The sequence below is a fragment of the Quercus lobata genome, chromosome 4, assembly GCF_001633185.2.
Source record: "Quercus lobata isolate SW786 chromosome 4, ValleyOak3.0 Primary Assembly, whole genome shotgun sequence".
In the NCBI taxonomy this organism is placed as follows: domain Eukaryota; kingdom Viridiplantae; phylum Streptophyta; class Magnoliopsida; order Fagales; family Fagaceae; genus Quercus; species Quercus lobata.
In genome coordinates this window covers 72,939,676-73,083,854 of record NC_044907.1, presented here as the reverse complement: position 1 = coordinate 73,083,854, position 144,179 = coordinate 72,939,676, and the positions used below count along the sequence as shown (strand labels likewise).

General features: G+C 33.5%; 6 protein-coding genes and 1 long non-coding RNA gene across 16 annotated transcripts; 4 read left to right on the top strand and 3 right to left on the bottom strand.

Moving 5' to 3' along the window:
- Positions 1 to 1,246: 1,246 nt before the first annotated feature.
- Positions 1,247 to 13,116, bottom strand: LOC115985764 (wall-associated receptor kinase 2-like). The gene is made up of 3 exons (XM_031108663.1): positions 12,249 to 13,116; positions 10,366 to 10,530; positions 1,247 to 2,424 (listed from the first exon to the last, which is right to left on the bottom strand). Exons 1-3 carry the CDS (start codon positions 13,114 to 13,116, stop codon positions 1,247 to 1,249), a joined length of 2,211 nt encoding a protein of 736 aa, XP_030964523.1.
- Positions 13,117 to 25,815: 12,699 nt separating this feature from the next.
- LOC115986859 (kinesin-like protein KIN-14Q) lies at positions 25,816 to 120,078 on the top strand. Of its 3 annotated transcripts, none has more exons than XM_031110211.1 (17): positions 25,816 to 26,688; positions 113,877 to 113,945; positions 114,705 to 115,297; positions 115,405 to 115,573; positions 115,681 to 115,775; positions 115,850 to 116,060; positions 116,137 to 116,213; positions 116,323 to 116,422; positions 116,522 to 116,620; positions 116,699 to 116,875; positions 116,970 to 117,255; positions 117,676 to 117,837; positions 117,939 to 118,154; positions 118,262 to 118,299; positions 118,467 to 118,630; positions 118,749 to 118,874; positions 118,979 to 120,078. In XM_031110211.1, exons 1-17 carry the CDS (start codon positions 26,577 to 26,579, stop codon positions 119,828 to 119,830), a joined length of 3,546 nt encoding a protein of 1,181 aa, XP_030966071.1. In that variant the 5' UTR covers positions 25,816 to 26,576; the 3' UTR covers positions 119,831 to 120,078. The 3 variants fall into 3 exon arrangements, with proteins under 3 accessions (XP_030966071.1, XP_030966070.1, XP_030966072.1); XM_031110210.1 differs by lacking the exon at positions 25,816 to 26,688 and adding an exon at positions 113,165 to 113,780; XM_031110212.1 differs by lacking the exon at positions 25,816 to 26,688 and adding an exon at positions 113,166 to 113,780 and having other exon boundaries at positions 115,681 to 115,748.
- Positions 26,683 to 28,031, bottom strand: LOC115986862 (translation initiation factor IF-2, chloroplastic-like). The gene is made up of 2 exons (XM_031110221.1): positions 27,750 to 28,031; positions 26,683 to 27,597 (listed from the first exon to the last, which is right to left on the bottom strand). Exon 2 carries the CDS (start codon positions 27,492 to 27,494, stop codon positions 26,871 to 26,873), a length of 624 nt encoding a protein of 207 aa, XP_030966081.1. The 5' UTR covers positions 27,495 to 27,597; positions 27,750 to 28,031; the 3' UTR covers positions 26,683 to 26,870.
- LOC115986861 (C-factor) lies at positions 28,324 to 34,417 on the top strand. Of its 7 annotated transcripts, none has more exons than XM_031110216.1 (7): positions 28,324 to 28,356; positions 29,385 to 29,531; positions 31,666 to 31,818; positions 32,311 to 32,404; positions 32,571 to 32,653; positions 33,290 to 33,446; positions 33,979 to 34,417. In XM_031110216.1, the coding sequence occupies exons 1-7, from the start codon at positions 28,339 to 28,341 to the stop codon at positions 34,212 to 34,214; spliced, it is 888 nt and encodes a 295-aa protein (XP_030966076.1). In that variant the 5' UTR covers positions 28,324 to 28,338; the 3' UTR covers positions 34,215 to 34,417. The 7 variants fall into 7 exon arrangements, with proteins under 7 accessions (XP_030966076.1, XP_030966079.1, XP_030966078.1 ...); XM_031110219.1 differs by lacking the exon at positions 28,324 to 28,356 and adding an exon at positions 29,026 to 29,218; XM_031110218.1 differs by lacking the exon at positions 28,324 to 28,356 and adding an exon at positions 29,026 to 29,281.
- Positions 37,862 to 41,488, top strand: LOC115986863. Its single transcript, XR_004090908.1, has 3 exons — positions 37,862 to 38,169; positions 38,265 to 38,333; positions 41,196 to 41,488. It is a non-coding gene; the product is annotated as an uncharacterized LOC115986863 (long non-coding RNA).
- Positions 59,402 to 71,155, bottom strand: LOC115986860 (putative wall-associated receptor kinase-like 16). Its single transcript, XM_031110213.1, has 4 exons — positions 70,237 to 71,155; positions 67,940 to 68,046; positions 64,405 to 64,411; positions 59,402 to 60,708 (listed from the first exon to the last, which is right to left on the bottom strand). The coding sequence occupies exons 1-4, from the start codon at positions 71,111 to 71,113 to the stop codon at positions 59,480 to 59,482; spliced, it is 2,220 nt and encodes a 739-aa protein (XP_030966073.1). The 5' UTR covers positions 71,114 to 71,155; the 3' UTR covers positions 59,402 to 59,479.
- A 5,244-nt stretch (positions 120,079 to 125,322) lies between the features above and the next one.
- LOC115983630 (lysine-specific demethylase JMJ25-like) lies at positions 125,323 to 139,392 on the top strand. 2 transcript variants are annotated; one of them, XM_031106359.1, is made up of 13 exons: positions 125,323 to 125,727; positions 125,813 to 125,928; positions 129,450 to 129,549; positions 129,653 to 129,794; positions 130,112 to 130,175; positions 130,257 to 131,025; positions 131,791 to 132,120; positions 133,041 to 133,568; positions 134,137 to 134,209; positions 134,323 to 134,408; positions 135,585 to 135,704; positions 138,163 to 138,224; positions 138,992 to 139,392. In XM_031106359.1, the coding sequence occupies exons 1-13, from the start codon at positions 125,428 to 125,430 to the stop codon at positions 139,005 to 139,007; spliced, it is 2,706 nt and encodes a 901-aa protein (XP_030962219.1). In that variant the 5' UTR covers positions 125,323 to 125,427; the 3' UTR covers positions 139,008 to 139,392. The 2 variants fall into 2 exon arrangements, with proteins under 2 accessions (XP_030962219.1, XP_030962218.1); XM_031106358.1 differs by having other exon boundaries at positions 131,791 to 132,129.
- The last annotated feature ends 4,787 nt before the right edge of the window (positions 139,393 to 144,179 follow it).

Here is a 144,179-nt window from a genome sequence, read left to right as displayed (position 1 = left end):
TGGTAAGGACAAAATTATTTTGTTTAAAATTTTTTAAAGGGCCAAGTTGTTTGTTTTTGGTAAAATTGGTTGATTGGTCTTAATTTTTTAGTTTTGCTATCTGTAATTTTTGTTCTTGTGCTAATTTTTTGGGCTTATATATTTGTTTTAGATTTTAGATTTATAAATTTTTTTTTATGGCCTTTAAAAGGAGGAAAATACTAGATCTACAAACTTTTTTACAAATTGTTGGTGTGATGAGTAGTTAATAGTAAATAAAATAGTGATGTAAGTAGTGAGCCAAGATGCAAACCAGTAAAAATTTGCTACCTCAAATTTTTTTTTTTTTTGAGGTAAGAGATAGAGCTACCTCAATATTTGTAAAAAATTTTTTGTAGTTATAGCATTTCTCTTATAATGATTAAGGCAAAAAATATAATTTTATTGAACAAAGTAGTACCTATATATATATATATATATACTTCAATTATTTAAATTAAAAAAAAAAAAAAAAAGGGGTCATTGCCCCCAAGTCCATGAATGACTCCACGTCCATGACCACTGCCACCAAACACAAACCTCTATGAAATTTACAACTAGTATAGACCCAAAATGCAAAAACGTCACTGTACATAATCACCATCACGGCTATGAGACGACTATTATCTAAATCTATGATTAGTCCTTCAGAGAACCATTTGCTTGTAATAATAATAATAATAATAATAATAATAATATGAATGGGATGAGGCGAACGGATTTGGATCGAGTGTACCAAGTGCAATTCACCTCAACTCTCACCACACATTTTTTTTTTTTAGTTACTTTTTCATTTTTTATTATTTAAGGGCTGAGATTGATCAAAGTAATGTTTTTTAATTCTCAATCTCAACCCTTCGTAGTTATAGCATCAGGTGATCTCAATCCTGCGGTGAACACAAGCATAGAGTTTCTTAGGTGGAGAGTTACAGTACGGTAGCTACATTTTTTTTGGGGGGGGGGGGTGTTGTTTTATCCACCGTTCCGTAAAATGTAAATCTAATTTATATTCATAGATGAAAAAACAAAATATAAGGAAAAATATGGAAGAAATAAGTATGACATTTATTTGTAACCTTCATTATTATTGGCAGAAGTTTTGATTTAGGATAAAGCTCCTAAAAACATTTCGGATGCAAGTACAAGAAAGTATACAATAACCACATTGTTTTATATCTACCAAGGATATGCTATCAAGATAAGATTATCTCCCATCGTCAAAATCCAATTATGCTACATGGTCCCTCACAATATCATTCACATCAGCACTTTGATTATCAACATCATAGTTGTGAGAATCTGATGTCTTGGTGTGCAAGAATTTAGTTTCTTCTGAGTTAGAATCAACATTGTCTCTGGAATGCTTCTCCATCTTACTTAAATCCTCCAATTTTGTTGCTACTTCTTTCATAGTAGGCCTATCCTCCCCTTTCAATCTTAAGCACATCTTTGCAAGATTTGCAGCTTCCTTTACTTGCTCAACATTTTCTTCATTTGCTATATGTTTTTCAAGAACTTCAAACAATCTATTATCCTTGGAAAATGAGAGAAAATATGTGGCTAGACTTCTCTCTTCCTCAGGCCTATCAAATGAAAGAGCTTTTTTTCCAGTTAATAGCTCTACGAGGACCACTCCAAAGCTATAAACATCACTCTTTTCTGTCAATTGACTTGTTTGCATGTATTCAGGATCCAAGTATCCCAAAGTTCCTTGCACCATTGTAGCTATTTGTGTTTGGTCTAGTGGAACCAATTTTGAAGCTCCAAAATCTGATACCTTTGCTGTGTAAGTGCTATCCAACAATATGTTTGAAGACTTGACATCTCTATGGATTATAGGTGGAGAAGCTGCAGAGTGCAAATATGATAGTGCTTCTGCTGTTTCTGCAGCTATCCTAAGACGAGTTTCCCATGATATGGTGGACACCTTACTTTCATGATGAATGTACTCAAAGAGAGTACCATTGGGTATGAATTCATAAACTAGTAAAGGAACTTGTGTCTCCAAACAACAACCTAATAATTTAACCACATTCCTATGATTAATTTGGGAAAGTACAACTACCTCATTGATGAATTGCTTGATTTGGCTTTCATCTCCTATTTTTGACTTCTTGATGGCCACAATCCTATTATTTGGTAAATTTCCTTTATAAACTGTACCAAACCCTCCCCGGCCAATGATTAGAGTTTCATCATAATTGTTGGTAGCCTTTTCCAACTCTTTCATGGTGAAGATTTTGGTTGTTTCAGCTGAATTTTCTTGTTTAGAGAGTTTCTGTTGTAAAATTAAACCCCCGTTCTGTTCAAAGAACCTTTGTTTAAGCTTGATCAACTGTCTTTTCTTAAATATCAAATACAACCAAGAGCTACAAACAAGCGCAACCATGAAGCTTAGGCCAATTCCTACATTAGAAAGAAATAGAATATTAGCTTTTTTGGCATAATTATAAAGTACATCGAAGAGATACTGACAAGCATAGCAACGAAGCTAATGCCAACACTTTTTTTTTTTTTTTTTAAATTTAATTTGAGAATCACTTATGCGGTTATGCCAACGCTTAGTGTTTGATTTTATTTGAAAGAAACCAGATATTATTTGTTATATATCGTTGTGACTGATCAATTAGAAAGTGCGACTCATGGTTGCCTTTTTCTTTTTAATCTTTTAGACCATGTGAGATTAATTAAATATCTTTATACTTGTGCACCATATCAATTTTTTATTTTATTTTAGAAGAATGCACCCTATAAAATTAATTAATCTATATATATATAAAAGACAAAACTTTTATGCAGACTATACAATACCTTAGATGCTGTTTCTTATGTTTCTCTTTTAAGATTCTATCATATGGCTATTTAACCGAAAAATATACTTTTATCCTATGAGAAAAAACCTATATGGAAGAATCTTAATAGGAGAACCTAAAGAACAGCAGCTAAGTACTGTACTTAAGTCTTACCCATATATATATATATATATATATATAAGGAGAAATCATTACATATATTAATAGGCAAAATTTAGAGAAAATCCAATTAGATTCTACAATTGAAGTTCAATTTTGCGCCATATATCCTAAATTATTTATTTTTAGAGGGAGTATTATTTCTTAATTTTGGAGTCAAATATGAGACCATATGATAAATATCCATTCAAGTGAGTTATTGCGTACAAAAACCAAAGAGTCTAGAATTAATGAACATAAAAAAAATGTACAATTTACGATTTCTACATAGTAATATTCTTACGGGACTTTTTAAAGAGTTAAAAAAAAAAATATAAGAATGACTATCAATAATATTTAAATTATATACGTAAAAATTATATTATACATCTTAATATATATTTTTTAAGTATATCTATGCATATGCATAGGGTTACAAGCTAGTTTATTTAAAGCCAAAGCATAGAGAAAACCATATTAGATTCTAAATTGGAGTCTAATTTTGCACCATGTATCCCATCTAATTTTAAAATTTTTGTATCCAGTGAATTGTTATGTGCAAAAATTAAATAGTCTAAATTCAATTAAATTCTAAATTGAATTTCAATTGGAGTTCAAATTTGTGCCTCATGTTCTAACTAATATTTTAATTTTTGTGACAATTGAATTATTGGATGCAAAAATCGAAGAGTTAGTGCACCCTATCAAATTAATACATTTATATGTGTGTGTGTGTGTGTGTGTGTGTGTAAAGCCAAAGCCAGAGTAGAGAATTCAATGAGATTCTAAATTGGAGTCCAATTTTGCGCCATGTGCCCAATCAAATTTTTAAATTTTTGTGTCAAATGAATTATTAGGTGCAAAAGTCAAAGAGTCTAAATTCAATTATATTCTAAATTGGATTTTGTGCAAAAATTCAATTTTGTGCCATGTGTCCATATAATTTTTTAATTTTTGTAACAAGTAAATTATTGGGTACAAAAACAAAAGAGTCTAGATTCTAAATCATATATATATGGGTTAGGTTCAAGTTACACATGATGTAATTTTAAGTAATATTACATCACTTAATATTTTTTAATTGGATGCGAATTTTAACAAATCCACCATTAGATTACATTATCTTCATATATTTTCTTTTTTTGCAAAATTTCAATTTGATCAAAGATTAATAGTCATGTCATCAATCAATTGATTAAATTTAAATTTTTACAGTTTAAAATAATGCATAAAAAATGAATTTATGAATCAGATGGTAAATAACATACAATTAATATGAAAATTGACATGAATGTCAAGAACATATAGAACATTGTAATTTAATGATGAGATTTTCAAAATATGAATTTTATAATAAGTTATTGAGTGGTGTAAGATTACTTATAGCTACACCAGGTGTAACTTGAACTCATGACTTAAAAATCAATGGCTTAAAAAAGGTGTAAGTTGTATCTTAAACCATGTATAATTTAAACTCATACACACACACATATATATATATATATATATGTGTGTGTATGTGTGTGTGTGTGTGTGTAATTTTGATTATTTTTAAATGTACTCGTATATATACATGGGGTTATACACTAATGCAAAATATTAATAATGTCACCTATAAATTTTGTATAACAAGTACTATCGACAGTTTTTTTTTTTTTTTTTTTTTTAGGAATTACTATAGAAAGTTAATAGGAGTGGATGGAAGAATTGATCGTGAAACTTTTCTATAATTTAGAAACAGAAAAAAAATTAGGAATGAAAAATCAATTTAATGTACACTTTAGTGACAAAACTTTTTATTTTTTTAAATCTAGTTTTGTTGATCTTAATGAGAAATTTATACTACTTCACACCAGTAGTTGAAGAAATATAACAAAAGTCTTAAAGTTAAAAAAAAAATGATATAAAACAAATACTTTATTTTTTTTTTATTTTTTTTAAAGGCCAAATACTTGATTTCTTAAATTAACTATAACTCAATACGGTTGTGCTCTGCGTTCATTCATTGTCCTATAATTATAACAGTTTTTTGATACACTCAACAGATTTTAATATGTTGATTAACAGGACATTCCGATATCATTGGTAATTTAAAATCACATTCTAGGAAAACAATATCTATTTGTTTAAGTTCACATCTTTGAGCCCATTTAAGAGATTTAACATATAAAATTTCAACATTTGAGACAAAGAAGTGATAGCCCAAATCATTACTATCAAATATAAATAGATAAACTAATACAATAAATTCTATTATCTCTATATATCTCTATATATTAAGAGAATTTAAAAAGTTTTTTTTGGAGAGATAATTACAACAGTTGCTAACCCCGCAGCTCTAACCCTTTCCCTCCTAGACCCCCAAGCACTTTGTGCATGAGGAGATGCCAATTCAACTATAAGGCCTTTGGCAATTCAAAAAGTTAGTTATCACTATCTAAATTGTCAAAATACCCCTAATGTAATTAGATAGTTTTTATTCATAAAAAATAAAAATGAGGTTAAAATCGTAATTCAATAAAATTCAAAAACAAATAAACTATCAGATAAATTTCCTATTATTTCCCCATTAGAGAGTTAGACAGATACAAATTCCTAACCTGTTTCTAAAAGACAAAAAAACTCTAGTCCCACGACTGACAACTTCCCACCTCACGTCTGACAAACTACAAACAAAAACTCTTCCCACTTCTTCCCTACGAAACTTCCCATTACAAAAATAATCTTCCCACCGTTCCTATCACAAACTACAAATTCTTCTCAAGGATTACTATTCCTAATTGAAATAAGAATTGTGTCAGGCGGTTGCTCTTTGTATAATGCAATGTTTATGGTTTAATTGAATAGAAGCCAGAACGTTTTGTGCAACACTAAGGGAAAAAAAGTGATTTTTAATGAACTTCCTTTTTCATTTTGAATGATTTATTTATTTTGGTATTTGAACTATTTTCTTTTCACATCGGTTTGTACTGCCTTTTTTCCATTTTAATGAATGTCTTTTCTCTGTCCAAAATAAAAACGTAGTGTGCGTGTGGTTTAATTGAATAGAAAAGAGAAACACGACAGAAAATTTTGTGCAGCCCTAACGAAAAAATGAACACCAAAATAACATTGACATCACATTTTCACGTGTAGATTTGTTCATTTTTGTAGCTAGATGGATGCCAAGAGCTTTGTAGCTCAACTAATTGGTACTTTTTAGTATATTCATAATATCCAGGGTTCAAATTCCCACTCCTCTAATGTAACTATTGAAATATCAAAAAACAACTGGATTGGTTGAATTTAATTGTCTTTGAAAAAGACAATATTGTTTGTATTTTATTGGTCATGACAACTAATTTAGTTAGGAAACTTAATATACTGCAGCTAAGTTACAATATTTAAGTTTGACCTAATCTATATCTATGTAATATATAATAGCCAAAAATGTTAAACTATTAGTTTATCTTCTAATATTTTGCCACATAAACTTTGGTAGTCTCACAATTTTACATATTATTTTTTTTATTAATTTATTTATTAAGTCAAAATAAGAGTTTTAAACCGACTACTACTCAACAAACTAAAGAGTTTTAAATCAATTACTACTCAACAGTTTGGAGAGTTTCAAACCAAACTGACCTGCTACTATATATATATATATATAGAGCACCACACCAAAACCTTCTACGTGATTTACCCTTTCTCTGTCGTTTTTGCTCTTTTGTTTCTACAAACACTTAATTCTCAACCCTTAAGGAGTTTTATATGAATTTATCTTTCGTAGTTACTTTTGCTTTTCCATTTTTTTTTCTTTAATACTATGTGCTTGTGTTTTTTTTTTTTTTTTTTTTTTTTTTTTTTTTTTTTTTTCCATATTTTGACTTTCGTTTTCCAAATTTTTAGACACCATGTTTGATCCTAGAATTTTTACATTTGGAGTAAATGCTAAAAGAGATTTTTTTTTTTCTTTTTTTTTTTTTGAGAACCAAATGCTAATAGAAACCTAGAGGTAATGAATGCCACCAAAATTTTTTATTCTCATGTTTGACATCTTAGTTTTGTTGGATGATAAAATGTTATTATTGTATCACTCAATTTGCTTCCCCCCCCCCCCCCCCCTAAAGCCTCTATGGAACTTATTAATTTTTCTTTCTTCATGAAGTTGTTGTATTTTGTTGTTCCATGTTTCACAAAAGTTTAAATATGGTAAAAAAATTATAGTATGCCTTTGTTTCATCTTATAAAAAAGTCACAATATGATTGTTTTTTTCAAAATATGTATATCTTTGTTTGGTATTATAAATATTAATTTCATTCATTTTTAACTAATTGTAACATTGGACATAGTAAAAATATTTAACAATCGTTAACTATTCGGTGCATTGCATGAGTTAGCGACTAATAAAATAAAATAAGATTATACTGGGACCCACTACAACTAAGAACAAAAGTATTGTAAAAAAACTGTGGACATAGTATTTCTCTTTTATTATACCCTATACTTTCTCCTTTTACATACTTGCCTCAAACCCAATTAAAAATTCAAAAGTTTTATTCCGTAGGCATCTCATTTGAATTTAGAAAATCCCAAAAACATCCATTTGTTTTGAAACAAACAAGATGGAACTGGTTGAATCAACTTAAATTTCAAATTTTATCATTTTTTAACCTAACTTTGAAAATATAAATTATTTCAACTAAATTTAGTCATTTTTGTAGATTAAATTAAACTTTATTTACAGTAAATCCAATCATTATCATGCATCCTAAATACTCCAGTTCCATAATAATTCATTATATTCAAGCCACTATAAAAACTCTTAAAAATTCAATATAAGATTTTGAAAATCATTGTAAGAGTACATGTGGTCAACCCTAGCTAAATCTATTAATCTCAAAATTTTGAAACTAAGATATTGTTGTTGTTGTTAAAATACCTAAGGTATAAAACTCAAACACAAATCCTAACTGGTTTAAAATTTTCTATCCAAACTCACTAAACCCATTTAAAAATTTTGAAACACTTACAATTGTCCTAAGGTTAGGTCATTAAAAAACCTATTAAATACTAGCCTCTAAACACATGCATTGCGCGTGCTCAGAAACTCTTCTAAAGTTAATAATTTGCATCTATTATAATTTGGAAATATATTTTTTCTTATTTTCCAAATAAATAAAAAGGATAAACTTTAGAGATAAGCAGTAACTGTAATTTCTTTTTTAAACGTGTGTTTGAAAGTGGTGTAGTGATATAGAAAAAAGTTTGGATAGGAAAAAAAAATGAACTTGAGAGAAAAGAAGGCTAAAATTTAGGAGTTCTCTTAGTTTTTAATTTTTTAATTTTTTAAATTGGGGGTTTTTACTTTTATTCAGTTGAAAAAGAAATAAAAAAAAAAAACCCTGAATTTTAGGGAATAAAAAGATGAACATGAAGGGAAAAAATCCTAAATTTTAGGAGTTCTATTTTTGAATTCAAAATGAAATTTGTTATTTAACATTTATGATCTTATTTCTATAAGAAGTTACCTTTCATTAATGAGAGTATTTTTGAGTTACATAAAAGTTCAATTCAAAGAGAGAAATCCTCTTATAGATAACTAGCCTCTGAGCACATACATAAACCCCTATGATGTGGTAAATAGAGGATATTAGGGGAAGTAGTGAGTGAAGATTCCCCTGCAGAGAGCCAGATGAGGGGAGACCTTCACGTCTGGTTTGGAGGGCGAGGATATCTCGACCTACTATCATTATGCCTTTGCAATGTTACTTGGTTCAACTCTATTTGTGACCTTTTCTCATATGTGAGACTCTCTATCTTCTTGTATGAAGCTCTTCTATTTTTTTGGATAAAAGTTAATAATTTGCATCTATTACAATTTAGAATTTTTTTTTTTCAAAAAAAAAAAAGAAGGACTAGCCTCATCACACGCACTTCATGCGTGCGATGAGGCTTTTTTTTTTTGCTAAAAACAATTGTGTTTTTATTATATATATATATATATATAATTTTTATTTTAAGAATTTAATTTATAAGTGGATAAATTAAAGAAATTTGAAATTCAATAGAAAAGTGACCTTATTTTTTAGGCAATGTTTTAATGGGATTTAGAAGTATTTTTACCAGATTGTCATTTAGTTTTGTCTCTACTTAAAGATAGAGTTGTAGGGGCATTTTTTAACCAAAAAAAAATGAGGATTCCAAACAGGGAAAACCTCTTAAATAATAACTAGCCTCGTCACATGCGCGAAGCGTGTGCGATGAGATTTTTTTTTTTTAGTGTTCCTATTTTTTAGAAAAAAACTGTGTGTTTTTTTTTTTTTTTAATTTTATACATATAATTTTTATTTTGTAAATTTAATTTATAAGTGGACAAAGTTATTTGAAAATTAATAGGAGATGAAGCCTTTTCTTTTAGTGGTCCTATTTTGTAGAAAAAAAAAACTGTGTTTTTTTAATTATATATATATAATTTTTATTTTGAAAATCTAATTTATAAGTGAATAAAGTAATTTGAAAATTAATAGGAGATTAAGCTTTTTTTTTTTAGTGGTCCTATTTTGTTGAAAAAATAACTGTGTTTTTTTAATTTTATATATATAATTTTTATTTTGAAAATCTAATTTATAAGTAGATAAAGTAATTTGAAAATTAACAAGAAAGTGGTCATATTTTTTAGGTAATGTTTTAATGGGAGTTAGAGTTACATTTTTACAAGATTGTCTTATAGTTTTATCTCTACTTAAATATAGGGGCATAGGGGCATTTTTGAACTAAAAAAATAAGGAATCCAAACAGGGGAAGCCTCTTAAATAATAGTATAGATCTCTACTTAAACATAGGAGTATAGGGGCATTTTTGAACTAAAAAAAATTAGGAATCCAAATAGCTAGGGGAAGCCTTTTAAATAATAGTATAGATATGAATAAACTTCTCAAAAAAATAAAAAAACTTTAGAGATAAGCATTAACTGTAATTTCTTTTTTGAACGTAAAGGGAAAAAAAATCCTAAATTTAGGAGTTCTTTTTTTGAATTCAAAATGAAATTTTTTATTTGACATTTAAGACCATATTTCTAAATAAAATTACCCTTCATTAATGAGAATATTTTTGAACCACATAAAAGTCCCATTTTTTTTTTTTTGGAGAAACAAACACACACACACAAGGGAGAGGAAAATAGTTCTAACACAAAGGTACACCACAACTCTACTCAAAAGTCATGGTACATAAAAATCTAGTTAAAAGAAAGGAATCATCTTATATATAGTATATATATAAATAATCAATTACCATCAAATTTGAGGATCTGATCCTCCAAAAATAATGAGAAGCTTCATCCACACACAATCAAAAGCAAATTCCAGAGTCATATCATCAAGTGCTAGGGTGCAATACAGTAAGTATACTTACCAACTAAGAGGGTAACTAGTCGTGATGATTGATTGGTAACACAGATTCCTGCACTTACGTCCAAATGGTACCCCTTGATGCAAGAACAAGTAAAATTCCCTAGTAAGTTAATACACTTTTCTCCCGGGAGCTTGCAATGATTGGGGTTTTCACATTCATTAATGTCTGTAGATGTAAAACTCATCGTTAACTTAAAAAGAACTTTAATTAATCAAAAGTAATCATATATTAATGACCAAGATTTTTATTTTTTATTTTAAAGTCATAAGTGCCTTTATTCTTCTTGCTTAGAGAAAAGAAATGACATATTATTAAAATGAAATGGAAGAGTAATAAATATAAGAAGTTTAAAATTGCTTGTTAGGAATGATATATGCATATGGATAATAATTGTTGTATTGAGATTTAGTTAGTTAGTTAGTTACATTTCCAAACATGTTAATCACATTTAACACATGTTGGAATTATTAATGCACATGGAGAATAATAGAACCAATAGGATGAGGCCATGTAGGCTAATGAGATTAGAGTTAGTCTCCTATAAATACATGATTGTAATCCAATATGAGATATCAATTGAAGAATAAACCAATTTCTTAGTGCATTAGTGCATCTCTCCCTCTCTCTCTTAATCTCTTTCTTTCTCTATGGAGGGTGACTACCTCGAATTAAGTCAATTTCCTTCCAATTCTCATCAATTCCCCTATAATTCCCATCAATCCCCATTAGGAACCATCGGGTTCCTAACAAAGCTTCAATTCTTGTTTTCTTTTTTAATTGATAAATTATATCCTCCAATTTTGACAATTTTTCAATTCAATTGTTTTTATTTTTCCATTTTAGTCCTTGAACTTTAATCTATTTTCAATTCAATCCCTCTTTTTAATTATGTGCAATATTTCCGATGTTTTTAACGCTTTCCACTTTCAAAATGCGTTGTTTTTATGGATGGAGGAAGACAATTGACAGCAAAATTCGATTATGCATGAATTCCGTTGAAATTGAAGAGGAAAGAAAGACTCAATTCAAAATAAGTAGGAAACTAGGAATGGCAATAAAGCAAGGCTAGGTCAGAGCATGATAGGTTGTAGATGGCTGGAGAGGTATTTTGTTCTTCATTATCAGGTGGTCTCGAAATTGACAACGTAGAGATGGAAAAGAAAGGTGGACAATGATGATTGTGAAAGTACTAAGAGAAAACAAGTTTTTTATTTATTTTTTATTTTTTTAAGTGGTAATAGAATATGTATCATCAATTATTTAATATATATATATATATGATATTTATTAAAAGAAATAAATTATATGAATAAATAGCTTAAATAAAAATTGTGTATACACAATTAGTAGTAAAGCGAGGTGAGTAAACCTCCTTCCTATTTAGTCCCTTTTTTGAGGCGGGAAAATCCTCTACGAGACTAAGAGGGCATTTGGGCTCCGCGTTTTTTCCAGTTCACGTTTTCTCTTTTTTTTTTTTTTTGGCCCGCATTTGTTGATTTTGGGAGACAAATTTTACTGTTATGAACAGTGAATGTACTGTTCACGTACTGTGCTGACACTGTTCACATATTAAAAAATATTAAAAATAGGTCCCACGGTACTATTTACACATTTAAAAATTATTTTGCTACAGTGTTTTCAATTTTCAGTTTCAGCAACAATAAGCTCAATCCAAACGGACCCTAAGTAGATTAGATGTGGCTAAAATTTTTTGATATCCCTAAAAATAGGTTAAGAGCAATTATGATGGAGTGAACTATAAGTTGAAACTCTATCTAATTTATCAAAAAATAGGTTAAAATTAGAAGGAATAATTTGTCATTTAGTTTTTTTTTTCTTTTAAAATTTGTTTTGAAAATTTATTGTAGATCCATAAGTTATACCTTGGCAACCGAGATGGAGGTATGGATTCCCATGGTAGCCTTCCATGCATTTACAACGGTACCCAGACCCGTTGTCGGAATCGATGCAAGTGCTATTACCTCCACATGTGTAATTTGATTTGTTCACGACTTCTTTACATTTCTCAGTACCGATCGCCCAATCAAGAACTACCGGCGTCATATTTTGGTGTTGTAGACTATGAAGGGAATCGATGGAGAAATTGAACGTGGTTTGTTGGCTAATAAATGCATAGCCACAAGGATTGAAAGCCCCTACTTTTGTGTGATTCTTGAAACTGTAGGATTCCAAAGTAACATAATTCAACCCATTAGGAATATCTACCTCGCAACAACCAACACCAGAGCAAGACCCATTGACTATGTACCTACTGCTTCCACAAACGGAAACGCAGCCTGTTGAGAAATTTTCTTTATCTTGCTGGAAATCAAGGTATGCATAAGTGTCACAGCCAACGACAATGAACTTGTTTTGAGTGCTAGAGATGGTGAAATTGAGGCCCAAGTCGAGATACACTGATGCCCATATACTAAGATCCGGATCCAGCACACCCTGTTTATAACAGTCCATGGCTATATACACCAAGACGTGAGCCTGACCTTCGAGGGAAAAGTTTGTAGCCGTTAAGCCTCCCAGAAGACTTGGTTGAGTTGAGTTGGTACAATTGACGAAAAAGTTTTGACCTATGTAGCAACCTTCTCTTAGGCCAAATGGATAGGGAATTTCCACATCTCCACACTTGTCGGGGCAGTTGGGCAGCGCTATTGGAAATGCTACTGCCGCGGCTGCCAATTCAGATAACATTACAGCAACCCAAGTGACTTGTATAAGAATCCCAAGGAAACCCATATCCCCACTATTCGGTATTTTTCCTAGAAGAGGGATAAGAGAGCACCGTGTTTGTGCATGGAAAACATTCCATACATGCTGCTTTTATAGGTGCCGAAAGCATAACTTGCATTCAAACTTGTCAAAAACGCTTAGCGCAGTTTCCTGCTTCCACAGCACCCACACAGTCAACAATTGTGGCCGTGGGTTTCTCTTGTTTCTTTCTTTTGTCAGGGTCACGTTGGAAAAGGGAGTGAAAAAGGTAACGAAAGAGTTTGAAACACAGGCAATAAGCTATATATCACAAGGAACTCGAGTTCCATAAACTCAAGTTTCAAGTGAACTTTTAATAAACTCGAGTTTTAAAAAGTGGTACATTGCTAAATATTTTTCAATTAGTGATAAAACACTAAAAATATTAGTATCTTGCTATTTTTGCCATAAAGACTTGGGTAATATATATATATACACACACACACACACACACATATTAGCCTCATCTAGGAGCTGTACATACATTTCAAGGGTTCAAATGAACCCCCCCCCCCCCCCCCCCCCGACTTGAAAAAAATATATTTATAAATATAAAATATTACTTTACTAATTTAATTTACTTTCAAAAATATTTTTCCACACCCTGATCACATATCAACTTATCCCACAATTAAACAATAACTTAGTGTATTATTTATGTATGGATAACTATGGTTGTGTGGGTTAATAATTATACCATGCAAGTAGGGTTGAGTTCTGTCATTTAGTTTAAAATATTTTATAAAAACAATGACAGATATATAACCACAATTGCATAAAAACAAAAATATTATACAAACTTAACAAAATAAAATAGTCATACTTACATTGACAATAGATAATGACAACTAATAATAAATATCATGAAACGATTTCAAAATATGAAAATTCAAAGAAGGAAATTGTAAAACTTCATGTATTTGTGTGTGCTCTTTTTTTTTTTTTTTTTTTTTGATAACTCAATATATTCAAGTTCTTTTTTATATTAAATTTTGTTTAATTTAAGGTTTCTTAATGACCCCCCTAAAAACCAATTCCTAGAGCCTTCACTGTTTGTAGGTGCGATGAGGTTTTTTATTTTTATTTTTGGTCTAGTGTCTTTATTTTTATTTAAAAAAAAATTTGGATAAGTTTTTTTTTGAAGATATGGATTAATAGGAAAGTGTCCTATTTTGTAGGTATTTTAAGTGGAGTTGAAGGTATATTTTTACCGAGTTATCCTCAAGTTTTTTCTTGTTAAACGTAAGGCTTATGGGTATTTCTGAACCATATAAAAGTCCAGTCCAAAGAGAGAAATCATCTTATAGATAGTACTAGCCTTTGTGCGCGTGCTTAAAGGCTCTTCTATTTTTTAGGTAAATGTTAGTAATTTACACCCGTTATAATTTGAGTAAAGGTTAATACCTAGGGGTGTGATGAAAAAATTATTTCACTCACAAAACTCACAAATTACTTATCAATTCATGCATGTGTTATTGTCACAACTTCCCATTATCATTTGTTATAAAAATTACAACCAAAAAAATTATGATAATTTTTAATATTAACCATCACAAACTTCTGACAGAGAAAAAGGTACTCTATGAGAAGAAAGTTTGTAGATTATGGAAAACAAAGGAAAAAAAAAAAAAAAAGCAATAGAATTTAACAATTTTTGTGGGGGTCTGCCTCAAATTTTATGATTATATTTACTGTGTGAGTTTCAAGACTTTTGAATTTTTTTTGTTGATATCTTTTTGTTTTTGGGTTGGGTTTGCTTCTTCTTTCTATTTTACAATACTGATATAATAAAAATTCATCTTGATTACCACATTTTTCAACTACAAAAATACCTAGAGTTGTGATGAGTGTTCTACAAGAGTAAAATAAGTTTTTCATCTATGAGTGTTTTGCATGTGATGTACCTCTAATTTACCAAACAAAAAATTAATAATTATTCAACAACATGCAAAAAAAAATACCTTTAAATTATATGCTCCACACAGCACAAAAGTTTCAACACAAAAAGCTATCACAATGTTTTAAGTTTTAACTAACACCTTCTAAAACATGTATGATCAGCCATTCCTTATCCACCAATCATTAAATACACATTCTTGATTATCACAATACAGTATTTTGTCACTGAAATTCTATAAAGTTGTTATTTTACTGACCATTCGTTCCATCTACTGTTAAATGTATTTCACGCCGCCTCAGTTCATGAATGTGTCACACACATCTACCGTGAAAAGAATATATTGTTAAATTCTGGGAAACCAAACTGGGAAAAGAGAAGTACCTAGAGAGGGAGGGCCTGAAATCGTTGGGTTCTTCACATCCACATTCAGATTCTACTTCTCTTTAGAGACAAAATATCAACATAGATCCACCAGCATAGGTTAAAACCACCACTTCACCCTCTCTCAATTGTTTATAAGTGGATAAAGCAATTTGAAAACTAACAAGAGAGTGGTTGTTTTGTAAGCAATATATTTTTACCAGATTGTCCCCAAGTTTTGCCCCTACTTGAATGTAAAGTGTATGGGTATTTTTGAACTTACGAAATGTTCATTCCAAACAAGGAAAGTCCATTAAGTAGTAGTATAGATATAGAAAGACCTCGGGTGAATCTTGGCGTTTTTAACTTTTTATTTTTATTTTTTAAGAAGAAGAAGAATGTCTTAACTAGATAGTAAAAAACAAAATGTTATAAGTTTCAAATATTTGTCCTATTCAAAAAAAATAAAAAAATAAAAAAAAGTGAATCTTAAGATATACATAAACATTTTTGGAGTATAACTTTGTATCACACAAAATTAATTGGTATAATTTTGTATCACAAACAGCAAGAAAATTAATTGGTCCATAAAAAGATTAATTGAAATTTAAATGAAAGATAAAATCCTATCATTCATAATTTTAATTATGATAGACATGCAAACACTACATAATTCCATATGAACAATATTATCTTTTTAACTAATTTCATAATAAATTTGCTTATATTATTAGATAATAAATTTATTTTAATTAATTAGAGTTTGCATGATGAAAAAAAAATAATTAAAATAGAATTCACAAGCTAAAATTTTAAATGATTTCTAAACAAAGTAAATTGGAAATTCCAGAAAGTAGGACCCATTGGGCTGATCAGCACTCCAATAAGGAACCGAAGTGTCAATATGGTGGCCTAAGTGTTGATCAACACTCTAGTTGCAAAGTACATAAATTTTCATGTACTAGCCGATATCCCATGCGATGCGCAGTGTATTTGATAAATTTTATAAGAAATTATTTATAACTTATTGATTTCATGAATACTATTATTGTTAGTTATACAGACTCACAGTTAACATTGGCACCTACAAATTTGTTGGTTCATAGGTGTCTTTCTTATATGATTTATGCTTTATATATAGATTCTATGATGTTAATTTCTACATTCTTATATCACTAAGGTCTCTATCTCCACTATATCAACACCTATAATTTTTATGTCATTGAAAGTAGCTTTTCTTTAGTTTCAAAATTGACATGATTAATAAAATTAAGGCACATTAACATTTTGATTGAAGAAAAGTTTGATTTTTAAGTTCGTAATTAAAATAGGGTGAAAATTGAAAGAATGATATCTTAATCAATTAGCTATAAAAACTATTATAATTTCATGATACAACAACAAAAACAATAATGCCATAGTGACATAGTAATATCACAAATTAACCTTCCTAAAAGCAACCAAAACACCAAAAATACTACAAATCCATATCAAGTATATGCATCATACGAAAAACCAAAAATCTAAATTGACACATAATATGGAAAAACCAACCTAAACACATTACAATGCTACATTAGTAAAAATGTATACAAAAAATCTAAACAAAGTGTTTAAGATGAACATAATATTTTGAAAATTAATATACCTCTCAAAAAGGGAACCAAAAGATATTGTGAGAGAAATTATATTGGACAAATGTCACTACAAAAAACTGGGCCTATAGTGGCATTTTCTATAAACGCTGCTATAGGCATATCTATAGTTGTGTTCAAGGAGTCCTATAGTGGCGTTTTAAAATAATGGCTCTATAGTAGCATTTCCAAGGGCCTATAACAACGTTTTTAAAATGCCACTATAGGTCCTGGTTGCCTATAGAGGTCATTAAAAAAAAGGTCAAACGCCACTATAGGCACACTTTTTTTTTTTTTTTTTTCTAAGGGCTATATCCTACAAAAAATTGGACCTACAGTGGCGTTTGTGAAACGCCACTATAGGCCCATGTGGGCTATAGCAACATTTGCTATAGTGGCGTTTACAAATGCGTACCATCACTATAGACCATTTAAAAAAAAAAAAAAAAAGAGCCTATAGCAGCGTTTTAGAACGCCACTATAGCCAGAAACACCACCAAAAAAAATTTTTGATTACAAAAAATTAATTTTTGGTCATCAAAAGTTTTTTTATAATTGAATTAAAATTTTAATTAAATTAAAAGATACAAAACAAAACAAAATACATAAATAAAACAAAATACAAACACTATAGGTAGCCCAGCAAATTCAAAATGAAACACAAACCAACCTAAAAAATTTAAAATCAAACACAACATGCTCACATCCAAAAATTAAAAAAAAAAAAAAAAAATAGCAACTCCACCCCAACACATTCAGCCGCCATAGACCAACCTGCAAAAAGAAATCATCAAATTGATTTTGAATTTTTCACTACTTTCTTGGTTCTACTAACAAAGATATTATCACACTTGAGATAGACCTATCAATAATTACAATAAAAAAGCCAAAGAATTCACAAAAATTAATCAGAAATCTCAGAGACCCACGAAGCAAAGTTGACAGCAAACAAGGAATAGAGCGAAACTATTATCAAAAAATGAATAGACCAAAACAATCATAATTTTTTTTTTTTTTTTTTAATGCTTACCTGCAACTATACAACCAATGGCATCAAACACCATCTACAAATTTGAACAAAATTAGTAAGTTGCAACACCATCTACTAATCCAAAACCCATAAACATTAACACCACCACAAATAAAACAGAAGAAATAAAATCAAAATGGAGAGGAAGAGAAAAGAATCAATCCAGGTGTGAAGTGAAAGAAGAGTGAAAGAAAAAGAAAAGAAGAAAGATGGAGGAGTGGCGTGGAGATAAGTGAGAGAAAAAAAAAAGAAAAGAAAAAAAGAAAGGAAGTCTGAGGCTTGGCGTGGAGATAAAGGAGACATACGGGAGTGGGGGTAGGTGGGTTTTAATGTTTTTTAGGCGTAAATGCACTTTTAGTCCCTATATTTTGGCTTTTATTCCATTTTAGTCCCTACATTTTTTTTTTTTCACTTTTAGTCCCTAAACCAATTAACGCGTGTTATTTTCGTCCTTTCCGTCAGTCAACCGACGTAAATAACTGAGGTGGCAGTCGGAGGAATTAAAATATTATAAATATGCCACATCACCCATGACACATCAACATATAAATTTAAAAAATTAATTTATTAATTTTAACAAAATTAAAAAACATAAAAACAAAATTTAAAACATAAAAATACATCAGAAAATCAAACCCAAGAACACAAATTCAAAATTAAACCCATTAAATCAAATTAAACCCAAGAACATCCATCACCAGCCCACAACCCAGAAAATCAATTACCTTCTTTTCTCACTCTTCTTTCTTCTTTATTCTTTCTTGGACTCTTTCTCGATTTTTTTGCAGTGGATTGGAGGGGCTATGGATCAGTGGTGGGTCTTGTGATTTGGGTGTAGTGGGTTAAGATTTTGGCCGGTGGGTTGAGATTTTGGTCAGTGGGTTGCGATTTGGGTTTCAATGGTGGTGGCTGGCCGATTTGGGTGGTAGTTGGGTTGGTGATTTTCGGTTTGCGATCTGGGTTTCGGTGTGTTGGTCTTGTGTTTTGGTGGTTGTGATCTGGGTTAGTGGTTTTCGGTTTGCTATTTGGGTTTCGGTGTGTTGGTCTTGTGTTTCAGTGGTTGCGATTTGGGTTGGTGGTTTTCGGTTTGCTCACCGTTTGCATGTATTTTGCTCGACGTTTGCTCGCTGTTGGTTTGTCATGGGTTTGCTTGCCGTGGGTCTGGGTTTGCTCACCGTGGTTATGGGTTTTGTTTGCTGTGGGTTTGGGTTTTGCTTGGTGGAGACCATGGGTTGCTTTTTTTTTTTTTTTTTTTTTTTTTTTTTTGGTGTTGATTGTTGATGGTGGATTGTGGGTTGTTGGTGGTGGTGGTGGTGTCAAGTGTGTACTACAACATATATGTTTGGATGAACATCTCAAGTCGTGCTCCACCATTAATCTAGCAAGCTAATGGCTCGCAAATATGGTGCCTTACATGCTAGTTTGAGTTTTTGATTTTCTGGGTTGTGGGCTGATGACAGATGTTCTTGGGTTTAATTTGATTCAATGGGTTTAATTTTGAATTTGTGTTCTTGGGTTTGATTTTTTGATGTATTTTTATGTTTTAAATTTTGTTTTTATGTTTTTTAATTTTGTTAAAATTAATAAATTAATTTTTAAATTTATATGCTGATGTGTCATGGGTGATGTGGCATTTTTATAATATTTTAATTCCTCCAACTGCCACCTCAGCTATTTCCATCGGTTGACTGATGGAAAGGACGAAAATAACACGCGTTAATTGGTTTAAGGACTAAAAGTGGAAAAAATAAAATGTAGGGACTAAAATGGAAAAAACTAAAATGTTGGGACTAAAAGTGCATTTACGTCTTTATATATATATAACTGAATATTTTGGAATATGCCATAATTTTGGTTTGCTGCTGAACCTATTCAGATTATTATTTATATTATATTATTTTATTTTATTTTTGTGCTGGGCTATAGTAGCGTTTTACAAACGCCACTATAGGTCTTTTTTCCTCCTCTAGTCCTTATTTAAAAAAAAAAAAAAAACTGAAAAAAAAAAATGCCTATAATGGTGTTTGTCAAACACCACTATAGGTCTTTTTTCTCCTCTAACTCTTATTATAAAAAAAAATAAAAAAATTTCCTATAGTTGCGTTTGTCAAACGCCACTATAGGTCCTACTCTTACAAGGGCCTATAGTGGTGTTTGTCAAACGCCACTATAGGTCTGTTTTCTCCTCTAGCCCTTATTAAAAAAAAAAAAAAAGTCCCTATAGTGCCGTTTGTCAAACGCCACTATAGGTCCTACTCTTAGAAGGGCCTATAGTAGCGTTTGTCAAATGGGGATTTATATTGGACAAATGTGGAGACAAATAATCATACCATATTATCTAATTTATTGAATTCGACTCTTGTAACTCTGCATTGAAGTTAGTCTTATACTGGAAATTGAAAAGTTTTCTTACTTCTTACCTTTCCCATGACTTTTTAGATCCATTCGTATCAATCCAAAGCATTTAAAGTTATAAATGTATGAATTCTTTGAATTTTATTAATACATTGAAATAAATGCATCTACAATTACTTAATATTTTGACATAAATGTTAAATTTAGATGAGGTAGAAGCCTAAATAAAAAGAATGTCATACAATACACCACTTGGTAGAACCTCATATTCTCTCACAAGAAGTATCTACTTTATATATATATATATATATATATATTTATATTGATGATTAGATACTATGATTCTCTCTATATTCTCTCACAAGAAGTCTCTACTTTCTATATATATATATATATATTTTGATGATTAGATACTATGATTCTCTCTCTCTCTCTCTCTCTCTCTCACATTTTATGGAAAATGAGCATGAGATTATACCACCAATTGCACAAACATTTGACTACAAGAAACGGGATATTCTAGTACCAGTGCACCATTTGGAGATTACACACTGTGTGTGTATATATATATATATAACTTAATATTTCATTATATCTAATTAACCGAGACAAAATTTTATATATGATATGAGAATAAATTTAGTCAAATAACAAATTTGGGTTTCAACGTTTTAAAAATTCAACACAATTTGGAACAACCCGAAATAGTTTGGAATTGAGAGACCAAAATATCTAGAATTCATCTAAAACATCTAAACAATTTGGAAAAGACCGGAACAGGTAAGTGCATTGAATTAAGCACTAGAATAACCTAAATGAAAATTTTTGATCGGAACATAATGGAATTTAAAACCTCGCTAGAAACCCAAAGCTTAGGTTACGAACCCCCCACCCATAGCCACAAAATTCACTTTCTTTTTCTGCATGTTTTCATCACCATTTCAAAGCAGACACACAACGCTTTAGTCTATATGGGAATCATTCATAAACACCAGCCCAAGTAGTTTTAGGATTCATTCCATCCATCAAAACCATCATCAGAGCAATGATTAATGATACTTTCCTCTCTTCAAAGAAAGAATAGGGTCTAACTCCACCTCTTTGGAGTTACGACTAGTGGTTAATTGTTAATTTGAACCAATTAGAATTTATTGTCTTTTTAGATGTTAGGGTCATATTTTTTGTAAATTGGAAAATTCGAGTAAAAACTCACTTTTTTATGTATTTGAGTCTTAATTTAGAGTGTCTAGAAAGCGTTCAAGAAAGATCAATTTAATCAAAACTACTTTAGGTTTGCTCAAATCAATGCTGCAACTGCTGTCTCGACATATAGCTCGGAAGCAGCCGATCCATTGAGGGAATTTATACCTCGACAACTAGCTTGATAACAGTTGATCAATTGAGCCTCAAATTAATAGAATTCTTAGTTCTATTTCTGATGACATGGTAACTTTGGGATTTGTACACTAGGGTTCCAAGATGACTTAAATAGTATTTTTCAGAGCCGTCATCCTATACGCCTCACAAAGAGTTGTTGCAACTTTTGTGTGCTAAGAATTTTGTAATTCTAAGCTACTTCGGATTCATTATAGAAGTTTACTGTTGCGAAGAACTTTGCACCAACAACTACAACTATTTTGGATTGCTATGGCACGTTGATTGGAGATCCGTGCAACTGTTAGCTACATCGTTAGGAGATCTATGCTAATTAATAGAAAAATACACTAAGATTAAAGTCCAACTACGTTAGAGTCGAGCTAGTATCAAGTATTAGTATGTTCTATTGTAGGAATGTATTGATATTTGGGATTGTGTAAGATCTCTATAATTATAACCTCAATTTGATTAGTGGATTTTTCAAGAGTAGTGACCTACATAATCACTCATTGGGGTTTTTCTTGTGAAGGTTTTCCCATTATTTTCTACTACTCACGTTGAACTCTAGATTGGTGATATGGTTATGTTTTTTATTGGACTTTGCATGTAATTGAATTAATTAATCAACTTGTGTAATTAGTTAATTGAATTGGCCGGGGTCAGCTTATTACCCAACATTAGATAACACAACCAAACACTAAACAAAGTTTGAATTAAATTAGGTTTGGCTTTCTATAAATAAATTTCAATTAGTTAAGGTATATCCTTTTCTACAAATTCTCTAATTAAATTTTATTGATTAACACTTATATTAAATAAAGGCTAAATCACAAACTACACTCTCAGATTTTGATATGTTTTCAACTTAGTTCTTTTTTTTTTTCCTTCAGTAATTTAACTTTAATTCGTTTTCAATTTAATTTTCCCATTTGATCCGCCTCCTTGAATTCACTAAAATGACATTGTTTTGGGAAGTGAACAGTCTAAAACTAACAGTGGGATTGGACAAAATTGAAGGATTGAAACGGAGAAAATGAAACTTAAATGATTGATTTGAAAATATGTTATATAATTAAAGAATGTAATTTATAGTTTAAACTTAAATAAATATGTATTACATAAAAATAAATTTTATTTAATTTTCTTGATCATTGCACGGGATACTAATGAGTAGATATGTAATTATAAAAAGTCTTTTTCCTAATTTAATTGAGGAAAAAAAAAATGGATGACATAAAAATGACTTGAATAACATGATTGCTACACGTTCAATCTTACTTGGTTAATTAATAGAGCGACCACAATAACATGATTGCTACACGTTTATTGATTGCCACACATTCAGTTTGCAATCTACATCAAACAATTGTCATAGTCGAAAATTCCAAGATTATAATTTTCCAAGTCTTTGGAACGTAGCTCCAGACAATTACCAAAGACTTGGTGAAAACAATAACAGGCATTAAAGTCTTCTAATCCGTATCACACGTCTTCAAGGTGATGAAACTCGCAGGTTAATTAATGACATACAGAAAGAGCCAGCATGCGTTTTCATGAAGTCTTTGGTCTTTGTTCGGAATTTTTTTTTTTCTTTTTTTGATACCTGATAAACATATTATATTGATGGAGAAAAATAACAGAGGCTAAGCCTCCATAGAGTTCCTACAAAGATTATAGACATGCATAGGGAACCTTTTTTTTGAGAAACGACATGCATAGGGAACCTAGTAGACCAATTTGCAAGCTGTAATACATGGGATATGATAACTTTAGGTACATAAAACAAAATAGCAGTCATTCCTTGATACATTAGCTGCCTAGTGTCCGAGACAAAAGTCTGTTCCTGCCAAGTTGGTACTCTAGCATAGTTAAAAAGTTGGACTGATCTTTTGCAATTGGTCAAAATGATGAGCCTGCTTAGATTGACTTCCTTTGCTTTGATCATTGCTTCCACTATTGCCTCCTGATATGTAAGAACTACAGATTGCCTCCCACTGGTAGAAACTCCTATGAACAGTCTGGTACCTTCCAAGTCAATAGCTTCAAAAGCATATCCATATCTTCTTGTTCTCCTATGCCTATAGGCTAAGGCTGCCACCTTGATTATCGTTTGCCAATGGTGTTGGGTACTGGTTTGAGGTTGCTTCACTAAACCTGGTCTTGGATTTAGCACAGAATCTTTAAAGGCCTCCTTGTACCTTTATGATCAAAAAGACATGGGAAGTTGTTGTCTTGACTATTAACCTGCACCTTACGTATCACACGTCTTCAAGGTGATGAAACTGGCAGGTCCGTTTGGACTGAGCTTATTGTTGCTGAAATTGAAAATAAAAAACTGAAAACTAAAAATACTGTAGCAAAATAATTTTTAAATGTGTAAAAAGTACCGTGAAACTCATTTTTAATATTTTTAATGTGTGAACAGTACTGTTACAGTACGTGAACAGTATTACTACAGTGCATAACCAGTAATTTTTGTCTCTACACAGTAAATTTACTGTTCATGCACTGAAAAAAAAAAAAAAACAAAAATTAAAACGTGAACGTTGGTTTCAACTGACAAAGAGCCAGCATGCGTTTTCATGAAGTCTTTGGTCTTTGTTCGGAACTGTCAAAGATATGGGAAGTTATTGTCTTGACTATTAACCTGCAGCATACGTATCACACGTCTTCAGGGTGATGAAACTGGCAGGTTAATTAATGACATACAGAAGAGCCAGCATGTGATTTCATGAAGTCTTTGGTTTTGTTCGGAACTTTCATAGACATGGGAAGTTATTTTCTTGACTATTAACCTGCAGCATACGTTTTCAAATTTTAGTTGTGATAGCCTAGTATTGGCTGTTTATAATTTCAGTATACGACTACAAAAGGTTCTAAATACTATTGAATTTGGTGGGTCTAAATATTTTTTTCTTCCATACAAATTGATGAAAAATTGAGATGAAAGCAATGAACAAGAATATGAAGGTAAAAGACTTCTCCGTTATGAAAAGAGAACTAAGAGATTTAGTGAAACAAAAAGAGAAAAAAGAAATAGATAAGTATGTAAGAGAAAATTTGATGAAAAAGAGAGAATCAATCTCCGATTCATTGAATTTATTTATTTACATACAAGAGCTTGGCATAACTGCTCATCTTTGTTACCATATTTCATAACATATTATTAACTACCCTAACAATCATAACTAACTTAACAGCTTCCTAACAGAAACGCAAGTGCTACAATTTGTTTTAGCTATTCTTTGTACAACGATAGGTCGTTTACTAAGGACTTTAACACAGATAGTGTCAGAGCCAGATTTTACTTTAGAGAAGACAAGATTAAAATAAAAGTAAGACAAAAATAATTCCAAAAATATTAATATAAATAAAAAACAATTAGCTAAATTAAGCAAGACTTGGTCAACATAAAAAATATACGGTAACGTAAGCTATAATATATATATATATATATATATATATTTGGTATTTCCTGTTAGATTTAATATAATTATTTTTGTTAAATTGTACAATTTTTGTATTTTTAAATCATTTTTAAAATATCAATGTCAATTCCTTCTATTGTAGTTGTAGGGGGTGTTCAGTCCAACAATAAATCGCCTACAACCGCACATTCTTGAGCATGTACAACTACTCATTTCTTTATTAACAAAAGAAAGACCATTTGGAAAAAGGAGGCTCTCTCTCTCTCTCTCTCTCTCTGTGTTCATCCAGTCTCTCTTTGCTCATCCGGCTCCGTTTGTTCGTGCAACTCTCTTTCACAATTTGAACTTATTCTTTCATGTTGTTCACTAACTTAGCCATCAAAGCCTCCACAATCAACCCCAAGGTTGGTCATGGAGAGATGAGTTTCTCTTTGGTATTTCAAGTTCATAGGTCCACGGTCACAACACAATCCAAGGAGGAACTTATAAGCGTCATCCAATGCGATGCCAATCCTTATTTGTGCAGGTCTTAGATGGTGTCTAACTTCATCCGAGCTTTCCTTCAATTAATAAATTTATTATAGGAAGATCAACTCCAATTTGGACCCACTACAATAGATCTTTTTTAAAATAAATATTTAAAAAACAACAATATATACAATTTGGCACATTTAGTTGAGATGTTTGGATAGTATTCCATTTTATAACTATAAGGCTACGTATATAGTACAAATAATAATTTTTTTTCCTTGACTATTGTAGGAGAGTTCAAAATATTATCAATAATAAAAAAAAAAAAATTTAGATATGATGTTATTATTTTGCACACAAACATACATACATAAATATATACATTAAAAAGCATTTAAATAAAAGGTGGGAAGAGGGTTAGGACGAGGTCCCCCCACAAAACCCTAAACTCCTAGCTCAACCCTTCAACATACTATAATGCGACTTGTAGTTTAGAACATTAGCATCCGAAAATGCACAAAAAAAAAAAAAAATTTATTTTACATCCTCAAATACTACTATATCTATTTTACCAATTCCTTTTACAATTCACCTTACATTCTAGTTTTTATTTTTACATACAACTCAATAAAATAATATAAAATAGCTAATAAAATGTATTATTTTCTTTCTTTTTTTCCACTCACTTTTTCTCTTCTTGGACATACAACCACACATTAAAGTAATATAATTTTTTTACAACCTTAATAAGGTTGCATATACTCTTTAAGCATTTGAGTTTCTTTCTTTCTCTCTCTTGTATTTTTCTTTCTTTTTTCAAAAACCCAACTCAACTCTTTTTATCGCTCTCATTCAAAAAACAGTCATAAATACATTTTCAAGTTTTAACAACAATGGAGGAGGATGGTAATCAATGGCATGACCCACTTCTGCTCACCGACGTTTCTTGGCAAAACCAAAGCTCCAGTTCTCACTCTCACTCTCACTCACCCTCTCACTCTCACTGTAAGTTCTTTCAATTTCACTTTTCTCTCTCCTCACAAATCATTTCATGCAAATCACTTCTACTATGGCTGATCAAGATCCATTTGAGGGTAATGTGGCTAAGATCTTTGTACTTATTTGACTCATTTTTCTTTGCTTTCTCTGCAAAACCATGCTTTAGAATTGTTAGTAAGATCCCTTTTCTATGCTGTTTTATTAGTATTACCATTCTTACCCTTTACCTCCTTTTGTACAGTAGCGATATTGTCCCCTTTCCTCCACACACTCTTCAAAGTTTTAGAATTCTGAGTTGCTGCCGCCGTCGAAGTACTATTTGTGTTATTTACAACCCTACTCTCACTCCTACTCCCCGGCTTACTCACCCTCGAAGTTTCTAACTTCTCTGCCTTCTCCAATACCTCTCCAAGCGATTCGATCACCTTATTCCTCTCCTCAACAACCCTCAACTTTCCATCACCATCATCAGAATCCCCATTGATTCTTGATGGTTCCCAAGTAGACCCCGACGACATCAAAACTGGCTTAGGAGTCGGCTTACGTAGAAAACCAACATCACTATCATCACTTTTAACTCCTCTATAGGTGTTACTTTGTTCAGAAACCAAGTCAGTAGCTGCTGTGGCAGAATATTTACACACAGACAATGACACACAATGCCACCTCTTCTTCTTAACCCAGTTCCCTTTTGACAAACAACCTCTCCTCACCAATGAGTAGTGTGACCTTTCGGAAGCCAAACTTCCAAAACTGGCCATATAAGCCAGAGAAACCATTGTTCCTTGCATACTTCCTACTATTATTAACATAGGGGTCTATAAAAAATAGTCCCCAACAACAACCCGAATTCAATCCTTTCTAATTCCTTATATCATATCCTCCACCCTCTACAAATCTCAGGTGGTCAATTAGCTGAAAAGTTGATATTTTCAGTTCAGAAACAAATAGAACAAACAAAATTCAAGCTACCCAGAAATGAAATTGCCCCCAACAAACTATATATTTAAATATAAATGATGACACCCAATAATTTAAAAAAGAAAAAAACAGTATTAGTATCTTACCTCTCCCAGAAAGTTGTGATTTTTTTGGTGAGAGTGGATGCAAGACCGTTCTGGGAATCCTATGGTTTTAGATACAATGTTGTCTGTGTGAAGAAAGGCAAGTGAGGACTGAAATTTGGGTACATGTGGATGTGGAGAGTTAAGGGGATAATATTATGGTGTGGGAAAGAAGAAGCTAAATTTGGTTGAGAGGGAATATATGTGAAAATCTGTGTGGCTGCTTCTCTGCCTATCAATGTGTAATGTCATGCGATGATAAGGCTGTGCCTTGTTTTGTTTCTATGGTCCATGCCTTTGCGGTTTTTCTTTTTTCTCTTTTTTTCTACCTGTAATATAAGGGATAATGGCGTAACCAGTTTTCCACCACTAGATCAGGGTGATTGATTACAGCCATTGATCTAAGGGAACTAGCAACAGTCCACCTCAACAGTCAAACTCGTGGTTTTTTTTTTTTTAGTTTTTATTATTATTATTATTATTATTAAAAAATTGATCATTTTGTTGTTGTTGTTGTTTGAGTAGGCAGTGGAATATGGATGTTTGTTTTGCAGTCTTATGTTATCTCTTCGGTGCCTGCTGCTGAATTGGTATGGAAATTGGATTTGGGGTAAAGTGGTTTTCGTTACAATTCCAAGTAAGAACTCCGTAATAAATATAAAAGGAGGGAACATTATATCACAATACTTAATAATTACCCACGAAAACAGAGAACTAACTAGGTGTTTACACTTTAAAGTAAACTTGTGTTGATTTGGTGTGGTTAAATGTTTTTAGGACAAAATTTAGTTACGAAACTAGTTATAGCTTAAAACTATAATCTTAGTTAATAAAATAAAAATTACTATATATCTTGAAAATCTAATAGATGAATTACATGTTCTTTATACTTTTAATATGCATGTCAAAATTTATGTCAATCGGATATTATTTACTATATGATCTATAAACTTATATTTTATTTATAATTTTAAACTAAAAAAAACTTACAATTTAAACAATTTATTGATGATATAGCTATTAATCTCTAATTTTCTAAAAATTTTACAAGCATGAAAGATATAAGAAGAAATTGTAATCCAATGGTGAATTTGTCAAAATTCACCTCTAATAAAAAGATATTGAGTAAGATTATTGTTTAAGATTACAACCAATTTTATAACTAAATTTTGTGAATGTTTTTATGGATACTATAGTATTTTAACTTATTGTGTTGGATCCTATTGATGTATGCTTTTATCACCGGCACAAACCACAATAAAACAGGGATTGCGTATACAATGAAAGTAAGGATGGTGGGTTGGATGTGTTTAGGCCCAAAAAGGTAGTTGGGTTGTTGTGGGCCAATGGTACTCAAATAGATTTGGGCCGGCCAAGTATTGAAGAATCAGCTCCAACGTTTATGCCAGCTTTGAGTGACAAAGGAGCAACGTTGGCAGTGTAACAGCCATACAGTTTTGCATAAGTTCGTGGTGAGTGAGAGTGCTAAACTACTAGTATGGAGTAGTTAATAACAGCTTCCAGAATCTGTACACGTAGGTACATATCATAGATATATAGTATAGATCTCTCATCTCTGTCTCTATCTATTTGGTTTATTTCATGCATGAATGAATGAAGCTTTTGGTTGTGAATCAGCGCGCTTTCACAGTAATGGCATCACCGCTGAGGCTGAGATCAATAGCCCGCAAGGCTTGTTTGCGTTGTTATTCTTCTTCTGCTTTGAAACGGGAAGGTGGGGTTTCCATGGTTCAAGGAGCTTCCAGAGGAATTGGCCTTGAATTTGTGAGCTTTCTTTACTTCCTCTTTCATTTTCTTCTTTATTGGAGTACAACATTTCTCTATAAAAAATTTACTTACCATTTTAACATTGATTGCTCAAGTGAAATGTTAAATTTTGATGGCATTCTGTTAATGTTGCATCCTGCCAATGCTAATCAAAGCAAAGGAAGAAAATTAAAGCTTCTTCCTAATTTAGAGTTAATTTCAGTCAACAACTATTAAGTGTGTGCATGTTTTGTGATACTGAATGTCCAACTCAAGTTACGAAAATTAAAGTCAAAGGTTAAGTTCAAGATATAAAAAAGTGGAAATAACCAACTATTAAATTTTTTTATTTTAATTTTTATAATTCGATAGTTACAATAAGGGGGTGGGATTTGAAACTGTATGTCTCTATTGGAAATACCATAAGGTGTCATTTTAGCTACAAGGCTATTGGCTAATTAGGGGTTTGTTTTGTCAAAATTACCAGTTGTCCTACTGCCAACATGTGGGATTTTTTACTTTTTAAATGGGAGGTAGAGAGGGGAAGACTTGATCTTGAAACTACTTACTTTGATAATAATGATAAATTAATAGTTGTCCCAAAAGTTTAAGCTGCTAGGAAATATGATTTTAATCACTAAATCATTGTTTTAAAACATGGTCTTAGGACTTAGGAGTTAGGACCCCTAATTGCATTGGCATTGCAAGTTGCAGCAAACTCAATACCAAGGGCCCTGCAAAGTGCCATTTATCTCACCAAAGAGAAGTATCATCCCCATTTCCAATCCAGTGCTTAAGAAAAGGCCTAGTTGTATCCTTTAAAGTTTAAACCCCAGAACTTTCTTTCAGCACTAAGAGCATTGAAAAGGTTAAGGAGATAATCCTGAAGCTAATTGCATCTCAAAACATAGGTTTTTAATCCAAGCAACCCATGGATATCCAGATAGAGCGAATAAGGAGAATATTATATTTCTCATTACTAAGGATTTTTTCCAATCACCGTTTTTTCTAAAACCTAAACCATCCTCCATGTTTTGATAATTATAAATAAATAAATCCAACTAAGCTTAGCCCCAAAAGCTTTTTCTGAAGCTCCCTGCCACAAGAAAGCACAGAAGTTTTAGTCAATAGCCTTTATGACCTTTGGGGGAAGAATGAACTTTTTCAGTAGTGTTGTGTTTAATATTTTGTACTTAGATTTTTATGCATTGGTGTATTGATTTAAATATTTTCAAAAGTAATGATTTTAAGAGGAGGCTTTACTTGTCAAGTAGTGGAAATTTCACCTGTCAAGATGTGGAAAAATTTGTCTTGTTCCCAAATTGCCTTCTTGTCCTTTTTGGCCTACTCCAATGTGGGTGGTCAATCCACAGTCATTGTCTTTGTTACTCTGGTATAAACCTTGAAGCATGTTCTGAGCTCTGGTTTAGTGTGCTTTGGTTGTTTTCTGGTTCTACCAATAAGTCTGCTGCAAAATTGCTGGTCATGATTAGACAAGAGTGTTAGATGTCTTTTGGAAGCCACCATTAAGGGTGTATAGGTATAACAGTTGCTAAGTGATTCTTTAATTTTTCAAATGAATAAAAAATCTTCCACTGTGTAATTTATATGGCTCCCTCATGAGTTTATGGAGTAGTAGTTACTAAAATTTAATTTTCTAGTTGTTTTTACAAAGGGAGATAAGTTGTTTAAGGGTGCCAAAGTTGAACGTCTTTAGTTACTGATTATTATCCTTGTGGCTCTTCCATGATCTTATGAGCTTGTACTTTTAGCATTTCTAATTTCTACTGTGTTGCATTCTCGCTCTCTTTTTTGTCAGATATTGCTTCATTTTGAGTGTAAAGAGTCTGAAATTAATGGAGCATCAGAACCATTGTCAATATTCATTAAATTAGATTTCTAGGTATTTGAGTTGCATTGTTTCTGCCATAATCTGTAGGTGCTTGCGCTCTGATCAAGTACTTCTATTCCTGAATTAAGTGAATTCCTCTGGTGCAACAAGAACACAGAAATCTCATTTTGTTTTTAGAGTTTGCATGCATTAAATTGAGATTGACTTTACCAAAACCATTAAGAGATAGGAATTAAATCAATGAAGCATTAATTTAAGTAAATCCTTGTAATAATGTGACTTATTTTCTACCTCATATAGGTTAAGCAGCTGCTGGAGAAGAATGAGAAAGGACATGTTGTTGCTACTTGCCGTAATCCTGATGCGGCATCAAGGCTTCTACATCTGAAAAATAGATTTGCTGAAAGACTTAGCATTCTACCATTGGATCTGACCATTGAAAGCACCATAGAGGTTATATGACCACTTACTCAAAGGGAAAACTTTTCATTTTGACCTTTCCAAGACAATTTTTGTACTTTTCCAGTTTGGTACCTTTCAACTATCTAAATCTATTAACCTTGATTCAGTAGACTGATGCAATCAATAATTTTTCTTTTACTACAATCATTATTTTTCAATGATATTGGTTTTGCACTTTTGAGATTACTTGGAAAATTCTTAGGCCTTTGGTAGAAATGCAAAGTAAGTATAGAAAAATTGGAGGTCTATTGATATAGGTGTTGAAAGGTTGTTTAGTTTGGTTTTGTCCAAAAAAAAAAAAGGAAGAAAGAGAGGAGAGAAAGGTTGTAAGATTTGCAACTTTTGCTTCCTTTTTTTTTTTTTTTTTTTTTTTGGGGTCTTTTCAATGATATAGTACATTAATAGTTCAGATAATAGAATTCCCAGTTATAGGCAACAAATTTTAGTATTTTTTATATACCCTGATAGTATGTCACATTTCAGGCATCTGCAAAGTCTATTAGAGAGAGATTTGGTTCTTTGAACCTTCTTATTAATGCATCTGGAATTCTCTCAATACCTGATGTGTTGCAACCAGGTACAGCTTGTTTCATTGTTTGAAGCATGATTTCCAGACTAGTAGTGGCTTTGACATATGCAATAAAATTTCTAGTTGTGAACTGAAACTAAGATATTTTGTTACATTATTTTACTTTTTCTATTAAAGCCCGGCAGTTAATCATATTCTTCTATTTGCAGTACAGAAACAACATTGACCAAAGTAGAGAAATCATCTTTGCTTCTTGCATATGAGATTAATGCTGTTGGTCCGATTATGGTGATCAAGGTATGCTCATTAAAAATTTTCATTTTATTACTGTGTTTGATGTTGAATAAAAAGGTTTTAGTAGACCAATGCCCGCATCCTGTTAGGTGTGTTTGTTTCATTAAGTTGGAACAAAATCTCTAAAGAATATTTTTTGAGTGATATTCAATGAGATGAAAATGTAGTCCATCATTTGCTTGTTTCTGTCCATAATGGGAAAATACAACTCATGAACCCGTACAGGATCAAACTGTTGACCTTGCCCTCCACCCACCAAATGTTCCAAAGACCATTGAAAGGATGATTCTGTTTCTGTTATATATTCTTAAACAAAAGAGTGGAAGAAGACTTCTTCACATTGTGGGATTGGAAAGACATCTAGATCTAGCATGAAGAGATGCATATAAATCAGCTAATCTCATGTTAATTGTCACTATTGCTCTCCACAGATAATATCTGGATGCAGAAGCTGCTTCTTAATTAACTGCTTTCCCCAATAATCAGTGTAATTGTTTTTGCAATAAGCCAGTTATTGGAATGTTTCTATTGGAAGTTTTGATTGCAATTGGGCTTGTTTAACTACTATTTTGTTTAAGCTTCTTTGACACTGTATAGCTTATAGTATAACTAAAAACTGTGGTGTGTGATTTGTACTAGCAGCATATGTGGCCACTCCTAAAGGTTGGCGGAGGCTCTGGGACAGAAAGGGATGTCGCAGTTGTGGCCAATTTGAGTGCCAGGGTGGGATCCATTGGAGACAATCACCTAGGGGGTTGGCACTCCTACCGATCTTCAAAGACGGCACTTAATCAGTGTATGAATTCTTCCTTGAAATCTTAACATGGATTTTCTAGTTCAAACACTGCAAACTTAAATTTGACTTTTTAAGGGGAAAAAAAAAAAAAAAAAAAAAGGAGTTGATCCTTGACCACTTTGGGTTAAAGCTGCAATATGAATGAATAGAAGAGATCATTTCTTGAGCACTTCTCTAAGAACATTGCCTCAAGCAGTTGGTATTTTCAGATCTGAAACATCCTTTTCAATGGTTCTAGTTGAAGCTTGAGATAAGAGCCTTATTTTTTAATGTTGTTTTCTATGGCTATTTAAAAAGTTGCACCAGCAGGGCTACTGTCATATGTTTCATCAACATATTCCCATTCTTTTATTCAGATAATTGTTTTAATACATATGCCCTATTTAAGACATGTCATTGAACATGTTGGTTATTGTTGTATTGGTAAGTTCAATTGCAAACATGTATCAATAACCACATTGTCAAATGAAACAAAAACAAATAAATAGTGGTTCTGATGAACTATTAAATTCTTTTCAACTGATGCTTGCAGTGACAAAAACTGTGTCAGTGGAGTTTGCACGAAAAAAGGATCCTATTATATGCATTTTGTTGCACCCAGGCACAGTGGACACTGATCTTTCTAGGCCGTTTCAAAGAAATGTTCCAGAAGGCAAACTATTCACCAAAGAGTTCTCGGTTCAGAAGCTCTTAGGCATCATCAACAATGCAAAGAGACATGACAATGGCAAGTTTTTTGCCTGGGATGGCCAGGAAATTCCTTGGTGATTGGTCATATTCATTATAGGCATGCAATATTAAATAATTATATTTGAGTTTGAAATTTTTGGTCATTAATCTCAATTGTTTTGATTAATAATTTGTATCTGTTAATAAATTAAGAGAACTATTGACTCTTCAATTTCTTCCTTTGTAACTCCATTGGTTCTCTGTTTTTTACTCTGACGTAATTGCTATCAGAAAGTTAATAACGGCTTTTTTGTCGTTTTCAAAATGTGTGCAAAAATTTTCAGTCATTGGGTTTTTTTGGGAAAAACTTACCGACTGATGATAACTGAAATTGGTGGCACAAATGAATCAGCTTATAGACTGGTGACTGAACTGAGGAGGATCACACTTCAGTTGAAACTTTAACTTAATATTTATATATCAGAATTCAATCCTATGATTGGATTTTCTTTTGGTTAAACTTTTCACTCGATAAGGATTTGGTTATTCAACTTTGATTGTTGTCATTGTCCATGTTATATTGTTCCTAGCTTGGTGGACTCATTTTTCTTGTTATTGAAGATAAATCTGTTGCTATAGCTGTGAAGCACCTTTACAGATGATTTTTAGTTTCCGTTGGGCAATTTCTGTCACTACTAAAACATTATTGAGCTAGTAAAATGATGGTCCTCTCTTTCTCCCCTGTTACATGGACACGTGGTATTCATTTGATTTTTAAATGTCACATGTTTTACATCTAAATAAAAATAGGATCTTCTAAATAAATAAATAAATAAAGGAGAAAATTAGAGGATTCAATGAAAAGAGATCTTTATCCCATTGAAATATTTTCTTCATATTACCTATCAAAAAATATATATTCTCTTCATATGGAAAATTTCAATTATTTGAGTTGATCTTAGGCCCAAGTAAAAGGCCAATAACCTTATGGGCTCATGTTAAATCATGAAGGGGTCAATTTATTCATTCATATATAACATGACAAAAAATTGGTTTCTTACCTATTAGAAAAAGTTCTCATTTTGCAACTTTATCTCAAACAAAGGAAAAAAGATAACCTAAGATGATGACAGCCCTCAATGTATAGTTTTGGACCACTTTTTTTAACTCAAAATATGTTCATTTTTCAAGCTCTCACTGAAAATTAGGAAATACAGAGTCAATAATTAGGATCCTCTAGAATTTTTATATGTTAATTATGATATAAGGTTTTTACAAAGAGAATATTTGAAAAGAGAAACTGTGGAAGAAGAAAGCTATATTATTTATATGTTACTCATTTACAAGTGAATACATCTCTCTCTCTCTCTCTCTCTCTCTCTCTCTCTCTCTATATATATATATATATATATATGTAAGCGACTAAATCTCTCGTTTCGAAATGAGTCAAATAAGTAAAATAATTTCACAAATGCGAATTTATATTTATGATTGTGTGGTACAATTCTCTGTGATTACAAAAGAGTTATCCTCTGATTCGATCTCCTTAAAGGATTTGTTGATTGGATTTGTGATGATGTGATTTTGTTTTGAACACAAGATATCCTTCAATTTGATTGAGGAATGGATCGAAGATCTTTGGAACAGAATTACAATGAATCTCTGGCTATGAGCTTGTTAGAAATTCTTTGTTCTTCGTGTTCTTTGTGTTCTTCGTGTGTTCTTCGGGCGTTCGTCGTCTTCGAAGGTTTGTTGTGGAAGTTCTCTGGGGCTTTAGAGGCTTGAATCCGTGGAGCTTCACTGATTTGTGGTTGTTTAAGGTTTCTGGAGGCTTTTGAGCTTGATTCCAGTGAACTTTGAGATCTAGGCAGATAGTTTGGATGATTCTGCTTCGAATGTTCTTTGTATTTGAAGATTTGTGGTGGAAGTTCTTCGGGGCTTTAGAGGCTTGAATCCGTAGAGCTTCACTGATTTATGATTTGTTGATGTTTTCGGACCTTTGAGCTTGATTCCCGCAAACTTTAGGATCTAGGCAGATGATCTGGATGATTTTGCTTTGAATGTTCTTCGATTTTGGGGTTGAAGTTCTTGAAGTTCCTGGAGGCTTCAGGGCTTGATTCCAGCAGAGTTTTTTCACTTCTCAATTCTGGTCCTCTGGATCTTGGTCCTCTTGAATGTCTCAGGAAGGCTTCTATTTATAGGAGTTTTGGGGTGGGTGAGCGACACGTGGTGGAACTTGATTGGTGACACATGTCACAGCCTGATTGGTCCGCTTGTGTCATCACTTACACGTGCTGGACTGCTTGAGTCATCGCTTACACGTGCGAGGCTGCTTGAGTCATCGCTTACACGTACGAGGCTGCTTGCTTACACGTGCGCTGATGCGTGATTGGTTCTTGCATGACACTTGGCAAATTTCTATTGGCTTTTGAATAGTGATAGAAAAACCTAGCAGCAATACATGGTGCTTTGTAATTGGCTGTATTTTGTGGACTTGGTAATGTGATGTGTCAGCTTGTGATAGGTCGGGAATTTTCCCTCTCTACAATATATATATAGCAAAATTAGTTTGAAAGAAGACAAACAAAAAGAAGATAAGAAAGAATCACCTAGTACATGTATACTTGTCTAGCTATCATGAAAATTAGAAATAAAAAAGAAAATAAGGACATTAGGTGTCCCCACAATACATATAATAACTTTTATATTTTATTGGGTAGCATGAGCTTGTGGTATGAGATATTCCTTTACTATTTGCAAATATTCACGACGCTTCTTGCATGCTTATCTTATCCCTTTTAAGAAGTCTTAAAAGAATGTCAATTCTAAGATCAATCATGTATTATATATATAAAGATCAATCAAGTGTTGTTGGAGTGGGTTTGTGGCACATGGGTTAGATGGTGCCTCATGAAACAAAATTTCCCTGCTTTAATTGAATTAAAGCTTGGGCTAATGAATCCGGTGGCTATTTTTTTTTTTTTTTTTTTTTTTTTTTTTTTTTTTTTTTTTTTAAGTCGAATGTCTTTCCATTAGGGATGGCAATGGGGCGGGGCGGGGCCGAAGGATGGGATCTTCGTCCCCGCCCCGCATGGTTTTGTCTTGCCCCATCCCCGCCCCGCTCCGCATGACAGGGAATACTTTCTCACCCCATCCCCGCCCCTTAGGGCCCCGCGAAGCCCCGCCCCGCCCCGTAAAACTCTACTTTTTGTTAATTTGCCCTACAACTAGTACAATTTTTTTAATAAAACTTATTTTATTAATAAAAATATACTTGAAATTACAAATTTATCCCATCAAATCAAATCAATTTTTAGAAAAAATTGAATAATATATCCAAGTGTTTAACAAGACAATCATAAAAATAAAATAAAAATCTCATATTATAACACATAACAAAATAAAGATAGAGAATCACATTGGGTAGAATAAAATATGCTAATATTAATATGTTTGTTTAAATAGTAGGGTTTTAGGGTATGAAAAATTTACAATTATAACCCTTAGTAATGCGGGGCGGGACGGGTCTAAAAGGTCTAAACCCATCCCCGCCCCGCCCCATAGTGCGGGGCTAAAATCTTGCTCCATCCCCACCCCATTGTCTTTGCGGGGCGGGAAAAAATTGCCATCCCTACTTTCCATGCCCGAAAAAGTTGTTTCAGCCCAAAAAGGAAAAGGACTCCTATTTTTCCTTTTTGGGCCCCATTAACATTACGCACTTTCAAATTTAAAATTGGCAACGGTCATCTATTCCAAATAACTCAGATTCATCCTCAAAACGAAATCAACGGCATCCCAAAAGCAAGTAACCAATACTTTCGCTTTTTACTCTCTCTCTGTAGAGATTCAAAAGCATTTGAGTTTCTTTCTTTTCTCTTGTATTTTTCTATCTTTCTTTTTTCAAAAACCCAACTCAACTCTTTTTATCGTTCTCATTCAAAAAACAGTCATAAATACATTTTTAAGTTTTAACAACAATGGAGGAGGATGGTAATCAATGGCACCGACGTTTCTTGGCAAAACCAAAGCTCCAGTTCTCACTCTCACTCTCACTGTAAGTTCTTTCAATTTCACTTTTCTCTCTCCTCACAAATCTTTTCATGCACATTCTCTCACTTCTTAATCTCCCTCTCTTTCATTTCTTTACAGACAATTCGCCTCTTTTGCCCAGCTATCATATGCAAACTTCTACTATGGCTGATCTAGATCCATATGAGGGTAATGTGGCTAAGATCTTTGTATTTATTTAACTCATTTTTCTTTGCTTTCTCTGCAAAACCATGCTTTAGAATTGTGTAATGGGTCAATTTTAAAATTAAAGCTTGGATGCTATAAGTAGGCTAAAAAATCCAATGACCCATTTGACAATTTTGTGATTGAGAAATAAAATATTCGTATATCAGAATTTAATTCTATGATTGGATTTTCTTGGTTAAACTTTTCACTCGGTAAGGATTTGGTTATTCAACTTTGACTGTTGTCATTGTCCATGTTATATTGTTCCTAGTTTGGTGGACTCATTTTTCTTGTTAATTGAAGATAAATCTGTTACTATAGCTGTGAAGCACCTTTCAGATGATTTTTGGCTTCTGTTGGGCAATTTCTGTCACTACTAAAACATTATTGAGCTAGTAATGATGGTCCACTCTTTCGCCCCCATTAGATGAACATGTGGGCATTTGATTTTTAAATATCACATGTTTTACATTTAAATAAAAATAAGAGTAGTGGGTTCCAGTTAGTTTAACTGATAAAGTCTCTGATAGTTAAATAAAAGATCTGGGGCTGAATCCCCGTCTACATAAAAAAACTTATTGGTGACTTGGTCTGATGATACGCCATAGGTTGATATTCTCTCTCTCTCTCAAAAAAAAAAAAGAAAAAAAAAAGAGTAAATTAGAGGATTCAATGAAAAGAGATCTTATCCCGTTGATCTTTTAGGCCTAAGTAAAAGGCCAATTACCTTATGGGCTTGTGTTAAGTCAGTTATGAAAGGGTCGATTTATTCATATATAACATGACAGAAAATTGGTTTCTTACCTATAAGAAAAAGGTTCATTTTGCAACTTGTTCTCAAACAAAGGAAAAAAGATAACCTAAGATGATGACAACCCTCAAGGTATGGTTTTGGACCACTTTTTAAACTCAAAAGATGTTCATTTTTCAAGCTCCCACTGAAAATTAGGAAACACAAAATCAACAATTAGGATCCACTAGAACTTTTATATGTTATAAATGGTATAAGGTTTTTACAAAGAGAACATCAAAAGAGAAACTGTGGAAGAAGAAAGTTATATTATTTACCAGTTACTCCTTTACAAACGAATACATCTACATATATGGCAAAAGTCGTATGAAAGAAGTCAAACTAAAACAAGATAAGAAATTATGGCTTGTTTGGACCACCATGATTTTGAGTGATATCACTCAGTTTTCATCACTGAGTTTCCAAAACGCGTGGGTTCCATCGAAAAAATCTTGTTTGGCTTGGTTTTTGGGTGATGTTTCCATCACTCAAAACTCAGAAATTTAAGTGATGGATGATGGAAACTAGAAACATAATTTTGGTGTTTTCAGTTTCTGAAATATGAGTTATGGTGGCAAAAAGTGAGTTATGTGGCTGAGTTATGTGACCAAACAATAATTTTGGAGTTTTTGAGATAAAGTGAGGTTTGGGTTATGAGTTATGGGTTTTGAGTTTGAGTTATGAGTATTGAGTTATGAAAATTGTATCATGGCCAAACCAAATGAGTAGTTCTCTAGCTATCATGAAAATTAGAAATAAGAAGCAAATAGGGATATTAGGTGTCCCCACAATAAATAAATAAATAAATATATATATATATATATATATAAATTAACTTTTATATTTTATTGTGTAGCATGAAATGGTGGTATGAGATATCATTTTACTATTTGAAAAGATCCACAATACTTCTCACATGCTTATCTTATCCCTCTTGGGAACCTTTAAAAGGATGTCATTTTTAAGATCAATCATGAATTATTACCTCTCTCTCTCTCTCTCTCTATGTATATATAAAAGATCAATCATGTCTCGTTGGAGGGGGTTTGTGGCACATAGGACATGGTGCCTTTGAAACAAAATTTCCCTGCTTTGTATTAAAAGCTTGGGCTAATGAACCTGGTGACCATTTTTCAAGTCCAATGTCCCTCTCCACCCACCAAATTTTCCAAAGACCATTGGAAGGATGATTTTGCTTCAAAAGTGTGGAAGAAGACTTCTTCACATTGTGGGATTGAAAAGGCATCTAGATCTAGCTTGACAAGATGCACATAAATCGGCTTATCTCATGTTAATTGTCACTATTGCCCTTTACAAATAATATCTGGATGCATAAGCTTCCTCGAGCATTTGCATCAATATGTGTAAAGTTTTGCAAAATAAAAAAAGTTGCTCATTTTACACATTTTGAGCAAAAAAAAACCCACATCAGTGGGTGTAAAATTATGCATTTATGCACAATTATTATAGTAACCATGCATATATACCCTTAATCAAACCCAACCCAAAATCATCATCTAAAATAAAAGTATAAAACCCAAATTGTAAAAGAAGAAGAGGACAGAAAAAGATTCTCAAAAAAAAAAAAAAAAAAACAAAAACAAAAAAGGAGAAGAAAGAGAGGCAGAGATAGAGATAAGGACAAGAAGAAGGGAGTGTATTTAGAGAAAAATGTAGTAAGTGTTAGGTGGGGTAGGTGGAAAATAATAAAAAAAAGTAAGAAAAAAAATACTATTTTAATAAATAAATAAAAAAGTGTGTATAATAGATAAACTGATGTGTGTGTTTCTATAAAGTGTCTGTATAAAATAGAAAAAAGTGGATTTTTATGCTAAAATAGATGGAAAAATTTAGACGGATTGATGCAGTTACTCTAAGCTAATTGCTTTCCAATAAACAATGTAATTGTTTTTGCAATAAGCCAATCATTGGAATGCTTCTATCTGAAGTTTTTATTGCAATTGGGCTTTGTTTAACTACTATGTTGTTTAAGCTTTTTCGAGGCTGTATAGCTTATAGTATGACTAAAAATTGTGGTTGATTTGTACAAGCAGCATCTGTGGCCGCTCCTAAAAGTTGGCAGAGGCACTAGGACTGAAAGGGATGTTGCTGTTGTGGCCAATTTGAGTGCCAGGGTGGGATCCATCGGAGACAATCGCCTTGGGGGTTGGCACTCTTACCGATCTTCAAAGGCTGCACTTAATCAGTGTATGAATTCTTCCTTGAAGGCTTAGCATGGATTTTCTGGATCAAATACCGCAACTAAATTTGACATAATTTTTTAAATAAAAAAGGGATGTGATCCTTGAGGTAATGCTCTTAGAGACGTGCTCAAGAAGTACCGAAAATGTGCATATTAAATGAAAATGTGCCTATTGAAAGGACATAATCATTTGTATATAAATAGTGGTTTTTATTCATTTGGTAACTTTCTCAAGCTTCTTCTCTTTCATCTTCCTTAGAAACACAGGAAACCTGTAGATCTTATCCAAAACTGTTATTTGTAAAACCCAATAAATGTGGTTGTATCCTGTAGAACCCAATAAACCTTACTAATTGATGAAACCCTTCACATTGAGGGCACAAATGAATCAACTTATAAACTGGTGACTAAATTGAGCAAGATCACTTCAGTTTAGACAATCCTGACATTAAATACAACAACAACAAAGCCTTAGTCCCAAAATTTGGAGGCAGCTATAAATTCTCGACGGATTAGATTGGGTCAATCACATGAATTCTTTTCCTCTATTCTATTCTATCTGAAATCATATTCTCTATTACTTCCTTAATTGACATTTCTTTTTGGGAAAAATGCCTATACACTTCTTGAACTTTAGAGGAGTGGTCATGACACCCCTGAACTTTTCTTTTCGCTAATTTACTCCTTAAACTTTACACCTCTCCCAAATTAATACATCAATTGGTCCACCGTTACTTTCTCAACAACAACAACAACAACAAAATGGTTTGTAGTTAATACACAAACAAAAACACACATGGAGTTTAAAATACAAATATCATGCCTAATCCCATATGAAAAGAAGAGAGAGAAATTTAAAGAGAGACACCACTGAACCAGAAACCACTAGTGGTCACTGCATCCCTCCTCCAACGGCAGATTTCTTTATCCTGCTATTGATCTTGCCATTCACATTCAACCGCATATCTGGATTTGCAGTTTATACTTTATAATTTGATTTTCTTTTTGAATTGAGAAATAAAACACTTTATTTTTGTCTTCTTTAGTTCACCCAACAAACACGGATCTTTCAAAACCACTACACACAAAAACTAAAAAACCCCATTAAAAATAAACAAACCTAAACCCAAAAGCAAAGCAAAGTAATAGTAACAAATTTATGGATCTACACAAATGCTTCTCCTATAGTAACAAATTTATCTTCAACAATTATAAAACTAGTAGCAGATCCACGCGATGCATGAGAATATATAATTATTTTATAATGTGGTATAATACATAATTTACTCTCTAAATTTAATTGTATATAATTTGTTCTTTCAAAATATTAAACAATTTCTAAAAAAAAAACTTATCACTCTATTTTTGAAAATATATAAACTTATCATTTTTAGTGTCTTTGTTTGATATTATCCCTCTTTTTACATGGTCCATATTCTTCTAAATATTGTCATTATGAATTATATTTTTCTTAATTTCTTTTGAAACAACTAAAATTTTTAAGTTTCAAATTTATCATTTAAAATTTTCTTCCTTTCAAGGAGATTATCATGATAATCAAAACTTATCACATAATTACAATTGATATTATTCAAATAATTGATAAGCACATTTAAATTCGTAGTCATGTAGTTTGTGTTTTGATATAAAATCAAATTCTCACTTCCAAACTAACTAAGGATTAACTCAAATAAATATTGAACCAAAACTATAAGAGGGAGTGAAAGGACTTGTATGCGAACTCAAAAAACACCACACCAAAAACGTATCAAGAGTTGCAAGAAAGAGAGTATATCACCTTTTTTGGGGAGAGAATAACAAATTTATAGGATAAAAGATAATGAGAAAAATATTCAAATTAAAAGATATAGTTGTAAACACCAAATTATCCAAGCCATGCTATATAATAGAATAACATTATATCATTATATAATATATTTATAATAAAATAGGACCACATCTAACAATCAAAGAAAAAAAAGATAACAGTTTAAAAACACAACCAAATTAGAACAACTTAAAATAAAGATGCAAGATTGAATTAAAATTCCACCAAAAGAATACACACACACACATGCACATTCATACATACATACATACATATATTAGCAAAAGAGAGAGAATAATCACATTTTTTATGATAGTTTGTTGCTACTATCTTTTTTAATTGTTGCTACTCTACATTACCCTACATTGGAGATGCATGAAAGAATGATAAACCCACCAAAAAGAAAGAAAAAAATTATGAGAGAGAGAGAGAGAGAGAGAGAGAGAGAGAGAGGAATTGATCTTGTTGAGGAGAGAGATAGAACGATCTTACATCAAAATAGCATTGCCTTGCATCAACATGTGGCTTACTTCCAATCTCTGAAGAACATCGAAGCTACCTTGTGTCAATTTGTTGACGAAGAACTCGTTTAAGGAGAGAGGGAGAGAATTGGTGCAGAGGAAATAGAGAGAAATTGGTTCTATGACTTGTGAGGGAGAGAAGAAGATGAAGTGAGAGAGAGATATATGAAGTCTTCATTAATTATTTGGGCCCATCTATTTGATGTTTTTACAAGACTGCCACTATATTCATTTTCACTGAAAATGAAAACGGCCAAAAGTTGTATTCATTTTCTGTATTCAAATTCATTTTTTTAAAACTGAAAATGAATATTGAGTATAAAAACAAAACCAAACCAGTTTTTTGGTAGTGGGTCCCACAAAAACTGAAAATCAATATTGAAAACACCATTTTTTTTCCTCTTAACTAAACATGCCCTAAATTCTATGCTTCAACTTTTAGATATATATAGAAGAGTACAATGAGCTAGGAACAATACAACATGAGCAATGATAATAGAGACGAAGCCAGACTTCGAATCTAGGGGGACAAGCTTAACGTAAATTTATCAAATTTCATCACGTTCATTAACATCTTAATCTCATTCTCTCCCATTTACATGGGTATATTGCATTTATTTATTTTTAATGTCACATGTCTAGCATCTATAAAAATGAGAGAAAATTAGAAGATTCAATGGGAGGAAAATTTATTCCATTAAAATACCATATGGGGACTAAGTTAAGTCATTGATAAAGGGGCCCATTTATTCATATATAAGAACATTCACATCAAACTCTACACATCATTGGCAAAATAACTCAAAAAACTCCACTTTTTCTAGTTTAGTTTTCTTTTTTTTTTCTTTTTTTCTTTTTTGGGATGGCAATTTATGCCCGATCCGCGGGTACCCGGCCCGGCCCGACCCTAATGGGTCGGGTTTTACCCGGTCTGATAACAAATAAGGTCAGGTTTGGGTTTTAGAAAAAAAAAAAAAAAAAAAAAAACCCCCGAAGCGGGTTCGGGTTAGGTCCGGGTTTTGGAAAAAGCCCAGCCTGAACCCGGACCCGACCCAACCCGTTTAAACTTAAAACAAAATTACTAAAATACCTACCTATATACAAACCCTAATCCTTTTTTCATTTGTCTGAAGTCTCTCCAAGCCGCCTCCTTTTTGTGCTCTCACCTCACCCTCAATAACTCTCTCAGTCTCATTTTCTCTCAAGCCACCCCACATGGCCTCACCCAGTCACCCTCACCGTCACTCTCAGTCACTCACCAACCCACCCTCACCTTCACTCTCATCACTTGATGGTTGCTATTTCCACGGAGAAGCATGGAGGTTAGATCGGAGAGAGATTTGCGAGGTTTAGGCTGTGAGCTTCGGCCTAGAGGTGGAATTGGTGGCTGAAACCACCGCCGATCATCGGAGATAGAGCCTTGGTGGACCGAGTTCTCCAATTTTTATTTTTGGGTTCATTTTTATTTTGGGTTCATGTCCTCTCTCAATTCTCAAATCTGTGAGTTTGTGTTTGTGATTTTGTGAATCTGAGTTTGTGATTCTGTGTTTGAAAGGAAACTTTTTTTTTCTTTTTATAAGATTGTGTCTCGAATCTGTGAGTTTGTGTTTGTGAGATTCTGTGTTTGAAAGGGAAAGTCTTTTTTTTTTTTTTTTTTTTTTTTTTTTTTTTTTTTTTTTTTTTAAGATTGTATGGCCATGGATTAAGGCCCTGAAGTAGCTGGCGGAGCCCGCGGGGCGGGTTTGGATTTAAAAAAAAAAAAAACCCGTTTATTAAACAGGGCGGGTTCGAGTTTTGGGGTTGGACCTACGGGTCGGGTCCGGATATAAAGAAACCCGACCCGAACCGAACCCGACCCGTTGCCCTTCCTATTTTTTTTACATACACCTACATCTGCCTCAATAATATATCAATATTCCAATTAAATATTATTTCCTTTCTATTTCTTTATGCATTCACATTTGTAAATCTCAAAATCCACAACCAAATCCACAATAATAATAATAATTTATTTAGTTTTGTTGATAAACAATAGCTCAATAGAGGTATTGAGCTATTGTTCGTTTGTTAATTTTATATGATATTTTGTTGAGCATGATGCATCATCAATTTAATGAATTTAGTTTATTTTTTGTTGGAATATTAGTTTATCTAGCCTCTTGCTAATACTTTAACCTTACAAAAAATTGGTTTCTTATCTATAAGAAAAATGTCTTATCTTAAAACTTGTTTTCAAGAAAGGAAACAGGATAACCTAACAACCCTCAGGGTATGGTTTTTGACCACTTTATAAAACTCAGATGTTCATTTTTAAGCTCCCACTAAAAATTAGGAAACACAAATTTGATTATTAACATCCTCTAGATTTTTTAGATGAATTCTGATATTGGATTTTTTTAAAATCTTAAAAATTTGTTATTATAAGAATGGTTTAAATGTTATCACATTGTCTACATTTAAAAAAAATACTACAGTAAATAATAACTGTTTGAGTTTTTCCCTCTAATATACCACATGATTCTTAGAACTAAATAGTGGAGCAGTATGATTTACCAATTAAGCTAATTGTAACCCACTAGCAAATACTATGGTTAAGCATGATATGTAATATAGAATCTAAAAGAGACAAATTATGAAACACATAGAAGACATAAACAATGCACACACAAGATGGTCTTCTACTTGAGATTTATCACACAACTTGAGCTTACACGACAAACTTAGAGAAAAACAAAATTGCCTCTTTAGGAGCTTTGTGTAGACACCCCATTTTGCAACTCTCATTTAACCTTACTTGTATTGCACCATGCATCCAATTGCATAACACATTACAGGGAAGAACTGTAATTTTTGACCACATGATTTCTAAATTCATAACAATCCAAATGACAATTCATGAGCCTTAATTGGACAACCAGATTAAAAGATATATAAAAAAAATTTAACGGTAAAGTGCACTTGCATGAATTAGGTCCCAACCATACGTGATTATGACCTCTTAATTCTAATTAGGCTAGTTTTAGTTCAATTTAAATTAAATGATGTGTCATAATGCTATTGGTTAAGGATATAGTTCATGGTAAGGTTGCATGCACCTGATTTAATCTGAGATAAAGCATTGTTGATTCCTTGCAAAATTAGTAAAAATTAATTAATTAAACATATTTAAAATTATTTTTCTAAGCTTGAGGACCAAGAATTTCTAGAAAAAAAAATGTTGAATTCTTATTCAAGTCATATCAAAAATAAAAGAAAAAAGACTGAACCGAAAGGAATAGATCTGGGAGGATGATAGGCACTTAGACAAGATCCCCCAGATTCTCTTCCTTTTTTTCTCCAGCTTGCTCCCCCTTTAGTTTGACTTTGCCCACTATATTTTTCACTCATAAAAAAATAGTTTTCTTAAGTCCCACATTACCTAAAGACTTATCTCTGACCCCAATGTAGATACCTCATTTTTTATCCCTTACAACTCGAGCCCCTGTTCCCCAATGACAACATCATTAGGAGGCTCAGGTTTGGCTTAGGGGTCAATTTGGCAAATCTTTATCTTGAAGGATGTTTTGGTAAAAGAAAAGTCCGTAGGAACCCTAAGTATACGCATATTGTAAGCATGCATATGCATACTTGAAGCATGCACACGCATGTAGGGTTTTAGAATACTTGTATGAAAAGTTTTTGATGTAAAATCGCGTAAAGTGAATCCCACATCAACTGGGAGCCACCCTACTCCCCTCTATGATCACTATAAAAAGTCTCAAATGCTCTTTTCCTAAAACACTTTGAGTTCACCAGAAAATAATGAATCAAAGAGAGATTTTTTATTCTAAAACATCCTCAAATTAGAATTTACTTGGTTGGGACTTATATTGGTCTTGACCTTCGGGTTTTAAGCTTACTAACCTTCTGGTTTTATCTTGATTAGATTGATTAAGGGGAACGGTCAAATTAAAGCTCAAAGGAGTTCTTATGTCTAAGATAAGGGTCTAACCTTGTCTCTCTAATTCTTGTTTGTTTATTACTATGTTTTCTGCCTAAATACTTCTATTGTTAGTGTAGGTTTATAGCTTTAGTATTAGAAGCATGCTAGATTGTATTTATTACTAGCATGCTTCTAATACGAAAGCTATAAACCTACAATAACAACAGAAGTATTAAGGTAGAAAACATAGGAATAAACAAACAAGAATAAGAGAGACAAGCATGCTAGATTGTATTTAAATTGTTGTTTTGTTGCTGCTTTAAAACTGTGTTTTTGGGCATGTATGCATGCACATGCTTCATGCTTGCGTACAAGACATGCGTGCGAATACTGCATATATGCACATGCATACTCATGCGTAGAAACCCAAATTTAGGGTTTTTGCTGCTTTCCCTTTTTTGCTTTGTTTTTAATTACATATTTAGCTTCTGTTAGTTTCATTTTCACATGTTTAGGTCTAAGGTCAGTAGAATACCATGTCTTATTACTTGGATTGTTAGATTAAGCGAAAGCTCACTAGTATAAATACTAGAGCTAGTTTAGACCCCCAATTTTTAATTACAACTAGATTAATTTTAGGCTAAACACAATTAAAGCAAAATATACGTAATTAGCCAATTAATTAACCAAAGCATTCAACAATTGCATGTTTGAACATAAGGATGCAATGCTTAAATGTAAAGGGCAGTAGGGTAAAGAATATCAAACCCAAAATAACACCACAATGTTTTATCGAAGAGGAAAACCGAAGAACTCGACGTAAAAACCTCTCTATGGCCTTCCAAGCCGAAAGGATCCACTAGTGAATAAGTTGGAGGGAGTATAAAGATACCAAAAAGACCCATTCAAGCCTAATCTACCCAAAGTACTTGAGCTCTCCAAGCTCCAACTACTAACGGACTTCTTAGAGTCTTGTCTTCACTAGCTTCTCGAATCCCGCAATGCCTTCCTGATTGCACTGCCAAGCCTTACCGGCTTAATTTGACAAAGACCTAATATTTCTCAAGCTCCAAAATACTCTCTACACTCTGAATGAGTATGGCTTGCGTTTGGGTAAAATCGTCTCTCAAGGTATGACAATCGGAGAAGGGAGGAGAAGAGGCTACAAGGATTTCTCTCTTAAGGATGAGTAGCTCTCTTTAAAAGGTGGGTGTAGTGAAAACCTAAATCTCTAAGTCTCATGGGTTGTCCAAGTCGCAAGTTACTCACGAGACATCCTGACTCTTGAACTTCCACATGTGCTCCTCACATGGCCTTTTGTGAGTTTTGCAATCCCGAACCAGTAGCGAGCTAGTCGTGAATTTAACTGTCTTAAGCAATCTTCACCAACCTAATACTAAACGCATTACAATTAAATCCACAAAATACAAGGAAATAAATTAATGAAATTACAACAATTTTGTCATGGAATACAACCAACATAAATATTATGTAAAAAAAAAAAAAAAAAAAACATAACTTAACATTAAGGATTAGGGTTTGTATGCTTTAGATGAATAACATGAACATGCATTGATATATAGGTGCCGAGGTATTATGGTGTAGTGAGGTAAGTGAAGGTAAGTCATGTATATAAATATGCATCTTTGAACATAATGGTTGGTTTCTTTGATTGATGAATGCTATGATGCTATGCTTAAGTGATTGAACATGCTTGATTAAATTTCATGATTATACGCTACTGTTTTGTTGATGTTTTTACCTTGTGATATACTTGCTGCCTTTGGATGGATATAATGTCAATGCCATGCTAGATGAATATTAGGACCGTGTGCCATGAATGCTATGATAGAGATGCCATGTTTTTGTGTTTAGATGCTTGTTAGTATGTGTGTGTGTGTGTGTGTGTGTGTGTGTGTGTGTGTGTGTGTAGAATAACCTATTAGAGGACCTTTTAATATAATTAGGATTTGGAACACAATGCGTAGGGGATAACCAACGGGTTAGGTGGGGTTGGGTGTCTAACACTTTCCCATCCCCATACCTAAATTTCTGACATGTGTTTCGGTAAGATTAATCATTCACATAAAGACACTATACATATGGTTCCTAGACCTAGTCTAGGTGGGACTCCATTTTTACCCTCCGCCCGGTCCACTTTGCCAAGGCATACTTCCCATGACGAAACCACTCATCATAGGTGCTTGCGCCCTACCCAACCTTCAGTATAAATTCCTCTCTCCAGTATAAGTTGAAAGCACCCCAAAATTTTAAAGAAAAACCTGAAATCTCTCTCACTCTCTCTCTCTCTCTCTCTCTCTCTCTAGAGTTAGTAATAGGAAGGTGCCTTTGGTGTCTTGGACTTCCTAGTCTCAACTCACTAAAAGGGATAGCTGGTCCTCCTAGTCTTAAGTTACCAACTTCCTATTCACGAATCCCTCTCTAGAGAAACTTTTTTGCTTGGAGTGCTCAAAAGTGCTAGTGCATGCAATTAAGGTTTCTAAACCTTCTTTTCATTATGCCTTAGTTTATTTAGATTCAAGCACAAGCATGTTTTTATTTCAAGTTCTTCATATGTTCTATATTGTTAGTATGATAGATCTATGTTGTTCTTAGTTTTGCACGTTCTAGGGTTTCAATTCAAATAACATGTTCACATGATCTTAGATTAAGGTTTATCACACAACACACACATATTTACCATGTCTTTCAATTCTTTGCATGCCTAAAATATACTCTTCAATGCTTGTTTTAATCTTTGGGCAGCTAAAAGAAAGTGACAAGTATTTAAGGTTCCTCCTAGTCATGTGCATTGCACAAGACCCTTGGACACATGCTACTTTTTTTTTGCTGCCGCATAACCCTATATCTAGCAAAACATTTCCTTAAAAAAATTATTGTTTGTTTGGTGTTGGTGACTTTTTCTCATTAAAATCTCTCCCTCTCTCTCTCAACGAAATGGGTGTATTATAAATGAAGTGATAAAAAAAAAAAAAAAAATAGAACATTTGATGTTGAGTGTATTGTAAAGCGATGTGTATAAATAGATAGAGTATCTTTTAAGTGATTAAAAAATAAATTTTTTAGCACCACAAATATAAATGCTTTTAAACTACCACTGCCAACGATGAAGCCAGGACGTGGAGTTAGGAGGGTAGCTCTGTTGTTGGATGCATGCAATGGCTTTGGTTTTTGGCTTTGCTGCTTAGCCGGCAAGAGTTTTCTTTTATTATTATTTTTTTATGTGTGTGTAAAGTGTGTCTTTTGCTGATAAGGACAAAATTATTTTGTTTAAAATTTTTTAAAGGACCAAATTGTTTGTTTTTGGTAAAATTGGTTTATTGGTCTTAATTTTTTTCGCTTTGCTATCAGTCATTTTTGTTGTGCTAATTTTTTGGGCTTATATATATTTTTTAGATTTTAGATTTATAAATTTTTTTATGGCCTTTAAAAGGAGGAAAATACTAGATTTACAAACTTTTTTACAAATTGTTGCTATGATGAGTGATTATTAGTAAGTAAAATAGTGATGTAAGTAGTAGGCCAAGATGCAAACTAGTAAGAATTTGCTAACTCAAATTTTTTTTTTTTTTTTTTTTTTTGAGGTAAGAGATAGAGCTACCTCAATATTTGTAAAAAAGTTTGTAGTTGTATTTCTCTTATAATGATTAAGGGCAAAAAATATAATTTTATTGAACAAAGTAGTACCTCTATATATATACTTCAATTCTTTAAATAAAATAAAATAATAAAAAGGGGTCATTGCCCCCAAGTCCGTGAATGACTCCACGTCCATGACCACCGCCACCAAACACAAACCCCTATGAAATTTACAACTAGCATAGACCCCAAAATGCAAAAACGTCATTGTACATAATCACCATAACGGCTATGAGACGACTATTATCTAAATCTATGATTAGTCCTTCAGAGAACCATTTGCTTGTAATAATAATATGAATGGGATGAGGCGAACCGATTTGGATCAAGTGTACAAAGTGAAGTATATAACTCTCACCACACAATTTTTTTTTTTAGTTACTTTTTCATTTTTTATTTATTTATTTAAGGGCTGAGATTGAAAGTTATGTTTTTTAATTCTCAATCTCAACCCTTGATAGTTATAGCATCAGTTGATCTCAATCCTGCAGTGAAAACAAGCATAGAGTTTCTTAAGGGAAGAGTTACAATACGGTAGCTACATTTTTTTATTAAAGGATTGGGGGGGGAGAGCGGTGGATCCAGAACCTCTCCATTTCCCATTTCACGGACAGGATCATTTTGAAAACTATCAAGGGTCAAAAACGTGCCACGTCATAACTTAACCCAAACCACATTTAACTATGGTTAAACACTTAAACTAGAGGCTCTTTAACTCAACCGGACAAACCACAATTTCTCTCTCACCAAACCCATCTGAATATTTCAAACTCTCTTTCTCACTCTCTTCTCCAAGGTTCGACTTTCTCTCTCGCCCTGCCGTCATGGTGCCACCAGTACCACCTGCGCCAAGGCTACGATTTGATCAAGCTTTTAACTCAGCTCCTCGCTCAGTTCCTCACTCACCACACAGATTGAAATCCCTAATCCATGAACTCAGCTCCTTGCTCTCATGGATTCAAGCTTGTGGGTCATGACTCATTAGGCATACACTGGATTCAAGCTTGATCCCTCACCCATGAACTCAGCTCCTCGCTCACCTCACACTATGGGTTTCCAAATTTTTGGGTAAGTTTCTGGGTTTTTAAATTTCTTTGTAAATTTTTTAAATTTCTTTTCAGTTTCTAGGTTTCTAAGTACTTTTGTTCTTCACTTGAAAGCTTATCAAGTTTACTAAAATTGTCTCCTACAATTGCTGGGTTACTCTTCTTTCTCTTGGCAATGGTGCTCCTGGTTTCTTTTCAAGCATCGTCTCGTTTATGGGTGAAGGTACATGTGATGTTGGCCTTAATACAGTACTAGGTGGTGCTTCTTTTGAAACGTGTGTTGTGGTTGGAATCATAAGCATTTCAAGGGGCCGAAGAGTGGTTCAAGTACACAAGTTTGCCTTTATTAGAGATGTTTGTTTTTTACTTTTGGTTCTTGTGTTTTTGCTTGTTATATTGATTCAAGAGGAAATTGACCTGTGGAGTGCAATTGGTTTTTCTTCAATGTATGTTGTTTATGTGATAGCACAAGGGTGCAAATGCTTTTTAGTTTTGGAAGATCAGAGAGCACAAGGGTGCAAATGCTTTTTAGTTTTGGAAGATCAGAGAGCACAAGGGTTTTTATTTTATAGCTATTTTCTTTAGTGGGTCTTTTTTAGTTTCAAGGATTTTAGTATTTTGCTAATACAAGTGTTGGATTGGTTGTGACCAGATTTTGCTTATACTATTTGTTGTTGTTTTTCATGATTTTGGTTGAAGAGGCAACGGAGCAAAGGCTACAGGAAGAGAGAGAAGATGCTGCTCATTTGCCTGGGGCTGTCTATGGTAATAAGTGGGATGCTACTCTACTTGATGCTTCTTTTGGTTGGCTAAATAGGTGGGGGGGAAATGGGTCATTAGGTGGGTAGATATTAGTGGGAAAAGGCCATAATTTTGGTGTATGTTGGTAGGTTTTGGTAGAATGTTTGTGTTAGTATGTGTTGGCCTAAATTTGTGTTGGTATGTATTAGTGGGAAAATGCCTAAATTTTGGTGTAATTCTCTCTGTAATCTAAGACTTTAGCAATGGAACATTGTCTTTTTAATTAATCTATGACTTGTATACCAATTTATTGCATTGTTGTGAAGTGTTTGTGCCTTGTGTGCACTTAACATTAAAGCAGTTTGAACAGTACCTTAAAAGGCTTGTTTGTGATATTATTGGGAACCATAAGAAAGAAGCAGATTAACTCCTAAACTGTATGCATACAGCATAAAAACTCAAACAATGTTCAAGTAAATGGTCTTTTAAATGGTGCTCCATTGTACCCAAACAATGTGCAGTCTAACTTGTTCTACAACTTGTAAAATGTGAATGGTTAAATGTCCTGTTTTAGACAGCAATTTGAGACTACAGAAACATCATGTGTGTCTGCCAAGCAACAAAATGGAACCTAAACCATTAATACACTTAAATTGAATATGTAGGTTAACTATATAATACACTCAAAAATAAAAGAAGCTTGATCCAAAAGAGATGGTACGTCTGCCAAGCAACAAAATGGAACCTAAACCATTAATACACTCAAACTAGATATGTAGGTTGACTATATAATACACTCAAAAATAAAAGAAGCTTGATCCAAAAGAGATGGTACAATCTGCACAGGTTGACTATATAATATGAAGAGTGCTTTTTGGGAGAAAGGGTAAATACTAATAAACACAGAAACATAGCATCACCTATAAATATTAATGATCACTAATTAACATCAATGACAGTTTTTGGTGTACCACAATAATTACAAAATATATTGCAATATATATTATATTCACTGATGCAACTAGATTGCAATAAAGCAAGATGGCAGCTAGATTGCTTTATTGCAAAATACATTATATTCACTGATGGCATGGGGTACTTTCCTTAGAAATATACACTAAAAGCTTGGCTTATTTATATAATTTTTTTTCCTCAAACAGCAATACTTACATATAAAAACAACAACTCCTGCCTAGACAAAAAACTGAACACTATCTATCGCAAAGAGGGAAACTAATCCACTCCTAATACATTCGAAACCTTCTGCAGAAAACAACAACTATGCAAAAAACAACAACTGTGTAGAAACACAAACAGTAATTATGCAGAAACACAAACATTTATTATGCAGAAACAGTAATTATGCAGAAATTAACACCATGCAAAGATACATCAAACATGCAAATCATTGTCAGTTGGTAACAAAAGGAAATTTATGGATCATCATAACTTCAATCTTAAAGTAAGAAAATTACAAAACTAGAACACTTGGTCACAAATATGACTAAGTTTGAACATTTGAATGTGATCAAATGTGACTAAGTTTTGGACCATCAAAACTCCAGTCCTAAACTAGGAAAATTGCAAAACAAGAGCACTTAATCTCAACATGTGTCATAGATTATAAAACATGATCCTAAACTAGAAAAATGGCTTGACTCTATGAACCATCTCATTCCATCCACTTGTAACACTTTCTTGAGTCAAGGGACCTCAACTTGCAACACTTCCTTAAGTCAAGAGACCTCCTGCACCATTAATTTTGTCATTGGAGCCTACAACACTAGATATACTCTCTAAATATGATGCTAATGCAACACTTGCTGATGAGCCTTCCTGATGTGATGTAGAACTTGTAGAAGTCGACTACAAAAAAACCAATTACACATTACACATATCACAAGCTTAGCATTAAAACTATCAAATCATGCATCTAAACTATTATTAATATCAAAGTAAAATATATAATTGTAAATATCTTTACCATTAAAAGTTGTGTAAAACTAGTAAAATTTCCAGAAGAGATATCCTCACTTTTCTTTTGTGCTTGATGTCATGTGCATATATTTCTTGTAAAAATTGTACTAGTTTAGCAACAACAATAGTATACTATATTAATGTGTGAAAATAAAATAGAATGGTGAAAATAAGGATAATTTAGAAGATTACCTTCTGCACTTTTCTTTTCTTTATTTGCTTCTTTGATGTGCCTTCCTTTGGTTTCGGCATCTTTTCTATCCATGATTTCGTCATACGTTTTTTATTATGATAAATCTCCATTTTCTTTATCCCTTTTGGTACAATCGTAATCGAAGCACATAATTGATCTTCTTTGTCTGCAAAATTGGTGGAAGGCCTAATGATGTCTTTTTCTACATTAGCTTTGCAATTACTAAGGTCACAATTTTTTTTTTCAAATTTGCAATTGCTAAGCTTAGAATATTATGGCCTTCTTTAGTTTCACATGCCTCATTCACCAATTGAATATAATTTGGACATAAATCTCGATACCGATCTACATATTCCAGTTGAGTATCCGGCTTAATGTTATGTGTTGTGCAATTTTTTCCGCTTCCATCTTTTTCATCTCTTCTCCACCTCTTCCTGATATATCTATTAGGAATCAACTTGATATCCAATACATCAAGAACTTTCAAACCATGCCTACATAAAATACCAAACAACTCAAACTTTCTGCAACTACAAGATAGAGTCTCATCTAATGGATTCCACATGACTTCATATTTTCCATATTGATTGAAAACTCCAACCACATAACTATGTGTTTGACTCACATTGCGTTTTAGGATGGAAAGTTTCATTACCTCTTCAACTTCTATCTGAAATAAATCAAATAACGTAGGCATGTACACTGTTGCTACTTGGTTAAGCATAGGAGAGCTTTTGAACTTCAATCTTGGAAATTTATGTCTGAAGTTGTATTCTGCTTCTAACTCCTTATCCTACTTTTGATTGAAAACTCTTTCAAAATGAGTGAAAAACTCTCAATGGTGGCTCCATAAATTTTGTTTAGGGGGGTCACTACAAAATTTTAATAAAAAGAGAACTTGAATATATAGAGTTATCAAAAAAAAATATATATGTAAAATTTTACAATTTTATTCTTTAAGTTTTCAAATTTTAAATGTTACATGCTAGTTCATTATGAATATTTATTGCCAATGTGGGTAGCTATGAGTCTATGATCATTTTATTTTATTAAGTCTACCGAATATTTTATCTTTATACCATTGTTATTATCTATTTAACTTTGTTTTTTATAAAAATATTTTAGATTAAATGACTAATCTCAACTCATTGGCTCCATATTAATTATTAACGCACATAATCACACTCATTCATACGTAAATTATACATTACATGTCTACTTAACCAATTAAATACTTAAACAATCACTAACTTTACAATTGTTTTCTTGAATTTTACTAACTTTATTACAAAAAGTTTTTGTAATATGATAACAATACACACACATGTAAAAAAAAAAACCCTCTCCATTTCTTAATTACTAAATTATATAAAGTTATATTATATTTATATTGTACATAAAAACATCTAGACACATCATAATTTACACAAATATGTAATATTATAACAAAAAGTAATGTACACAATCAATAATAAACACACATACATATAATATAAATTTATAAAAAAAGAATTACACTTACAATTCACAAACACTTACTCTTTATTCATAAAGTCGAAAATACTTATAATAATGATGTGCAAAATTTAATTTAGGGTGTGAAAAAAATATTTTTAAAAATAAATTAAAGTACTAAGGTAACCAAAAAAAAAAAATATATATATATATATATATATTTTATATACATAGTTTTTTCTTTTGAAGCCAGGGGGTTCATTTGAACCCCCTGAATATGCTTTAGCGTCGCCCTTGAAAACTCTACTATATTAAGATCAGTACGCAAGCAATTCTTCAAGTCAGTATTGAAACTCTCAATAAGCTGCGTTGTCTTCATTCCTGCAATGAAAGTTCTCTTAACATATGCTTGGGCCCATTTTTCCTTCAATTTAAATAGATCAATTAGCCATTTATTTTCACGAACATCGTACTTATCTAGCATTTCATTCCAAGCTGTAAGAAACTTATCTTCACCATCATACTCATAGATACATGCTAAGAAATCACAGTTAAATTGAGACTCATTTTTGAGTAAATGACCCAAGTGTTTCTCAGCATTCTACCACATATGCCAACTACACAATGCATGATATGTCTTAGGCATGGCTACTTTTATTGCAACTAACATTGCTGCATCTTGATCTGTGAATATAGTGATTGGCTTCTTTTCAAACATTGCTTCTAAGAAGGTCTCAAATAACCATACAAAAGATTCAATCATTTCATCATATAAAATTGCACCTCCAAATACAACAGTTTCTCTATGGTGATTGAGACCCAAAAATACTCCAAGTGGCCTTGCATCTCTATTTGTACTATACGTTGTATCAAATGTTATTACATCACCAAAGTGGCTATAGTCAATGAACATTCTTGCATTGGCCCAAAAGATGTTAGTAATCAACTCTTCACAGTCCAATTGCATAGTGAAATAATATGAAGGATTTTCCTTAAGTTGACGATTGAAATATCTTCCTAAGCTAGCAGCTTCCCCATGCTCCATGTCTCTCTGTCGCTTAGTGCCTAAATAGTTTTTATGATCTTGCTTGGTAAAAACCAAGATTATCATATCCACCAACTTGTTTACTAAAAAGCTCATAAGATTGCTTTAATCTTAATCCCGATTCATGTGCCAAATCAATTTCAATAGCATGAGTTGCAGCCACTTTCTGTTGTGATGGTATCATGTGCACCGTTGATGGGAGGTGGAGATAGTGGTTATGCTCAGCAATAAATTCATTCACCACATATTTTTTACTATCTCGATTAAGTACAATAACCAAACGTGCTTCACAACCACATCTTGTTTCTGCTCGTGGATTCTTTATATTCTGATCTCTCTTGTCTTTGCCTCGAACTCCCCCCTTTGCGCACACTAATCTCCTTGAAGTAACCATTCCAGTCTTTTTACATTTATTTACGTACTCTTTTCTAATACTAAAACCAGCCGTTCTGTCATATTCATTATAAAAATCATATGCAATCTCATCTGCTTCAAACTCCATCCCTTTAAATGGGGTAGATTCTATGGGCACATTAGAAGGAATATGTATTCCCATCATTATCCCTAGAAAAAATTGACCATAAATTTATTATAACTTTCACCTATCATTTTTTTTCAAAACAGAGATGATGTAAAAAAATGAGACAGAGTAAAAATGAAAGAGTAGCCAAAGTAAAAATGAAAGAGTCATTGGAAGCAAGGGAAAATTTGGCTACTGAATGAGCAGTAGAGTTATGGCATCTACTAATCCAACTAAAATTGCAAGAAATAAAAGACATAGTCAAGTCTTGAATGTTAGCAATCAAATGGGAAATAGACCAGGCAGAACAGGGACCATTGGTGTGGATAGACCAGACAATCAAATATGCCATATACTAATAAAGATTCAATCATTATCTCAAAAAATTAAAAATAAAAGTTCAAATAGACACTAACTTGCATCCAACCATCAAAACAACAATATATAACTCACCAAGACAACAATATAAATGCAGAAAAATGAGATGGACTCCAAGAATCATCCAACCATTATAAAGATTCAATCTTTATCTCAAAAAATTAAAAATTAAAATTCAGATAGACTCTAACTTGCATCCAGCCACCAAACAACAATATAAACTCACCAAGACAACAATATAAATGCAGAAAAATGATCAAACATCAAATAAGATAAGCATAAACAAGTTTTACAGATATACCTCTGTTTTGGCAAGATAGAAACAAAGATGTGCTCTGAACCTTCTATGAAGCTTTTTTTTTTTTTTTTTTGGTTAAAATCTGTGAAGCTTTGAACGTGCATAGATATACCCCTATTTCACTTTTCCCTCCTAAAAGTTTTTTTTTCCCCCCAGTAGAATTTGTCCGGTTGAGTTAAACAACCCTCTAGTATAAGTGTTTAACCCAGCTAAGTGTGTGTTTACATTTTAATTGACGTGACACGTTTTTGACCCTTGATAGTTTTCAAAATGACCCTGTCCATGGACTGGACACTCTCCATTTCAAAGGGAAATGGAAAGGATCCGGATCCACTAAAATGTAAATCTAATTTATATTCATAGATGAAAAAACAAAGTATAAGGGAAAATATGAAAGTAATAAGTATGACATTTATTTGTAACCTTCATTATTATTGGTAGAAGTTTTGATTTAGGATAAAGCTCCTAAAAACATTTCGGATGCAAATACAAGAAAGTATACAATAACCACATTGTATTATATCTACCAAGGATATGCTATCAAGATAAGATTATCTCCCATCGTCAAAATCCAATAATGCTACATGGTCCCTCACAGTATCATTCACATCAGCACTTTGATTATCAACATCATAATTGTCAGAATCTGATGTCTTGGTGTGCAAGAATTTAGTTTCTTCTGAGTTAGAATCAAAATTTTCTCTGGAATGCTTCTCCATCTTTCTTAAATCCTCCAATTTTGTTGCTACTTCCTTCATAGTAGGCCTATCCTCCCCTTTCAATCTTAAGCACATCTTTGCAAGATTTGCAGCTTCCTTTAGTTGCTCAACATATTCTTCATTTGCTATATGTTTTTCAAGAACTTCAAACAATCTATTATCCTTGGAAAATGAGAGAAAATATGTGGCTAGACTTCTCTCTTCCTCAGGCCTATCAAATGAAAGAGCTTTTTTTCCAGTTAATAGCTCTACAAGGACCACTCCAAAGCTATAAACATCACTCTTTTCTGTCAATTGACTTGTTTGCATGTATTCGGGATCCAAGTATCCCAAAGTTCCTCGCACCATTGTAGCTAATTGTGTTTGGTCTAGTGGAACCAATTTTGAAGCTCCAAAATCTGATACCTTTGCTGTGTAAGTGCTATCCAACAATATGTTTGAAGACTTGACATCTCCATGGAATATAGGTGGAGAAGCTGCAGAGTGCAAATATGATAGTGCTTTTGCTGTTTCTGCAGCTATCCTAAGACGAGTTTCCCATGATATGGTGGACACCTTACTTTCATGATGAATGTGCTCAAAGAGAGTACCATTGGGTATGAATTCATAAACTAGTAAAGGAACTTGTGTCTCCAAACAACAACCTAATAATTTAACCACATTCCTATGATTAATTTGGGAAAGTACAATTACCTCATTGATGAATTGCTCAATTTGGCTTTCATCTCCTATTTTTGACTTCTTGATGGCCACAATCGTATTATTTGGTAAAATTCCTTTATAAACTGTACCAAACCCTCCCCGGCCAATGATTAGAGTTTCATCATAATTGTTGGTAGCCTTTTTCAACTCTTTCATGGTGAAGATTTTGGTTGTTTCAGCTGAATTTTCTTGTTTAGGGAGTTTCTGTTGTAAAATTAAACCCCCATTCTGTTCAAAGAGCCTTTGTTTAAGCTTGATCAACTGTCTTTTCTTAACTATCAAATACAACCAAGAGCTACAAACAAGCACAACTATGAAGCTTATGCCAATACCTACATTAGAAAGAAATAGAATATTAGCTTTTTTGGCATAATTATAAAGTACATCGAAGAGATACTGACAAGCAGAGCAACGAAGCTAATGCCAACACCCTTCTTCTTTTTTTTTTTTTAATTTGAGAATCACTTATGCCAACACTTAGTGTTTGATTATAATTGAAAGAAACAAGATATTATTTGTTATATACCGTTGTGACTGAACAATCAGAAAGTGCAACCCATGGTTGCCTTTTTCTATTTAATCTTTTAGACCATGTGAGATTAATTAAAGATCTTTATACTTGTGCATCATATCAATTTTTTTTTTTAGAAGAATGCACCCTATAAAATTAATTAATCTATATATATATATATATATATATATAAGACAAAACTTATATACAGTACCTTAAATGTTGTTTCTTAAGTTCCTCTCTTAAGATTATGTTATGTGGATACTTAACTAAAAAATATACTAAAAGAAGTCCAAAAAGGATCCACATCCTTTCTTCGTTCTATTCTATCGCTTGTAATCAAACGGTATGGTAAGCATAATCCCAAAGGCCAAATCTCAGTATCAAAAGAAAAAAGAAAGAGAGAAGGCCTTGGTTTCTAATTTGTCAGTCCATGCTATTCCCTGGATTGAATTAAAAAATCAATGTTGACCGACCTCCAAAATCAAAGACATAAATTGTGACTTGAAGCTAAAAATGGAATACTTGTTAAAACTCTGTATGTGATTAAATCTATGAATATTTTCTTTTCTTTTTTCTTTTTGAGTTTCTGTGAAGAAGTAGAAGACATTGACGAAAATATCTCAGATCTTTTTTTCGATTCTTTTATTCAAATAAATTCCCTTGATTTCACTGGCAAAGAATGAAATCTTCACATCATGTAGCCTAGTCACTAAGGCAGGCGTAACTAAACTGGATCCGAGTAGGAAAAAGCATGGTAAAGAGGAAACCTTCTCTTTTAGAGGAAAAGATCTCGAGTTTGGCAAACGATCTCAGGGGTAGTTAGAGGCTTGGACTTGAAGATGCCCTTCATCGTCTTGGTAGTCAACATTGAACTCTGAAGGAACCACTGTCTTGTTGCTTAAGAGGTCTATCTTTTCTTTTTAAAATGACGTGTACTTCTTTTTTAATCTCAGCCGTTTGTTGAGTTTAATAAAAGCAAAGGAGATGTCCCGTTAAAAATGAAGGGAGGTAAGTCAAACCCCTAAGTAATATACTTAAGTTTTACCTATATAGATTTTACAATTAAAGTTCAATTTTGCGTCATATATCCTAAATCATTTATTTTTAGATAGAGTTTTATTTATTAATTTTAAAATCAAATATGAGACCACATCATAAATATCCATCCAAATGAGTTATTGCATACAAAAACCAAAGAGTCTAGAATTAATGAATATAAAAATTTTAAAAAAAATTTTAAAAAATGTATAATTTATATTTTCTATCTAATAATATTCTTACAAGACTTTTTAAAGAGTTAAATATATATATAAATGACTATCAATAATATTTAAATTATATACGTAAGAATTATATTATACATCTTAATATATATCTTTTAAATATTTGTGACTCGTGTTCTATCTAATTTTTTAATTTTTGTGACAATTGAATTATTGGATACAAAAACCCAAGAGTCATTGCACCCTATCAAATATATATATATATATATATATATATATATATCCAAAGTAGAGAATTCAATTAGATTCTAAATTGGAGTCTAATTTTGCTCCATGTGTCTCATCTAATTTTTAAATTTTTTAGTCAAATGAATTATTAGGTGCAAAAATCAAAAAGTCTAAATTCAATTATATTCTAAATTGGATTTCGTGCAAAAATTCAATTTTGTACCATGTTTCCTATATAATTTTTTTAATTTTTGTGACAAGTGAATTATTGGGTGCAAAAACCGAAGAGTCTAGATTCTAAATCATATATATATAGGTTGGGTTCAAGTAACGCCTAATGTAATTTTAAGCAATATTACATCACTTAATATTTTTTAACTAGATGCGAATTTTAGCAAATCTACTGTTAAATTATATTATCTTCATATATTCTCCATTCTTACAAAATTTCAATGTGATCAAATATTTATAGTCCAATGTGATCAAAGATTTATAGTCATGTCATTAATCAATTGATTAAATTCAAATTTTTGTAGTTTAAAATAATGCATAAAAAATGAGTTTATGAATCAGATAGTAAATAACATACAATTAACATGAAAATTAGCATAAATGTCAAGAACATATAGAACATATAATTTAATGGTGGGATTTTTAAAATATGAATATTATAAGTTATTGGGTAGTGTAACATTACTTATAGCTACATCAAGTGTAACTTAAACCCATGGCTTAAAAAAGGTGTAAGTTGTAACTTACAAGATGTATAATTTAAAATCACACACACACACACACACACACACACACACACACACACACATATATATATATATATAGTTTTGATTATTTTTAAATGTACTTATATATATGCATGGGGTTATACACTAGTGCAAAATATTAATAATGGCTAAATAATATCACCTATAATTTTTGTATAACAAGTACTATAGAAAGTTAATAGGAGTGGATGGAAGAATTGATCGTGAAGCTTTTTTATAATTTAGAAACAGAAACAGAAAAAAGAAATAGGAATGAAAACTCAATTTAATGTACACTTTAGTGACAAAACCTTTTTTTTTTAAAACCTAGTTTTGTTGATCTTAATGAGAAATTTATACTATTTCACACCGGTAGTTGAAGAAATAATCAAAACACAGTACAACAATTTTGTCCGAATATATTTCATGGGTTTTTCCCTCCCTTCGTTTCCTTGGTTAAGTAAAATGTTTTATATACATATTACATAATGTTAAGTCAAGCCCTTGAACGGATAAGTTTAGAGGATTCTTGATTGGCGGAGCCAGAAAAAATTTTCAAAGGAGGGCAAAGCTCAATATAAAAAAAGTCTTAAAAGTAAAATAAAAAATTAAAAAAAAAATGATATAAAACAAATACCTTTTTTTTTTTTTTTTTTTTTGAAGGCCAAATGCTTTATTTCTTAAATTAACTATAACTCAATAAGGTTGTGCTCTGCGTTCATTCATTGTCCCATAATTAGAACAGTTTTTTGAGATACACTCAACAGATTTTAATATGTTCATTTACAGGATATCCCGATATCATTGGTAATTTAAAATCACATTCTAAGAAAAAACAATTCTAAGAAAACAATATCTATTTGTTTAAGTTCACATCTTTTCATTCTCAAAAAAAAAGTTCACATCTTTGAGCCTATTTAAGAGATTCAACATCTAAAATTTCAACATTTGAGACAAAGAAGTGATAGCCCAAATCATTACTATCAAATATAAATAGATAAACTAATACAATATATTCTATTATCTCAATATGTAGTAACTTTATATATTAAGAAAATTTAAAAAGTTAGTTATCACTATCTAAATTGTCAAAATACTGCTAATTTAATTAGATAGTTTTTATTCATAAAGAATAAAAATGAAGTTAAAATTGTAATACAATAAAATTCAAAAAACAAATAAACTATCAGATAAATTTTCTATTACTTCCCATTAGAGACTTTGACAGATACAAATGCCTAACATGTTTCTAAAAGACAAAAAAACTCCAATCTCACGACTAACAACTTCCCACCTCACGTCTGACAAACTACAAACAAAAACTCTTCCCACTTCTTCCCTATAGAAGAATGTAGTGTACAACGAAACTTCCCATTACAAAAACAATCTTCCCACCCTTCCTATCACAAACTACCAACTCTTCCCAAGGATTACTATTCCTAATTGAAATATGAATTGTGTCAGGCGGTTGCTCTTTGTATAATGCAGTGTTTGTGGTTTAATTGAATAGAAGCCAGAATGTTTTATGCAACACTAAGGGGAAAAAAAGGTGATTTTTAATGTACTTCCTTTTTCATTTTTAATGATTTATTTATTTTGGTATTTGAACTGTTTTCTTTTCACATCTGTTTGTACTACTTTTTTTCCATTTTAATGAATGTCTTTTCTCTGTCCAAAATAAAAACACAGTGTGCGTGTGGTTTAATTGAATAGAAGAGAGAAACATAACAGAAAATTTTCTGCAGCCCTAACGAAAAAATGAATGCCTAAATAGCATTGACATCACATTTTCATGTGTAAATTTGTTCATTTTTGTAGCTAGATGGATGCCAAGAGCTTTGTAGCTCAACTAATTGGTACTTTCTAGTATATTCATAACATCCAGGATTCAAATTCCCACTCCCCTAATGTAACTATTGAAATATCAAAAAATAACTGGATTGATTGAATTTAATTGTCTTTGAAAAAGACAATATTATTTGTATTTTATTGGTCATGGCAACCAATTTAGTTAGGGAACTTAATATACTATAACTAAGTTACAATATTTAAGTTTGACCTAATCACTATCTATGTAATATATAATGGCCAAAAATGTTAAACTATTAGTTTAGCTTCTAATATTTTTGCCACATAAGTTTTGGTAGTCCCACAATTTTACATATTATTTTTTTATTAATTTATTTATTAGGTCAAAATGAGAGTTTTAAACCAACTACTACTTAACAAACTAAAGAGTTTTAAATCAATTACTACTCAATAATTGAAGAGTTTTAAACCAAACCGACCTACTACTATATATATATAGAGCACCACACCAAAACCTTCTCTGTGATTTACTCTCTCTCTGCCGTTTTTGCTCTTTGGCTTCTATAAATCCTTCGTTCTCAACCCTCACGGAGTCAAGGTACCTATTATATGAATTTCCCTTTTGTAGTTACTTTTGCTTTTCATTTTTTTTTTCTTTAATACTATGTGCTTGTGTGTGTGTGTTTTTGTTTCCATATTTTTACTTCCATTATCCAAATTTCTAGACACCATGTTTGATTCTAGAATTTTTACATTTGGAGTAAATGTTCAAAAAGAGTTTTTTTTTTTTTTTTTTTTTGAGAACCAAATGCTAATAGAAAGCTAGAGGTAATGAATGCCACCAAAATTTTTTATTCTCATGTTTGACATCTTAGGTTTGTTGGAAGATATAAAAAATGTTATTATTGTATCACTAAATTTGCTTCCCCCCCCCCCCCAAAGCCTCTGAGGAACTTATTAATATTTCTTTCATCATGAAGTTGTTGTATTTTGTTGTTCCATGTTTCATAAAAGTTTAAGGATGGTAGAAAAATTATAGTATGCCTTTGTTTCATCTTATAAAAAAGCCACAATATGATTATTTTTTTCAAAATATGTATATCTTGTTTGTTTGGTATTATAAATATTAATTTTATTCATTTTTAACTAATTGTAGCATTGAACATAGTAAAAATATTTAACAATCATTAACTATCCGATGCATTGCATGGGTTAGCAACTAATAAAATAAAATAAGATTATACTTGGACCCACTACAACTAAGAACAAAAATATTGTAAAAAAATTGTGGACATAGTATTTCTCTTTTATTATGCCCTATACTTTCTCCTTTTACGTACTTGTCTCAAACCCAATTAAAAATTTAAAAGTTTTATTCCGTAGGCATCTCATTTGAATTTAGAAAATCCCAAAAACATAAATTTGTTTTGAATCAAACTTGATGGAACTGGCTGGATCAACTTAAATTTCAAATTTTATCATTTTTATAAAGAAAAAAAAAAACTAAAAAACCTAACTTTGAAAATATAAATTATTAACACTAAATTTAGTAATTTTTGTAGATTAAATTAAACTTTATTTACAGTATAATCCAATAATTATCATGCATTCTAAATACTCCAGTTCAATAATAATTCATTATATTCAAGCCACTATAAAAACTCTTGAAAATTCAATATAAGATTTTGAAAATAATTGTAAGAATACATGTGGTCAACCCTAGCTAAATTTGTTAATCTCCAAATTTTGGGACTAAGGTTTTGTTATTGTTAAAATACCTAAGGTATAAAACTCAAACACAAATCCTAACTAGTCTAAAATTTTCTATCCAAACTCACTAAACCCATTTAAAAATTTTGAAACACTTACTATTATCCTACGGTCAGGTCATCCAAAAGCCCATTAAATACTCTAAACACGCGCATTGCACGTGCTTAGAAACTCTTCTAAAATTAATAGTTTGCATCTATTATAATTTGAGAATATATTTTTTTATTTTTCAAAAAAATAAAAAAGGATAAACTTTAGATATAAGCAGCAACTGTAATTTCTTTTTTAAACGTGTGTTTGAAAGTGGTGTAGTGATATAGAGAAAAGTTTGGATAAGAAAAATAAGATGAACATGAGAGAAAAGAAGACTAAAATTTAGGAGTTCTCTTAGTTTTTTATTTTTTGATTTTTTAAATTGGGGGTTTTTACTTTTATTCAGTTGAAAAAGAAATAAATAAATAAAAACCCTAAATTTTAAAGAATAAAAAGATGAATGTGAAGGGAAAAAAATCCTAAATTTTAGGAGTTCTATTTTTGAATTCAAAATGAAAGTTGTTATTTGACATTTATGCCTCTATTTCTGAAAGAAGTTGTCCTTCATTAATGAGGGTATTTTTAAACCACATAAAAGTTCAATTCAAAGAGAGAAGCGCATGCTCAAAGGCTCTTCTATTTTTTTTTTTTTTTGGTAAAAATTAATAATTTGCATCTATTATAATTTAGAATTTTTTTTTATTTTTCAAAAAAAAAAAAAAAAGGACTAGCCTCATCGCACGCACTTAAGTGGATAAAGCAATTTGAAATTCAATAGAAGAGTGAGCCTATTTTTTAGGCAATGTTTTGGTGGGAGTTAGAGTTTTATTTTTACTGGATTGTCCTTTAGTTTTATTTCTACTTAAAAATAGGGATGTAGAGGCATTTTTGAACCAAAAAAATGAGGGTCCCAAACAGGGGAAACCTCTTAAATAATAGTATGGATAAACTTTAGAGATAAGCAGTAACTGCAATTTTTTTTTTTTTTTTTTTTTGAACGTGAAGGGAAAAAAATCCTAAATTTAGGATTTTTTTTTTCTAAATTCAAAATGAAATTTGTTATTTGACATTTAATTTAAAATGAAATTTTTTATTTGATCCTCCAAATATAATGAGAAGCTTCATCCACACACAATCAAATGCAAATTGCAGAGGCATATCATCAAGTGCTAGGTGCAATAAAGTAAGTATACTTAGCAACTAATAGGGTAACTAGTCGTGAAGATTGATTGGTAACACAGATTCCTGCACTTACGTCCAAATGGTACCCCTTGATGCAAGAACAAGTAAAATTTCCTAGTACGTTAATACACTTTTCTCCCGGGAGCTTGCAATGATTGGGGTTTTCACATTCGTTAATGTCTGTAGATGTAAAACTCATCATTAACTTAAAAAGAACTTTAATTAATCAAAAGCAATCATATATTAATGACCAAGATTTTTTTTTTTTTTTTTTAAGTCATAAGTGCCTTTATTCTTCTTGCTTAGAGAAAAGAAATGACATATTATTAAAATGAAATGGAAGAGTATTAAATATAAGAAGTTTAAAGGAGTTTCAATTCCTGTTTTCTTTTTTAATTGATAAATTATATCCTCTAATTTTGACAATTTTTCAATTCAATTGTTTTTATTTTTCCATTTCAGTCCTTGAACTTTAATCTATTTTCAATTCAATCCCTCTTTTTAATTATGTGCAATATTTCCATTGTTTTTAACGCTTTCCACTTTTCAAAATGCGTTGTTTTTATGGATGGAGGTAGACAATAGACAGCAAAATTCCACTGGAAAATTATTGTGTACTTTCAGAGTATCATAAATGCATACTTCCTCATCTCACATGAATGGTGGGTCTCATTAATTAAATTCATGATGGGACCCACCATTTATATGAGAAAGGGGAATACGCATTTATGGTACTCTAGAAGTACCTAATAATTTTCCAATTCCACTATACATGAATTCCATTGAAATTGAAGAGGAAAGAAAGACTCAATTCAAAATAAGTAGGAAACTAGGAATGGCAATAAAGCAAGGCTAGGTTAGATTAGCATGCCCCGTCCCCATCACATCCCCTTTTATGAGAAGAAGTGGGCAAGGTCAGAGCTTGGTAGGTCCTAGATGGATGGAAAGGTATTTTGTTCTTCATGAGAGCATTCTCATTAAGAATGCTAAATGGTATAAATATTTAATTTTAGCATGCTAAATGCTATAAATGCTAAAAAGCATACTCCATCAAAGCTTTTAAATCCTATAAATTTTGCAATCCAGCTACAGTGGACTGCTATTTCTAGCAGCCCACTGTAGCAAGATTGTAAAAAAAAAAAAAATCATTTTATATTCTCTTTGTCTTCTTTCTCCGGACTTTCTTTTCTCTCTTTCATTTCCGTTTCTTCCGTCTCTCATTCTTGCTCCCATTTCCCTGCTCTCTCTCTCCCTATGCTCGACATCTTTGCCTCCCTCTCCAACAAAACCCAAGCCGGAGCATCAAACCAAGCCAATCTCTATCGCAGTGGTTTCTTTTCTTTTCTTTTCTTTTTTTTCTTTTTTTTTTTAAGTTTGTGATTTGATGTTAGATTCAACAGTGGTTGTGTGGGTTATGGATTTGGCATTTTGGGTCGTGGTCTAATGTGCTCCGGCGATTTTGTGGGTCTAGGTTTGTGGGTTTGAGTTCATGGGTCTGTGTTCATGGATCATCGACGTGACCGGCATGGATCGTCGAGATGGCCGATGTGGATCATCGACTTGATCAGTCTCATCGGCATGGGTCATCGAGAGGGAGAGAGGGAGAGACAGTGAGACCGAGAGGGAGAGAGAGAGACAGTGAAGCTAGAGAGAGAGAGAGAGAGAGGATGAAAAAAAAATAAAAACAAAAAAGGAATAAAAAATTATAAAGAAATAATATTTAAATGAAGTCGTAAAAAAAATAGAAGTTTTGATGTTTGGTATATTGTAAAATGAGGTGTTAAAATTGAAAAAGTAGTGTTTTGAGATTGTAAATGCTAAATTTTTTGCAATTGTTGATGAGAATGCTCTAATCAGGTGGTCTCGAAATTGACAATGTAGAGATGGAAAAGAACAGTGGACAAAGATGATTGAGAAAGTACTAAGAGAAAACAAGTTTTTTTTTTTTTTAAGTGGTAATAAAATATGAATAAATTATTAAAAATATATATATGATATTTATTAAAAAAATTAAATTATATGAATAAATAGCTTAAATAAAAATTGTGTATACACAATTAGTAGTAAAGAGAGGTGAGCAAAACTCCTTCCTATTTAGTCACTTTTTTGAGGCAGGAAAATCCTCTACGAGACAAAGTAGATTAAATGTGGCTAAAATATTTTCTAGATTAAGAGCAATTATGATGAAGTGAACTATAGGTTAAAACTCTATCTAATTTATCAAAAAAAAAATGTTAAAATTAGAAGGAATAATTTGTCATTTAGTTTGTTATCCAAAAAAAAAAAACAATTGTCATTTAGTTTTTTTTTTTTTTTCCTTTTCTTTTAAAATTTGTTGTGAAAATTTATTGTAGATCCATAAATTAATACCTTGGCAACCGAGATGGAGGTATGGATTCCCATGGTAGCCTTCCGTGCACTTAAAACGGTACCCAGACCCGTTGTCGGAATCGATGCAAGTGCTATTACCTCCACATGTGTAACCTGATTTGTTCACGATATCTTTACATGTCTCAGTACCGATCGCCCAATCAAGAACTACCGGCGTCATATTTTGGTGTTGTAGACTGTGAAGGGAATCGATAGAGAAATTGAACGTGGTTTGTTGGCTAATAAATGCATAGCCACAAGGATTGAAAGCCCCTACTTTTGTGTGATTATTGAAACTGCGGGATTCCAAAGTAACATAATTCAACCCATTAGGAATATCTACCTCGCAACACCCAACACCAGAGCAAGACCCATTGACTATGTACCTACTGCTTTCACAAACGGAAACGCAGCCGGTTGAGAAATTTCCTTTATCTTGCTGGGAATCAAGGTATGCATAAGTGTCACAGCCAACGACAATGAACTTGTTTTGAGTGCTAGAGATGGTGAAATTGAGGCTCGAGTTGAGATACACTGATGTCCATATACTAAGATCGGAATCCAGCACACCATGTTTATAACAGTCCTTGGCCATATACATCAAGATGTTAGCCTGGCCTTCGAGGGAAAAGTTTGTAACCGTCAAGTCTCCCAGAAGAATTGGTTGAGTTGGGCCGAACGAGTTGGTACAATTGATAAGAAAGTTTTGATCTATGGAGCAACCTTTTCTTAGGCCAAAAGGATAGGGAATTTCCACATCTCCACACTTGTCGGGGCAGTTGGGCAGCGCTATTGGAAATGCTATTGCGGCGGCTGCCAATTCAGATAACATCACAGCAACCCAAGTGACTTGTACAAGAATCCCAAGGAAACCCATATTCCCACTATTCGGTATTTTTCCTAGAAGAGGGGTAAGAGAGCACCGTGTTTGTGCATGGAAAACATTCCATACATGCTGCTTTTATAGGTGTCGAAAGCATAACTTGCATTCAAACTTGTCAGGTGCCGAGAGCATAACTTGCATTCAAACTTAACAAAATAGTCAGACTTACCTTGTCAATAGATAATAACAACTAATAATAAACTATCATGAAATGATTTCAAGATATAAAAATTCAAAAAAGGAAATTGTAAAACTTCATGTATTTTTGTGCTTTTTTCGATAACTTAATATATTCAAGTTCTTTTTTTATATTAAATTTTGTTTAATTTAAGTTTCTTAATGACCCATCCTAAAAAAAAATTCCTTGAGCCGTCACTATTTGCGGGTGTGATGAGGTTTTTTATTTTTTATTTTTGGTCTAGTGTCTTTATTTTTCTTTATTTTTTTTTATAAAAAAAATGGATAAGTTTGTTTTAAAGATATGGATTAATAGGAAAGTGTCTTATTTTGTAGTCATTTTAAGTGGAGTTTAAGGTATTTTTTTTACCGAGTTATCCTTAAGTTTTTTCCTGTTAAACGTAAGGCTTAGGAGTATTTCTAAACCACATAAAAGTCCAGTCCAAAAAGGGGAATCATCTTATAGATAGTACTAGCCTCCGAGCGCATGCTCAGAGGCTCTTCTATTTTTTGAGTAAATGTTAATAATTTGCACCCATTATAATTAGGGTAAAGGTTAATACCTAGGAGTGATGAAAAAATTATTTCACTCACAAACTACTTATCAGTTATCATGTACGTGTTATTGTCACAACATCCCATTATCATTTGTTATAAAAATTACAACCAAAAATATTATGATAAAATGGTCAATATGGAGGCCTAAGTGTTGATCAACACTCTAGTCCCAAAGTACAGAAATTTTCATATACTAGCTGATATCCCAAGCGATGCGCAGTGCATTTGATAAATTTTGTAAGAAATTATTCATGACCTATTGATTTCATGAATACTATTATTGTTAATCATACAAACTCATAGTTAACATTGTCGCCTACAAATCTGTTGGTTCATAGGTGTCTTTCTTGTATGATTTATGCATTATATAAGATTCTATGGTGTTAATTTCTACATTCTTATACCACTAAAATCTCTATCTCCACTATATCAACACCAATAATTTTTATGTCATTGAAAGTAGCTTTTCTTTAGTTTCAAAATTGACATGATTAATAAAATTAAGGCACATTAACATTGTAATTGAAGAAAAGTTTGATTTTTAAGATCGTAATTATAATAGGGCGAAAATTGAAAGAATGATATCTTAATCAATTAGCTATAATAACTGTGGTGACCCAAACCTACCAACATTACTATGTAAACAGTGGATTTGGGTTCCCAATTCATTTGTTGGTGGGTTTCCTCACAGTCCTACAAATTGTGCTTCAAACATAGCCTTGACAACCCAACAATCAAACATTCCTATAGTTCTCAACCCAATACCCTTTTCCCCTTAGATCTTGCTTCTTGCTTTCTCTGTCCTCTTTGTTCTCTCCTCCCTTTGTGTTTACTCCCTCTCCTATTTCTTTTTTCTGTGTTTCCCTCAATCTGTTTCAACCAACCCCTCTTGTTTGCCTCGCCCTTCCTTTTATAGTATCCCATTAGCGAGTTAATCATTAATACTATTCCACCACTTCACACACATTCCCACCCTGCCAAAATCCTAAGAGAATCATCATGCCTTCTGAGGATTCTCTTGGAACTTGTTCCAGATGCCAAACAGTGTTCGGCAGTGAGTTTCCCAAAGGCATTAACAATGTTTGGTTGCCAACCTGAATTTGATAGTCCCTTTCTAGCTTCCTTCTAGCTTATTAGTTAATAGTGGGCCTAACCTAGCCTAAACACAGTAGGATTCCTCGAACGTATCCCTAGACCTTTACATATTTATCAGTGGACTGGTTCTAGCCCTACAGTGTTGGGCCATGGTCACATGGGCCATCCTGGGTCACCCGGGCCCAGGGGCCTTGGTCACATAGGTCATTATGGGTCACCCGAGTCGAAGCCCCTACAAAAACTATTATAATTTCATGATACGACAACAAAAACAATAATGCCATAGTGACATAGTAATATCACAATTTAAGCTTCCTAAAAGCAGCCAAAACACCAAAAATACTACAAATCCATACCAAGTATATGCATCATATGAAAAACCAAAAATCTAAATTGACACATAATATGAAAAAACCAACCTAAACACATTACAATGCTACATCAATAAAAATGTATACATAAAATCTAAACAAAATGTTTAAGATGAACATAATATTTTGAAAATTAACATACCTCTCGAAAAGGGAACCAAAAGATATTGTGAGAGAAATTATATTGGACAAATGGGGATTTATATTGGACAAATGTGGAGACAAATAATCATATCATATTATCTAATTCATTGAATCCGACTCTTGCAATTCTGCATTGAAGTTAGTCTTATGCTGGAAATTGAAACGTTTTCTTACTTCTTTCATTTCCCATGACTTTTTAGATCCATCCATATCAATCCAAAGCATTTAAAGTTATAAATTTATGAATTCTTTGAATTTTATTAATACATTGAAATAAATGTATCTACAATTGCTTAATAGTTTGACATAAATGTTAAATTTAGATGAGGTAGAAGCCTAAATAAAAAGAATGTCATACAATGCACCACTTGGTAGATACTATGACTCTCTCTCTCTCTCTCTCTCTCTCTCTCTCTCTCTCTCTCTCTCTCTCTCTCTCTCTCTCTCTCTCTCTCTCTCTCTCTCTCTCATTTTATGGAAGATGAGCATGAGATTATACCACCAATTTCTCAAACATTTGACTACAGGAAACGGAATATTCTAGTACCAATGCACCATTTGGAGATTACACACTTTGTGTGTATATATATATATATATAACTTAATATTTCATTATATCTAATTAACCAAGACAAAATTTTATATATGATATGGGAATAAATTTAGTCAAATAACAAATTTGGGCTTCAACGTTTTAAAAATTCAACACAATTTGGAACAACCAGAAATAGTCTAGAACTAAGATACCAAAATATCTGGAATTCATCTAAAACATCTAAATAGTTTGAAATAGACTAGAACTTAGACCGAAATGGAACAGGTAAGTGCACCGAATTAAGCATCAGAATAACCGAAATGAAAATTTCTGACCGGAATAGAATGGAATTTAAAACTGTGCTAGAAACCCAAAGCTTAGGTTACCAACCCCCCACCCATAGCCACAAAATTCACTTTCTTGCTCTGCATGTTTTTTTTATCACCATTTCAAAGCAGACACACAACACTTTAGTCTATATAGGAATCAGTCATAAACACCAACCCAAGTAGTTTTAGGATTTATTCCATCCATCAACACCATCATCAGAGCAAAGATTAATGATACTTTCCTCTCTTCAAAGAAAGAATAGGATCTAACTCCACCTCTTTGGAGTTACGACTAGTGGTAAATTGTTAATTTGAACCAATTAGAATTTATTGTCTTTTTAGATGTTAGGGTCATATTTTTTGTAAATTGGAAAATTCGAGTAAAAAAATCACTTTTTATGTATTTAAGTCTTAATTTAAAGTGTCTAGAAAGCATTCAAGATAGATCAATTTAATCAAAACTACTTAAGGTTTGCTCAAATCAATGCTGCAACTATTGTCTCGACAAATAGCTTGGAAGCAGCCGATCCACCGAGGGAATTTATACCTCAACAACTAGCTTGATAATAGTTGATCGATCGAGCCTCAAATTAATAGATTCTTAGTTCTATTTCTGATGACATGGCAACTTTGGGATTCATACACTAGGGTTCCAAGATGACTTAAATAGTAATTTTCAGAGTCATCATCCTATACGCCTCACAAAGAGTTGTTGCGACGTTTGTGTGCTTAGGATTTTGTAATTCTAAGCTACTTCGGATTCATTATTGAAGTTTATTGTTGCAAAGAACTTTTCACCAATAACTATAACTATTTTGGATTGCTATGGAGAGCTAGTCACGTTGATTGGAGATCTAGGTTTTCCCATTATTTTCTACTACATCGTTAGGTTTGGCTTTCTATAAATAAATTTTAATTAGTTAAGGTATATCTTTTTCTACAAATTCTCTAATTAAATTTTGTTGATTAACACTTATATTAAATAAAGGCTAAATCACAAATTACACTCTTAGATTTTGATATGTTTTCAACTCAGTTCTTTTAGTTTCACTTTCTTTCTTTTTTTCCTTCAGTAATTTAACTTTAATTCGTTTTCAATTTAAATTTCCCATTTGATCCGCCTCTTTGAATTCACTAAAATGACATTGTTTTGGGAAGTGAACAATCTAAAACTAACGGTGGGATTCGACAAAATTGAAGGATTGAAACGGAGAAAATGAAACTTAAATGATTGATTTGAAAATATGTAATATAGTTAAAGAATGTAATTTATAGTTTAAACTTAAATAAATATGTATCATATATAAATATTTTTTTTTCTTGATCATTGCACAGGATACTAATGAGTAGATATGTAATTATAAAAAGTCTTTTTCCTATTTTAATTGAGGAAAAATAAATGGATGACATAAAACTAACTTGAATAACATGATTGCTACACGTTTATTGATTCCCCCACATTCGGTTTGCAATCTACATCAAACAACTGTTATAGTCGAAAATTCCAATATTATAATTTTCCATTATAATTTTCCAATAACAAGATTGCTACACGTTTATGGATTGCCACGCATTCAGTTTGCAATCTACATCAAACAATTGTTATAGTCGAAAATTCCAAGTCTTTGGAACGTAGTTCCAAACAATTAGCAAAGACTTGGTGAAAACAATAACAGGCATTAAAGTCTTCTAATCCGTACCACACGTCTTCAAGGTTGATGAAACTGGCAGGTTAATTAATGACAAACAGAAAGAACCAGCATGCGTTTTCACGAAGTCTTTGGTCTTTGTTCGGAATTTCCAAAACATGGGAAGTTATTGTCTTGACTATTAACCTGCAGCATACGCAGGGGCAGAGGCACGTTGTTAGGTGGAGAGGACATGGCCCATCCAAAAGTTCAAAATATTTCTATAATATAGTCTAAAACATTAGTTAGGGTCTTACAACTTAAAAGTTGGCCTCTCCAAAATATAAATATTGGATCCCCCAAGTATGGACTTTACATTTAAATAGTTTAAATCCCACCTAAATGTCACTTGGGTTTCTTATTTTTTTACTTTTGTCTAACCTATGTGTGCAAGTGTGAAAACCTGCACTATGCAACACCAAACTTTTTTTGTTTTTCTTCTTAATAGCCCATGCAGCAACAATTTTCTCTGGTAATGTTTGCAAGAACAGGAACCATCTTTGACATTATGGAAATGACCACTTGACTCTTACTTTTCGCTTGTAAATCTTGGAAATAAGTTTAAATGCAGAATGACAGTCTGAGCAGACCCTGAGGTTCTTTAGAATAAGATTCTTGGCCCCTGGTTGTGTTCTCAACAAACCATAAGAAATTTCCAGTCTTTCTGCTTTATGTTCGTCAACACTTCTGAAGTTTCTGCAACATAGCTAGTCAATTCAACTTTGGAGTCATTTGATTTAGCATCAAGTAAATTTATGTAGTTTCTGGATGAGAATTGTTGGGAAATTGACCTCGGTTGATAGAATTAACAAGTTTTAAACCGAAGTTGTTAATTAGATTTATTATAAATAAGTCCACTGAAAACCCATGATCATGATGAGGAAAAAAAAAAAAACTCACTAAATACCAGTACACATTTTCAGTGAGTTTTTTTTTTTTTTTTTTTTTCTTCCTTCTTTTTAATCTTTTGAACTTCACTGTTTACTTCTCTTCATCATCATCATAATTTTTTTTTTTTTTCAAAATTGATCTGTTTACTTTTCGGTTGAATTTTGGTGCCAAATAAGTTGTTCCAATAGTGATTTGTTCATAGAAGATGCTTTGGGTTTGTTGCAGAGAGAAGACATATATTTTTCTAAAATTTCCCTTTCACAGTAGAATCTTCTCAAGTTATGTATAATGATTTTAGTAAATATGCATGCTATACATAGTATTAAAAATATATATGTTATCTGCTTAAATTTTCAATTATTTGTTATGGTTGATTAAGACTAAAGATAAATATAGGAAGGGAAAGCCATACATTAGATGGATTATTAATTAACGTAAAATTATATGATTTTTCCTAGATTAATTTCATAACCATTTTATTAAAGATTAAGGAAATGCATGATGATGGATGATTTTATTCAATGAAAGATCATTTTCAAGCATAACTTTGATGGGAGATGCTAAATTCTTCATTAAAATATTTTGTACATCTTTATAGCAAAATAAATAATTTTTATATATTCATTTGAGTTTAGAATTTTTTTTTTAATTTGATAATTATATATATATAATATATTTATAAAATAACGGCAAACATATGAATGTATAATCCGGCCCCTCCATGCGAAAATTCCTGGCTACGCACCTGCATACATTTTCAAGCTTTAGTTGCGTGTGTCTAGTGTTCACTATTCATAACTCCAGTTTACAACTACAAAAATGGCCTAACTTTTGTTGTAGTACTCTGATTACGCAATGTATTATAAACTCGGTTTAAAACACTATTGATTTTGGTGGGTCTAAAACTTATAGAACGCCTAGTACGTGGTCAGGGGCGGAGGCATGTTGTTGGGTGGAGGGGCCATGGCCCCCCCCCCCAAAAGTTCAAAATATTTCTATAATATAGTCTAAAACATTAGTTAGGGTCTTACAACTTAATAGTTGGCCCCTCCAAAATATATTAGGTCCCCCCCCCCACAAGTATGGACTTTACATTTAAATAGTTTAAATCCCACATAAATGTCACTTGGGTTTCTTATTTTATTTTACTTTTGACTAACCTATGAGTGCAAGTGTGAAAACGTGCACTATGCAACACCAAACTTTTTTTGTTTTTCTTCTTAATAGCCCATGCAGCAACAATTTTCTCTGCTAATGTTTGCAAGAACAGGAACCATCTTTGACATTATTGAAATGACCACTTGACTCTTACTTTTCACTTGTAAATCTTGGAAATAAGTTTAAATGCAAAATGACAGTCTGAGCAGACCCTGAGGTTCTTTAGAATAAGATTCTTGGTCCCTGGTTGTGTTTTCAACAAACCATAAGAAATTTCCAGTCTTTCTTCTTTATGTTCTTCAACACTTCTGAAGTATCTGCAACATAGCTAATCAGTTCAACTTTGGAGTCATTTGATTTACCATCAAGTAAATTTATGTAGTTTCCGGATGAGAATTGTTGGGAAATTGACTTTGTTTGATAGAATTAACAAGTTTTAAACCCAAGTTGTTAATTAGATTTATTATGAATAAGTCCACTAAAAACCCATGATCATGATCAGAAGGGGGGGGGGGGGAATACTCACTGAAAACGTGTACAAGGCTTTAGTGAGTAATTTTTTTTTTTTTTCTTCTTCTTCTTCTTGTTCTTCTTCTTTTTAATCTTTAAACTTCACCGTTTACTTCTCTTCATCATCATCATAATTTTTTTTTTTCAAAATTGATTTGTTTTCTTTTAGGTTGAATTTTGTTGCCAAATAAGTTGTTCCAATAGTGATTTGTTCGTAAAAGATGCTTTGGGTTTGTTGCAAAGAGAAGATATATATTTTTCTAAAATTTCCCTTTCACAGTAGACCTTCTCAAGTTATGTATAATGATTTTCGCAAATATGCATGCTATATATAGTATTAAAAATATATATTTTATCTACTTAAATTTTCAATTGTTTGTTATGGTTGATTAAGACTAAAGATAAATATAGGAAGTGAAAGCCATACATTATAGGGATTATTAATTAACGTATAATTATATGATTTTTTCTAGATAAATTTTTTAACCATTTTATTAAATATTAAGGAGATGCGTCATAATGGATGATTTTATTCAATGGAAGATCATTTTCACGCATAACTTTGATGGGAGATGCTAAATTCTTCATTAAAATATTTTGTACATCTTTATAGCAAAATAAATAATTTTTATATATTCATTCGAGTTTAGAAATATTATATTTTTTTAATTTGAAAATTTTATATATATAAAATATTTATAAAATAACGGCTAACATATGAATGTATAATCCGGCCCCTCCATGTGAAAATTCTTGGCTATGCACCTACATACGTTTTCAAACTTTAGTTGCGTGTTTCTAGTGTCTGCTATTTATAACTCCAGTCTACAACTACAAAATGGCCTAACTTTTGCAGTTGTACTCTGATTATGTAATGTATTATAAACCCGGTTTAAAACACTATTGAATTTGGTGGGAATAAAACTTATAGAAAGTCTAGTACATGGTCAGGGGCGGAGGCACGTTGTTGGGTGGAGGGGCCATGCCCCCCCCCCCCCCCAAAAAAAGTTCAAAATATTTCTATATTATAGTCTAAACACTAGTTAGGGTCTTACAACCTAATAATTGGCCCCTCAAAAATATATTAGGTCCCCCCCCCCCCAAGTATGGACTTTACATTTAAATAGTTTAAATCCCACCTAAATGTCACTTGGGTTTCTTATTTTTTTATTTTGTCTAACCTATGTGTGCAAGTGTGAAAACGCGCACTATGCAACACCAAACTTTTTTTGTTTTTCTTCTTAATAACCCATGCAGCAACAATTTTCTTTGGTAATGTTTGCAAGAACAGGAACCATCTTTGACATTATGGAAATGACCACTTGACTCTTACTTTTCGCTTGTAAATCTTGGAAATAAGTTTAAATGCAGAATGACAGTCTAAGCAAACCCTGAGGTTCTTTAGAATAAGATTCTTGGCCCCTAGTTGTGTTTTCAACAAACCATAAGAAATTTCTAGTCTTCCTTCTTTATGTTCGTCAACAATTCTGAAGTTTCTGCAACATAGCTATTCAGTTCAACTTTGGAGTCATTTGATTTAGCATCAAGTAAATTTATGTAGTTTCTGGATGAGAATTGTTCGGAAATTGACCTCGGTTGATAGAATTAACAAGTTTTAAACCGAAGTTGTTAATTAGATTTATTATGAATAAGTCCACTGAAAACCCATGATCATGATGAGGAAAAAAAAAAAAAACAAGTACTGGGCTTTAGTGAGTTTTTTTTTTTTTTTCCTTCTTCTTTTTAATCTTTAAACTTCACCGTTTACTTCTCTTCATCATCATCATAATTTTTTTTTTCAAAATTGATTTTTTTTTTCTTTTGGGTTGAATTTTGGTTCCAAATAAGTTGTTCCAATTGTGATTTGTTCATAGAAGATGCTTTGGGTTTCTTGCAAAGAGAAGATATATATTTTTCTAAAATTTCCCTTTCACAGTAGAATCTTCTCAAGTTATGTATAACGATTTTAGTAAATATGCAAGCTATACATAGTATTAAAAATATCTATTTTACCTACTTAAATTTCCAATTGTTTGTTATGGTTGATTAAGACTAAAGTTAAATATAGGAAGTGAAAGCCATACATTAGAGGGATTATTAATTAACGTAAAATTATATGATTTTTTCTAGATTAATTTTTTAACCATTTTATTAAAGATTTAGGAGTTGCATGATAATGGATGATTTTATTCAATTAAAGATCATTTTCAAGCATAACTTTGATGGGAGATGCTAAATTCTTCATTAAAATATTTTGTACATCTTTATAGCAAAATAAATAATTTTTGTATATTCATTTGAGTTTAGAAATATTATATTCTTTTTAATTTGATAATTTTATATATATATATATATATAATACATTTATAAAATAACGGCTAACATATGACTGTATAATCCGGCCCCTCCATGTGAAAATTCAAGGCTACGCACTTGCATACGTTTTCAAACTTTAGTTGTGTGTGTCTAGTGTCTGCTGTTTATAACTCCCGTCTACAAATACAAAATGGTCTAACTTTTGTAGTTGTACTCTGATTATGTAATGTATTATAAACCCGGTTTAAAACACTATTGGATTTGGTGGGAATAAAACTTATAGAAAGTCTAGTACGTGGTCAGGGGCGGAGGCACGTTGTTGGGTGGAGGGGCCATGCCCCCCCCCCCCCCCAAAAAAGTTCAAAATATTCTATATTATAGTCTAAACATTAGTTAGTTAGGGTCTTACACAACCTAATAATTGGCCCCTCAAAAATATATTGGGTCCCCCCCCCCCCCAAAAGTATGGACTTTACATTTAAATAGTTTAAATCCCTCCTAAATGTCACTTGGGTTTCTAATTTTTTTACTTTTGTCTAACCTATGTGTGCAAGTGTGAAAACGCGCACTATGCAACACCAAACTTTTTTTGTTTTTCTTCTTAATAACCCATGCAGCAACAATTTTCTCTGGTAATGTTTGCAAGAACAAGAACCATCTTTGACATTATGGAAATGACCACTTGACTCTTACTTTTCGCTTGTAAATCTTGGAAATAAGTTTAAATGCAGAATGACAGTCTAAGCAAACCCTGAGGTTCTTTAGAATAAGATTCTTGGCCCCTAGTTGTGTTTTCAACAAACCATAAGAAATTTCTAGTCTTCCTTCTTTATGTTCGTCAACAATTCTGAAGTTTCTGCAACATAGTTATTCAGTTCAACTTTGGAGTCATTTGATTTAGCATCAAGTAAATTTATGTAGTTTTTGGATGAGAATTGTTCGGAAATTGACCTCGGTTGATAGAATTAACAAGTTTTAAACCGAAGTTGTTAATTAGATTTATTATGAATAAGTCCACTGAAAACCCATGATCAAGATGAGGAAAAAAAAAAAAAAAAAAAACATCTACTGGCCTTTAGTGAGTTTTTTTTTTTTTTTTTTAATACCTTCTTCTTTTTAATCTTTAAATTTCACCGTTTACTTCTCTTCATCATGATCATAATTTTTTTTTTTCAAAATTGATTCTTTTTTCTTTTGGGTTGAATTTTGGTTCCAAATAAGTTGTTCCAATTGTGATTTGTTCATAGAAGATGCTTTGGGTTTCTTGCAAAGAGAAGATATATATTTTTCTAAAATTTCCCTTTCACAGTAGAATCTTCTCAAGTTATGTATAACGATTTTAGTAAATATGCAAGCTATATATAGTATTAAAAATATATATTTTACCTACTTAAATTTTCAATTGTTTGTTATGGTTGATTAAGACTAAAGATAAATATAGGAAGTGAAAGCCATACATTAGAGGGATTATTAATTAATGTAAAATTATATGATTTTTTCTAGATTAATTTTTTAACCATTTTATTAAAGATTTAGGAGATGCATGATAATGGATGATTTTATTCATTGAAAGATCATTTTCAAGCATAACTTTGATGGGAGATGCTAAATTCTTCATTAAAATATTTTGTACATCTTTATAGAAAAATAAATAATTTTTATATATTCATTTGAGTTTAGAAATATTATATTCTTTTTAATTTGATAATTTTATATATATAATACATTTATAAAATAATGGCTAACATATGACTGTATAATCCGACCCCTCCATGTGAAAATTCCTAGCTACGCACTTGCATACGTTTTCAAACTTTAGTTGTGTGTGTCTAGTGTCCGCTGTTTATAACTCTCGTCTACAAATACAAAATGGCCTAACTTTTGTAGTTGTACTGATTATGTAATGTATTATAAACCCGGTTTAAAACACTATTGAATTTGGTAGGTCTAAAACTTATAGAAAGTCTAGTACGTGGTCAGGGGTGGAGGCACGTTGTTGGGTGGAGGGGCCATGGCCCCCCCAAAAGTTCAAAATATTTCTATAATATAGTCTAAAACATTAGTTAGGGTTTTACAACTTAATAGTTGGCCCCTCCAAAATATATTCGGTCCCCCCCCCCCCAAAGTATGGACTTTACATTTAAATAGTTTAAATCCTACCTAAATGTCGCTTAGGTTTCTTATTTTTTTACTTTTGTCTAACCTATGTGAGAAAGTGTGAAAACGTGCACTATGCAACACCGAACTTTTTTTTTGTTTTTCTTCTTAATAGCCCATGCAGCAACAATTTTCTCTTGTAATGTTTGCAAGAACAGGAACCATCTTTGACATTGTGGAAATGACCACTTGACTCTTAATTTTCTCTTGTAAATCTTGGAAATAAGTTTAAATGCAGAATGACAGTCTGAGCAGACCCTGAGATTCTTTAGAATAAGATTCTTGGCCCCTAGTTGTGTTTTCAACAAAACATAAGAAATTTCCAGTCTTTCTTCTTTATGTTCTTCAACACTTCTGAAGTATCTGCAACATAGCTAATCAGTTCAACTTTGGAGTCATTTGATTTAGCATCAAGTACATTTATGTAGTTTCTGGATGAGAATTGTTGGGAAATTAACTTTGGTTGATAGAATTTACAAGTTTTAAACCCAAGTTATTGATTTGATTTATTATGAATAAGTCCACTGAAAACCCATAATCATGATTGGGGGGGGGGGGGGAATACTCACTGAAAACGTGTACTGGGCTTCAGTGAGTTTTTTTTTTTTTTTTTTTTTCTTCTTCTTCTTCTTCTTCTTCTTCTTTTTAATCTTTAAACTTCACCGTTTACTTCTCTTCACCATCATCATAATTTTTTTTTTTCAAAATTGATTTGTTTTCTTTTAGGTTGAATTTTGGTGCCAAATAAGTTGTTCCAATAGTGATTTGTTCGTAGAAGATGCTTTGGGTTTGTTGCAGAGAGAAGATATATATTTTTCTAAAATTTCCCTTTCACGTACAGTAGATCTTCTCAAGTTATGTATAATGATTTTCGTAAACATGCATGCTATATATAGTATTAAAAATATATATTTCATCTACTTAGATTTTTAATTGTTTGTTATGGTTGATTAAGACTAAAGATAAATATAGGAAGTGAAAGCCATACATTAGAAGGATTATTAATTAACATATAATTATATGATTTTTTCTAGATAAATTTTTTAACCATTTTATTAAATATTAAGGAGAAGCATGATAATGGATGATTTTATTCAATGAAAGATCATTTTCAAGCATAACTTTGATGGGAGATGCTAAATTCTTCATTAAAATATTTTGTACATCTTTATAGCAAAATAAAAAAAATTTATATATTCATTTGAGTTTAGAAATATTATATTCTTTTTAATTTGATAATTTTATATATATAATATATTTATAAAATAATGGCTAACATAAGAATTTATAATCCGGCCCCTCTATGTGAAAATTCCTGGCTATGCACCTGCAAACGTTTTCAAACTTTAGTTGCGTGTTTCTAGTGTCTGCTATTTATAACTCCAAACTACAACTACAAAATGGCCTAACTTTTGTAGTTGTACTCTGATTATGTAATGTATTATGAACCCGGTTTAAAACACTATTGAATTTGGTGGGTCTAAAACTTATAGAAAGTGTAGTACACGGTTAGGGGCGGAGGCACGTTGTTGGGTGGAGGGGCCATGGCCCCCACAAAAGTTCAAAATATTTCTATATTATAGTCTAAAACATTAGTTAGGGTCTTACAACTTAATATTTGGCCCCTCAAAAATATATTGGGTCCCCCCCCCCCCCAAGTATGGACTTTACATTTAAATAGTTTAAATCCCACCTAAATGTCACTTGGGTTTCTTATTTTTTTATTTTTGTCTAACCTATGTGTGCAAGTGTGAAAACGTGCACTATGCAACACCAAACTTTTTTTGTTTTTCTTATTAATAGCCCATGCAACAACAATTTTCTTTGGTAATGTTTGCAAGAACAGGAACCATCTTTGAAATTATGGAAATGACCACTTGACTCTTACTTTTTGTTTGTAAATCTTGGAAATAAGTTTAAACGCAGAATGACAGTCTAAGCAAACCCTGAGGTTCTTCAGAATAAGATTCTTGGCCCCTAGTTGTGTTTTCAACAAACCATAATAAATTTCCAGTCTTTCTTCTTTATGTTTGTCAACAATTCTGAAGTTTCTGCAACATAGCTAATCAGTTCAACTTTGGAGTCATTTGATTTAGCATCAGGTAAATTTATGTAGTTTCTGGATAACAATTGTTGGGAAATTGACCTCGGTTGATAGAATTAAAAAGTTTTAAACCCAAGTTTTTAATTAGATTTACTATGAATAAGTCCACCGAAAACCCATGATCATGATGAGGAAAAAAAAAACGTGTACTGGGCTTTTGTGAGTTTTTTTTTTTTTTTTTTTCTTCTTCTTCATTTTAATCTTCAAACTTCACCGTTTACTTCTCTTCATCATCATCATAATTTTTTTTTTCAAAATTGATTTTTTTTTTCATTTGGGTTGAATTTTGGTTCCAAATAAGTTGTTCCAATTGTGATTTGTACATAGAAGATGCTTTGGGTTTGTTGCAAAGAGTAGATATATATTTTTCTAAAATTTCCCTTTCACAGTAGAATCTTCTCAAGTTATGTATAATGATTTTAGTAAATATGCATGCTATACATAGTATTAAAAATATATATTTTATCTACTTAAATTTTCAATTGTTTGTTATGGTTGATTAAGACTAAAGATAAAAATAGGAAGTGAAAGCCATACATTGGAGGGATTATTAATTAACGTAAAATTATATGATTTTTTTGAGATTAATGTTTTAACCATTTTATTAAAGATTAAGGAGATGCATGATAATGGATGATTTTATTCATTGAATGATCATTTTCAAACATAACTTTGATGGGAGATGCTAAATTATTCATTAAAATATTTTGTACATCTTTATAGCAAAATAAATAATTTTTATATATTCATTTGAGTTTAGAACTTTTATATTCTTTTTAATTTGATAATTTTATATATATAATATATTTATAAAATAACGGCTAAGATATGAATGTATAATCCGGCCCCTCCTTGTGAAAATTCCTGGCTACGCACTTGCATACGTTTTCAAATTTTAGTTGCCTGTGTCTAGTATCCGCTGTTTATAACTCCAGTCTACAAATACAAAATGGCCTAACTTTTGTAGTTGTACTCTTATTATGTAATGTATTATAAACCCGATTTAAAACACTATTGAATTTGGTGGGTCTAAAACTTATGGAAAGTCTAGTACGTGGTCAGGGGCGGAGGCACGTTGTTGGGTGGAGGGGCCATGGCCCCCCCAAAAGTTCAAAATACTTCTATAATATAGTCTAAAACATTTGTTAGGGTCCTACAACTTAATAGTTGGCCCCTCCAAAATATATTGGGTCCCCCCCCCAAAGTATGGACTTTACATTTAAATAGTTTAAATCCTACCTAAATGTCACTTGGGTTTCTTATTTTTTTTACTTTTGGCTAACCTATGTGAGAAAGTGTGAAAACGTGCACTATGCAACACCAAACTTTTTTTTTTGTTTTTCTTCTTAATAGCCCATGCAGCAACAATTTTATCTGGTAATGTTTGCAAGAACAGGAACCATCTTTGACATTGCGGAAATGACCACTTGACTCTTAATTTTCTCTTGTAAATCTTGGAAATAAGTTTAAATGCAGAATGACAGTCTGAGTGGACCCTGAGGTTCTTTAGAATAAGATTCTGGGCCCCTGGTTGTGTTTTCAACAAACAATAAGAAATTTCCAGTCTTTCTTCTTTATGTTCTTCAACACTTCTGAAGTATCTGCAACATAGCTAATCAATTCAACTTTGGAGTCATTTGATTTAGCATCAAGTAAATTTATGTAGTTTCTGGATGAGAATTGTTGGGAAATTGACTTTGGTTGATAGAATTAACAAGTTTTAAACCAAAGTTGTTGATTAGATTTGATGGTGTCACAAATAATCCAAGTCCATAACTCGTCCATATGTCTCGTCCAACGAAAGAAGCTACAATAGGCGGAGAAAATTGCAAGCGTACTGGCGAACCTCGTCCATATATGGACGAGGAATACCTCAAGAAATCTACTCATCATTTACGAAGGACAAGCCTTCCAAGATGGTCTCGTCCATCCTCCACTAAAAGTGGACGAGCTTATCTTGGAGGTCTCGTCCATTCTTACTAAGGATGGACGAGTTCATCGGCCCGTCCGACCTTGGTAACTTCCACAGCGGTTATGGAAGTTACCCCCAATTCTCCGGACTCCTCGACATTGGGAACGGTTACTAAACAGATAACCGTTCCACACACACTATATAAGGCTTCTTCGATGAAGGGTAAGGGGATTCAGACAATTTCACTTTTGAGAGAGTACTTCTTCGTTACAGAGAGTTCAAAATAACTAACTTGATCATCGGAGGATTTTTGGCCGGTCCCCTCTGATTCTGTGTTCTTTGTATTACAGGAGATAGCCCAAAGATCAGCGTTCGAGTCTTATCAACCCACTGATATCCAAGGAATCATCAGTTGGCGCCGTCTGTGGGAACAAATTGTTTCGCAGTTTGCTTCTCCGCGACAAAGGCTTGATGGTTCGGACTAGATCAAGGGCTACTAGCCCAGGCCATCAGGGAAGCAGCAACCCGCATCGTGATCGCCAGTCTGCACCGGTCATGCAGTCATCTGCCCAACATGCACAATCTATGGCAGACGCTATGGCGAAGTTGACTCGCCAAAACCAAGAATTACGAATGGAGATTAATATGAGGAGGCAAACGCATGAAGAACGTGAAGGTGGACAAACACAGAGTCATGGCGGAAGAGAGAATACCGAAGTTGGAAGTCAGTTTAGAGGCACCACTTCACGAACGGTACCACACTTGAAGGAAGAAATGGACCAAATGAAGAGAGTTATGGAGGAAATGAAGGAAAATATGAAAAGGGCGAATCTGATAAAAGATTTGGTTCACAGGACTGACTCTCCCTTTACGGCTTCCATCAACGGTCACCCCCTACCATTAAAGTTCAAGTTGCCTTCTCTGGATTCCTATGATGGAACACGTGACCCGTTTGATCACATAGCCACTTTCAAGACCACCATGCATCTTCAAGGGGTGCCTGACAAGATAATGTGTAGAGCCTTCCCTACCACCCTTAAGGGTTCAGCGCGAGTTTGGTTTAGCAAAATACCTCCAAATTCGGTGAGTTCTTTTGAAGAGTTGAGTAAGTTATTTGTTAACAATTTCATTGGAGGACAAAGGCACAAGCGTTCCTCGTCCAGTTTGTTGACGATAGAGTAGGGAGAGAACGAGAGCCTTCGGTCGTTTATCACCCGTTTTAACAGAGAAGCTCTTAGTGTGGATGAAGCAAATGATAAGCTTCTACTGGCAGCCTTCCACAACGGGGTGAATTCGGATCTGTTTATACACAAGCTCTATGAAAAAGAGCCCCAGTCCATGGCCGAACTCGTCCATTCGGCTCAGAATTTCATGAACGCAGAAGATGCAATCATTGCCAAGAAGAGGAAGAGGTCCGAGAGAATGGATGCAAATCCCAGTCGTCATCACGAGCAAGGTACTCGTCCAAAGAAGGGACGGACGGAGGAAAGGAGAGACCGAGAAAGTAAGAAGCTAGGCCCTTCAGTACGGAACCAGCAGTATACCCCTTTAAACGCCCCGCTTGAGCAAGTCCTTATGCAAATCAAGGACGATCCTTCCCTGAAATGGCCAGAGAAAATGAAGGGTGATCCCAACAAGCGCAACAGGAACAAGTATTGTCGCTTCCATAGGGATCATGGTCATGACACGGACGAGTGTTTTGACTTGAAGCAACAAATTGAAAATCTCATAAGGCAAGGGAAGTTGAGGGGTTTCCTTGGACGAGACCAGAGGGACGAGAAACAGAAGGGAAAGATGGAAGAATCATCGCGACCACCACTCGGGGAGATAAGAGTCTTCATTGGGGGAAGTTCAACTGGCCAGTCGTCCAAGTCCAAGAAAGCATACTTGAAGGTAGTACAGAGCGTCCAGCTTTCTGGACGATCACCGAGAGCAAGGTCTACGGACGAGCGGGCAATCACTTTCACGGACGAGGATGCTGACAGAATTCATCACCCTCATGATGATGCCCTCGTCATCTCCCTACTAATTGCAAACTACACAACCAGAGGAGTGCTTGTGGACAATGGAAGCTCAGTAAACATTTTATACTATCCAGCTTTTCAGCAGATGAGATTAGGACGAGACCAGCTCCGTCTAGTGAACTCCCCTCTAGTAGGTTTTGGTGGGATGAAGGTGCAACCAGTGGGTACCATTTCCTTATCCGTGGTAGTGGAGGCATATCCACGACAAATTACCAAGGATGTGAACTTCCTTGTGGTAGATTGTCGATCCTCCTACAATGCCATCATTGGGAGACCAACTTTGAATAGTTGGAAAGCTGTTACCTCTACTTACCATTTATCAGTCAAGTTTCCAACAGAACACGGGGTAGGACAGGTACAAGGTGACCAACTGGCAGCAAGAGAATGTTACTTGGCCATGCTAGCCATGGATGAACAAGTTCAAGCAATGAATATTGAAGAAAAGAAGGTTGTAGCAGAGCCTACTGAAGCATTGGAAGATATTTCCTTGGATGAAGATAACCCTAAGAGATGTACCAAGGTTGGAGCAGATTTAGAAGAGAAGATGAAAAAGGACCTCGTCCAATTTTTGAAGAAAAACATCGACGTGTTTGCGTGGAGTCACGAGGATATGCCGGGTATAGACCCTAGTGTCATTACCCACCGTTTGAATGTATGTCCTTCCTCCAAGCCTATGCGGCAAAAGAAGAGGGTGTTTACCCCTAAGAGAGATAATGCAATCAAGGACGAGGTCCAAAAGCTGATGGTAGCAAAGTTCATTCGGGAAGTGTACTACCCGGATTGGTTGGCCAATGTAGTAATGGTCAAAAAAGCGAATGGCAAGTGGAGAATGTGCGTGGACTTCACTGATCTGAACAAGGCTTGCCCCAAGGATAGCTATCCGCTACCGCGCATTGACCAGTTAGTAGACTCAACTGCAAGCCACAAATTGCTTAGCTTCATGGATGCCTTTTCAGGATACAATCAGATAAGAATGGACGAGGCTGACCAAGAGAAGACATCTTTTGTAACCAGTCAAGGCTTATTCTGCTATAAGGTGATGCCGTTTGGTTTAAAGAGTGCAGGGGCGACATATCAGAGGTTGGTCAACCACATGTTTCGTCCGCAGATTGGGCGGAATGTGGAAGTCTATGTGGATGACATGCTGGTGAAAAGTCAGGACGAAGGAAGACATCTAGACAACCTGCAGGAGACATTTGAGACATTGAGACACTATCACATGAAGCTGAATCCTAGCAAATGTGCCTTTGGAGTATCATCAGGGAAATTCCTTGGCTTTATGGTATCCCACAGGGGAATTGAAGCGAATCCAGATAAAATTCGAGCAATATTGGACATGAAGCCACCGCAAAATACCAAGGAAATTCAATCCCTCACTGGACGAGTTGCTGCGCTTAACAGGTTTGTCTCTAAAGCTACTGATAAATGTTTGCCATTTTTTAAGGTTCTCAAAAAAGCATTCGAATGGACCGACGAGTGTCAGAGCTTTCGAAGATTTGAAAGTATACCTTACCATGGCACCGCTGCTGAGTCCATCAGTGGAGGGAGAGGAATTATATTTGTACCTAGTGGTAACCCCGCATGCCGTGAGCTCAGCATTGATAAGAGAGGAAGATAAAGTGCAAAGACCTGTGTACTATACAAGCAAGGCATTGAAAGGAGCGGAAGGACGCTATCCACAAATGGAGAAGTTGGCCTTCGCACTAATCACAGCTTCAAGGAAGCTAAGGCATTATTTCCAAGCACATGTCATTAATGTTATGACAGATCATCCGCTCAAAAAGGCAATGAATAGACTGGAAGCTGCAGGATGATTAATCCAGTGGGCCGTGGAGCTAAGTGAGTTCGATATCAGGTATCAACCAAGGCATGCCATAAAAGCTCAAGCCCTAGCAGATTTTATTGCGGAGTTTACCCCAAGTCATAATGAGACAGAAGACAGTAAGAGATGGATCGTCCACGTGGATGGTTCGTCTACACGGCATGCAGGAGGAATTGGTGTGGTCCTGCAATCCCCAGAGGGAGATAAACTGAAACATAAAGTCCGTCTACAGTACCAAGCGACTAACAATGAAGTCGAATATGAAGCCCTCCTCAAAGGGCTAGAATTGGCAAAATCCGTGGAAGCCAAGTCCATATGTGTCATGGGGGATTCCCAACTGATCATGGGGCAAGTGAATGGGACGTATGAAGCGAAGGAAGAGCGAATGAAGAAATACCTTGGTAGGGTGATGCGCCTTGTGAAAAAGTTTGAAAAAGCTGACTTCGTTCAAATCCCAAGGGAGGAGAACGTGGAAGCTGGTACTATAGCAAAAGAGACCTCAGCAGATGAGTCATTAGAGAAGTCAGATGAAGTTCAATATATGCCAAGTATAGATGCCCAGGAAGTACAGCAGGTGGATAATAGAGAAAATTGGATGACTCCCATTTTATCATACTTGAAAGACGGACGACTACCAGAAGAGAAGGACGAGGCCAGAAAGGTGAGGGTGAGATCAGCTAGATACGTCCTTATGAATGAAGTACTATACAAGAGAGGTTTCTCTCAACCTTACCTTAGATGCTTAGCTCCGGACGAAGCAAACTACGTGCTGAGGGAAATTCACGAAGGGGCATGTGGCAATCACTCAGGAGCCAGATCACTTGTCCACAAGGTCGTCCGTGCAGGATATTACTGGCCGAACATGCAAGCTGATGCAAAAGCATACGTTAAAGTCTGCGACCAGTGCCAGCGATTTAGCAACGTCCCCAGGCAACCATCGAAATACCTCACCCCAATGGTGGCACCGTGGCCCTTCGCACAATGGGGATTGGACATTTTGGGTCCCTTCCCTTTGGGAATAAGGCAGATGAAGTTTCTAGTGGTGGGCATCGATTACTTCACCAAATGGGTGGAGGTAGAACCGTTGGCAAATATCACACAACAGAATGTCAAAAACTTCGTGTGGAAGAACATTGTTTGCAGATTTGGAGTGCCGAAGGTATTGGTGTCTGACAACGGACGACAATTTGACAATGCACTCTTCAAGGACTTTTGCTTACATTTTGGAATTCAGAACCATTACTCCTCGCCTGCACACCCCCAAGCCAACGGCCAGGCTGAAGTTGCAAACCGATCCTTGTTGAAAATCATCAAGACTCGGCTTGAGGAGGCAAAGGGAGTATGGCCAGATGAATTACCAGGAGTTTTATGGGCATACAGGACCACAGTGAGGACCCCTACAGGGGAGACTCCTTTCAAGCTAGCCTATGGAAGTGATGCAGTCATACCTGCAAAAGTACATATGGCTAATCACAGGGTGATGATGTATCAAGACAAGGATAATGAGGATCAGCTTCGTCTGAACCTCGATCTAATAGACAAGGTAAGGACAAACGCAGAACACAGGGCAGCAAAGTATAAGAACCTCATGGCTAGGCAGTATGATGCGATGGTGAAGCCTAGGAGTTTCAACATAGGAGATCTCGTCCTGAGAAAGGTCTCTTTGTCAACCAAGAACCCAGCACATGGGAAGTTGGGCCCAAACTGGGAAGGACCCTATAAAGTTATCAACTGTAAAAGGCAAGGATCCTACTACCTGGAGGCCCTGGACGGGAGAAAGTTGGAACATCCTTGGAATGTGGAGCACCTGAGGAGGTACTACCAATAAGAGGGAACCCATGGACGAGACTGGGTCTTATCTGTCTATTAACATACTACTATGTATGATGCTGTTTGTGTTTGATACTACTATATTTGGTGTTGCTTGTGTGTGGAGTTTGAAACTACGATTTTATTACTTATTATAGTTGTGTTATGGACGAAGTCATGAAGTATGTATTTATTAAATAAAAGGCATCAGTGTGCATATGCCTTCTCTGTAAACAATATTTATGTTATGTACAAAATGTTTGTGTGAATTCTCCATGATATTGTCGTCCAAGTCAATCCTCAAGAGGGTTGAAAGATCCAAGACGAACAAAATCTCTGGACGCAGAGATGTAACGTCTAAATTTTCTTGAATAAAGCAAGGAAAAACCACTTCCACACTCGTCCAACTCATGGACGAGGCGGAGCCAACTGAAACAATCCAAACTCTGGATGAGAGAAAAAGTTGGCAAAATAAGTAAGATGGTAAGTAAAATTAGTTTGCAAGTCCTAAGGCGAATCAAGCTAATTAAAAATACTACCTGCTAAGACGAGTTAGACTACATGAAAAATATGTATTCTCGACATGGACGAGCTAAAGCTGGAGTTAAAATAGCTTAGCAACATTCGTCCATGCAAAGAAAATGAAATCACTCGTCCATGCAAAGAAAATAAAACTTCATTCAAAGGGTGGACATCCTACGTCCAAAAACCCTTGATTAGTTTGAAGAGCAGAAATAGTATACTTAAAAAACCCGTCCTAAAACCATGGACGAGTATAATGTATTCTTGTTACATAAAGAAGGTCCAAAAATAAAGGACCAAATAAAAAAAAGAAAGCCACTAAGGTTAAAAGTCTCTTCCTAAGAAGGGGGAGCATTCACAACCGGTGCGTCCTGAGGCTGGGTACTAGCATCGTCTTCCACGTTGACGTCATCAGAGCCAGTCTGGAGAAGAGAGCTTGTGGCAGCAGCAAGGTTAAGCTTGATTGTGCTAAAATCAACTTCAGGGAAGTTCTCAATAGCGTCCATCCTGAAATCTTCAAAACCAACTGCATAATTGCGATCCAAAGTGTCTGTATATGCTTTGGACGACTTGAACTCAGCCACAGCGTCCTCTTTTGCCTTGGAGAGACGAGCATTCAATTCATCGTTCATCTTCTGCAAATGATCAATGCGCTTATCCTTCTCCACTGCATCCGTCCTTAGCTCCTCAATCAGCTTGTTACGTTCCTTGATCTCGTCCTTAGCTTTTTCAGCAGCCCCAGCCCATTTTTTACAGTCAGCATTCACCTGCTGAATCCTCGTCTCCAACAAAACTCTCGTCTTGTCCAGCTCTATTGCCTGTCTAGACGCTGCTATAAACTTCGACATGGCCTATGAATAGACAAAGCAACATAGAATGATTAAATAAGGAAAAGTTGCTAACTGAACAAGGACGAGAGATACTAACATACCTTGAAGAGGTCATGACGCCTGAATGCTCAAATTCCTTCAAGCCCATGTTATAGCACATGTTTATATCCTCGTCCTTGACGGCTATCTGGAAACGTTCCCAAGCCAAGTCTTCGTTCTCAATAATGTTCGTAGAAGGCTGGGACGAGCCGGGCGTGGTAGACTTGGCCAAAGGAGTTCTGGGCGGAGTCTTGGACGGAGTGGACGAGTCCACATCGACTATCTGGACGGTAGGCTGGGACTGGGGAGGTTTGGACTTAACCACCTTGGACGAGCTTTGTTTAACCCTTTTGTCTCTACGACTGGGGAGCCCTTCCAAGTCAATATTCTTTGGCAAGAACTTCCTTTTGTCCCCAGCCGTTGGACGTGTCTGACCCTCAGGACGATCCTGGGCCTGACCCTCAGGACGTTTCCCCTCTCCTGCAATCTCCTTCCCTCTGTTCTCTTTCATTGTTGACATTCCTAAGACGAGATGAACAAGTTAGGAATGTATACATAAAAAAGAAAAAGAAGAGGAGGTTTAGCTAAAAACTTACTTTTTCGCACAGTAACTTCGTGGGCGATAGCTTCGTCTGAAGGCTCAGGACCTAAACCCCACTTGGCTAGACGTCTAAGCGTGACAAGAGAACGAAAGCTCCTGTCTGTATGTAGACGAGCCCTGTGGACGCGGTCACGGTGAAATTTGCTCAAGGACGGACGTTTGGCAGCTACAACACAATGAACAAACAAAGGTTAGAAATTGTAAATATACCAAATAGAAGTAAGAATAAAAATAAACAAGGGGAAGGGACGTACCTTCTGGACGAAGGTTCCCTAAGTCCCCAGTGAAAGGGGGAAAGGGATCCCTGCCAACGTCCACAGGGTTCCCTGCCCAGAAGCCTGAAACAAAAATGAACTCCGTCTTCCATTTCCTATCAGACGAAGCTAGGGACTTGATCAACCTACAATCATTCGCCCTAGCAGTAAACTGATAAAAACCTTCAGATTGACTTATGGCAGAAGGTTTATAACAATAAAGGAACTCGTCCACTGTAAGAGGACGGTCCCCACCAAAAACTTCCCTCCACAAAATTTGCATGGAGATAATTAATCTCCATGCGTTAGGATTGAATTGACAAACACCTAAACCTAACTTGACTAATAACTCTCTAGCGAAGGCATTTAAAGGAAACCTAAGGCCACCTAAGAAGTAAGATTCATAGACGCCTATTCCAAAACGGGGCTCACAACACCACTTTCCACGGACGGGCAGCCTAGGGTTAAACTCGTCTGGGATTTGATACCAGGATTTAAGGCTACTTAACCTTTGTTCGTCCATCTTAGAATGGACGCCTACAGCGCAACTAAAGACGGTTTCTACCTCGTCCGTAGGATTGGACGGAGAACCAGCTTGAGAGCCAGAAGCTCTCCTAAGCTGTTCTTGGACGACCTCAATAGGGAGCCCAGGGGCCCTAGAAGAGTAGTTCTCGTCCGTGCTTCCTCCACTCTCATCACTAGCACTGCTAGAGCTAGACCTATCACTAGTATCCTCACAGTACTCGTCTATAGCCTTATTAAGGCTATCAGTAGACGAGGAAGCAACAGACATCTCTAACAAGAAACTTAAAACCTAAAGACGAGGAGAAGAAGAGTACCTGGCTCTAGACGGAAGAAGACTCTAGACGCAGAGGAACTCCTAGACGAGGCTCTAGACGATGGATGTCAAGGAAGAAAATCTCTGGAATGAGGCGGGTTAAGGGAGGCATTCCACTATTTATAGGATGCTGACCTGGGTAATCGAAACGACCAAACCAATACGAAAGCAACACATGGCGTCTACCTCGGAAAAATAAATCGACGGAATCAGTCGCCAATGAAAAAATGACACGTGGTGCAGTAATTATTAACCAATCACATATGTCCAAGGACGTTCAACTCTTTGGACGACTCACATGGACGAGGGGGCAACTGATGGTGTCACAAATAATCCAAGTCCATAACTCGTCCATATGTCTCGTCCAACGAAAGAAGCTACAATAGGCGGAGAAAATTGCAAGCGTACTGGCGAACCTCGTCCATATATGGACGAGGAATACCTCAAGAAATCTACTCATCATTTACGAAGGACAAGCCTTCCAAGATGGTCTCGTCCATCCTCCACTAAAAGTGGACGAGCTTATCTTGGAGGTCTCGTCCATTCTTACTAAGGATGGATGAGTTCATCGGCCCGTCCGACCTTGGTAACTTCCACAGCGGTTATGGAAGTTACCCCCAATTCTCCGGACTCCTCGACATTGGGAACGGTTACTAAACAGATAACCGTTCCACACACACTATATAAGGCTTCTTCGATGAAGGGTAAGGGGATTCAGACAATTTCACTTTTGAGAGAATACTTCTTCATTACAGAGAGTTCAAAATAACTAACTTGATCATCGGAGGATTTTTGGCCGGTCCCCACCGGTCCCCTCTGATTCTGTGTTCTTTATATTACAGGAGATAGCCCAAAGATCAGCGTTCGAGTCATATCAACCCACTGATATCCAAGGAATCATCAAGATTTATTATGAATAAGTCCACTGAAAACCCATGATCATGATGTTGGGGGGGGGGGGGGAATACTCACTGAAAACGTATATTGGGCTTTAGTGAGGTTTTTTTTTTTTTTTTTTTTTTTCTTCTTCTTCTTCTTCTTCTTCTTCTTCTTCTTTTTAATCTTTAAACTTCACCGTTTACTTCTCTTCTTCATCATCATAAATTTTTTTTTTCAAAATTGAATTGTTTTCTTTTAGGTTGAATTTTGGTGCCAAATAAGTTGTTCCAATAGTGATTTGTTCGTAGAAGATGCTTTGGGTTTGTTGCAGAGAGAAGATATATATTTTTCAAAAATTTCCCTTTCACAGTAGATCTTCTCAAGTTATGTATAATGATTTTCGTAAATATGCATGCTATATATAGTAATAAAAATATATATTTTATCTACTTAAATTTTCAATTGTTTGTTATGGTTGATTAAGACTAAAGATAAATATAGGAAGTGAAAGCCATACATTAGAGGGATTATTAATTAACGTATAATTATATGATTTTTTCTAGATTACTTTTTTAACCATTTTATTAAATATTAAGGAGATGCATGATAATGGATGATTTTATTCATTGAAAGATCATTTTCAAGCATAACTTTGATGGGAGATGCTAAATTCTTCATTAAAATTTTTTGTACATCTTTATAGCAAAATAAATAATTTTTATATATTCATTTGAGTTTAGAAATATTATATTTTTTTTAATTTGATAATTTTATATATATAATATATTTATAGAATAATGGCTAACATATGAATGTATAATCCAACCCCTCCATGTGAAAATTCCTGGCTATGCACCTGCATACGTTTTCAAACTTTAGTTGGGTGTGTCTAGTGTCTGCTATTTATAACTCCAGTCTACAACTACAAAATGGCCAAACTTTTGTAGTTGTACTCTGATTATGTAATGTATTATAAACCCGGTTTAAAACACTATTGAATTTGGTGGGTCTAAAACTTGTAGAAAGTCTTGTACATGGTCAGGGGCAGAGGCACGTTGTTGGGTGGAGGGGCCATGGCCCCCCCAAAAGTTCAAAATATTTCTATATTATAGTCTAAAACATTAGTTAGGGTCTTACAACTTAATATTTGGCCCCTCAAAAATATATTGGGTCCCCCCCCCCCTCAAGTATGGACTTTACATTTAAAAAGTTTAAATCCCACCTAAATGTCACTTGGGTTTCTTAGTTTTTTTACTTTTGTCTAACCTATGTGTGCAAGTGTGAAAACGTGCACTATGCAACACCGAACTTTTTTTGTTTTTCCTCTTAATAGCCCATGCAGCAACAATTTTCTCTGGTAATGTTTGCAAGAACAGGAACCATCTTTGACATTATGGAATTGACCACTTGACTCTTAATTTTCTCTTGTAAATCTTGGAAATAAGTTTAAATGCAGAATGACAGTCTGAGCGGACCCTGAGGTTCTTTAGAATAAGATTCTTGGCCCCTGGTTGTGTTTTCAACAAACCATAAGAAATTTCCAGTCTTTCTTCTTTATGTTTGTCAACAATTCTGAAGTTTCTGCAACATAGCTAATCAGTTCAACTTTGGAGTCATTTGATTTAGCTTCAAGTAAATTTATGTAGTTTCTGGATGAGAATTGTTGGGAAATTGACTTTGTTTGATAGAATTAACAAGTTTTAAACCAAAGTTGTTGATTAGATTTATTATGAATAAGTCCACTGAAAACCCATGATCATGATGTTGGGGGGGGGGGGGGGGAATACTCACTGAAAACGTGTATTGGGCTTTAGTGAGGTTTTTTTTTTTTTTTTTTTTTTTTCTTCTCCTTCTTCTTCTTCTTCTTCTTCCTGTTCTTCTTCTTTTTAATCTTTAAACTTCACCGTTTACTTCTCTTCTTCATCATCATAAATTTTTTTTTTCAAAATTGAATTGTTTTCTTTTAGGTTGAATTTTGGTGCCAAATAAGTTGTTCCAATAGTGATTTGTTCGTAGAAGATGCTTTGGGTTTGTTGCAGAGAGAAGATATATATTTTTCAAAAATTTCCCTTTCACAGTAGATCTTCTCAAGTTATGTATAATGATTTTCGTAAATATGCATGCTATATATAGTAATAAAAATATATATTTTATCTACTTAAATTTTCAATTGTTTGTTATGGTTGATTAAGACTAAAGATAAATATAGGAAGTGAAAGCCATACATTAGAGGGATTATTAATTAACGTATAATTATATGATTTTTTCTAGATTACTTTTTTAACCATTTTATTAAATATTAAGGAGATGCATGATAATGGATGATTTTATTCATTGAAAGATCATTTTCAAGCATAACTTTGATGGGAGATGCTAAATTCTTCATTAAAATTTTTTGTACATCTTTATCGCAAAATAAATAATTCTTATATATTCATTTGAGTTTAGAAATATTATATTTTTTTTAATTTGATAATTTTATATATATAGTATATTTATAAAATAATGGCTAACATATGAATGTATAATCCGACCCATCCATGTGAAAATTCCTAGCTATGCACCTGCATACATTTTCAAACTTTAGTTGAGTGTGTCTAGTGTCTGCTATTTATAACTCCAGTCTACAACTACAAAATGGCCTAACTTTTGTAGTTGTACTCTGATTATGTAATGTATTATAAAACCGGTTTAAAACACTATTGAATTTGGTGGGTCTAAAACTTGTAGAAAGTCTTGTACATGGTCAGGGGCGAAGGCACGTTGTTGGGTGGAGGGGCCATGGCCCCCCCAAAAGTTCAAAATATTTCTATATTATAGTCTAAAACATTAGTTAGGGTCTTACAACTTAATATTTGGCCCCTCAAAAATATATTGGGTCCCCCCCCCCCTCAAGTATGGACTTTACATTTAAAAAGTTTAAATCCCACCTAAATGTCACTTGGGTTTCTTAGTTTTTTTACTTTTGTCTAACCTATGTGTGCAAGTGTGAAAACGTGCACTATGCAACACCAAACTTTTTTTGTTTTTCCTCTTAATAGCCCATGCAGCAACAATTTTCTCTGGTAATGTTTGCAAGAACAGGAACCATCTTTGACATTATGGAATTGACCACTTGACCCTTACTTTTTGCTTGTAAATCTTGGAAATAAGTTTAAATGCAGAATGACAGTCTAAGCAAACCCTGAGGTTCTTTAGAATAAGATTCTTAGCCCCTAGTTGTGTTTTCAACAAACCATAAGAAATTTCCAGTCTTTCTTCTTTATGTTTGTCAACAATTCTGAAGTTTCTGCAACATAGCTAATCAGTTCAACTTTGGAGTCATTTGATTTAGCATCATGTAAATTTATGTAGTTTCTGGATGACAATTGTTGGGATATTGACCTCAGTTGATAGAATTAACAAGTTTTAAACCCAAGTTGTTAATTAGATTTATTATGAATAAGTCCACTAAAAACCCATGATCATGATGAGGAAAAAAAAAAAACGTGTACTGGGCTTTAGTGAGTTTTTTTTTTTTTTCTTCTTCTTCTTTTTAATCTTTAAACTTCACCGTTTACTTCTCTTCATCATCATCATAAGTTTTTTTTTCAAAATTGATTTTTTTTTTCTTTTGTGTTGAATTTTGGTTCCAAATAAGTTGTTCCAATAGTGATTTGTTCATAGAAGATGCTTTGGGTTTGTTACAAAGAGAAGATATATATTTTTCTAAAATTTCCCTTTCACAGTAGAATCTTCTCAAGTTATGTATAATGATTTTAGTAAATATGCATGCTATACATAGTATTTAAAATATATATTTTATCCACTTAAATTTTCAATTGTTTGTTATGGTTGATTAAGACTAAAGATAAATATAGGAAGTGAAAGCCATACATTAGAGGGATTATTAATTAACGTAAAATTATATGATTTTTTCTAGATTAATTTTTTAACCATTTTATTAAAGATTAAGGAGATGCATGATAGTGGATGATTTTATTCAATGAAAGATCAATTTCAATCGTAACTTTGATGGGAGATGCTAAATTCTTCATTAAAATATTTTGTACATCTTTATAGCAAAATAAATAATTTTTATATATTCATTTGAGTTTAGAAATATTATATTCTTTTTAATTTGATAATTTTTTATATATAATATATTCATAAAATTACAACTAACATATGAATGTATAATCCGACCCCTCCATGTGAAAATTCCTGGCTAGGGACTTGCATACGTTTTCAAACTTTAATTGTGTGTGTCTTGTGTCCACTGTTTATAACTCCAATCTACAAATACAAAATGACCTAACTTTTGTAGTTGTACTATGATTATGTAATGTATTATAAACCCGATTTAAAACACTATTGAATTTGGTGGGTCTAAAATTTATAGAAAGTCTAGTACGTGGTCAGGGACGAAGGCACGTTGTTGGGTGGAGAGGCCATGGCCCCCCCAAAAGTTCAAAATATTTCTATAATATAGTCTAAAACATTAGTTTGGGTCTTACAACTTAATTATTGGCCCCTCCAAAATATATTGGGTCCCCCCCCCCCCAAAGTATGGACTTTACATTTAAATAGTTTAAATCCCACCCAAATGTCACTTGGGTTTCTTATTTTTTTACTTTTGTCTAACCTATGTGAGAAAGTGTGAAAACGTGCACTATGCAACACCAATCTTTTTTTTTTTGTTTTTCTTCTTAATAGCCCATGCGGCAACAATTTTCTCTGGTAATGTTTGCAAGAACAAGAACCATCTTTGACATTGTGGAAATGACCACTTGACTCTTAATTTTCTCTTGTAAATCTTGGAAATAAGTTTAAATGCAGAATGACAGTCTGAGCAGACCCTGAGGTTCTTTAGAATAAGATTCTTGGCCCCTGGTTGTGTTTTCAACAAACCATAAGAAATTTCCAGTCTTTCTTCTTTATGTTCGTCAATGCTTCTGAAGTTTCTGCAACATAGCTAATCAGTTCAACTTTGGAGTCATTTGATTTAGGATCAAGTAAATTTATGTAGTTTCTGGATGAGAATTGTTGCGAAATTGACCTTGGTTGATAGAATTAACAAGTTTTAAACCCAAGTTGTTAGTTAGATTTATTATGAATAAGTCCACTGAAAACCCGTGATCATGATGAGGAAAAAAAAAAACGTGTACTGGGCTTTAGTGAGTTTTTCTTCTTCTTCTTCTTCTTTTTAATCTTTAAACTTCACCGTTTACTTCTCTTCATCATCATCATTATTTTTTTTTTTTTCAAAATTGATTTTTTTTCTTTTAGGTTGAATTTTGGTGCCAAATAAGTTGTTCCAATAGTGATTTGTTCATAGAAGATACTTTGGGTTTGTTGCAAAGGGAAGATATATATTTTTCTAAAATTTCCCTTTCACAGTTGAATCTTCTCAAGCTATGTATAATGATTTTAGTATATATGTATGCTATACATAGTATTAAAGATATATATTTTATCTGCTTAAATTTTCAATTGTTTTTTATGGTTGATTAAGACTAAAGATAAATATAGGAAGTGAAAGCCATACATTAGAGGATTATTAATTAACGTAAAATTATATGATTTTTTCTTGATTAATTTTTTAACCATTTTATTAAAGATTAAGGAGATGCATGATAATGGATGATTTTATTCAATGAAAGATCATTTTCAAGCATAACTTTGATGGGATGCTAAATTCTTCATTAAAATATTTTGTACATATTTATAGCAAAATAAATAATTTTTATATATTCATTTTAGTTTAGAAATATTATATCTTTTTTAATTTGATAATTATATATATATAATATATTTATAAAATAGCGGCTAACATATGAATGTATAATCCGGCCCCTCCATGTGAAAAATCCTGGCTACGCCCCTGTACGTGGTATTTTTTTTCTTCCATGCAAATTGATGAAAGATTTGAAAGCTTTTGCGGAAGCAATATAAAACAAAAATCATATTTTCATTTAAAGATCGTTGTACCACACAACCATAGATTCTAAATAGAACAAAATTGCGTACCTCTCTTAGCAACCCAAGCGTGTTGCCTCCCATGGTATTCACGTCTCTCTCTCTATTTCTTTTGAGTTTTCAGAAGACTGCAGTATCACACAGTATTTCTGATTGCCAACCACTAAATATGATATTATAAAATCTTATTTTATAGTAGACTTCTAAAACCCTAGAGGGAGATTGGACGTGGGATCCTTAGGGATCCTAATCTTCAGTTGTAGGATTTTATCAATAACCCTTTTGAACGTTATTGACTTATCTTGAAACACTTTCCAAAAATATTTCTTAATTTTCTCAACCATATTAAGAAAATATCTGAACTTCTACATATTGCAATAATGTCCATCAACACATTGCAATTGACCCCTGAAGATTAGAGAATTACAAATGAGGTCCCATTTCATACAATTTTATATCTATGTCCTTCCACCATACTATATTCCCACAAGCCACTAGGGCTTGATAAATATCATTGTCATGTCCCTAACTTATGTGACCCTTAATTTCTTGATTTCATAATTTCTATTGGACTCCAAAATATATTTAAAAAAACTCTTTAAATATATATATATATATATATACACAATATTATATATATGAAAAACACTTTTGAAAAATGTCATCGGCCGGTTTTGTTTTGAGTCCAACTTCAATATGAAAATCAACTGAATATACTATCTTCTTTAGAGACTGGTGGATTCATTGTTGAGCATTTATATATTTTACTCATTACACATGTAACCCAACGTGTCTGTATATAGCCTTTAAAATTGGCATCACCAATTGACATTGTCAAAGTTATGTGCATAATAAATAAATATATACAAACATGTTTGAAGACAATAGAAAAATTGTGATAAAACAACATTTTAACTAACAATGATCACTCCATACGGTGTCCTTGATCGGATCCAATTTAGTGTATGTACTTGTTACATTACACCCACTTGTTTGCTTAAAGTCACTACTTCAATGATGGAGTAAATCATCCTATCATATAACAGCACAACAGGTGTAGGCTTCAATAGTAATATTCTATTAATATCCACAGCCTAGAACAATTTAATAATATGTGAAAAATCATTGCTCCCTGTCTTTGGTTCATTAACCATTAACAAGATTTTTCCTACAGAGGTGACATCACATGCCACATTTAAACAATGAAATATACCTATAAAAGTTATGAATGTGAAAATAAAATTTTATTATCAAATAAAAATGCATAGTATTGTTTTTGAGGACACATAATTCTAACAAGATTGAGATGAAAGCAATGAACAAGAATGTGAAGGTAAAAGACTTCTCCGTTATGAAAAGAGAACTAAGAGAGTTAGTGAAACAAAAAGAGAAATAGAAACAGATAAGTAAGAGAAAATTTTATGAAAAAGAAAATCAATATCCGATTCATTGAAATAATTTATTTATATACAAGAGCTAGGACTAACTGCTCATCTTTGTTACCATTTTTCATAACATATTATTAACTGCCCTAACAACCATAACTAATAACTTAACAGCTTCCTTAACAGAAACGCAAGTGCTACAATTTGTTTTAGCTATTCTTTGTACAACGATAGGTCGTTTCCTCAGGACTTTAACACAGATGGTGTCAGAGCCAGATTTTACTTTAGAAGACAAGATTAAAATAAAAGACAAAAATAATTCCAAAAATATTAATATAAATAAAAACTAATTAACGAAATTAAGCAAGACTTGGTCAACATAGAAAATATACTGCAACGTAAGCTATAATTTTTTTTTTGGTATTTCCTGTTAGATTTAATATAATCATTTTTGTTGGATTGTACAATTTTTGTATTTTTAAATCATTTTTAAAATATCAATGTCGATTCCTTCTATTGTAGTTGTAGGGGGTGTTCTGTCCAACCATAAATCACCTACAACCACACATTCTTGAGCATGTACAACTATTCATTTCTTTATTAACAAAAGGAAGACCATTTGGAAAAAGGGAGCTCTCTCTCTCTCTCTCTCTCTCTCTCTCTCTTTTCATCCAGTCTCTCTTTACTCATCCGGCTCCCTTTGTTCGTACAACTCTCTTTCACAATTTGAACTTATTATTTCATGTTGTTCACTAACTTAGCCATCAAAGCCTCCACAATCAACCCCAAGGTTGGTCATGGAGAGATGAGTTTCTCTTTATTGGTATTTCAAGTTCATAGGTCCACGGTCACAACTCAATCCAAGGAGGAACTTAGTGTCATCCAATGCAATGCCGATCCTTATTTGTGCAGGGACTTAGATGGTGTCTAGCTTCATCCGAGCTTTCCTTCAATTAATAAATTTATTATAGGAAGATCAATTTCAATTTGGACCCACTACAATAGATCTTTTTTTAAAATAAACATAAAAAAATAAATAAAAAACCTAGAGTATATAGCATTGTAGAATTATTCATAAAAACAACAATATATAAAATTTGGCACATTTAGTTGAGATGTTTGGATAGTATTCCATTTTATAACTATTAGGCTACGTATATAGTACAAATAATAATTTTTTTTTCCTTGACTATTGTAGGAGAGTTCAAAATATTATCGATGAAAAAAAAAAAATTTAAAAGAATTAGATATGATGTTATTATTTTGCACACAAACATACGTACATACATATATACATTAAATAGCATTTAAATAAAAGGTGGGAAGAGAGTTAGGACGAGGTCCCCCCACAAAACCCTGAACTCCTAGCTCGACTCTTGAACATACTGTAGTGCGACTTGTGGCTTATAGAAGATTGTAACCAATGCAACTGGTAGCTTGCAAAATAGATGCCTAGCTCATCATATAATGGGATCAAGCCAGTTGTAGCTCGTCTCATAACTTGTTTAATTACACATCCCCCTCTTAAACGAAGATGGAAGAAATAAGCCCTAAGTTTGGATTGATGATCAAGAAAGCAAGGAAAAGGAAGTGCCTTGGTGAAGATATCAGGAAGCTAATCAGAGATTGAGATTAAACGAACTTGAAAATATTTCATAAGTACTCTTTCGAGAAAAAATATTTCCTAAGTGCTCTTTGTAATTAACCTGTATTAAATATAAACAAACTTAATTTCTTGATATTTTATTTCTCTTTTACCTCCAAAGAAAAAAAAAAAAAGAGTAGATATTTATCATAATCATTTTTTTAATTAATTTGAGGAAAAAGAAAGACATGACATAAAATTGATTTGGATAACATTTTTGCCACATGTTTAATGGTTCCAAGACCATAGCAATCAAAGAAAAAAACGTTCCAAGACTTCGAATTTTCCAAGTATTTGTAAATTCCAAACATCAATAACGAAAGACTTGGTGAAAGGTAAGTAGGATTAAAGTCTTCTAATGATGTCACGGTTGAAAGACTTTGGCATATTAATGGCTTAAAAAGAGGGGTGATATTATTTTCTGCAATACAATTTTAAGAGATAAAGTTATTAATTAAACTTTTCTCAAGTGTTATTCTGGATGACTCTATGCCTTCCCCCTAAGCCCCTTCCAACAATTAGTTATTAGGTTTAACAAATTGCACCATTTAATTTTGTTTAAAATTCAATTCGGTCTTTTAATTTCACTTTAGTTGTAGTATTAGTGATTTTTTTTTTTGCATTAAATTATCCAAAAAAAATTTCTACTATTATTTGGGAAAAAAAGTACATAAACCAAAAATCCAAATGGAGTTGGCGAGGCATCCTGTTACTACTTTTTATTTTTGATAAATAACCTTTCGAATTTCATGACTGTGGGTTCTCATTCTTGTTACAAATACTATGTGATATTCACTGCTTGGCTCTAGTATAAACCTTATCATTGTGAAATTAGATTTGCGTAATATTTAATAATCTTAAAATATGAATGAACGGATACTGCTATTTGGCTATGTTGGAAGACACGACTAACCTCTTTGCTTATTGCCTTCTGCTGTGATTCTACGTGTGGGATCAAAATACAGATAAGGTAAATGAGCATCACAGTTTATTTGTAAATTAGGGGGGAAATGATTTAGAAGGGGAGAACTATACTAGAAACCAAGTAAATAGAACTATAATAGACACAACTGAAACTGAAAAGGAAAATGAACAAGCTCTTTCTATTCTCTCGAGATGGACTAAGGTGGATGCAGTAATAACGCAGAAATTTTATTCAAAGGGGCCAAACTTTATATTAAAAAAAAAAAAATCTTAAGTTAAAAATTGTAATATAAATATCAAATAACAAATCACTACCTTATATATCGAATCAAAACTAATTAACGAATATATATTAAATTCTAAAGATGCAAGATGTAAACCTCACATAATATACATGAAAAAAATCTTGTACACGTCTCGCATATAAGAATTATGTATGGCTGAAATGTGAGCCCCACATATATTTTCTCCATATACTGTCATAAAAAAACAAAATAGGAAATTGTAACAAGCTCTAGCGAGTCTAGTCTCAACATATAAAATAATAGAAAATTTAAGTTTTCAAAACATTAAAATGCAAGTCATACTACAATACAATACACGTTTATTAAAACATTATACCATTTTAGCCATTTTTCAGTTCGGGTTTCCCATATACTCAAGGAACAAAAGAAACTTGCACTCTCAAACACAAAGAGAGACAAAGAGCAATTCGGGGTGGCGAACCGGAGAGTTGTGTGGGCCAACTATCGAGGACTCCAAGCTTTAAAGACTATGATGACGTAAGGGATTTTTTTTCCCTAACGAGATTTGGGGTTTATTTTTTTGGTAAACAGCAAAGATATATATTAAAAGGCCGGTTTGAGATGGGATGGCTCTTTAAATCAAAAAAATAATCGATAACATCAAAGTATATTGTCTCCTACATTTGCTGCTTTTTTTTTTTTTTTTTTTTGAGATTTTTGATTTGGGAATTCTAAAAGTTGTTAAAAATGGATTTATTATTTGAATTTGGAGGGGTTATGGGCTCAGGAATGGGCCAGATGTTTTGTTTTTCTCTTTGTATATATATATATATATATTTTGGCCTTTTTGAATCAATTATATAATTTTAGGGAATTCAAGTTTTTAGAGAGAATTAAAAAAATAATAGTATTCTCTCTCTCTTTCTCTCTCTCTCTCAAAATCCTAGGGGGGCAATAGAATATTTATAGCATATTTACAAATAATATAGCATTCTATTAGCATCTTTAATGGAAATTTTAAAAACTTAGGGCTGGCCCCTCCCTAGCTCCACTAGTGGGTGGATGATTATAGAATTGGATGACATTGCTCTCTCTCTCTCTCTCTCTCTCTCTCTCTCTCTCTCTCTCTCTCTCTCTCTCTCTCTCTCTCTCTCTCTCAAAAACAAAACCATTCCTTTCTTAAATGGGGAGGGTCCTATTTATACTAGTAGTGCCTTCCTCTCAATTAAAGGGGGAGGGGGCGGGGTGGGGATTGTGTGGTGGAGATTGGAAGATACTTGTTCCATCAAGGGTCTCCTCAACCTTTTAGGGGAATGAGTGAGCTATTGGGTGAGGAACACTATTCAAGAGGTCATTCAATAATAAATGCATCCTTTGGTAGGTGGGTACATTCATTTAAAGTAATTGTTTGCGAGATCTAGGTGCTACTTTCCCTAATTCGTCAATTGCACTATTTGTGAGACTTTAGATATCCATTAGTTTTTCCACGAATTGTTTGTACTTCATACCCTCAATGCTACCTTCCGTAATTCGTCGATTGTACTATCTGTGAGACTTTAGATATCCATTAGTTCTTCCACGATTTGTTTGTACCCTCGGTCATGAGCCAAGATCATGATATTCCTCGACCATGTGCCAATCTAGAATGAGGATTAATGCTAGGCTGTACTCTGTGGCCTAATGAGAGCTTTGACTTCATCCTTTCCCAATGCTCAGCTAGCCTTTCTCATAACTATCTTAGGCTAGACATAGGCCTCTCCTTTATTCCATTCCCTACAGGCATTGGGATCATGGGAATTTTGCAAATAGTCCAATGTCACTCCAACCCCTTACATTACCAAAAGAATTTTGTTTAATGAAAACACATTATTACTCATTAGTCAATGTAAAATAGCATAAGGGGTCGATTTTACACATCCAACTTTGTAGACATCTCATTTTGTACCCGTTAATAACCTTTGGTCTTCGACCCCAATGATGAGCTTGACATACATCAACCAACGGTAATTAAATAGTTTTCAATAGTTCGGAGGTAATCACAACTTAAAAGTGCTCAAATTTCTTTGAAAATGATGCTGAAAAATGACATTTTCTCACAATTTTGAACATTCCTTTTGATCTACAAATAATATTTGCGTGAGGTTTGTTTCATTGGAAATTAGACATCCTAGGTTTCAATTTTAATATAATTTTTGTATAATTTAGATTTAAAATAAGTGAATTATGACTGTTTTAAGTCAAGTCAACAATGTAGTCGAATTTAGGGTTCTACGCGCTCATGTTTGTAAGCATGCACACATATACTCAACTATGCAAGCGCATGGTGCATTCTAGAACCTTAGAAATTCAATTTTAAGGGCCCAAACCTTTATTCTTTGATGGGAGTCCAGCCCTTATATAAACCCTTAGGAATGTCCAAAACCCTTTAAAAGGCCTCGAAAACCCTACTTTACACATATAAATACTCACCTTATGTCTCTAATCCAAACCCTAGCTAGAGATAGTTTATTTTTTGCCTCCATGTTTTTTAAAACCCTAGTTCAACTTTCTAAACACCCATGCAACCACCAAAGCACGTTTTTTATAGACTCAATACCTTATTTTAGCAATCTCTTAAGGCAAAAACTTGTTTTCAAAGTTATTTTCTAAATCTTTTTCAAAACTAATCTTTTTCTTGAGTTGTAATTATCTTGTTCTATTGTTTTCTCTAATTCTCTTGTTTTATCAATATAATCTCAGTATTGTAGGCACTGAGGGGTTAGTTAAATAACCTCAAACTTGTGATCCTAAGCAAGGTGAGTATTCTTTCCACAAACTCCTTCTTTACTTAATATGATTCACATGAGTTCTTGCTATAGTTTCTTTAAATTGTTATATTTGATTTGTTTGATATTTTTAATTTTTTTTATATGTATTAATCTGATTTTGGGCTGATTATAATCTGTTTTGTAGTTTTTGTTTTATTATTTTAGTTTTACGTAAGTTTGACACGATTGTCTATTTGACGTTAGTTTAGTTTACTAGTTGATTTATTTCATGGTTATTTGTTTATGTTGATGCTTTGTTTTATTTAGGGTTTCAAACATGTTCATTTGATTTATGTGTTAATCTTCTGTAATTGTTTCAATCTGTAAAAATGAGATTTTATGCAATTTTTGTTTTAACGATGCATGTGCAAGGTTTCGACCATGTTTACGCATAGTTGAGTATATGTACGCACTCCAAACCCACATTAGGGCAAATTTCTTGTTTTTATTTAATGAATTGTTTTTTGACATGTTGTTTGATTCTGTTTGACTCTATTTTAGGTTAATTAATTATGTTTAATTGTTTTTCATGTTTGTTTTAGTCATTTTGCCATAATATGTTTTATTCAATATCTTTCCTTGCATGTTTGTTTTGATGTTAGTTTTTCTTTTTAATATAATCTATTTAATTGTGGTTTTATTTTATTTTTTTCTTTATATGTTATGATGTAATCTTTGACATGTTGTGTGCATTATTTTATTAAGTGCATGATGTATGTTTAGGGTTAGGGTTAGAGATTTTGGCTCTTTTAATAGTTTCTTTATCTAAATATGGTCTATCAACATATAATGGAGGCCAGTCCACAAGCCAGGCGGTCTTAGGTACCTAACACCTTTCGAAACCATACCCGAACTCCAAACCCATAATTTGGTATGTAGCCCTATGTATGTAAGGGGCCCAAAAGGCCCAATTTGGTTCATAGACCTAAACCAAGTGGCGACTCCTAAATTTCCGCCTCCCTTTCCATTCAGCTGAGGTGTACTTCCCATGGGGGACATGAACCACGCGTGAGTAGTGCGAGACAGTGCGCTCACAAACTCTAAAAATCACTTATATTAGTTAAGCTAAAATTGTGAAAGTTTGGATTGCTAATACTTGATATAGTATAAGGCTATTGTAGCTATGTAAATAGATAAAGAAATAATAAAAAATAAGAGAGAGAATTATATTTGATTTGGGACAATAATAAAAAAAATTAATAAAGAAATAATATTCTAATGAAACGTAGTGTAAAATAGATAATTTGTTGTGGAGTGTTTTGAAAAGTTATTGTGTAAAATAGAGAAAGTATGTTCTTATACTAAAATAAACAGAAATTTTTTCACAGGCTGATGAGAATGCTCTAGTCCCTAAAGTTTACCTAATGAGTGCTATTGGTCCATAAAATTTCAAATAAGCACTATTGATCCATGAAGTTTAAAAAATGAGCTTTGTTGGTCTCTTCGTTAACTTCCATTTGTTTTCTTGCCTATTGCAATTTTTTTATTTTATTAAAAAAATACACGCAAGCATCAACCCACAATCTGAATTACCAAACTATTTTTACAGATTAGACTTATTGCAATCCCTAAAAAACCCAAATCCGAACTAGAACCTCCACATTAGCCTCCACAAAAATATCAACTATGAAGCCACAACCACCATAAACTTCATCGCAAAATCTGAATCTCATTACCGAATTCCACAACTCTTGACAAAAGCCATATCAACCCCATGATGATCCTCAACAAGCAACATAAAAAATTCATATCTATATAAAATAATGGATTGGCTTCAAAAGCCCTGAAATTCTCCTTAGCTTCATTGTTATCGAAGAATGGATCTACTTCATCATTTAGACCCATAGCATTAATTAAAAATTGTAAAATAGTTTTTAAAGTTGTAGAATAGTTTGTAATTATAGCATTACTCAAAAAAAAAAAAGTGTTACGTCAACAACATTTTTACAATACTTTCACAACAAATCTTAGGTGGTAAGTTGTTACTAATTTTAATTTGAAGCCACCACTAGAATTACTTTTTTGCCCACTAATAACAACTTTCCACTTAAAAATTGTTGAAAAATATCATGAACAATACATTTCCATAAATAAATAAATGCCACATTACTTAAAAATTGACATATCATTATTTCATTAAATACTTGGACAAGAAAACTAATGGAAGTTAAAAGAGGAACAAATAACGTTCATTTTTTAAAGTTTAGAGACCAACTAGCCTCATCACATGCGCAAAGCGCATGCTATGAGGATTTTTTTTTTTTTTTAGTGCCATAATAAAAAATTTAAAAAGTATGCAGAATGACTGACTTTTCGAACAAAGTTTCACTTATCCAATGACCAAGAACATTACAAAAATTTATCAAAAGTAAAACTTTTACACTTTGCATTTCTTTACTTTTTTTTTTTTTTCTTTTTTGACAAACGAGGATATCTTGACCTCTTCGAGAATCTGACCATTCCCTCGAATGTATACAGTCCTCCCATCCCACACACACCAAGTTATTACAGGAAAGAATCTCAAAGGAGTGATCCCAAAATGTTGGCGAGAGAAATATCATAACGCATTAGGAACCACTAAGATAAACCCTTGGGGTTTACACTCTACATTTCTAACAAATGAGACCTAGGTGTTTTGGTATTCACACGAGTACCACTTGATATGGCTGAACCTTTTGCTATTGAAGAGATGTGTTGGATGCATTGGCTTGGTGAAAGTCTCTCAATAGTCGTACCTCTTCCTCTAATAATTGAGAAAGTTAGTTTTGAATGCTGTCATAGATGAAAAGGTTGAGGGTGTTCCATATGTAACGGTGTGAATGCTTTTTGGAGTATATTTTTGGTTAGAGAAAAAAAGTCATCTACCATTTTCTAGGCAATGAACAAATTACAAACTAACTAACAGAATTATTCTCAAAAAATAAATAAATAAATAAATAAATAATAAATAAATGAAAAGACCTTTAAATGAATTATGGAATGTAGCATCTAATTAAACAAATCACCCAAAATTCCAAGAACCCTTGCTTTTCTCTCGCGTTTTTGGAGAAACATTAGGAAAGAAAAATAGACCAATTTCATTATCATTTTGTTGAAACCAAAAAAGTAGAGATAGAGAGAAAGTACCCAATTGATCTTGTATTAAGGTTGAAATCCAAAAAAAAATCAGTGATTTAATGTAAAGAAAATCACTAAAATAAAAAATGAAACTACATAGTTTTAAAGTCATTAACAGAACATTTCTGGCAGAGGCTAATAGGGGGACTGAATTAAATAAAATTGAAACTAATAGGACTAAATTAAACCAAAGCAAAGTTAGAAGACATAATTGAATTTTAAATAAAGTTAGAAAGTGTAATTTGTAATTTATCCTTTTTTTTTCCTCTTTCAATAATTCAATAGCTGGAGTTTCAAAAAAAAAAAACAATAGCTGGGATGGATGGATTTAAACCTTAAAGATGTTCATTTTTGGTTGAAATCATTAGATTGTGCCAGATTGTCAATTGAACTATGAGACTTTTGTTCTATTCTAAGATCAATCATGTCATCATGTGCGGTAGAGTGGGATTGTGGCACATGGGTCATATATAGTGCCTCATGAGTCATGAAACAAAATTTTCCTGCTTGTATTAAAGCTTGGGCTAATGAATTCGGGGACCATTTTTCAAGTCCAATGTCCCTCTCCATGGCCAAAAAGTTGTTTCAGCCCAAAAAGGAAAAGGACTCCTATTTTCCTTTTTGGGCCCCATTAACATTATGCACTTTCAAATTTCAAAATGGCAACGGTCATCTATTCCAAATAACTCAGATTCATCCTCAAAACGAAATCAACGGCATCCCAAAAGCAAGTAACCAATACTTTCCCTTTTTACTCTCCCTCTGTAGAGATTCAAAAGCATTTGAGTTCTTTCTTTCTCTCTCTTGTATTTTTCTATCTTTCTTTTTTCAAAAACCCAACTCAACTCTTGTTATCGCTCTCATTCAAAAAACAGTCATAAATACATTTTTAAGTTTTAACAACAATGGAGGAGGATGGTAATCAATGGCATGACCCACTTCTTCTTACCGACGTTTCTTGGCAAAACCAAAGCTCCAGTTCTCACTCTCACTCTCACTCACCCTGTCACTCTCACTGTAAGTTTTTTCAATTTCACTTTTCTCTCTCCTCACAAATCTTTTCATGCAAATTCTCTCACTTCTTAATCCCCCTCTCTTTCATTTCTTTTACAGACAATTCGCCTCCTTTGCCCAGCTATCATATGCAAACTTCTACTATGGCTGATCAAGATCCATATGAGGGTAATGTGGCTAAGATCTTTGTACTTATTTGACTCATTTTTCTTTGCTTTCTCTGCAAAACCATGCTTTAGAATTGTGTAATGGGTCAATTTCAAAAGTAAAGCTTGGATGCTATAAGTAGGCCAAAAAATCCAATGACCCATTTGACAATTTTGTGGCTAAGATCTTTGTACCTGTTCTTCTACTCATTTTTCTTTGCTTTCTTTCCAAAATCGAGCTTCAGAATTGTGTAAAATGCTAATCACGATAGTGGTTCAATTTCAAAATTAAAGCTTGGATGCTAATTAGTAGGGGAAAATTCCTATGACCCAGTTGATAATTATGTGGCTAAGATCTTTGTACCTATTCTTCTACTCATTTTTCTTTGCTTTCTTTACAAAACCATGCTTTAGAATTGTGTAAAATGCTAATCATGAATTCATGATAATGGGTCTATTTCAATATTAAGCTTGGATGCTATTAGATGGGGAAAATTGCAACGACCCAGTTGACAATTAGTGGCTAAGATCATTCTTCTACTCATTTGTCTTTGCTTTCTTTACAAAACCATACTTTAGAATTGTGTAAAATGCAAATCATGGTAATGGGTATGTTTATTTTTGGGCAAAATTTTAAGCTTGGATGCTATTAGTATGGGAAAATTCCAATGACAAATATGTGATTAATGGTTAAAATTAATGGGGTCTTTTTCACTTTAGGGTGTGTGTTTTCAAATCTACATTAGGGCCATGGTTTTTTAATAAGTAGAACTTTTTTCAGGTCGGTCCATGTTGGGATTTTCCCTCACATCTCCGGATTTGGTTATTTGTGCCGGCTCACCGGATATTCCAGGAAACAGCTATGGAGATTCTCCTCAGTTTTTGGAGAATAAATGCCATCAGAACATAGGGAATTCTATAGAGCTATCTTTAGAGAACGGCATCAATGGGTCTGAAATTGTAGATATCCCCAAGGCCCCAGCTGTAAAGTTCTCTACAACATTGTGCCAAACATTTAAAGAAGAATTGTCACCTGGGGCCTCCTTTGAGCTTCATCCACAGCCATTAATGGAGGAAGGCTCGACAAAAGATCAACTTCCAGTACTAAGTATTAATGTGGGGTCTAAAGATAAGGCTGTGACTTTAGGTGATGTGAACTTTTTGGAGGACAATGATTTCGAGGGCGGCGATATAGTAAGGACAGACTGTATAGGTCTGCCGCTGTACCAGTCTGCACGCTCTGGGAACCTTTCATACCATTTTCAATCATTGGAGTCTGGCAATTATGTTGTTGATCTTCACTTTGCAGAGATTGTGTTCATAAACGGCCCTCCCGGGATGAGACTGTTTGATATCTATGTACAAGAGAAGAAGGTTAGAAGCCATTGAAAATGAGACACCAATAGGTTTCTTTTCAAAAGAAATGATGAATTATAAAGAACAGTTTCTTTATCTGACACTGTCGATTGATTGTTATGTAGGTTGTTTCCTGCCTGGATATATATGCTCGTGTAGGTGGGAATGAACCTCTAGTTGTCTCTGACCTTTATACTTTTGTTGATGATGAAAAGGGTCTGTCCATTAGATTGGAAGGAGTGATTGGGCGCCCAATTCTCTGCGGCATTTCCATAAAGAAAGATTTTCCTGCAAGTAAGTTGTCTTGTTCTTACAGGTCATCTTGGTTTCAAGTTTTGTTCTACAAGTTGAGATTCAGCTAGTCCTTTTCCAAATTCTGATGAGTAAAAGTTTGATGTCAGATTCCAGAGAAGTTGAATTGCTCAAAGTCGTGGCAGAGTCTCAAGTGGCAGAAAGTGAGCCACCCAAAGTAATACCTCTTTCTGAAAATGAGCAGGTTTAGATTAATAAGAATAAAAACTAGGGTGATTTATTTATTTATTTATTTATTTATTAACAATTCCATTGTAGGATAATGGTAACTTCGATGTGAAAGGAGATTATCAAAAAGTCCAACAAGATTTTGAGTGTCAAAAAGAGGAACTAGCAGAGACAAGAAGAATGTTGGAGGAACTTAAGAGGGAGAACCAAGCAAAGACGAGGGAATGCCAAGAAGCCTGGAAGTCTTTAAAGGAGCTCCAGAATGAGCTCATGCGCAAGTCAATGCATGTTGGATCTTTGGGTACGGAAATATCTTTCTGTGGCTCTAGGTTGTTCAAATGATTGCAAATGCTGTATTGATGTTTGTCTGTTTGCAGCTTTTGCCATTGAGGGGCAAGTGAAAGAGAAGAGCAAATGGTTTTCATCATTGAGAGACTTGACAAGAAAACTTAAGGTACTGAAACCATAATTAGTGCTTCAGACAGGGAAAATGCTACTACAACTATGTTTCTTTGATCATATATAGATAGTATTTTATTGTTTTAATAAATGTCATTTAACAGCTCTTGAAAATGGAACACATCACACTGGTGGAGGAGGCAAGGGAATATAAGAAGTGTCTTGAAGATATGGATAAAATAAGGGCTACCATTCACTCAGCCAGTAATTTAAAATGCTCACATTTTTTAGTTTCCAATTATAAGTCCATGTATGAAATCCTTTTTTTACTTTCACTGTATTCATTTTTCTTTCTGGCATTAGTTAACCAGCGAGTAGATTCACATGAAGACCTTAAGATTAAATTTATGGAAGGGGCCAAGGAACGAAAAGAACTTTACAACAAGGTTTTGGAGTTGAAAGGTAAACTGTAAGTTCGATATGCAAACTAGCCAGATTACCAAAGGAGAGTTTACTGACATCAATTGTGCTTACTTGCAGGAAACATAAGGGTCTTTTGTCGGTGTAGGCCTCTAAACACTGAAGAAATTTCAGTAGGAGCTTCAATGGCTATTGATTTTGAATCTGCTAAAGATGGTGAACTCACTGTAAGATCAAATGGGGCCTCTAGAAGGACCTTTAAGTTCGATTCTGTATTTGGCCCTCAAGCAACCCAAGGTAATTACAGGTCAATAATTTAAGTGAAAAGGTTGATTATTTGGATTAATTAATAGCACGTTTAATGCTGACAATGTATTTCTTGTATGTCTAGCTGATATTTTCCAAGACACAGCTCCATTTGCGACCTCAGTTCTAGATGGGTACAATGTCTGCATATTTGCTTATGGGCAGACTGGAACAGGAAAAACTTTTACAATGGAGGGTACAGAAGATGCTCGGGGAGTAAATTTTAGGACTCTCGAGGAACTGTTTCGAATAATTAGTGAGCGACAGAAGCTATGTCGATATGATGTATCTGTAAGCGTCTTAGAAGTCTATAATGAGCAAATACGAGATTTGTTGGTCTCAGGAGCTCAGCCTGGAGTTGCTGCAAAAAGGTAAGCCAGGAGATGGTTAGCCTTTTCCGCTCAAAGCTGGTGAAGGAATGGTTGTATTTTTCTTTGTAAATTTCTGAAATTTTTATGTATATGATTGTGCTATCTGCTTGGAATTTAAGAATGCATTCTGTGCCTTTAAAAGCACCCAAAAAAAAAAAAAAAGGAATTTAGAATTTTCACTAGATCTTGAGAAGTTGCTCTTTTCCCTTGTATCAGTGGGGCATAACTTACCTTATTAATTTTATTTTTCCATCAAATTTAACAGCTTGAATTGGTATTTTTGGAAGTGTAGTGATTCATCAACTCATAGTATGTTAGCCTTTACTGCTATAACATTGTTTACCGCCCTAAATGCAGGCAAAGTTTTAGATTTTTAAACTAATACTAGTATTTCTTTTCCCCAAATTGTGGGTATTGTAGGCTTGAGGTAAGGCAAGTGGGTGAAGGAACACATCATGTTCCAGGACTGGTTGAGGCACATGTTAACAACATGACTGAGGTCTGGGAAGTTCTACAGACTGGCAGTAATGCAAGGGCTGTTGGCTCAACCAATGCCAATGAGCACAGCAGCCGATCCCACTGGTCTGTTTATCTTGACTTTAATTGATTCACTCAAATTTATATTTGAACAATTTGTGGTAAGAATTTTGCTGAGGGGATAGACTGGTTGTTCCATAATACAGCATACATTGTGTGATGGTGAAGGGGGAGAATTTATTGAATGGGGAATGCACGAGAAGCAAATTATGGTTGGTGGACCTGGCAGGAAGCGAGCGAGTGACCAAAACAGAAGTGCAAGGTGAACGACTCAAGGAAACCCAAAATATTAATAGATCTCTTTCTGCACTTGGTGATGTTATATCCGCTCTTGCAACAAAAAGTCCTCACATCCCTTTCAGGTTATAAAGATACAGATTAGCATTGCTTTATTTGATTAACTTTAAATGTCATAATGACTAACATATATATGTACTTCTGGTTTTTTTTCTTTTTTTTTTTTTGGTAGGAACTCCAAGCTCACACATTTACTTCAAGATTCTTTAGGTACTTCTTTCTCCAGCTTCCCCAAAGAAGTTATATTTAAGATTTGATCCTCCTTTATTTTCCTCAATCTCATTGGCAATGATTCGATCAACATTGCCAATCTTTTAGATATATGTAGAAAGGAAAATGGATTATGGATAGCCTGACAAATGGATTTATATTGTCAGGTGGAGATTCCAAGACCCTAATGTTTGTACAAATCAGTCCTAACGAAAATGATTTGAGTGAGACCCTCTGCTCACTGAACTTTGCAAGTAGAGTGAGAGGAATAGAATTAGGTCCAGCAAAGAGGCAGATGGACACCAGTGAACTTCTGAAATACAAACAGATGGTATAAGAGTCCTCATATTAGCAACTTCCTTATTTAATCAGTTTTATGTCAAGTTATCATGCTTGTTAGTGTTGATTATGTTTACCTACTGCATTTCAAACATTCATCAACATTTTAGGCGGAGAGAACCAAGCAAGATGTAAAGAGTAAAGATGTTCACATCAAGAAGTTGGAGGAAACAATTCATGGAATGGATTTGAAGATAAAGGAAAGAGATCTTAAAACCAAGAACCTGCAAGACAAGGTATTATAAAATGGAATGTGAAAATATATCTTTTTCTAGAAACCAGGGACTTAGAACAGATTTTTTTTTTTTTTTCCTTAGTAATAATTGGTTTCATATTGAAGGTTAAAGAATTGGAATCACAACTGCTAATCGAGAGAAAGCTGGCTCGTCAACATGTGGATACAAAGATAGCTGAGCAGCAACAAATGAAACATCAGCAAGAAGAGCAGAATGTTGCACCAATGAGGCTTCCACTTGTAACTCGACCTTTAGGAAGTCACAAGAATCTAAATGAACCACTGAGCAGTACATTGATCAAAGACCAAGTAAATCTCACCCGACCACTTTCAGAGAACAACAGCTTCAAACCACTGATGCCCATTCAACCAATTGATGGCTTTGTCAAATACATTGATCCAACAGAGAAGGAAAATAATCCTGAGACAGCCGAACAACCCCTGATACCAAAAAGAACTGGAAGAGCCTCTATGTGCCCAATGGCCCGACGTATACCAGCAGCTCCTGCTCCAAGGCGCAACTCTTTAATCCCATTCCCAAGTGTACCAAGCTTAGCCCCACTCCCACCACCATTGCTACTGTCCCCACCACATGAAGCCGAAAAGAATGAAGATACAGACGGGTCTGAAGCTAACTGCTTGCATGAACAGACACCTTGTGAAAGTCCTAAAAGAATAAAAGTTGGAAGTAATAAGAAGCTTAGCAGCGTATTGAGACGAAGCCTCCAAAGGAAATATCAGTTGAAGTCACCAATGCAACACATTAGAAGAGGTGGTGTAAATGTTGGGATGGAGAAAGTTAGAGTCTCTATAGGAAGTAGAGGTAGACTGGGAAATAGAGTGCTACTTGGCAATACTACAAGAGCAATACCAAAAGAGTCTCAGCACAAGCAAATTCAAAAGGAAAAGGAGAGGGGTTGGAATGTTGGTGGAACTATAGGGAGAACAGTTATTTAAAAGTGCATGATATTTTTATTACAAACTGACAATTAGAGGTTGTTTTCTTGAAGCCTGCATCAAGAAAAATAGAGAGTTGTGTGGATTGTTTGGGATGATTCTAATCATCCATTTGAATCCTTGTAGTACTAGTTAACCTTAAATGGATTTATTGTTGTACATATTTTAAGCTTGGCATTGGTCTGTGACACTAAATTTATTGTTCACAACAAAAAGAAAAAAAAGAGTTACTGAATTTGCTTTATCTATGCAAAAAGCTCCGGTGGTTCATCTGCAATCCTTTAATTGAATTCCTTTTTTCCCATGAGATTGCCAAAGCATAGAAAGCAATTCTAGGAAGGTTTATTCTGCTTAGGGGTGCTTCTTCATTAGTGTAATGAACAAGATGGTATTAACTGTAGGTTTGGATGCTGATTTGGTAGTATTTTTAGAGTGTTGGACAAAATGGTTAACTAGGTTTTACACAGAGAAAAGTTTCTATCAAGTTTTCCTATAACCTAGATTAGACAGGACACGAGCATGATGCGACATCATTTAGTGCATCCAATGCATGGTAGAACTTGACATAGGTCAAACATTTGCATAATCATCGGTGGAGTTACCGGAATTGTTGGCAGCTAGAGGGGCTACTCAGTTTGTGGTGGAGTTGGGCTTCTGTCAATCAATTTTTGAAGGTGATTCGGAACTTGTGTTTCAATCTCTCACTTTGGATAGTTCTCCTTGTTCAGCTTTAGGACATATTATTAAAGACACTCAATCCATTGCAAGTTCATTACAAGCTCATTCCTTCTCTCGTATTAGGAGTTAGGGCAACACTGTAGCTCATGTCTTAGCCAAGTGAGCTAGAACATCTACTCCTTTATTAATTTGGATGAAGTTTATTCCATGGCACTTCCACCAGACATTTTCATTTTGTAACTACATATTTACCTACTTTTGATTAATAACATCTTGTCTGGATTCTCAAAAGAAAAAACTTGAACTTCTTTTTACAAGGGAGTTTAACCAAAGAGTTATGCATGTCAGAGATATTACAATTTTTATTGTATAGGCCTATAAACTTGTGTCATCAAACACAAACAAATAATTAAGATATTTATTTATTATATTATGTTGTTAAAGTGACATCTATCACATTCAGGTTAGTTTGCACAGCCTTTTTTTTTGGCACAAATTTTGTACTGTTAAATATGTACTAATGTATGTGTGTGTATATATACCGAACTACTGACAGACATGTTAGAAGAAAGTTACAAACTCTTCAAATTAGGAAGTTCTTGAACAAGCTGGACATGTGTTATTAGGAATGATGTATAGTCACTAGTTATACCTTTTTTTTATTTTATTAAATAAGTTTAAAGATAAAATTTAGGGTAAGCATTTGATCCTTATTCTTTACATTATAATTCATTTTGGTCCTTAACCTTTTAAATGTGTCAATTTGATCTCTAACCTTACAGTATCATATTAATTTAGTCCATATCGTTATCTCTTTGATGGAAAATACTGATATGACAAATAGCCAAAATAAAATTTTAATTTATTGCCACATTAAAGGATAAAGTGAGAAACTAATTTTTTTTATTTTGTCCATTTGTCACATCATTAATTTCCATACAAGAAATAACGGCATAAGCTAAATTGACATGACCCTAAAAGATTACAAACGAAATTGAAATGTAATGTAAGAATAGGAACTAAATATGCAATTTACCCTAAAATTTATATATATATTGATAGATTTATGACAAAATTTATATTGAGGTGGTATGTTATGATTAGTGTTAATAAAAGTGATTTCAACAGTAGGCCCATATAAAAATATTATTATTTTTAATCATAACTTACCACATTTGTGAAAGAAAAATTATTAATAGTTTTGTGTGCCTAACATTAAAATTTTTTTCTAAAATTTAATTTAATCCATTAATTTTTATTTTTAGTTGGCTAATTGGTAGAGGGAAAATGTAGAAGTGGCATTATTTGCAATGGTGACTCTAGGAATTCTTTTAAGGATGGTGATTAAGAAAATTCATGTGTGGCCGGGTGGTACACCATGCCTTGCTCCAAGGGCTTAGAAGGCATGCGTGGGGCGCTTCTCTTGCCGATGTGGGACTAGAGTGTTACAGGGTCAAAACACCCCAAAAATCTCAAACCCCACACTTGGTACTGAGAGCAAAACCGTGCGGGCTTGGCTCCCCAAAGCAGACAATCAACGTGCACGGGAAAATCCTCACACATTAATAATACAAAATTTAATATAAAAGAAAAAGAATTTAAATATATATATATATATATATATATGAAGTTTTATAATTTTTTTGTACAGACAAAATAAAAAAGAAAAAAAATGAATTGATGAGAGATTAAATGAGAATTGGGAATGCTGAAATAAGGGTAATAAAGTTAGAAAGAGTTCAAAATGATGATAAAAAAAAATGGAGAAAATGAGAGAGAGCAACGAAAGATAGATGTTGCGATTGCGAGCCTAGCCCTTGATGAGTAAAGGTGTAGAGCTCTTGGCATCATCGACAAGAACTCACAGCCTAAACCGCTCTCTTGGTAATGTTTTTTAGAAAAATAAAATTGGAGATTATTCGGTTATTTTTATGGAATTGATCAAACGATTTACAAATATGCATGATTATGGATTTTTACTTTTTTTTTTTTTTGAAGGCGAACCAATAAATCATTCATTGAAATGTAACGAATCATAATACAAAGCATCCGCCACAGGCGGTGGAGTATCTTCAATCCAATACAAATCATCAATTAAATTCCTAGCATGTTTTGCTAAAGCATGAGCAACCATGTTTCCACCTCTCTTTACCTAGTTAATGGATAGAACCTGCATTCCTCTAAGGTTGAACTTGATGTCTTCATATATGTGGCCAAGCAGTGAGCTATTCTCTATAGAAACAAATATAGCCCTCATCACATTGAGGCAATCTCCTTCAATAATCACCCAAGAAAAGCCAACTTCCCGAAGAATTCCATAGCTCGTCGGCAAGCCAACACCTCAGCCTCCTCACTACTATTCATGTAAGGACCCTTCACTGACATGCCTGCCATAACCTCGCCTGAAGAGTTTCTGATTATAGCACCAAAACCTGAGCACTGTTGGTCAGAAAATATAGCAGCATCAAAGTTCATCTGATTATGGATTTTTACTTTATTTTTATTTTTGAATGAGTTTTGGTTTAATATTTTGTTCATTTGTTGTTGTTTGGTCTAATCTTATTGTTTTTAGGCTTTTTTTTTAATGTTATTTGGGCTCATTTTTCTTATTACTTGAACTTTTATTTATGTTGTTGCTTAAGGGGTTAAATATTATATTTGAGGGCCAATATTATTCTTGTGAGTAATGCTATAGACACAACAAAATGTCACAACAATTCCTTCATTAGCATACAAAAAAAATTTAAATTAGAGTTCAAAAAGGCCCGAGTATGATTTGACATGTTAATTTTGGAATGTTGTGAAATTGTTATAAGTTGTGACATTTTTTTGTGTTCCTAACATTACTTTTATTTTTATTGAATCCAAATTCTTAAGAAGTTGAGATTATCAACTCAGGGTGGTCAATATTTCTTTAGGGTAAACAAAACATGCTAATTTAAATATAATTATGTTATAAAAAAATATTTTGCAAATATAATTCTTTTTTAGCAAGTCAGGGTGATCCTGTGACCAACTTGACTTGTATGTACAAATGCCCCTAAATATTTCTATAATAACTAATCACATCAACAATTGTGGAAAAAAATGAATATTAATGTGAATTTTAACTTCTTCTCTTTTTCTTGTCTAAAATTAAATTTAGTCCCTTAACTTTTACTCCAATTGTCAAATTTAGAGAGTCATTATAATATTGATGTTACTCCAATTGGTACATGTGTTTGAACACGTGTTTTGTTGTTTAAAAACATGTGTGAAAATACATGTGGGTGAAAAAGTGTGTAGAAATGTATGTAATGTTATTTAAAAACTGAAAACATGTGTTAGAGTTTGTCTACCAAACAACCCCTAAAACTTTTGTTTGCTTAAGCCTTAACTTGAACTATATCTCACTAAAAAAAAAATCAACTTTTCTTTTGCTTGCTAGAATTCAATTTAATCCTTCAACTTTTACTTCAATTGCCAAAGAGTCATTAAGATTTAATTTTTGTCAATTTACTCATTCCATCCAAATTTGTTATCAATACAATACAATACATTCCATTCAATTTATTTCGATTTACTCATTCTATTTCTTTTTCTTTCTTTTTTAATTCAAACCAATGTGTAAAAACAATCTGTCTATGGATACACTCAAACACACACTCAATTTTACAATATATTTTGATGTCAACTTGTAATTAGATTTCAACACTTACACACGGACCACCAAACGTACTTGTTAGAAAAAAAAAATCAATAATACAAGTACCACACACTTTGTCACAACTATCATATATGTCAAATTACGAGTAGTGGTAAGAAATTGTGGTTCTATATGATAGTGATAAGATAATCATTCATAGTTTGTCATGTATGACAATTATGACAAAATTTGTGTAAAAATGTGTGGTACTAGGCTACTAGCTTTATTGAAAATGGGATTGAGATCAAGTGCAACACCCTAAGTATTGTACCTGATGCAATTTACCCACTTTCTCTCGCAATTTTTTTTTTTTAAACTTTTTAACTTTAATATTTTAACTTTCCTTTAATATATTTTATTTAATGGTTAAGATTAAAAGTTGTTTTTTCAACTTTCAAACTCTTACAATTGCATTAGCTGTATCTCAATCCTTGAAAATGATACAATTTAGATAACAGTCCACTAGAGTCAATACTATACAAACATTGATGCACTAGATTGAAGCTTAATCATATTGAAAAAAAAAAAAAATCAGATGGACCAATCACAATATGATACTTATTCACACCAAAACTTATTACACATATACTGTTAAATAGGGTGGGATGAACCCAATCTTCAACGAAGAAATGTTTGTGGGTTCCAGTTAGTTCAACTGGTAAAACTTTTTATGGTTGAATAAGAGATTTGAGGTTTAATTTCTGTCTACATCAAAAACTGATTGGTGTTTTGGTTTCATGATAAAAAGCTATTATTAGGAATTGACTTTTTAGGTTGAAACTCTCTTTAAAAAAAATGTCAAATTTGCCAAATAGCTTACTTGCGCACAAAGTTAGGGTCTGTTTGGTTGTGTTTGTTTAAATAATAGTTTTCATTGATTAAACAACACAACATATATTTTCATAATACTTTTTCATTCATACATATTTCTACAATACTTAAACTACATTATTAGAATAATATTAACAAATGGCTCTTATTTACTCATGTAATACTTTTTTTACCCCCAAAATTTTTAGTCCTATTTTATAAGAGATTTTTAGTAATATTGTTTAAGTTTGGTAGAAATAAAAAAGTGTGTAAAAGTTCATACACGGTTTTCTCGCTATATAAATTATAAACACAGTTATCAGACACAGCTTTACTAGCTTCACTCTCCAACCAAAACCCTCTGTCACTTGGACTTCCACTTCCTCCAAAACTCTTCGTTTGAATTTTGAAATATCTCTCTGTGATGGCGCGTCTTAGAAATGGAAAGTGTTTTGGTGAGAAGGACGAAGGAGTAGTTGAGCCTGTGAAGAAGAGGAAGCGTGGCAGAGCTAGAAATGCGGTGGCTAATCAGAACAAAGACGAGGAGGAAGAGCTTTTGGAAAATCGTGACGACAACGTTACGGACGAAGTCGGAGGGAAACGGAAGAAAGTAGAGGAGGTCGTGAACGTGAAACTGCGGCGTAAGGTTGTGGAGAAAGGAAAGAAAACTCAAAATCAAAACCAAGAAAAAAATGTTGAAAAGATCAATAAGCACGACCCAAAGGTAGCTTCTTCTTTTTTTTATTTAGTTGTTTTTTGTGTGATTATTGTTTAATAACGGATTTGATTGTGGTTGTTGAGTTGAACAGTGGATTGAAGAGGTGTCTTTGATGTGTCATCAATGTCAGAGGAATGATAAAGGCAGGGTTGTTCGATGCAAGAGGTGTAAGAAGAAACGTTATTGTATCCCTTGCTTGCAAAAGTGGTATAGATTTCTTTTTTTGTGTTGTTTAGCATTGTAACTTGTTCATTTTAGTTAATTTCCTTTCTATGTCAAGTTGATAAATTACAACTTGGTGATATGTTATTTAATTGGTGTTTTTTTGTTGGTTAATTACTTTTTTGTCCTAAAAGCTTAAGCATGGGATAAATATAAAGGACAAAGTTTGGGGATTTTTTTTTTCAAAATAACACCCATCTTCAAACAATTTTGTTAGTTAGCATAGTTTTCAAACTATTTATGAAAATAACATCTCGTGTCTAAAAAACTCGAGTTCACTGTAGCAAATCGAGTTTGTAGTAATCGATTTCCAGCGGAACTCGAGTGTGTAGGAGACGATTTCCAGTGGAACTCAAGTATTAGAGACTTGTGTTCCAGCTCTGCACAAATAAAAAAGAGAGAATAGAGGGAAAATGACCTTCGCCTAAGGGAATCATACACGTTTGCGGGTTCAATCGAACCTTGGGTTCATGGGTTCGCCACCTGGGTTTGTGGGTTCGCCGCTGGGTTCATTGTCGGGATTCACTAGTTCATGGGTTCGCCGATTAGGTTCGCCATTGGGTTCGTGTGGTTTTTGCTTGGGTTTGTGTTTGTGTTCGTGTTCGTGTGGGTTCGCCACTATTTCTACTTTGTCCCTTGTTAGTGGATTTTTTTTAGAGGGGAGCAAAGGAAGAAGAAGAAGAGAGATTGAATTTTTGGCTTTCTCATGTGGAAATCGAGTGTTTAAAACTCAAGTTCTAAGTGAATTTTCGTTGAAATCGAGTATGTGATACTCGATTTGCTACATTGATCTTGAGTCCCCTAGTCTTCAGATGTTAATTTGCTAAATAGTTTAGAAACGATGCTAACTAACAAAATTGTTTTAAAATTGGTGTTATTTTGAAAAAAAAATACCAAAGTTTGGCTCCAAACATGTTTGGACCCATCTTTTGCAATCCATTACGAGGCAAATTATAAGATTATCCACGTATAATATTTAAGCAAGTTACTTGACTCATTAAAAACGTCATGTAACTAAAACTGCACATGAATGATTTTTTCAATTGCCACATAGTAAGTTGGAGCAAGATAGCTCCAAACAATGTCTAGAGCCAAACTTTTTCCAAATCTAATAATGTTTTTGTTCCACTTCATTTAAAATTTTAAATACCATGACACTTGAAAATGGAATCTTAATCGTGAAATGAAGAGAATGAGAATTTTTTTTTTTTTTTAATTATTAAATAAAAAAAAATGGGTAATAGATTTCTATAGTTGTAGGGTGTGGGTTGCCAATGACCTCTAGCTCAAATTGTAAGAGCTGGGTGGAGAGTGATGTTGTGGGTGTTCAACACCTGTTGTGCGTGTGCAACTTACTCAAAACAAAGTCGTAGGATGACTTTTATCCCATTTCTGTGCTGTTTTTGTGGCTAACTTGTGGCCTAATAATGCCATAAATAATTGATTTGACAAGTATGAGAATATTTGTAGAGTGTGTTACTTAAACTGAGTTGCATATTTTTCATATGCTAGTGGCTCCATAATTCATAGCATGGGCTCTGTGCATGAAAATAGAGAATTGATTTTAAAGACTGTTAAAAATCAGGTAGTAAATATCCCCATGAAATGAAGGTGTTATTAAAAAGTACATCAAGACTCGATAGCATTATGTTGACGAAGTTAATTTTTGCTGGCACCAACGTGCTCGTGCATTGTGAAGATCAGGTTTGTATATTGACATAAAATATCCCAAGATGGCTCCTGTAATTCTCAATTACTTAGTCATGAATTATGACCTTAATAAAGTTGGTATAAATAACATTACGACTTCATTTTGGATTGAATGTTATGACATTAATTTTATTGTTGCACGTGCACGATCCATTTATTTGGTGCTTCTAGGAAATGTAATCAGTGGATAGATTGGTAAACCCTCTTTTATATTTTTGTGCTCTCCATAATATTTGTTTCATGTGTCTTCTGTTGTTATTAGAGTCCAAGTCACCAGAAAACAATTTAATGTTGTTCTGTTTTTAATTCTTCTGTTTCTGAGGCTTGTGACTTTTTATATAAAAAAACCTGAATTACAAATTACACCCTCTAACTGTGATATATTTTCAATTTAGTTTTGTAAGTTTCATTTTTTTTTCTTCATTTCAGTCATTTAACTTCCACTTTCATCCAATCTTTGTTGTTGAATCCAGCAAAAACAATGTCATTTTGGAAGGTTAAAAATATTAAAATTAACGGCAAGATTGGATGGAACTAGATTGAATGATCAAATTGAAAAAATGTCAAAGTTAAAGGGTGTAATTTGTAATTTAGCAAAAAAAATTATTGTATGGAAGCTTTTTATGAAACTATGTTGGAACTGATATGGTTACTTATGTTTGACTTGGCACTTAGTATTAAAGTGATCTTGGTTTGTTTCACTGCCAAATGAATAACTACCCATGGATGAAGACCTTAGTAAAGTTGGTTTATATAACTTACTGACGTCGTCATTTTAGATTGAATGTCATGACATTCATTTGGTGCTTCTTGGAAATTTAATTGGTGGATAGACTAAACCCCCTTTGTATAACTTTGTGCTCTACATAATGTTTGTTTCATGTGTCTTCCCCTGTTATCTGAGTCCAAGTTACGAAAAAAACAATATAAGTTTGTTTTGTTTTAATTCTTTTGTTTCTTCGGTTGTCAATTTTTATATAACAAAAGGCCAAATTATAAATTACTCCCTCTTAACTTTGATTTATTTTCAATTCAGTTTCTTAAGTTTCATTTTCCCCCCATTTGAATTTTTTCAACAGATTAACTTCCATTTTGTTTCTAACGTAGGTCTTCTTTCTGCTTCCATTCATTTTGTCATGTTAAATTTACAATCATTTTCGAGATTCAAAAAACTATAATTAACGGTGACTCGGTGAGATTGGATGGAGCTAGATAAAATGACCAAATTGAAAATATGTTATGTTAAAGGGTGTAATTTGTAATGTAGCCAAAAATAAATACTTATTATATGGAAGCTTTGTTATTGAACTATGTTGGAAATAAATATTTATTGGTGCGGTTACTTATGTTTGACTTGGCACTTCGAATTAAAGTGATCTTGGTTTATAATTCTCTGCTAGAAAATTTTGCTTTTAATCTTGAAATTAGCTAAACCATTGTAAATTGCATGATTTCATAGGGTGAAATTACAAAATATTAATTTTGAATCTCATATAACTATAGAGTGCATGATTTTCTGAATACCTTAAAGGATGCATCATTACAGGAAAAAACTAATGTAGCATTGCTTTTGAAGAATCCTTATTTATGTTTTTAATAGGTATCATCCAAACTGGTACAAATGTTTTTTTTTTATGGATTGCAACCTCGACCTCTAAGGCTTAAAATATGAGTTAAGGAACATTGGAAAATACTTGAAGCTATAAAATGAATGTTTAGGCATAGGAGCTTTTGCTTGTTTTATTGCATTTATTGTTTTGGCAATTTAGTTGAAGTATTTGTGTTGTGTTGTGTAGGTATCCTAATATTGAGGAGGATTACATTGCAGAAGCTTGTCCAGTATGCCGTGGAAATTGCAATTGCAAAGCATGCTTGCGTTTGGATGTACCTGTAAAAGTCAGTTTCTCCTTTTCCTACATCTCATGAATAATTGGTATTCCCTTTAATGTCTTTAGATTATGTGTGAGAAGTTTGACAAGTTATTTATGCCTTGTTGCAGAATTTGAAGAACTTAGACTTGGATATCAGTGAAGATGAGGAGTTTGAGCACTATAAGTATATGCTACAAGTACTTCTTCCATTTTTGCAACGGATTAGTGAAGAGCAAATGGTTGAGAAGAATTTAGAGGCTAAAAGACAGGGTATTTTCTTTTACTCTGTCAAATGATCTTAGGAACTTATCTGTGTTTCATCTTTTATTAGTTAGTCTTTGATGTGGCAGATTTCTGTATTTGTGTGGATTGGAAGATGTCTCATAATTGCAAAAGGCCAAGAAAAAAAATTTTAATTTTACTGCCTGATGTAATTTTGACTTGTGCAATTGCGGACTGTTACAGTTTCCTTTCTTTAAGTCTCTTACCTTTGATAATTCCTCATCGTTACTTCCTAGTTCTCTTAATTAAAAAATATTATTCAGATGTACTTTTTTGATTTGGTTGTTTGGATGTTCATTTGATAGGGTTATTGCTTCCAGACTTAAAGATTGAAAAAGCAGATTGCCCTATTGATGAGTGTGTGTACTGGTAAGGTCTTTTCCTGAAAACACTGTTTCCAATGGTATCATTGTTTCATGAAGGTTTTTATGTTATCTCTTGCTTTTGCAGTGATATCTGCAGAACTTTTATTTTTGATTTTCACCGAAGCTGTCCTAGATGTTCGTTTGATCTATGTCTTACCTGTTGCCGGGAGATTCGTGATGGACATCTGCAGGGAGGTGAGGAGGAAGTGGTTATTGAGTATATTGACCGTGGATTTGACTATTTGCATGGTGGAAAGGGGGAAAAGGTGAAATTACCTACTGAGACTAGCTCAATGGATAATATAAAGTCGAAATCTGAGTGGAAAGCCAATGAAGATTCTACCATACCTTGCCCCCCTGAAGACATGGGTGGTTGTGGTCTTGGTATTCTTGAGTTGAAATGTATGTTCTCACACTCATCAACAGAAAAGAAGAAGAAACTTATGTTCTCAGAAACTCCGGTTTCAGAGTTGCTGAGAAAAGCGGAAGAAATTGCCAAAACTTACAACTTAATGGATGTGGCTGCTGCTCATTCACAATTTTGTCCGTGTTTCAATTCAGTTGGTGAAGTGGACTTAAGCAATAATAAGTTACGGAAAGCAGCTTCTCGAGAAGGTTCTGATGACAACTATTTGTATTGCCTGGGGGCCCAAGATATACAACATGAGGATTTGAAGCATTTCCAGTGGCATTGGAGTAGATCTGAGCCCGTGATTGTGAGTGATGTACTTGAATCCGCATCTGGTTTAAGCTGGGAGCCATTTGTCATGTGGCGTGCAGTCCGTCAATTGAAACATCTCAAACATGATAGATTGTTGGAAGTTAAGGCCATTGATTGCTTGGATTGTCGTGAGGTTGGTTTATTTTATCCTTTTCTATTTGTGTTAATTATTCTTTCCTTTTGGCATTTAATTGTTTAGCATTAATGTATTGATGTTTGTGCTTAATTTATTCTACTTTATTATTTTTAATGGGATTGTCTTTGAAAATTCTTTAAATGAAAGGTTTTCTTTCTAGGAATTTTCCAATTCTTTTGTTATCAGGAAGATTTATTTTAGTTTTGCACGCGGTAATTTGATTTCCAACCTTTTGGTATGTACTGATGAAACTTTTTTGATCTGGAAGAACCAGTATAGAGTTTAGTATGATTATCTTACTCAATCCAAGTTAGAAAAAAAAAAAAAGGCAGATACAGCCTTGCAACTTTCATGATTAGCATTTTGGGTCATTTATGGGCAATTGGTGCATTAAATACTCTGCACTTGAGAATTAGCAGCTGTATGTACTCCCTCTACTTGATTTTTAGGGGAGATGACTGCCAATGACTGCCTTCTTATCTTTACCTTTTATTCTGAAAATGGTATATGAAAGAGTCTTATTAAAAATTTTAGGTCCATTTACTGGTGTTTCATTAGTCACTCCGATGATTGTTAATACGTTTTTTTATTATTTATTTTTGTTATATTCATAGTTGTTTTTTTACCTTTCCCTTCTAGTTTTTAAGTGTTTTTGGATTTGTTTGTTAAAATTCCCACTTGTCTACTCTGTATAATAAAATGATATGGAAATGGTCCTTGATGATTTTGCTTTGTGATACTAACTATTGTGATGAAATGCAGACTGATGTCAATATCCATGAGTTCTTTACTGGGTATACAGAGGGTCGGTATGACCGTTATTTGTGGCCTGTGATGCTGAAACTAAAAGATTGGCCTCCATATACATTATTTGAGGAACGCTTGCCACGTCATGGTGCTGAGTTTATCTGTTGCTTGCCGTTTAAGGAATATACACATCCACGCAAGGGTGTTCTAAATATTGCTGTCCGGTTGCCTGATGAATCTCTCAAGCCAGATATGGGTCCCAAGATGTATATTGCGTACGGAGCTGCTCAGGAGCTTGGCCGTGGGGACTCTGTCACCAAACTTCATTGTGACATGTCTGATGCAGTATGTATGGTCTTGTTGTGACTCCTGCTAATCACTTTGTTTTCTTTTCTTTACTTTTCTTTTTTTTCCAATGGAAAAACTTCTGCTTGGTTGAGGTACTGGATGAAAATGCCTATTTGAGTTTATATAGGTTGAAGTGTGAGGGCCAGATGAGTTGGGTAAGGATTGGCATGTTGTAAACATTGTGTGTCTGTCAATAACTGCTAATCACACATTTTACAGATTTGAGTCCGACGCCATAATTGACCAAATTTTATGTCGCACATAATTTTGTCTCTTAATCAAATTTGTTATATAAATTCCAATGAATTTTCAAAGTTGATTATGTCAGGTGTTGGATTTTATCTTAGATGTGTATGTCTATGTTTGGTTTAGTTGGAATCTACATCAAGTCCAAACCCATTTTAGATAAGCATGATGTTGTCACACCTGGTTTTATTTTCACCCTTTTTGTCACTCATACTTGAAATGAATAAAAATAATTGCTTCTGGTGCTTTGATTCATCTTGGTCCAATTGTCATAATGCAATTGCGACAAATGAGGGTTCCTGATTTTGAGGGGGCATGGACTGTCTGTTTTCATTAAAAGTTTATTTAATTTTCTTGGTAAAGATCATTTAGTCATGTCTTCTACCTGCTCCCTATCCTACGCATCTCGTATGGTATTGACTAATGTTGAAGTAATAGGAGACAATGATATTCTTGCAGCAGTGTGGGGATGATATTCTATGATCATATTTTGTCTGTCTGATTGCTTTTGTATTCATATTTAACACTTCTCTTGGGATTTTTTTTTCCTGTAATTTCTTCCCTTTTTTGTCAAATAATGAACTGCTTACGTATATTAATCCACAAATATAGCTGACACTTAACTTCTGTTTGATGATCTAATTTTCTTTATTTTTAATTCACTGAATTAGGTAAATATTTTGACACATACTGCTGAAGTGCCACTTAAAATGGGGACCCTTGAGAGTATAGAAAAATTGAAAAAGAGGCACTTTGAGCAAGATCAAAGGGAATTATTTGGAGATTTCCAAGCTGTGGATGAAAAGATTGAGACTAATGTATCTGTTGTTAAGTCTTGCAAAGTTACTGCTGATGATAAAAATATTAGTAGTGGATCTGGGGATCAAAACACTGGTATAACTGTTGAACACACTGATCCTATTGTTGAACTTAATGGGGATCGTGGTGAGTCAAGGTTGAATGGGAAAGACTTTTCAAGTGGATCAGAGCTGGAAAAGAATGAAGGGGCAAAAGTGGACCAAGAAAACAGTGGTGGGAGTGATACTACAATTTCTGGAAATAAGTTGAACAGGTTAGAAGCTTCTCAGGGTGGTGCTGTCTGGGACATTTTCCGGAGACAAGATGTTCCGACGCTGCAGGAATATCTTGATAAGCACTTCCGGGAATTTAGGCACATCCATTGTTGTCCATTGCAGCAGGTAATTGTCTCTCAATTTCAATTGGATACTAGAATTTTCGTTTGTTTGCTTAACTATTATCATTATACTTTCTGTTTATAATGGTGGTGATAAATTACTTAAAGAGTACTATATTCTTTTGGTCAATCAATGTGACACTGCTCAATGGAATTGCTAAGTGTCTGGCAAAGTTGTTTTAGTAATTAAGATGCGATGGTTAAGATTTAAAACTAGTCATCTTGAAATGCCTACTGCTCTTCTTTTCGAAACACATATTTATCTTTGCTTTATTCCTAAAAAATCTTTAAAATTTTTAAATTGCTGTAATCGTGTTGTATGAAGAGAACCATGGGAAATCCAAATTGGGTAACAAAATGCAGGATATAGGCCTGACTGGCTTTTTACCAGCTGGGTAAAGCAAGGTGAATGAAGTAGTCTTTGATTGGAAATGTAGCATATTTAATTCATTAACTGTGGTTTATAATCTGCATAATTGCTGGTGTGTGTGTGCGTGTTTTATTATATTTTTTTACTCTTGTTAATACTTGGCACATTTCTGTTGTATTTATCATATCTTTTGGTTGTATAGGTTGTTCACCCTATACACGATCAAACATTTTATCTGACTTTGGAGCACAAAAGAAAGCTCAAGGAGGAATATGGTCAGTTTCTTATATATTAACGGCGCTAGTTGGATTGAATGCTGTATTCCTTTTTGTCATCAGATGACTAACTGTTCTTGGGCATACTTTTATGGTTCTATGCTATAATATAGGAATTGAACCGTGGACATTTGTCCAAAATCTTGGAGATGCTGTCTTCATTCCTGCTGGCTGTCCTCATCAAGTAAGAAATTTAAAGGTAAAGTAAATTGCATTTGGTGTTTATTTCACTCCCCCCATGGTTTAGTATGTAAAAATGGGATAGTTTACATATTGCACCAGTGATTTGTTATTCACCTTTCATGAATTCCAAGCTGGCAACATAGGGTGAATGTTTTCTTAAATATAAGAATTTTTGGAAACAGATTGGTTTATCAATCATTCTAGTCTTTAGTGGTCCACCCTTCTGCTTGCATGCCTCTTATTCTATTGATGCCCTTCTACGGTTTGACTAGGATGTGGGCAATTAATATTTCACTTATCATTGACATTGTGGCCTTTAAATGCTAGAGTGATATCTCCATGAAGTGGTTTTATTCCTGTCATTTATAAGTTATGTTGTCTTGCAAAGACAATTCAAGTTTCATAATTTCATTGATTATGTTATGGTTGAATTGCCTATAATTTTATCAGTTTGAAAAGCAGAAGACTGGTAGAAGTGGTTTTCAAGTGAACAGAGCATAAATCATATTGGAATGGAAGCAATATGGAACATTTCTGGAATGTATAGTTATCCCGTTAAATGTTTTTGTGTGGAATTCCTCTTAGATTTCTGATTGACTATGATGCACCAATACGGGTACGGGTATTGGTATGATATGGGTAGGGGTACGGGAATACAGCATTTTTTGAAAAATCTAGGATACAATACGTTGGAGATACAGCAAATTCTTCTCTATTTTTTTTCCCCCTTCTCCCGTGTCTGATTGGTACTCGCTATATCTCGGACATATCCTGCATGTATCCAAGCCGTATCAATATAAAAAAATCATTTTTTTCGCCTGATACTCTCTGGGTATGGTTGTACCCATATCTATATCAGGTACGTATCGGATACCAGTACGATGGAAAAAATGCCGTATCAGTGCATCAGAGCTGATTGATGAGCTTATGTGCCTCATGCCTTCAATTTTAAATTTGGTGTGGATTGTGACATTTGAAATTGCTTTCTATTTATAGATTTGTTTCCCTATGGCCTATACATACAAGGAATTATATAATTTTAATCATTTTTTTTCTACTTTTATATTCAGTCATGCATAAAGGTTGCTCTCGATTGTGATGTTTGAAATTGATTTCTATTTATAGATTTGTTTCCCTGTACATATAAACAATTATATAATTTTAATTGTTTCTTTTCTTCTTTTACATTCAGTCATGCATAAAGGTTGCTCTCAATTTCGTCTCACCTGAAAATGTTGGTGAGTGCATCCGTTTGACAGAGGAAATCCGTACACTTCCCCAGAATCATAGGGCTAATGAAGACAAGTTGGAGGTACGTAATTGATATCTTTTTGATGTGACCATAAATGTTTTATGGCTTTTTTTCTCATGTTAGTAGGATGTTTCCACTTGTGCTTCTTGTACAATGGCATCTTGCGTGTAATGCTGTGAACTATGTTTCTGTTGATTATTATAGTTCTTATTTGTTTTGATTTAGATTTTTTCATACCTGCACCTTAGTGATATCTGGTTTCAATGTGAGCTTTGTTTGTACTTTGTAGCGGTATCGTCATGGAGCTTATCATAAATATATGTTTGGCAAAAACCACATTTTCGTGCAATTTCCACTTTGGTCCCTATCTTTTATTTTCATAGCTTTTACTCCCTATTTAGACAAATGCCATCCATTTTAGTCCTTTCCATCAGTGCCCTAACGGAAAAGTCCTAGGTGGCAGACGAAACTATTAAAATAATAATAATAAATTTTATTTTGGCATTAAAAAAATGTCACGTCAGCATCTAAATTATAAAAATTAATTTATTAATTTTAACTAAATAAATAAATTAAAAACCAAAAATCACATGAATTGAGATCTAAGTGTCTTGAACAAGAATAACAAGAACACAAACCCAGAAATTTTTTTTAAAAAAAAAAACACACTTAGATTTGAAATGCAGAGGCACCAAATCCATGAATAAGAACAATGGGAAACCCTTCTCCTTGCACCACATAATGTAAAGCCCACAAAGTTTTCATGACCAAAAGATAACAAAAAGAAGAACAGGATCGAAAAACAAAAAATGGGTATGCAACAAGACAACCATTCTGACAAAGAAGTCTCAGAGACAATAAATCAAACACCTAAACCGCATGACCGCATAACCACAATCTCACAGATCAAAATCTAGAAACCAAAAACGAATAAAAAGCACATAGAAAAGTGATGTGGGGTCTCCGATCCAGAGATAATTTTCGTCCATCCAATACTAGAGGTCTTCGATCCAAAGAGTGTAGACCTTGTCGGTGCTGGTGGGCTGGGCTTGGGCTTGAGTCTGGTGGTGGAGGTCGTGCTGTGCCGGTGCCTAAGGGGCCCACATTTGAGGTGGAGCTTGAACCACCGCACCGGGCTGGGCTTGTGGTGGCATCATCATGTAGGGTTGTTGTGGGTATGGGTGTGGGTATTGTGGCTGCTGGGTCTGTTGTTGTTGTGGGAACACAATTAGATCTGGGTTTGTATTCTTGTTTTTCTTGCTTTGTTGATAGTGATAGCCCCAGATCCAGTTTGATATCCCAACTGGAGTGCTAGTTGCAGTTTTGGGGCTCGGCGAGAGAAGACGTGGATTGTTGTGGTTTTGGGAGAGAAGAGTGAGATTGATTCAAGATCGTTGTTTTGGATTGCTGGGGTTTGATCATCGGATGGGTTTTGGGTCTTCTATTTGAAGGGTTAGGGTTTGTGGGGATTGGAGATCATGAGATAGTGGGTTTTGTGGATCTAATGTTTAATTTTGTGTTCTTATTTTCTGAGTTTTTGGTGATTTTTGGTTTTTAATTTTGAGTTCTTAAATCTGGGTTGATGTTCTTGTTCAAAATACTTTTAGATCTTAATTCATGTGAATTTTGATTTTTAATTCTATTTTGATTTTTTTATTTAGTTAAAATTAATAAATTAATTTTTTTTTAATTTAGATGTTGACGTGGCATTTTTTAGTGCCAAAATAAAAATTTTTATTATTATTTTAATAGTTCCGTCTGCCACTTAGGACTTTGTCATTAGGGCACTAATGGAAAGGACTAAAATGGATGGCGTTTTTCTAAATAGGGAGTAAAAGTGGTGAAAATAAAATATAGTGGAAAGGACTAAAATGGATGGCGTTTTTCTAAATAGGGAGTAAAAGTGGTGAAAATAAAATATAGGGATCAAAGTAGGAATCGCGTGAAAATATAGAGACGAAAATTTGGTTTTCGCCTTTATGTTTTTAATAAAATACGAAATATGTTATTTGTAAATGTTATTTAGAAACCTAATTAATACTGCTTGATTACTGTTGCCAAATCCCTATTGATGCCATTGCGATTTTCCCTTTTTTCCAAAGCTGTCCAATTAAAACTTTGCTGCCTATCTCGGATCCTGCTTTCCCTCATTGTGTGATCTAACCATTGGTGCATTGCACCAGGAAAAACCTCCTTCTGCACTCCACTGCTATTGATTCTACCTCAACTGGTTTAGATACAAATGTTTTATGTTCTCAATTCACTAGTGCCCAATAAATATAAATTGTAATAGAATTGCAGCATTCCCTTATGGGTACATATGTCAATAGATGTTAATTTAGATGGCCATTAAAATTAAATTTATTCTTGATGTGTGCTCAATGTAGCATGGTTGGCTGAAAGTGTACAATGTGATATGCATGTGATAATTAGATAATGTGTGAAATAGTTTCACTTTAGTCACTGAAGTATAAATCTTGTGTATTATGGGTTTTGATTGTTGTCTTGCTTGAAGCAGGTGAAGAAAATGACTATTTGTGCTATGAGACACGTTGTAGAATGTTTGGAGCGTAAACGAAGGTTAGTAATCACCATAAATTTCTATATAGTATATAAAGCTTTTTTTTTATATAAGGTATATAAAGCTATTTTAGTATAGCCCAAAGGCAAAATGGTCCAAAAATGTCTTTGGTGGTCATCTCTTAAGTTGCTGTGTGTTTGTAAGTGAGCATGGTTTTCTTTATGCTTCAACATATAGGCATTTTGTATACTAATTCTTCTGGTCTTATCAGTATTACTGACCAGCCATGATTCTATAATGTGGTTGTTTCAATCATATTTCTTGGTTTAATTATGCTCTTCTATAATTCTTTATATACCGTCCTCTCCGCTTTAAATCTTTTATATACCTTACTCTCAATCCTGGCATGTCTTTAGTGGACATCTCTTAAGGTTTAATTATGTAAATTGCAATCTTTTAAACCGCTCTCCAATCACATTTCTTGGTTTAATTATGCTTCATTCTTGTTCACTCCCCCTATCCTTCATGTACAAATAAATATATTTGCATGACATGTTATTGTTACTTACAGTAGCTGGCTGCATCTTCTTGGTCATTCCACAAATTTTGCCAGTGAAAACAAGCTTGTCAAGTTGACAATAATAGATGAGCTTTCAAATTCAATTGTCTGTAAAGACTGTAATTAAAAATTATAGCTACAATGCAGTGAAATGCTGCATGTCTGTGTTGAAATGTTGCTTGAAAGTCTTCCATCATGTAGCACTATGATATGCTCTTGCATTTTTGGTTTTCTGCTGAAATAACCGTGTTAATATTTGATTTTCAGGCCTGAGACAACTTGAGTTTCTGTTTCTGAAGATTCAAAGTAGGTTCAACTTTGTTGGTGTAGATTTTTGGCTGGTGAATCGAAAGTGTTTTGGTGGTTTGTAAATACAGCTGGGTCATCTATAACACTGTTTTTGGTATATATTACTTACGTGCTTTTTGTATGGCCTCGTCCTCTGCACTCCATACCCTAGTTCTTTGAGCTTGTGGAGAATTTTGTTGTAGTCCTACCATCTTTTGGGAATGTGAAACGAGGTACTTTAGTATGTACATGCAAGAACCATAAGGATAATGTCTGCAGGTATTATTCATCATGAATTGTTGTATGAATTATCATATGGTAAAGATATCCTGGTAGTAGGTAGCATTTGTGTTTGAATTTCATTCTCTCTTGTAGTTATGCTTCGTATTTTTGACATCAAACCAACGATACTTCATATGCAAAAAAAGAAAGAAAGAAACATTAACAAGAAACCTAATCAATGATATTGCATTGAGCCAAACTTTTTCCAAATCTAAAAGTGTTTTCGTGCAACATCATATAATATTTTAAATAACACGGCACTCGAAAATGGAATCTTAATTGTGAAATGAATAAAATGAGGTAATTTTTTTATTAATGGAAATGGATTTCAATTGTTGTAGGATGTGGCCATGTGGGTAGCCAATGAGCTCTAGCTCAAATTGTATCTCCTCTGTAAGAGTTAGCTGGAGGGTTTTCAACACCTGTTGGGTGTGTGCAACTTACCCAAAAAAAAAGTTGCAGGATGTGAATTACTTTGATACAGTTGGTGTGCCATATTTTTGGCTGACCTAGGCCTAACAATGCAATAAGTAATTGATTTGATAAGTATGAGAATATCCGTAGATTGTTACTTGAACTGAGTTGCATATGCTAGTGGGATTCGTAATTCATAGCATGAAATGAAGTTGCCATTAAAAAGTACATCAAGACTCAATAGTATTACGTCAATGAAGTTGATTTTGGCTGGCACCGACGTGCTTCTGTGCGTTGTGAAGATCAGGCTTGTATATTAACTTAAAAAATCCCAAGAAAGCTCCTGTAAATCTCAATTTCTTAGTCATGAATCTTGACCTTAATAGAGTGGGCATATATAACCCACTTTACGACCTCATTTTAGATTGAATGTCATGACATTCATTTTATTGTTGCACATGCATGATCCATTTATTTGGTGCTTCTAGGAAATGTAATTGGTGGATAGCCTGATAAACCCTCTTGTATATTTATGTGCTCTCCATAATTTTTGTTCCCTGTGTTGGAATTTGAAAGTTCAAATAGTATAAAAACACCCTTGAACGTTTAGACCCCCAATTTACAAATTAACCAATTCAAACTTTATGTCAAACAACTAGTGTGCGGAAAATGAACAAAATCTATAAAACAAAATTGGTAAACAATCTAAGCCAATTTAAAATCACAACCCACAGCAGATAATAAAAGGCAAAGATAAAAGGGAAGGAAGATGCAAATACAAGGATAACATGCGATGTGTTATCGAAGAGGAAACTGAAGCCCTCGGCGTAAAACCTCTCCACCGCCCTCCAAGCGGTAAACAATCCACTAGAAAATGTAGTTGGGATACATGGACAACAATAGACCCTCCAAGCCTAATATACCCAGTGCACCTAAGCCTTCCAAGTTTCTTACTCCAATGAGGTTGCGCTGAACCTATTTCTTTTCTAGCTTCCCGGATTTCGCTACTTGACCATAGCATCAACTAATGTAAATTGGTTCCTTCCTAACTGCTTCCCAGAACACCAAACAGTCCTCTCACAGTAATAGATATGGTGAGAAAAAGGTTTTGGTAAAATGCCTCTCAAGGATTTGACAATGGAGAGGAAGAGAGTTGAGGAATTTGAAGAGACTCTTATGTAAAGATTGTGGATGAATCAATCTTATTTTACTCTAGGGTTTCTCTCTCAAAATTCTCTCTGAAAGCTCTCTTTCTTTTGTGGGTATAAGGGGTATATATACTAGGGTGAGAGAGGAATGTGAAACGTCAGGTTTTTCAAAACAGGGCTGGCTCGTGGCTTGGCCTCGCGACTTGACTGAGTCACGAGATCCAATCGCGAGATAACCGAATGGCTAGTTATCCTATTTTGTCCTGTAGTGCTCCAGCTAGCATGACGGTTCAACTTCTAGCATGCTTGGCACGTGTGCTGCTTCTGGCGGCTTGCAGCTGCGAGTCACCCGCGAGATCCAGTCGCGAGATTCTATTTTCTTGCACACTCTTGAGCATTCAATACTCTATCTCACTCACTACCCTTACAACAAACCCACCTAAATACAAGGTTACTAAATGCTGAAATACAAGCAAATTTGACACGGAATAAACCCAGTAAAATGGTTGATTAAATTCAACCTTACAATCTCCCCCTTTGGCTATTCCGTGACAAAACCCTAAAACAGACTCTAGACTTAACATGTGAGTTGGGAACAGTTGAGCAAAACTCACTCACACCTAATTCTAGAAACTGTGAGCCACTTGAATCATATGAACATGAAACTCCTAAAACACAACAATACACCATGATCATTGTATGCAGAAAATCTGAAATGCATATGAAATAGGCATAAAATGATCAAGCAAAGATGAAATTAAGAATTAAATCATGGCTTGATCAAACAAGTAATCACTTACAAGGTAGTGATCACAGTGCTCATTCACACTTGGAATGAACACTTGAACATACAAGCTAACAAGAACAATGCAAGTTGCTTGAATGCCCAACACTTAACCAATGCATAATACACTAAGTATATGCATCTAGAAACAATCCTACAAGGGCACAAGAGTGACAGTACTTAAAAGAAAATGTATGACATTTAGATAGAAGTACTGATTTAAACAAAGTATAAAAGGCTGCATAAAGCATGGTACAGAACATAAAGCCTACAGATATGCATAAAAACATAACCCTAAAAGCTTACATAAGCAACATGGGTACAAAACACAATATATACTGAGTAACATCAACAATATATATATAAAGTAAACCAAATTTCAAAACCATCGATGTGTTAAGAGTTAGAAACAAACATACACTAAAACCACAGTGTATCAAACCCATAGTAACAATAAATATCCAAAAACATAAACTTATAAATTTAAAGGATAAGTCTAAAACAAAAGTATGTGTGTACTCCCCCTATTACTATGCACACTTCCCTTTGAGCTTTCTCCCCCTTACTGAATGCTCTCCCCTTTTTTGGCACAAATAGCTAAAGGCTGTCGTCTAACTTTTGTTGAATAGCTTCTAGCTGATTCTCCATGGACTCGAGTCGCATTTGAACATGGTTGTTGGTGGAGTAGAGAAGTGTCACCATTTCATCAATGCGTTTCTGAATATTTTCAAGCAAACTACCCACTCTATTAGTTTGAGGATCAGACTGTGCTTGCGGAATGCTAGTTTGTGGAACTTCTGGGATGACACGCAAAGTAGGTGTGGTATGTACAGGTGTCTCTGACTCAGGAGCAGATGGAGTAACCGGAGAGATGTGTGCACTCTTTGGTGTTTTAGAAGAATGACTTCTGCTAGCTTGTAGAGTGAACATGGAAATTGGACGCAGACGGGTCAACATTTTTCCATCTGAGGGAGGAACAATGCCTTCACGAAGAATGAACTTCATGATGAGATTGCAAAATGGAATACATCGTCGAGCTGCAGATCGAGCCGCGATCTTCCTCATGGTTTGAAAGATGTGGGCACAGATATCAATGGGGGCTCCTGTAATAAGATCACAAAGGAATTGAGCTCTTCCAAGATTTATGAAGGTAGTGTTGGACAGTGGATAGAGATTAGAGAACATGATCAACTTTAGTGTGGTCAGCTCTAGTACAAACTTTGCGGTGCTTATGGATGTGCCTGTACTGGATACTTCATGATCAGATCCTAGAACTTGTAGAATGTCTTGAGTCTCTGGAGTTCGATCATCGTACGGAGTTAGATCCACATTTTGAGGTCTAGTGATGCGGAGAATATCGGCTATGGAGTTTGGGGAGATGGCAAACTCCTTTTCTCTGACCCAGCAAATTAGTTCAACTCCAAAATCACTTGTATTAGAGTAGCATTCCTTAACCAGTTCATTCATTGGATTGACAAAATTCCTAAATAAGTTTGCCCAATCTCGTGGCTCAAAGATTCGAGGGATAAAAGTGGTCCCTAAGGTGTCAAACTCAACCACCCGTTCCACTATAGGAGATGCCTTGTCAAAAATGTTTGAGTAGATGTGTGAGGTAAGCAGGGTTCTGAACCTCTTCAAATTGGAGTCTTGAGATGATTGAAATGAGAGTCCAGTCCTTTTAGCAACTGGGGTTGATGGATCATCAGTAACAATGTCTTTGCCCTTAGAGGATCGACAAGACATCTACAAGAGAATATGCACACAGCAAAGAACCAAAAACAGCACCACAAAGGACAGATATCAACTTGATTAGATTCAGAAATGAATGTAAACCATAGAAATCACACACAATTTCAAACATAAGTTATGACAATATAGAATGAGGCAGGTGCAACACAATGGTGAAAGTGCAATAGAGCACAGAGTAAGACAAACTTAAAGATAACTGTCAATAAGACAATCTATCATGAGTTTGAAATGCACAATGAAAACCACATACAACCAAAAAAATGGCATTGGGACATATCAAACAGAAAATTGAATGTATTAAAGTAATACACTTAAGACAGAAGCACACACATGTAGTGACAATGAAAACACAGTGATACAAGGTAGGTAATCCAAAACCACAGACACAAGTAAACTTTCATACACACAAACAGAGTAAAAACCAGAAAAACACCAAACCCATTTCCCAAAAGAGTATAAACATCAACAAATGCCAAAACACAAAACAAAGATAAGAACATTGTGACAAACAAAACGACACCAGATGAAATCAGCATCAAACACAATCCATCATACCCAGCACACAAAGAGTAAAATGTTTGAACACAATATGACAAAAATAACAACCCAAACAGCAAGAAAGTAACACACAAAACATAACATATGAAGTGAGGAAGAGAAGACCCATACCTTTTCTTGATGATTTTGAGAAGCAATGAAGCAACAATGGAGTTCAAAATGGGCTACACGGAGCGTTTGGGAAGGAGACAGTTGAGAGAGAAGATGAACAATCATAAAAAGTTCGAGAGAA

Bases quoted from the DNA above. Each gene is read 5' to 3' on its own strand.
- LOC115986859 (XM_031110211.1), top strand. From the start codon at position 26,577: ATGGAGGAGGATGGTAATCAATGGCATGACCCACTTCTGCTCACCGAC. The intron at 116,214-116,322 runs GTACTGAAACCA...GTCATTTAACAG, and splicing joins ACTTGACAAGAAAACTTAAG to CTCTTGAAAATGGAACACAT. The intron at 116,621-116,698 runs GTAAACTGTAAG...GCTTACTTGCAG, and splicing joins CAAGGTTTTGGAGTTGAAAG to GAAACATAAGGGTCTTTTGT.
- LOC115986861 (XM_031110214.1), top strand. From the start codon at position 29,361: ATGAAGCTTTTGGTTGTGAATCAGCGCGCTTTCACAGTAATGGCATCA. The intron at 31,819-32,310 runs GTTATATGACCA...GTCACATTTCAG, and splicing joins CCATTGAAAGCACCATAGAG to GCATCTGCAAAGTCTATTAG. The intron at 32,405-32,570 runs GTACAGCTTGTT...TTTGCAGTACAG, and splicing joins ACCTGATGTGTTGCAACCAG to AAACAACATTGACCAAAGTA.
- LOC115985764 (XM_031108663.1), bottom strand. From the start codon at position 13,116: ATGGGTTTCCTTGGGATTCTTATACAAGTCACTTGGGTTGCTGTAATG. The intron at 10,531-12,248 runs GTATAACTTATG...TTACATCTACAG, and splicing joins CCTCCATCTCGGTTGCCAAG to ACATTAATGAATGTGAAAAC. The intron at 2,425-10,365 runs GTAAGTATACTT...TTTCTAATGTAG, and splicing joins ACTAGTTACCCTCTTAGTTG to GAATTGGCCTAAGCTTCATG.
- LOC115986862 (XM_031110221.1), bottom strand. From the start codon at position 27,494: ATGTTAATAATAGTAGGAAGTATGCAAGGAACAATGGTTTCTCTGGCT.
- LOC115983630 (XM_031106358.1), top strand. From the start codon at position 125,428: ATGGCGCGTCTTAGAAATGGAAAGTGTTTTGGTGAGAAGGACGAAGGA. The intron at 129,795-130,111 runs GTATTTTCTTTT...TTCATTTGATAG, and splicing joins TTTAGAGGCTAAAAGACAGG to GGTTATTGCTTCCAGACTTA. The intron at 134,210-134,322 runs GTCAGTTTCTTA...GCTATAATATAG, and splicing joins AAAGCTCAAGGAGGAATATG to GAATTGAACCGTGGACATTT.
- LOC115986860 (XM_031110213.1), bottom strand. From the start codon at position 71,113: ATGGGTTTCCTTGGGATTCTTGTACAAGTCACTTGGGTTGCTGTGATG. The intron at 68,047-70,236 runs GTATTAATTTAT...TTACATCTACAG, and splicing joins CCTCCATCTCGGTTGCCAAG to ACATTAACGAATGTGAAAAC.